This window comes from Lynx canadensis, chromosome D1, assembly GCF_007474595.2.
Source record: "Lynx canadensis isolate LIC74 chromosome D1, mLynCan4.pri.v2, whole genome shotgun sequence".
Taxonomy (NCBI): Eukaryota; Metazoa; Chordata; class Mammalia; order Carnivora; family Felidae; genus Lynx; species Lynx canadensis.
In genome coordinates this window covers 39,285,137-39,429,315 of record NC_044312.2, presented here as the reverse complement: position 1 = coordinate 39,429,315, position 144,179 = coordinate 39,285,137, and the positions used below count along the sequence as shown (strand labels likewise).

The 144,179-nt window shown below is 40.3% G+C and overlaps 3 protein-coding genes across 10 annotated transcripts; 1 reads left to right on the top strand and 2 right to left on the bottom strand.

Annotated features, from left to right (window-relative positions):
* Nucleotides 1-22,786: 22,786 nt before the first annotated feature.
* GPR83 (G protein-coupled receptor 83) lies at nt 22,787-35,957 on the bottom strand. 2 transcript variants are annotated; one of them, XM_030333309.1, is made up of 4 exons: nt 35,574-35,957; nt 31,137-31,262; nt 28,740-28,873; nt 22,787-25,378 (listed from the first exon to the last, which is right to left on the bottom strand). In XM_030333309.1, the coding sequence occupies exons 1-4, from the start codon at nt 35,955-35,957 to the stop codon at nt 24,754-24,756; spliced, it is 1,269 nt and encodes a 422-aa protein (XP_030189169.1). In that variant the 3' UTR covers nt 22,787-24,753. The 2 variants fall into 2 exon arrangements, with proteins under 2 accessions (XP_030189169.1, XP_030189170.1); XM_030333310.1 differs by lacking the exon at nt 31,137-31,262.
* Nucleotides 35,958-52,124: 16,167 nt separating this feature from the next.
* MRE11 (MRE11 homolog, double strand break repair nuclease) lies at nt 52,125-128,522 on the bottom strand. 7 transcript variants are annotated; one of them, XM_030331940.1, is made up of 21 exons: nt 128,490-128,522; nt 128,047-128,103; nt 127,548-127,671; nt 125,783-125,915; nt 120,123-120,283; nt 112,310-112,397; nt 111,382-111,523; nt 107,743-107,857; nt 102,960-103,145; nt 101,891-102,062; nt 100,567-100,647; nt 96,753-96,879; nt 93,675-93,775; nt 92,102-92,275; nt 85,085-85,147; nt 76,638-76,854; nt 75,362-75,445; nt 67,003-67,061; nt 63,934-64,001; nt 57,223-57,304; nt 52,125-54,628 (listed from the first exon to the last, which is right to left on the bottom strand). In XM_030331940.1, exons 3-21 carry the CDS (start codon nt 127,565-127,567, stop codon nt 54,572-54,574), a joined length of 2,130 nt encoding a protein of 709 aa, XP_030187800.1. In that variant the 5' UTR covers nt 127,568-127,671; nt 128,047-128,103; nt 128,490-128,522; the 3' UTR covers nt 52,125-54,571. The 7 variants fall into 7 exon arrangements, with proteins under 7 accessions (XP_030187800.1, XP_030187799.1, XP_030187802.1 ...); XM_030331939.2 differs by having other exon boundaries at nt 128,407-128,491; XM_030331942.1 differs by lacking the exon at nt 128,047-128,103 and having other exon boundaries at nt 128,490-128,514.
* A 118-nt stretch (nt 128,523-128,640) lies between these two features.
* On the top strand, nt 128,641-134,555 carry ANKRD49 (ankyrin repeat domain 49). Its single transcript, XM_030332735.1, has 3 exons — nt 128,641-128,705; nt 131,504-131,858; nt 133,041-134,555. Exons 2-3 carry the CDS (start codon nt 131,601-131,603, stop codon nt 133,500-133,502), a joined length of 720 nt encoding a protein of 239 aa, XP_030188595.1. The 5' UTR covers nt 128,641-128,705; nt 131,504-131,600; the 3' UTR covers nt 133,503-134,555.
* Nucleotides 134,556-144,179: the final 9,624 nt, after the last annotated feature.

Sequence of the window (144,179 nt, the reverse complement as noted above, 5' to 3'; positions counted from 1 at the left end):
AGCCCCACAATAAAGGTGTTTTTAAAAATTTTTTTAAATTTTTTTAAAGTTTATTATTTTTAAGAGAGAGAGACAGAGAGCAAGCAGGGAAGGGGCAGAGAGAGAGGGAAACACAGAATCGGAAGCAGGCTCCAGGTTCTGAGCTCTCAGCACAGAGCCCAAAGTGGGGGTCGAACTCACAGACCGCAAGATCATGACCTGAGCTGCAGTTGGCCACCCAACCGACTGAGCCACTCAGATGCCCCAAGGTGTTTTTAAATTAAGGTATGTACATTGTTTTTTTTTAGACATCATGCTATTGCACACTAAATAGACTATAGTATAGTGTCAACATTAACTTTTACATACACCAGGAAACCAAAAACTGCATTCGACTCACTTTATTGTAATAATTGCTTTTTTGTGGTGGTCTGGAACCAAACCTGCAATATCTCAAAGGTATGCCTGTACACAGTAACAAATGTATTATTGTCTCCATTTTTGTGAATGAGATTACCAAGTCGGGGAGCATGCTGAAGTTTACAGAGCATGCAGAGTGGCAGAGTGGTTTACAAATAAGCCCCATTCCAAAAAGTATGCAATGAGCTCACGTGCCCTGAGTTCTTCTACTTACCCTCCCCTACCCCCTGAGTCCTGGAAGGCATGACTATATTTAACAATTATTTATGCAACTTACACAGTGCTTTGTACATTATCAGTCTTCAGTAAGTATTTACAATTCTGGACCTATGAAAACCTAGTTGGAAATGGCTTCAAATGCACATAACAGAAAATCCTAGTAACAGGAGCTCGGGTAAATAAGGTCTTGTTTTAGTCACATAACTATGTCTTACATAGAGGTAGCTGGCTTGCTTAGGTCAGCAGTTTAGGTCAGCATCTCTAGAATTCTCTTAAACTTCCAGAATGGGTGTTGGGATAGCCAACATGTAGTGTTGGACACAGGCCTTTAGAGGGCATCTGGTCCCAAACCTACATGTTATAGGGAGGGACTGCAGCCCAGAGAAGTTGCCCAAGATCTCACAGCTAAGTGGCCAAGCTCAGGTTTAAACCCAGAACTCCCTAAGCCATGGCCTTTTCTCTTTCTAAGAATTATCCTTCTGGGATCCTGATATCTACTAGAAATAACCTGATAATGTATTATGAATTAGTCTTTGATCACCCATATGTTCACCAGATTAAGAGATGTATTTATAACATAACCTGAGATTTCAGTGACTTATTCCCAAGCAGTGGTCATAATGGTGGAAATTACAGTTTCCATGTCACTCAGAGTGAGGAGAGATGATTTCGAGGCCGGGGTTGGCAGTGCCTCCTCAGTCATATAGAAAACTAGTGACTTGCTTAGGTTGTTTGTCTGCTACTACCAACTTGTATTCAACCTTCTAAACCCAAGCATGCTATAGTAATATGTCTCGTCTATGTCCGGGATTCCTGGCATGGAGCTCCCAAAGCCCTTGGAATTCCCTGAATGATAGTAATGTTTTCTTATGCTCCTGAAGTGATTCATGGTGTACCCCTAGATAGCTTCATCCTGCGGCTGATCACCAGGAAGTCCTACTACATGATTAGAGGGTTGGAACTTTGGGCCAGCCTAACCTCTGGGGAAGGTTTTTTGAGTTCAATCACGTGCCAATGATGTAATCAACCATGCCTATTTAGTAAAACCTCAATAAAAACTCTAGACACCAAAGTTCAGCAGAGCTTCCTTGTTGGTGAATACATTGATATGACACTGATATACACTCCAGCTCCATGGGGAGAGGGCACAGAAGCCCTGCATCCCTCCCATACCTCACCCTATGCATGTCCTTTATATTAAAACTGTAATTGTAAGTAGAGTACCTTTCTGGGTTCTGTGAGTCTTTCCAGTGAATTATCCCACCTGAGGGAGCTGTGGGAAACCCTGAATCTGTAGGCAGATAGTCAGAAGTGTGGTTGACATCTGGAGCGAGGGCAGTCTTATAGAGGAGTTCACCCTGAACTTGCAAAATCTGTACTAGCTCTGGGTAGTTAGCATCAGAACTGAATGGTAGCATACCCAGTTGGTGTTAGACAAGTTGAGGTGGAAATGAAACACCAACTCAGATTCACCCCCTCCTGGATGCCTTTCCCTCTCCAGATAGAATAAACCCTCCCTCTCCTGTGCTACCTTAAAAATACACTGTATTTATCACACTGTATAATGTTATATTTATATACTTTTTGATGTCCTCCAACTAGATCATTAGCTCCTAGAAGAAAAAGATTCTACCATATCAATTCTACACGCGTTTCCATAGTGCTTGGCAAATGTGCTCAGGGCATTTTTAATGAGCTAATGGATAAATGAGTGATTGTGTGACAATCTCTCTATTCAGCACCTCCATCTCTCTGAGCTTGCTTTCTTCCTCATGCTGTCCTCCTGCTTCACTCTTTCTTGCACAGAGCAGGGTAATTATTTCTACACAAGCACCACTCTACCATAGCTGCTCTTTATTTTCTGATTTAGAACAGACGCTGCCTGCTGCACAGGAGTTTAATTTGTTTGTGTCTCTGAGCCCAGTACCCAAATGATGAGTGACTGCTAGGACATGGCTAGAGGAAGAGCTGATGGGTTCACATGTTCTGAGCATCCCTCAGGTACTGTTCCCTGCTCAATCCCACCCCCAACCCCTGAAAATGCAATGGCATTATTTGTAATATCAGGTACTGTAAGAAGTAGATACCACCAATAAAACATCTGTTATGCAATAAGAAATAATTAAATAATCATATCCTAATCTCACAGAGACCCCCTCACTCCAGCTCGGCTGCTCTTCTGCTCCTTTGCCATGTTTGACCTGGCACATGCCTCTCTATGAAGCTCCTAGGCTTCTCAACCCACATCTGAGAAAGCAGGATGCCAAGCTAGATATTTCTCAGTCCCTTGATGTTTCTAGCATCAGATGCTTCAAGGCTTGGGGAGAGAAGCATGGGTTGGGAGAAATCTTGCTCCTCTCTCTCCCCTTCTCCCTTCCATCTTCCCAGTACCACAGAGGCTTCCTTCTTCCTCTTTCTATGTGACAGGAGCTCGCTTTTGTGTCATTTTTTCCTTCTTCCTTGCTCTGTGTGTTTCTTTCTCCTAGGTGATGTTTACAACCCCTTCTCTGAAACACTGAGTCTTATGGCCAAGTCTTACACTCTTAAGGGCTATTGGGGATGGAAAGGAAAATCTCTAAGAGGAGAAATACTGAAGTCTTTGTAAAGTATTGTCTGTGTTACATAGACATCTAGCCAACATTTATTCCTAGTTATTCTGTGCCAGTCAAAAGTCTAACTGAAAGGTAAGGCATAACTTCTTCCCTCAGTCAGCAACCAAGTTAACGGGAGAGACAGACAAGCAAAGAAGCAATTACAAACCAAAGAGCTCAAGGAAGGTCAGAGTTCTGAGCTTTCATAGAAGAGGGGCTCCTTAACCCGGATGTGGGCATCTTGATGAGAGGGACATGATCCTGAGCTGATACCTGAAAGACACATAGAAGTTAAAGAAGAAACCTTGGGTAAATAATGGATAACAGCAGGAGGATCTGTCTGTGCAAAGGTCCAGAACATCAGGAACTTCAAGTCAGTAGTTCAGCTTAGTGGAAGCTGAAGCAGGAAGAGTGGGAAGAGGTGAGGCTCTGTGGGCAGGTAGGCTTTTGTAGGCAATGAGGGCCCAGTGAAGTGTTCTAGTCAGGAGATGACAGGCTTGACTTTGAGCTACTTTAACCCATGGCATGAAGAATTAATTGGATGGGGCAAGACTGGCACTTGGAGGCCAGTTTGGAGACCACTGCTTTACCCAGGATGAGGCAAACAAGGTACTGAGGGTGCAAAACTTAAGAAGGCATTCACTCTCAGAGCTGTGCAACTGCTTTGTTACACCTGTGACTTCAGCCCCTCCCTTGCCTCGCCCTCTTCCAAGCTCTAGCTGAGAATATGAACTCATGCACTGATAACTGATCATTACATGTTACTGAGGTATTTGCTTTTGTCAAAAGAACCCTTGAGCTAGAGGAATAATTCCTAAAAATGAGATCCTATGAAATTCTAATGTACCCAACACACAGCAGCATGCATAAACATGTCCATGAATGTGACAAAAAGAGCCCCTGTGAGTTTGACTTCTCAGGATGAGGCTCTTGAGAAAGGGTCATAACAAGGAGAGGAATTTTTTTTCCCCTCTAATGTGGGGGCAACTTTATCACAAAAGAGGTGGGGGCTGCTCAATGTCAGGGTAGCTTAGTTTCAAGAGCCAAGGTAATGTTGAAGAGGATGGTGTCCATCCATGTCCAAGGCAGTCTCACTACAGAGTCTAAATCCCTTGGTACCCACGATGGGCTCCAAGGCAATGGCCTTCAAACATATTTAGGCAGATGCCCCCTAAACAAATCAATCACAAACCAAAATGGGAACAAACAGGGATGAAGAATGCAAAGAGTAAAGTCTCACAAGCTAGTTGTAAAATCAGGTGAGAGAGTGAATAGAAAGTCCTGGTAGCATAGTATCCTCCAGAGACTTTGTTCCATCAGTGTTAATTCACTTCACCTTCCCTTCTGAATTATGTACAGAAGCTTATAGATGATAACTAGAGTTGCCGTTGATCAAACAATTACAAAAGAATAAGCACTTTCCATGCATTATTTCATCCTTACAACAGCCCCATTTTACAGATAATGAATTTGAGGCTCAGAGAAGTTAATTTAGTTGCCCAAGAGCACACAAGGGTGAGATGGATTTAAGCCCCAGTTTGTCTAGCCCTAGCAGAGCTGAGGCATGAACTACACCTTCCTGCCCCTCCTGGCGTCAGAGTCACAGAATGGGGCAAATACCCAGCAAACGATGATTCACTGAGCCCTCCTTCCCAGATGAGAATTTCCTCTTCCCAGGAAAGAGATTCCTCAGCCTTCCTGGGGAAGCAATTCCATGTCTTAAAGCATCACACTCAGACTGCTCAGAGAACTCTCCTCTGTCAAAACCTCATTTGCCTTTTGCTGTAATTTCAACTCATCACTTCTTTAGTTTTGTAGGTAAGACTTAGAATAAAATGAAATTGAAGTTTTATTTCAAAACACTTATGTCTCCATCCTTCATAAAAAAGACTGTTCCACATTTTTTTGGACTTGTGGCAACAGTGATTTATTTCTTACTTTCAAGACCAAGCTCTAGCTAGTAAAAATAAAATGAGGGGTGGGGGGTAGCAAAAATAAAAATTATTCTTTGCCAAGGGACTGAAGCTCAAAACTTATTTTTCTTTGAAGAGAATTTGAAAAAAAAAAAAGTCTAACATGCTGTCCAAGCTATTGGCTTCCTCTTCTTTGTACTTTTTTTTCTCAAGCTGAGGTTTGACGGCAACCTTATATCCTACAAATCCTCAGTTTAGCCTATTTTTAGCTCCATACAGTTCTTTTTTTTTTAATGTTTATTTATTTTTGAGACAAGGTGAGAGACAGAGTGCAAGCAGCGGAGGGGCAGATAGAGAGAGACACAGAATCTGAAGCGGGCTCCAGGCTCTGAGATGTCAGCCCAGAGCTGGACGTGGGGCTCGAACTCACGAACCACGAGATCATGACCTGAGCCGAAGTCAGATGCTCAACCGACTGAGACACTCAGGCTCCCCTGGCTCCAAACAGTTCTAATGACAAATATTCACCAAACAATATATACTGAATTTTCATTATTTTACCTGAAAAAGAAGAAAGAAGCTGCCAGGGTCTCTTTGACACAGGACAGCAGATCCTCGACATTTTCAAGGGGTTTTTCCAACAAGACTTTGGCAAACTCGCTAAAAATAACTTTGTAAAAATGTTTAGACCGGCACTTAATCGCCCTTCAAATTACATTTTAGTCCAAAGTCACATTTTCCTCTACACAACCTCACAATCTAAGTTAATTTTATTTTCATTCCAGTTTATCTTCCACTTAATAATTAGGGCTGACTGGACAGTCAGTGAAAGTGCCCCAAAATCCCCTTTGCCTTTTTTGTATGGATTGATCCTGTTCACATTAAAGACTTGAGTCCTTCCTAAAGCATTCCTCTTTCAAGTAGCCTAAACTCCTCGTCCTGGACAATCAGAACTACTTCTCTCGGAAGTATTAAAAACCACTTTGGTCATATTTCATGATGAGTAATCAAAATAATGGTATAGGTATAAGAACAAGAGAGATGTTTAGGCAAATCATTCATAATGATACTAGTTATGGACTGAATTGTGTCTCCCCTATCCCTATGTGAAGCCATAATCCCCACTGTGATTGTAGTTGGAAACAGGGCCCTGGGGTATAATTCAGGTTAATGAGTCATAAGGGGGGGGTGCTAATCCAATAGGACTGGTATGTTTATAAGAAGAAGAGGAGGGGTGCCTGAGTGGCTCAGTGGTTGAGTGTCTGACTTTGCTAGTCATGGTCTCATGGTTCATGGTTCAAGCCCCACATTGGGCTCCATGCTGATGGGTGGAGCCAGCTTGGGATTCTCTCTGTCTCCCTCTCTCTCTGCCCCTCCTGCACTCACGCTTCTCTCTCTTATAAACAAACAAACAAACAAACAAACTTTTTTAAAAATTAAAAAGACAAGAGACACCAGAGAGTGTTCTCATCCCTCATCCCTAGCTTGAGCATACAAAAGAAAGGTCTTGTGAGGATGCAGTGAGAAGGGGCTATCTGCAAGCCAGGAGGAGAGGCCTCACTAGTACTTTGGTGGCACCTTGACCTTGGACATGTGACCTCCAGAAAATTTCCTGTCAGGAAAAAACTTCTGCCTTTTAGTCCACCCAGTCTGTGGTATTTTATGAAAGTCCTAGCAGACTTAGACAATACCACTAGATGGAATTAAAAGGATATTTAACCAACAAAAGTAGGAAGCAGTGAGGTCTGGGAAAGATCCAGGAGAAGTGAGGAAGTAGGGAAGTTTAAGTGAGCTGATCACTCAGGCTATGACAGGAACCAATAGATATTAGAGAATTGATAAGTCAAGAAAGGGGAACTTTGAATACATTATTTAAAGTTACAGAGGTGACCCTTTAAGAATGCTTCCACTCCAATTACTAGAACATCTGACTACAGTGGACTGAAGAAATCTTTTTTCTCCTCATCCCTCATAACACACAGTGCAGGAGGAAGCAGCTGCTGGCATTAATTCCAAAACACCCCCAATCACTGTAATTCTCTTGGCCTTCTCTTCATGATCACAAGTTGACCTTGCATCTCCAGCCATTGAGACCTCGTTCCAGACAGGAATAAGAAGTAAGGGAGAAGGGATAGCACCCAGCAGACTAGAAGAAAAGAAATCATGCCTCAGGTTTGTAATTACTACATGTCGTGGACACCTTGGGGTTGACTGTGAAGCCACATTTTAAATCAGTGACTGCTAAGAATCTACCTGATGTGATGTTTCCTGGGGTAGCCCAGGGAGGTTCCGAATTCATATAGCATCTCTAAGAGTCTCTTAGCTAGGTATTTAAGCCATCCTCCTTGAGCTATCTACTCTAGATCTCAATGATGGCTACTAGATGATTTGGCAAGACATACAACTGCACAGAGTAATGGTCAAAAGCATGGCCAATGGAGGGGCCCTGGGTGGTTCACTTGGTTAAGCTCTGATTCTTGATCTCAGCTCAGGTATTGATCTCAGATTGTGAGTTCAAGCCCTGCGTTCAGCATTGGGTGTGAAACCTATTAAAAAAAATCATTACCAGTGGAGTTGGAAAGACTTGGGTCTGACACTCACTACTACTTCTTAGCAATGTGTCAAATTGGACAGATTACTTTAGCTCACTTTCCTGAATCTCAGTTCCTTGCTTATAAAATGAGATAGTGGGGCACCTAAGTGGCTCAGTTGGTCGAGTGACGCTCTTGATTTCAGCTTGTCATGATCTTTCGGTTCATGGGCCCAGCTCCATGTTGGCGTCCATGCTGAGCTTGGAGCCTGCTTAAGATTCTCTCTTGCTCTCCCTCTGGTTTGCATTCTCTCTCTCTCTTTCTCCCTCGGAAGAAAGAAAAGAAAAGAAAAAGAAAAGAAAGAAAAGAAAGAAAGAAAAAAGAAAAGAAGAAAGAAAGAAAGAAAAAGAAAGAAAGAGAAAAGAAGAAAGAAAGAAAGAAGAAAGAAAGAAAGAAAAGAGGAAAGAAAGAAAGAAAAAAGATAGTAACCTTCATAGTCCAGTGTTTGCAGTGAGAATTCACTACTCTATTGCCAGCTCTTAGAATGCCTGACTCACTGAATGTTTGTTGAATAGTTTGTGAACGTTTTCATTTCCATTTCCCTAAGAACTGTCATCATGTCTGAAGTCGGCACCTCATTTTTTTTACGGTGACTCTTAAGTCAGCTTTCAACTTTACCTTCAACCAAATTGCATATAAATTGCATCTCTCGAGTAGTTAATGCATAATAGAAGCTGGAATTTAAAAACAACTTCACGAAAGAAATTCTCGTGCAAAGTGAATTATGGGACTTTTGTTCAAAACGTGTCCCTGGGATGAAGCAGCATGTTCCACGCCTACTGCAAACACTGAGCAATGTTGTTCAAAGTGAAGGAATGGGAAAACCCAGATTCCACAAACAAGGAGTAAACTAAAAGCCGAAGTGCTGAGTAGGAGTTGATAGTGGAGCCGCCCCTGAGAATATCAAGACTATTTCAGAGGGTCAGGTTGTGACTATGAGGCCACATTCGCCACGGGGAGGGGTCAGGGCTGGAATTTCCTGCCTGGTGCCGGAAGCCTATCCATGGCTTGGATGTGGGGCCAAATTTACCCTACTCATGGGGTTTGGAAAGCTTAAGCTTGAGAAACAACCTTAACTTATTCAGAGTTATAATAGCAGAAAAACTAGGTCAGGTTAATCTTTTTGTATTAACAACGAAAGATCAGGAAAGGCATTTTTTTAATGTTTTGAGAGAGAGAGAGAGACAGAGTGCTGGCGAGAGAGAGAGGGAGATGCAGAATCTGAAGCAGGTTCCAGGCTCTGAGCTGTCAGCACAGAGCCCGACTGGGGGCTCACACTCATGGACCACGAGATCATGACCTGAGCCGGAGTCGGATGCTTAACTGACTGAGCCACCCAGGCGCCCCAGTCTGGAATAATATTTTAAGGCAACTATCTGAAGGCACTGGAGAGGAACAAGATCATGTAGAAACTGGGTAAAAGCCCACCCTTGAAATACAATTACAATTGGTGTGATTTGGGGGTTTCAGGCTTTTTGTCTACATGCTGCCCACCACAGGGGAAATCAAGGTTACTGCCTGCTAGACCCAAATAAGAAAAATGAAATTCTTCAGAGAAACATAAAATCCAGAATCTGGTCACCATACCATCGTAATATCTATAATGCAGTCAATCCAAAAAAATCACCAAACATGCAAAGAAACAGAAATATGTGACCCATTCTCTAAAGAAAAACCTGGCAAAAGAAACGAATTCAGAGATGACTTAGATGTTGCAATTAGCGGACAAGAAATTTTAAGGCAGCCACTGGCATAGCAGTTCAAATATTTTACGGGAAAATATGTTTATTGTGAAAAGATGGAGTGATAATCTCAGCAGAGAAATAAAAGTTATAAAAAATAATCAAATAGGGGAAGAATGGGATTTCTGTAATGGTAGATTTAAACGTTCAGGGAATCGTTGGGGCACCGGGGTGGCTCAGTTGGTTAAGCGTCCGACTTCGCTCAGGTCATGATCTCACAGATTGTGAGTTCCAGCCCCGTATCGGGCTCTGTGCTGACAGCTTGGAGCCTGGAGCCTGCTTCAGATTCTGTGTCTCCCTCTCTCTCTGCCCCTTACCCGCTCACTCTCTGTCTCTCAAACATAAATAAACATTAAAAAAAAAAGTTCAGGGAATTGCTTTTGAAGATAAAAATCATAAAATGTGACAAAATTATTTGAAACTATTTCTGTCCTGTGAAAGATAATGCCAAGAGAATAAGAAGACGCTCCACAGACTGGGAGAAAATATTTGAAAAAGACACATCTGGTAGAGAACTGTTACAAAGAACTCTCAAAATGTGACAATAAAAGAACAAACAACCTGATGGAAAAATGGGCCAAAGACTTTAACAGACACCTCACCAAAGAGAGTATACAGGTGGAGGGGCACCTGGCTGGCTCAGTCGGTTAAGTGTCCAGCTCTTGATTTCAGCTCAGGTCATGATCTCACAGTTTCATGAGTTCGAGCCCTGCATCAGGCTCTGTGCTGACAGCATGGAGCCTGCTTGGGATTCTCCCTCTCTCTCTGCCCTTTCCCTGGTCGTGCTCTTTCTGTCTCTCTCAAAATAAATAAACTTAAAAAAATAAATCCTTAAAAAAAAGAAGATATACAGGTGGCGAATAAGCATATGAAAAGATGCTACATCATTTGTCATCAGGGAAACACAAATTCAAACAATGAGCTACCATTACATACTTATTAGAAAAGCCAAATCTGGAACCAATTAAAAAAATTTAAAACTGAAAAATACATCTAAAATCCATGCCCACCACTTCTATTCGCTATTGTAGAGGAAAATCTAGTTAGTACAAGAAGATAAGAAAATGATATAAGTTATATATGTTACAAAGAAGTAAAGCTGTCTTTATTTGCAAATAACATGATCATGCACATAGATAATCTAAAGAATCTACACATACACACACACACACACACACACACACACACACACACACACACAAAGTCTGCTAGAATGAATTACTGATTTAGCATGGTTGCAGGATAAGAGTTTGACATAAAGGAGCGCCTAGGTGGCTCAGTTGGTTAAATGTCCCACTCTTGATTTCCACTCAGATCATGATCTCACATTTCATGAGTTCGAGCCCTGCATCAGGTTCTGCACTGACAGCACAGAGCCTGCTTGGGATTTCTATCTCCTTCTCTCTCTGCCCCTCCAGAGCTCGCTTGCTCACTCTCTCTCTCTCAAAAATAAATATATAACCATAATTTAAAAAAAGAGTTTGACATAAAAAGAAATGTTTTCTGTATGTTGGATCTACAAAAAGGGATGAGAAGCCCAGATGTGATGGCCTAACAAATGCCCTTAGGGCCTGACGGGGGTAGGGAAACTTAACACAACATAAAATTAGGTAAGAAAAAGTGCTTCAGCAAAACTTTGTATAATAAGGGAGGAAAAGATTCCAGCTTCCCCCGGGAAGAAAATCAGGCCTCTGGATGATAAAACTGCTTTGAGTGGATAAGATCTAAAAAGGCATCCAGCATTTCTGAGGCGCAGAGCTAGGTAACTCTTCTTTGAAGGGACTATGTCTGGTTTGACTACCTGTACTCTTTCAATGGCTCTACAGAGACTTCCCAAGTGCCCTGTCATGCTTGAAATTCCATGCCTGGGATGCTTTAAAATTTTTCATATTCCACAACTTACAATGAGCAATCTTTATGTGACCCAGGTCCTGGCAGACACACTCACAGATACCTGGAAGGCAGAAGTGAGCTATGTGACGTAGAAGCTGGGTGGAGGTCAAAGTGCTCTTCTATTGGACACTGAGTTTGAGGTATTTGGTTGATTTGTGGCAGCTGTGGCAGAGATTCTCCTATGCTAGGTGGTGAATGATGGTCAATGACAGCAGTGGGTTTTCTTCTAGCATTGTCCCATGGAGTAACTGGGCATTTCTCTTGGTGGAGGCGCTTCTGCTGGTAAGACCTCCCAAGTAGGTTCTCTAGTTCCCAAAAATCTAATATTCTGCAAAAATTGCATTTAGACTTAAACTAGCTAGAGTGGGTTCTGTTTTCTGTAACAAAGGACATCGGTTAGTAAGGAATTTGCTCCAGAAATGGTGGCAGGCTACAGAGTTTCAAAGAAATCGGAATCTGGAATTAGTTGTCTTATGTCAGAGAATTTGAAGGCCATGGGGATTGGGTTAGCAGTACAAGAAGAGGCACAGGTGTTGCATAGCATATTTGGGTTTGAGCAGTCACTTAAATGAACAACCATGGTCACTTGGAATGAAATGCATATTGAAGGCAAAGCTTTGGTGACCACAGCAATGGACCATTATCACAGATGTAAGAAATACATGGATTGTAATGTGGGATGGCTGCTTCTAACTAAGCTGTAATAGTTTTAAAAAGAAAAAGACAGGCTGAGAATTTGTAAAATTCTCTGATGCAGTCAGAGAGTGAGGGATATTCTGTGACTGTCCTGATAGACTTTCCTGTATCTCAAAACTGCAGAATTAATGTAGCTAGCATAGTGGTTAATCAGATATAGTGGGCTGTCAAATTACAACATATGTTTAATTCATAGCCTCCTTTGGTCTCTAGTGTGAAAGTTAAGTCATTTATAAGGGAGTCTGGCACCCTGAAAATTAGAATGGGAATATTTGTGGGTATTCAGATGACTCCAATAACCCCAACACTTCACTGAGCCTCACTGAGCCTTTCTTGCTGAAGAAGTTCCTCCTCTCTATCTGATGAGGCCGGCCCATCTTGATTACAGACCCAGAATAACCTCATCAGAGAACACCTTGATATGAATTGTCAAGCCTCTTCAAGTTCCACTGCTAACTCTAGAACCCAGGGTGCTGTTACGGGGCCATTTACAACATCAAACCCAGAGGAGATATTGCATACCAAACCAGTTGTATGATTTAAATAATTAGAATATGTAAACATGTAGGTAACATATGTGAGAATGGATGATCAGAGTGCTAGAACAGGGAGGAAAGAATAAAAATGTTAATTAGGCTGAATTTTATCAAATTTGGAAAACACACCAGAGATTCTGGAGTCAGTGGATTAAGTCTGGGCTGCTGAGAAGGGTTTTTTTTTTTGTTTGTTTCTGATGTTCAATTTACATTCTTTTTTTAAAAAATTGTGGTTAAAACACACATCATATTTATCATCTTTTTTCCAGTAAAATAAGACCAAGAAAAAGAGCATGTGGTTTCTTTGTTTTTAATTGAAGTATAGTTGACATATGATGTTATATTAGTTTCAGGTGTACAACACAGTGATTCCTCAATACTTTGCTCACCACAATAAGTAATATTTGCCATCTTAATCATTTTTAAGTGTACCATTCATTAGTGTTAAACACATTTGTCATACATACATTGTCGTACAACTAATCTCCAGAACTCTTTTCATTTTGCAGAACCCCAAACTCGATACCTATTAAACAATCCCATATTTTCTTCTCCCCCCGGCCCCTGGAAACCACCATTTTACTTCCTGTTTCTATGAATTTGACTACTCTAGGTCCCTCAAAGAAGTAAAATCATACAATATTTTTCCTTTTGTTACTGGCTAATTTCACAGAGCATATTTTATGTACCATGTTTTATCATCCATCAGAATTTCCTTACTTTTTAAGGCTGAATAATATTCCATTGTGTGTATAGACCACATTTTCTTTATCCGTTCATAGACTGAGAGACAGTTGAGTTGATTCCACCTTCTGACTTGTGAATAATGCTGCTATGAAGATGGGTGTACAAATACCTCTTGACAAGACTCTACTTTAAAATCCTTTGGGTTTACAACCAAAAGTGGAATCTATGAATCATATGGCAATTCTATTTTTAATTTTTTGAGGAATTCCCACAGCATTTTCCATAGGAGTTTTCCATTTTACGTTCCTACCAACCACGTACAAGAGTTCCAATTTCCCTACATTCTCTCCAAACTAGTTATGTTTTTTTTTATACTAGCCATCCTAATGGGTAGAAAGTGGTATCTCATTGTGATTTGGATTTGCATCTCCCTAATGATTTATGATGTTGAGCATCTTTGCAAATGTTTGTTGGCTACTTGTATATCTTCTCTGGAGTAATGTCTATGCTGACCCTTCGCTCATTTTTTAACTGGGTTGTTTTTTGTTGTTGCTGAGTGGTAGAAGTTCTTTATATATTCTAGCTACTAACTCCTTATCAGATATTTAACTTGCAATTATTTTCTTCTATTCCATAGGTTGCCTTTTTACTGCCAATTGTTCCCTTTGATACACAGAAGTTTTAAATTTTGATGTAGTCTGATTTATCTATTTTTTACTTTTGTTGCCTGTGCTTTTGGTGTTCAAGAAGTTATTGCCAAATCAAATGTCATGAAGATTTGTTTCCCTTATGTTTTCTTCTAAGAGTTTTATAGTTTAAGCTCTTACAGGTCTTAGGTCTTTGATTCATTTTGCATTGATTTTTGTATACAATATGAGGTAAGGGTCCAACTTCATTCTTTTGCATGTGGATATCCAGTTTACCTAACATCACTTGTTAGAAAGATTCATTTCCTCCATTGGTTTTAGCACCCTGGTTGAAAATCATTTGACCATATTGTGAGGTTTATATCTGGGCTTTCTATTCCATTGGTCTATATGGCTTTTTGCCAGTATCACACTATTTTGATTACTGTAGCTCTATAGTAAGTTTTGAAATCAGGAAGTGTGAAACCTCCAACTTTGCCATCTTTTTCAAGATTACTTTAGCCATTTGGGGTCTTGAGAATGGTTCTAATTGATTTAATTAAAATCAATAATAATTTAATTATTAATTTAATTACTTTATGATCTGCTAGGTTTCTATTATCTCTGGGTTCAGTACTGGTCTATGACAAATAAGCTTGAGATGTCATGAATACCTTTGTAAGTTAGGAGAAGTAATACAAAGACTTTGAGAACTAGGAATAGCACAGTGGATTTATTAGGTGTGACCCATGCATTCATCCTAAATATGTCACCCAGACTTTCTATGGCATAGAGAAACACACTAGTGAGAGAAATGCAGGCATATGTAAAAGTGCTAGAGTGGATCTTTTCCATGCATCAAAAATAAATGTGAGGATGCTGTCTTTGAAATGTGCTTCCTAATGTGAATGAAGTTAATGGGATTAGATTCTAGGGTTGCAAAAGCCAAGCATTAGTACTCAGCTCTAGTGGCACAGAAGGTATGATTAGTATAGCAGTTAGTAGGGTAAGTTCAGTAATCAATGATTTGGCCCACAGGATCGTCATGGTGCCTAAATCATCACAGGGACCTTGAATAAATAGAAGAACATCCTACTATGGTACTACTTGATTTGTATAACAGAACAAAACAAAACAAAAAACAGCTATAGGTCTGGCAAATGCAGCCCTAACTTTAGCCACCACATTTGAAATTCAGAGCCCCTTATTTAATTTCCATTCCCAAATTAGTTTATAGACCATGGATCCCTTGAATAAAGAGAAGACTATGACAATATCACTATAAGTATTATAGTTCTCCCAATCAGCTTCTCTAAACGGGCTTATGGAATGGCCATATTCCCAATTTGGAGATAACTGGATTGGCTTTTGGTCCACATAATTTAAAAAAAATTTTTTTAATGTTTATTTATCTTTGAGAGAGAAAGACAGAACACGAACGGGGGGTGGGGGACAGAAAGAAAGGGAGACACAGAATCTAAAGCAGGTTCCAGGCTCTGAGGCTGTCAGCAACAGAGCCCGATATAGGGCTCAAACCCACAAGCTGTGACATCATGACCTGAGCTGAAGTTGGATGCTTAACTGACTGAGCCACCCAGGCACGCCTACATCAAATTGTTTAATGTCTATTTATTTATTTTGAGAGAGAGACAATGAGGTGGGGCTGAGAGGGGAGAGAGAGAATCCCAAGCAGGCTCCATGCTGTCAGCGCAGAGCCTGATGTGGGGCTTGATCTCACAAACTGCAAGATCATGACCTGAACTGAAATCAACAGTTGGATGCTTAACTGACTGAGCCACACACGTGCACCTACACCAATTCTTAGAGAGGAAAAAAGCCACTGTGGCCCATAGGTGAGAGTGAAGACTTATAGAGGTCAAGTGATAAATGGAATCCTGCCTGTGTCCAACTCATATGGGGCCCCTGAGTCTATTCTGTGGCTAATTCCTGAGTTACTAGTGTAGAGTTAGAATACTTGGCAACTTGCAAAATCCACACATGAGGTCACTTACAGTAGTGTCAAATGGAAGCCCCTGAAGCTCCTCCTCCCAGTGAAAATATAAACCAAAAGGAATGTCACATATATGAAGGAATCACAGCAGTTGGTGTCAAATTAAATACTTCATAGGTGCAGAAGTAATGATTCTTATTTTAGTCATTCAACTCACCTACTTGGCCTCTACTTAAAATAGATCATCTTAGGTCACACACATAGGACTAGAAATCTCAATACTACCCAAAGCAATGTACACATTCAATGCAATCCCAATCAAAATTGCACCGGCATTCTTCTCAAAGCTAGAACAAATAATCCTAAAATTTGTATGGAACCACAAAAGACCCCGAATAGCCAAAATAATATTGAAGAAGAAAACCAAAGTGGGAGGCGTCACAATCCCAGACGTTAGCCTCTACTACAAAGCTGTAATCATCAAGACAGTATGGTACTGGCACAAAAACAGACACATAGACCAATGGAATAGAAGAGAGAACCCAGAGTTGGACCCACAATTATATGGTCAACTAATCTTTGGCAAAGCACGAAAGAACATCCAGTGGAAAAAGACAGTCTCTTTAGCATATAGTGCTGGGAGAACTGGACAGCAACATGCAGAGGATGAAACTAGACCACTTTCTTACACCATTCACAAAAATAAACTCAAAATGGATGAAAGACCTAAATGTGAGATAGGAAACCATCCAAACCCTAGAGGAGAAAGTAGGCAACAACCTCTTTGACCTCAGACACAGCAATTTCTTGCTGGACACATCTCCAAAGGCAAGGGAATTAAAGCAAAAATGAACTATTGGGACCTCATCAAGATAAAAGCTTCTGCACTGCAAAGGAAACAATCAACAAAACTAAAAGGCAACCGATGGATTGGCAAAGTTATTTGCAATGACATATCGTATAAAGGGTTAGTATACAAAATCTTAAAGAACTCACCAACTCCACACCTGAAAAACAAATAATCCAGTAAAGAAATGGGCAGAAGACATGAATAGACACTTTTCCAAAGAAGACATCCAGATGGCCAACAGGCACATGAAAAGATGCTCAACATCACTCATCATCAGGGAAATACAAATCAAAACCACTCTGAGATACCACTTCACATGGGTCAGAGTGGCTAAAATGAACAAATCAGGAAACTAAAGATGCTGGTGAGGATGTGGAGAAATGGGAGCCCTCTTGCACTGTTGGTGGGAATGCAAACTGGTGCAGCCACTCTGCAAAACAGTGTGGAGGTTCCTCAAAAAATTAAAATAGATCTACCCTATGACCCAGCAATAGCACTGCTAAGAATTTACCCAAGGGATACAGGAGTGCTGATGCATAGGGGCACTTGTACCCCAATGTTTATAGCAGCACTTTCAACAATAGCCAAATTATGGAAAGAGCCTAAATGTCCATCAACTGGTGAATGGATAAAGAAGATGTGGTTTATATATACAACGGAATATTTCTTGGCAATGAGAAAGAATGAAATCATTCCATTTGCAGCAATGTGGATGGAACTGGAAGGTATTATGCTGAGTGAAATAAGTCAGTCAGAGAAGGACAGATAGATATGTTTCACTCATATGTGAATCTTGAGAAACTTAACAGAAGCCATGGGGGGAAGGGAAGGGGAAAAAATACAAAGAGGGAGGGAGGCAAACCACAAGAGACTATTAAATACAGAGAACAGGGGCGCCTGGGTGGCGCAGCTCGGTTAAGCGTCCGACTTCAGCCAGGTCACGATCTCGCGGTCCGTGAGTTCGAGCCCCGCGTCGGGCTCTGGGCTGATGGCTCGGAGCCTGGAGCCTGTTTCCGATTCTGTGTCTCCCTCTCTGTCTGCCCCTCCCCCGTTCATGCTCTGTCTCTCTCTGTCCCAAAAATAAATAAAAATGTTGAAAAAAAAATTAAAAAAAAATAAATAAATACAGAGAACAAACTGAAGGTGGATGGGGGGGATGGAGGAGAGGGAAAATGGGTGATGGGCATTGAGGAGGGCACTGGGTGTTGTATGTAAGCCAATATTAAAAAAAGAAAAGATCAATAAGATTACTAAAACTAACAGACTGACTAGGGGAAAAAAGGAAATCAAAAAAGCATCCAATTTCTCAGCAGCAGTGCTGGAAAGTAGATGAGCGATGCTGGCAGGCATAATAAATTTGTGTTGTTTAAGCCACTAAGGCTGTGGTTATTTGTTATGGCAGCAATAGAAAACCAATAGAAATTCCTTCAAAATTCAGTTTGTTCCTATATACCTTTTCTTGGCTAACTGCTAGAGGATGTGGTCTTCTAAAATAAAGGAGTAAATTAAAAAAGAGGAAGACAGGGGTTTAGGAAACTGGAAGACCTAGCCCCTGGGTAGAGGACAAGGGGAGGGTCCTGGGAAGAGCAGGTATTCTGCAGACAGAGAGATCTACCAGCCCAGGGAAGAGCAGCTGACAACCCAGGAGGTGTGGGGGAGGGGTGCTGGCAGATACTTGATGTGTGTAGACAAGTCACAAAGGGACTCTCAACTATTTTGAAAAATTGTGAAAGAATTAGTGATAGTGACATAAAAAACTAAGCCAGAAACAAAAAGGAAGTTTTAACTCCAGAAAAGCAAGATTGTTTTTAAAAAGGAAATATGATTGTCATATCCTACTTGTCTTAGAAGTCAACTCTATTTGCATGTTTTAATAATACAGATGTAGATGTAACTTGATTGGAAGGATACAGGGAAGAAAATTAGGTTAAGGACTGTTTTTTCCCTTGCTGCTTTCCTTTCCTGAATATTCTTTCCATGCCTGAGTATTTTGTGAATTTGACTATGATATGCCTTGTCGATGGTCAGTTTTTGTTGAATCTTACGGGAGTCCTCTGTGCTTCCTGGATTTTGATGTCTGTGTCCTTCCCCAGATTAGGAAAGTTTTCAGCTATACTTTGCTCACACAAAACTTCTGCTCCTTTTTTCTCTCTCTTCATCTTCTGGGACTTCTATGATTCAAATGTTACTCCTTTTTAATAAGTCACTGAGTTCTCTAAGTCTTGTATAGTAATCTTTTGCCTTTGTTTCCCTCTTTTTTCTGCTTCATTATTTTCCATAATTTTATCCTCTATCTCACTGATTTGCTGCTCTCCTGTGTCCATCCTAGCTGTCACGGTATCCATTCGAGATTGCATTTTGTTTATAGCATTTTTAATATCAGCCTGACTAGATTTTAGTTCTTTTGTCTCTGTAGAAAGAGATTCTCTGGTGTCATCTATGCTTTTTTCAACTCCAGCTATTATTCTTATAATCATGGTTATAAATTCTAGTTCAGACATCTTACTTATATCTGTGTTGATTAAGTCCCTGGCCATCATTTCCTCCTGTTCTTTCTTTTGGGGTGAATTGTTCCATCTTGTCATTTGGGGGAAGAAAAACATTAATAAAATAAAAAATTAAAATTAAAAAAGAAACAAAACAAAATCAAATCAAATAAAGGAAGCTAGATCCCAGGTGTGTTTCAGTCTGTTTGTTGAAAAAAGCTTGATAGAATAGAGGAAAAAGAAAAAGGAAAGAAAAAAAAGTTAAAAGTTAAAAAAAATTACAAATTAAAAAAATTTAAATAGTAAAATAGGATAAAAGAAATAAAATAGAATAAAAAATTAAAAAGAATTGTTTTTTGTATCCAAGAAAGAGAAAAAAATGAAAGGAAAAAAAGAAAAGAAAGCAAAAGCAAATAAAATGAACAAATAAGTGAACCAGCAAACACAATGAAACCCAAGTGAACTTACATCCAGTTTCCCCTAGAACTGAAACTTTGAATCACACTACATACACTAAGCAGGTGGAGGGATTTGTGCTGGCCTTTTGGGGGATATGGCTGGAGGGCACAGTTGGGTGGGGCTTGGTGTAATGGCTCCATTTTCCACTTGGTGGCACTGCTTAGTTTACTGGGGTGGATCTGTGAGTGTGTGTGTGTGTGTGTGTGTGTGTGTGCGCGCGCGCGCACACGTGTGCATGTAGGGGTGAAAATGGCCTCACCCAGCTCCCCAGTCTCTGGCACAGGAACTTTGCACTCTCACCGGCCCGCAATCAAGCACCTCTCCTTTGTCTCAGGCCTCCATCCACTCCCCACCTTTACTGTGTCCAAGCTGTCTGCCTGCCAGGTGGCCCCTCCCTCCAGAGTTTTATCTCAGATGGGGTTGTGTTTCAAAACCGCATGCTTCAGGGCCCCTTGGCGCTTGGACCTGTGCTATTCTCTAGCGGAGGGTCTCACTGAGCAATGGACAGGTGCCGGCTTGCCCCAGAAAACATTCGTGCAATCTCACAGCAGCAGAGGGTCAGAGGTTATGGCAAATCACAACACATGGCTGGTGCCAGATTTCCCCTGCACTCTGGCGTCTTTGTCCCAATACCGACAAACGTAGATGCTCTCCAGGGTCCCCTGGGACCTTTGCCTGCGAGAAGGCCATAGGGCCTCTACCAAATGCACTCCAAGCAGGGGAACTGCTTCTTCCTGTGTGGCACATGGACTCCTTGGACACTACCGCCTGCTACTGGGGATTTGCCCCGCTTCTTCACCAGAACACCTCCAGGCACTGAGTTCCGCTGTTTAGAGGATCCTGGTGGTATTGAAACTCTCTCCTTTCTCCCTGTCAGTAGTTTTGGGGAACAGATTTCTTGTCCAGTCTCTTGTGAGTGTTTTCACTCTTCCTCTCTTTCTCTCCAGCTCTCAGGGGGAGTGCTTTTCTTGCACAATCCCAATGCACTGCACTCTCCCCCTTTCTCTTTCTCTCTCTGTCCTCTCTCCACAAAAACAGCTCTCTACCCTCTGCAGCACCATGGCTTTCCTCTCCCCAGTTCACCTCTCCACACTGCATACCTGCCACGTTCTGGGGCTCAAGTTATGCAGATTGTTGCTTTAATCTTCAGGTCAATTTCCTAGGTGTTCAAAATGGTTTGACGCTGATCTCGCTGGGTTTCAGGGATGAGACAAGCTCAGGTCCACTATACTGCCTCTCCATCTTAACTCCTCTTATTTGTTCCTTCTTGCACTACTCCTTGAAATGAGAGAGAATGGTGGGGCAAGGGCGGGTACACAGAGATGTCGAAACAAGATGCTAATGAACTGATCTCACAGCACTATGAGCATCTTCTGCCACCTGCCTGTAGGCAACACTCAAAGGCAAGCTTGTTTCCCCAGTCACTGCTCCCTTGCCATCTTCCAGATTTGCCCCTGGCCCCAGACACTCTCGCATGCCTCCCATACCCTAGAGCCTAGAGCTTGGTCAGCAGCATAGAAGCCCTGATGGCACATCATACCAGTTTGGAGCAGTAAGGGTTTAGCTGAGCTCTTCCTGTGCAGTCTGAGGACCCTGAGGCCTGGGCTGGCTATGAGACAGCTATTTGCCTTGACAACCTATTATGGTTGGTCAAGCAGGGCACCAGCAATCTGGAAGTCACTTACAGTTCGTTTGTAAGATGTGTCTAACCAGAATTGAGTCCTCAAGGCAGCATAAGATCCTGCCTGTACCAGAACCATGGACTCATTGGCCATGAAGCTGCAAGGGCCTTGGGGTCCACCTAGTAGTCAAGCATTTCCCAAAGCAAAACTCAAGCGCTGATTTTTAGGATGGCTAACAGGTTTTACCCCCAAAAAGTGTCTCACAATCAAGGAAATTTGTAGAACCTTGAATTAAAAACAAATTACGATTCTTTTTTACATGCCTTCTCAGAATTTAATTTCCAAGAAGGTAGAATTTCCCAAATTTTGCTGTGTGACCCTTCGCTGGAAGCCAAGTTTCCTTAACCGTAATGCAGAAATTATAATGCCCACCTTGGAGAATTGCTGTGAGGTTGAATGAGATCATGAGCTGAGAAGCATTTAGCATAGTATCTCACATACTATGGTCAGCAAATTTTACTTCCCTTCTCTTTCTCCTACGCCTTTCATTGTTCTTTCAAATCTTCCCCTAGGCTCGGTAAATTACCCCTATATACAACCTTCTGTGAAATTATGTGAAACCGATTTCCTGGCCTCTTGATGGCATCAGAGTATTTATGTATGCCACAAAGCTTCCTACCCAGCTTATCTGGAGGACGGGGGAACCCCGGAACCAATGGGGCAGAAATCCTGGTAAACACAAAAATGCGGCACCCACGGCACAGTGCGAGTGGGGGGACCGATCCCCAGTCTCCAGTGGCAGCTTTGCCTCTTCCCAAATCACCAAGGACTCACAGGTGGAGTCCTAAGTTCTCAGCACAGATTCACAATCACAAAAGAGGCGACGTGGCTGCCAGCTCACTGGAAGAAGCTCTAGACCAAGATGAGAGGTTTTCAGCTGGCTATTTACCCTAGCCAAAGCATGGTGGCACTTCCTCAGTTGTGAAATGCAGGGATGTGGGCAGATGATCTTGACGCTCTCTTCGTAATTTGCACAGATCCCCATTTTAAAGGTTACCAGCTGTAGTTTAATCAGAAGTCCAAGAAACATAGTCCATGCACCCCAAATATATTTTATTGAGAGCGGAGCAATTACAATAAAGTACTCGTTACGGCACACTGGAAAGGCTCAAGTCCTACAAATTTCACATTCACAAATACAAATCGCTGTTTGCTCTGAGGCACACAGGGAACAAGGGGAATGGGGAAGACAAGGTACTGACGGGAGACCCGGACCTATGGGCCATCTGTGAGTCTTCCTCCAGGGAAGGGCCTTCTCTGACTTGGCAGTATTTCTAAAAATTTTTTTTACATTTATTTATTTTTGAGAGACAGAGAGAGACAGAGTGTGAGCGGGGGGGGGGGGGGGCAGAGAGAGAGAGGGAGACACAGAATCCGAAGCAGGCTCCAGGCTCTGAGCTGGCAGCACAGAGCCCAACGCGGGGCTCGAACCCACGAACTGTGAGATCATGACCTGAGCCGAAGTCAGACGCTTAACTGACTGAGCCACCCAGGTGCCCCGGCAGTATTTCTAGATTCCCTCAGAGAGGAGCAAAGCAAAGCTCTCCCCATGATTCCAGAGCAGGACCAACTATCTGTAGTCTTGCTACCTATTCTCTTTCTAGTTCAAAGAATTTCCATGGCAGCATTAGGATGAAACGATTAGCTACTTCTGGACACCACAGAGACAGGAGGCACAGGCATGGGAGCCATTTGGCCTGAAAAATCCATCTTGGGATCCATACGGGCTTAGAAGCCTCTCTGTCCCATGGAAGTCAAACATTTCATACATTCTCATAAATAGACTAGTATAATGGACCCCCATGTCTCATTATAGGAAAGTAGATGATAAGACCGAGTTCAATTTCAATTAACAGCCAAGAGATCTAAGTAAACCTTGGATAAAGCCCTTCTCCCCAAACCTCAGTTTTCTACTCAGCTGCATATCCATGTTTGCTTTCAAGTCTATCTGGTGTTAGAAAGGAACCTAAAACCAGTGTGAGAATGGCAATTGCTTAGGGTGGGTGAATTAAGCACTATTCTGCCTTTGTCTTCCGGGTGACCTAGTGAGTCTCTCAAGACCAGATGAACGATGATGAAAACAGTCTCTGGAATGATATTTCTCTGGCATGTTGAGTCCTTAAAGACCATCACAATGTCGTAGGTTTCTGTAAGTGACACGTGAGCCACTAGGGTGATGTTGACAAGTGAGTTGTCTTCAGGGAACTGGCGTGAAGAAGCCTTATTATTTAGACAACACAGAGAAGTGGCCTGTCTAGACAGCTTGCAGGGATGAAGTGTCTAAGTACAATTATTTCTGGCATGTTGGAAAGACTGCTCCATCGTCTCCTGTAAAAGCAGGGCAGTGTTTTTACCACCTCTTGTTCTATGTGAGTGCAAAGGAGAAGGAATTATGCCTCCTTGGATGAGTTTTGTTCCCTGGCTCATCACGATGGCCGCCATCTGAGAAGAGGTACTTCATCTGGGTCTTTCCCACCACTGGGTACAGGATGATGGCAGTCTGTTGGCTTTGACAGCCTTCTCCTTGTGTTCCTCTCCCACCTCTTCTTCCAACTCTTCCCGTGGACACTGTTCCTGGGAGAGGGGCTCAGAAGTTCCCTGCTATGCCCTGTTTCTTGCTTATCTCTACAGGGAAAAGTGTAATTCAGAACGGAATGAAAAGTGCATGCACACACATGCACACACGCATGCGCACAGACACACAAAGGAAAAAAGTTGCAAGTGAATCCACAGCACGTTAACAAAACTCATCACAGTTGGTGGGAGAACGGGGTGATTTTTGTTTTCTTCTTTGTGCTTTTCTAAATTTTCCAAAGTTTTATAGTAATAATTCTTTAAGAGAACGCAGTAATTTCTCTTTGCTTTCAGGGACTGAATTGGCCCTGTCTTGTCATGTACCCAAGCCAGCCACCACACGGCTGTGATTCATCCTGGCCCAGGACTTTGGGAAGTGAGGCGAAAAAAACGTGGCATCTCTGGCTCACTCACCTTTTGCTGGCATGAACCTTTTTCAAGCAGAGTTCTGTGCATCTGGGTCAGCCACACCCCAAGTATGACTCAGGTGTCCTTTGCGGATGTTCCATGGTAGGGAGTATTGTCAGGCAGCTGACTCAGCCCTCATGTGGGCTGCAGCTTCCCTGGGTTCTCTGGCTCAGGGAACCCAGGTGATATGCTTTGCAGCATTTCTTGGACAGGAATTCACAAACACATGTCTAATTGGGTGTTGCCTTTTAGTTTTCACACCAAATGGGGTAGAAGGCTAGACAGAGCTTCCTGGGAAATGAAGACTCCCATGGCTTCTGTAGGACCTTGTTTTTAGCACTGTGAGGGCCATGGGTGAGAGGACAGGCTTCTTTTCCAGTCTCTGTCCTCAGGCCCTTTCCCAGCCTCAGTTGGAGAGAGAGCTCGCCCCCTGCCTCTTCTCACTCTCCCCTAACTCACTGCCACGATGGGCTCCACAGAAGACAGGTCTGTCTTCCCAGACTGTAGTTGGGAGGAGGGCAGGAGGTTGTTGGCTAGCGGAGCCCTCCGGCCACTGCTCTTCTCTGTCCAAGCCACCCTGAAGGAAGGGACTGGGGAGGGTGGCCTTTCCTCCTGGGGCTTGGGCAGCCTTTGGCACATGCTCAGTAATGCCTTCAGCTCGACCCTGAAGTTCTCGTTGAGCCAGCAGTAGATGAAGGGGTTGTAGCAAGTGCTGCTCATGGCAAACCAGTGGAAGGCGAAGTAGAGGGCGTTGTTGGTGTGGATGACCTTGCTGGACAGGAGGAGGACATAGCAGTTGAGGGGGAACCAGCAGAGGGCAAAGAGGACCACCACCAACATCAGCATCTTCATGGTCTTCTTCTTCTTCCGCCGCAGGGCCAGGTACTGCTCCGTGGTCACATCGCCGATCGTGTTGCACATCCACAGCTTCTTGGCCACGCGGGCATAGGCCACGGAGATGATGAGGAGGGGTAGGATATAAAGCAGGATGAAGGTGGCCAAGTCCAGATACTTCCAGAAGAGGTCAGCTGGCTCAGGGAAGTCTGGCAGGCACAGGGAGCGGACAACGTCCTCGCTGGTGACAGGGGAGAGAGGGCGACAGAGAAACAGAGATAAAGACAGAGGGAGGCAGAGAGAGAGGAAGAGAGAGGAAGGGTGTGCCATTAGTGTGGAAAGGCCTCGTCCCAAGATTCTGGCTCTCCCACTAGATTGGGGGTTTTATAGAGACAAGGAAAACACCTGCTCTCTCTGTGTTGTCTTAAACTTATATAATTCCTAGCCTGTAACAGAGACCCAGTAAATATCTGTTCAATGAATGAATACAACACTGGCATTCCTAGTCTTAGAACTAACTCATCCTGAGAGCACAATGTGCTCAGGAAACGTTGGAATTCCTCCATTCCAGAGGGGAACTAAGGAATGGGGCAAAGAAATGATGGATCTTCGGAATGTGAGCGGCAAAGCCCGAACGAACACACCTTCAGCCATACGTGTAACAAGTATCTATTTTCCATGGAATGTACCCAGTCCTCCTTGAAGAAACCCTAGAGCTGATGTGTTGAGACTAGGCAGACTATGACCCCCTGAAAGAGGGGGCACAAATCACCCACACAGGGCTGGCCAGTATCACCCTTGGTGTCCAAGCTCCCACTTTGGGGAAGTGAAAACCTTAGGGCCATTTTGATTGAAGGCGCAGTTTGAATACACTCACACAAAGGAAGTAAAGTCACCAGATATATTACTTACAAATCCCAGCATGGAGACGCCAGGAGCTGAGGGGAAGGGCAGTCCTCTGTCCCAGGTCATGAGCAAGCAGGAGATAGAGAGCAGGGTTATAAGCACCCATTACTTATAGGGTGGTTGAGGCACAGTCACCAATTTTTCACAGCCTCAACCCGGAGTGGTTAGTTTATTTTTTGAGAGAGAGAGAGAAAGTGTGAGCAGGGGAGAGGGACAGGGGAGAGAGAGAGAGAGAGAGAGAGAGAGAGAGAGAGAAAATCTTAAGCAGGCTCCACACTCAGTGCAGAGCCCGACGCAGAACTGGGATCATGACCTGAGCCAAAATCAAGAGTTGGATGCTCAACTGACTGAGCCACCCAGGTGCCCCTCTGAGTGGTCATTTTATTTTATTTTATTTATTTATTTATTTATTTATTTATTTATTTATTTATGGGACAGAGAGAGACAGAGCATGAACGGGGGAGGGGCAAAGAGAGAGGGAGACACAGAATCGGAAACAGGCTCCAGGCTCTGAGCCATCAGCCCAGAGCCTGACGCGGGGCTCCAACTCACGGACCGCGAGATCGTGACCTGGCTGAAGTCGGACGCTTAACCGACTGCGCCACCCAGGCGCCCCTGAGTGGTCATTTTAAAACGTGACCTGGGGGCACCTGGGTGGCTCAGTCAGTTAGGTGTCCGACTTTGGCTCAGGTCATGATCTCTGTGAGTTCAAACACCAAGTCGGGCTCTGTGCTGACAGCTTGGAGCCTGGAGCCCGCTTCCGATTCTGTGTCTCCCTCTCTCTCTCTGCCCCTCCCCCGCTTGTGCTCTCTCAAAAATACATGTTAAAAAAAACAAAATGGTGACCAGGAAAAGCAAGGCAGGAACTTGTGGTGGAATCCTAACCTTGAGTCCCAATCTAAATGCCCAGACTGTGGGTGTGAACAAGGGTTGTCATACTGTTAAAATGTCTAGGCAGCAACTCAAAATGGCTGTTTCTTCAGCGCATTATGTCACTTGTACACTTGTTATATGTGCTGATGGCCATCACTACTGAAAGAAACAGAATTCTCTTTGCTTTCGTTAGCAGAAAAAAAAAATAGCTCCCCATATGTGAAGGCAGATGGGGGTCTGAGTGCTAGGAGATTTGGGTATGCGATTCGTTCCGATACCGTAGAATTTGGGGAGGGAGAAGCCTTTGTAAATTACAGTCGACCCTTGAGCAACATGGAGGTTAGGGGCACCGACCCCTGTGCCGTTGAAAACCCATGCATGACTTTTGACTACCCCCAAATCTAACTACTAATAGCCTACTATTGACTGGAAGTCACATCGATAACATGAACAGTTGATTAATACACATTCTGTTGGTGTATGATACACTGTGTTCTTACAAGAAAGTAAGCTAAGGAAAAGAAAATGCTATTAAAATCATAAGGAAGAGAAAATACACTTATGGTACTGTACCATATCAATCGAAAAAAATCCACACAGAAGTGGACCCACACAGTCCAAACTAGCGTCGCTCGGGGTCAAATGTAGTTGTAATCAGCCTTCAGAGCTTGTTCTCCTGACCCTGCTTATGTCATAGGAATGTGTGTTTTGAAGTGTATGTTTCAGGCAGAGCAGCACATAGTTATTGCAGGACACACGTGGCTACTGGTCTGGAGCGCCAGGATGCTAGCTCCCGGGCAAGCCACAAGAAGCAGCTGGCACCTGTGATATTGCAGGGACCTAGCACTACCGTAGGACCACTAAAATCATTTCCTACAGATCCACTAAGACCCAGAGGTGGCTGGGAGTTTTCGATTTCTGCAGGGAAGACCCAGAGGTGGCTGGGAGTTTTCGATTTCTGCAGGGAAGACCCAGAGGTGCCTGGGAGTTTTCCATTTCTGCAGGGAGCCCAGAATATGACAGCCCAGCATCCTGGCCTCAAGGCTGAACAAACTCTGTGTTATCTTTGCTCTTAGAGCCCCCTGTGCTGCTGCCTGTAGCTCCTCCTGACATCCCTCCAATGCCAACATTGCACCCTCCCTTGGTCTCTTGCTATCCTGCCTGCTCACTCCCTTATCCATCACTCCCGGGAGCACTTCCTTAAAAAATCCTAAGCACGATCTGTATCTCACGGTCTATTTCTAAGGAACCTCCTCTAAAACAAGTACGAACTGATGAAAATCACTCTAGCTTGCTCATTCGTTCATCCATTCAGTAATTATGTATTGAGGGGCTGTTATATGGAGACAGTAGGTCAGGTGCTAGGGACACCAGGAAATTCTTGTTCTGCGACAGCACAGGACAAAGAAACCTGAATGGGAGGTAGGAGATAGAACATCCTGCCTCAGACACACAGACACATGCGTGCTTTATTTATACGTTGTGCGAGAGAATGTAAATGTTGCCATTTTAAACAAGGCCTGGGTGACTTTGATTCTCAGTCTGTGTGAGTACCTGTCCCCAGCGAAAGAAGCTGTTGGCTCCTGCCCTGACCTCGCAGACAGGCTGGGTGGAGAATAAGGAGGGAGCTAAAGTTGCTGAGAAGAAAAGGTGAGGAAAAGCAGAACAAATGCCACAGATAGGACCCAGATTTGGAAGCAAGAGAATGGGAGGCAGAAGTGCTGGGTGCAGCAGATACCGGTCACTCAGACTCAGAGGGGGCTCAGACTTCCCTCTGTCAGGGCCCTCTGAGTCCCCAAGCTGCTCCCGACTAGCCAACTCACCTGTACTTGAAGGTAAATAATTTCTGGCAGATGGCGTGTGGGAGTGAAAAGAACGTAGCCATGGTCCAGATGACCGTGACATAGATGACACCTTTTGTGATCGAGATCCGGGGTTTTAATGGATGCATAATGACCTGGAAAACAAGCAAACTGTGCATCACTGGCTGAAGAAGTCTGGAAGCAGATCAAATCTCAATGACGGAGCTCACGTGCCACACTAAGGCAGGTAGGTCCTATTTATAAACAAGCACCCCTTCATTCAGTGTTAAGCCCCTGAGCTGCACCACCCCACGGTCCACCCCCAGAAGCAAAAAGAAGGTATCGTCTGGACTCAGAGACTCCAGGTGGCTCAGATGCCTCTTACAGGTCATATGTAGCAGAACCAGAGTGCAGTGAGGGGATGGGGAAGGGGTGAAGCAGGAGGTCTGCTCGCATGACACCCACAAGGCCAGCAGAGGAACAAGCCACAATCAGCCTCCACCTTGGGATCCGATCTCATTCCGCCATGATTCTAGACCCCTTGGGTTATGGAGGGCTCTGAGAGGATCTGGGGTGACAAGCCTGGAGAGGAGTCTCTATTTGTCATGGGAAGTTGCACTGACATTTATGTGGGGGTTTGCAACACTGTTTACAAAAGCTATTTCTAAATTGTGGGGTCCAGCTTTCCCACCGCTTATAGTAAAGCCTGTGTTACAGGCTTTGAGCTGAAAGGCATTTTGGAATTACTACAGTTGGACAATCCATTCTGCTGAAAGGTTTAAATAAAGATTTGGGAACTCAACGGCATCCTCATGTTAAGATTAGGATCATTATTTCTTGAAAAAGGCATTCTGAGACAGGTGAATCCAGGGTCAGGGAGAGAGGTCCTCAAGAGCTGCCATCACCTAAGGATGTCATCCCAGGACACAGTGGACATTCTGGCTGTGTCCTCCCAAATTTTGTCTCCAGGTTCTTTCAAGATTTGATGAGAGGAAGCGACTAGGCTTTAGAAGCTGCTCAGCACAGCCCCCTTCTGGATTTTGCCATATTTGCCCCTCAGACTCCCTCGTTGTTCGGGTTGCTGAAGACAGTGAAAGCCTGGGTCAGAGGCCCCAGACATCGCTCAAAGATTTCACTGCTTTGGGAAAAGGCCCCATGTTGGGGTTTATGTCACAGCAACGTGATCAGTGTTGGCAAGACTTAACCCCCTTGTTCCTCAGACCCACCTTTGGCCCAAGGGGCAACTGTCGGTGAGGCTGTGTTAAGTGGGGGTAAGCATCGGCCAGGTGGAAGTAATCCAGAGTCCTCTTGTTGAATTAGGGGAGAAGGTTAAGAAAAGGCAGAAAACATTAGCATGCAGCCTTTTCAGACTTTGCCCAGAGTATCTGCAATATAAATGCCAAAATGATGAAATTTCGGGGCTAAAGAGATCTCAAAGTTTGCCAAATCCAATTCCCTACCAGATAACGAACGCCCTCTAAAACATCCCTATCAAGTGTCATCCAGACCTTGCTTAAAAATGGCTGGGGAAATGAAACTCACTACCCGCCCCCCCCACCCCCACCCCGGCAGCTTCGTTCTGCTAGAAAATTCTTTCTCCTACTGAGCTGCACCTTTGAGTCTGCATCTTTGAGGCCTCCTCTCCTTTGCACCTCTTGCAGCTACTCAGAATAAATTCTTCCTCTCTCTGTCCTGCTGGCCCTTATAATATTGGCCACCTTGAGCCTTCTCAGAGTAGGGCGGCCTCATGATCAGGGCAGAGGTATGAAGCCAGACAGACCTCAGTGCTAATCCTGGCCTCATCATTCACCAGGCATGTGATCTCAGGAGGGCTACCCATGCACTCTTCTGAGCTTCCATTCCTTGATTCGGCATAGACCTCGTATACACCATGGATTTACTGAGTTAGCACATGCAAGGTGCTTGGCAGGGAGCCATCCTCTTCCAGGACAGAGTCCTCTTTGATTTCCTTTACCATACCCACCATGTGCCTCTGGTGGGGCAGGGCAGTGGCTGCCTGCTCCTGCCACATGGCACCCTAGCTTGTTTTCTTCCTCAACAACTTGGGCCCCGGGGGCTCCATCCCCCTCGTCTCTGACCTGCAACGATGTGCCAATCTCTTTTCAACTGTGATTTTCGGGTTGGCTTTTCTCCCCCACCCCCAAACAAGCTCGTTAATTTCTGAGACACAAAATATAAGCGATGAGCCTTTGTTAGACCAACAAACTGGGAATAACTTTTTGTGGCACTTAGCACAAACGTTTTAAAGCGCCTCATCTAAGTGCTCATATTAGTCAATAAGAAGACAGATACACTTATTGAAAACTGTGCTAAAATACTGTCTCGAGGGCCCCTGCAGCTCCCTGGAAAGCAAAGCCAGAGGGGGAAGGACCGGGTGTTGGGGGTAGGTGCCCTCACCTGGTGGCGGTCCACAGCAATGGCCGTCAACGTCAGTGCTGAGACATGCAGAGAGCAGTACTGGGCAAAGCGGCTGACGTGGCACATGCCTTTCCCGAACACCCATGTGCTGTTCACAAAGCGGACCTGGAAACCAGCCCACAGAGGTCAGAAGACAAACAGGGCCTTGACCCTGACACCCCTACCCCCATCCGTGGCCTCTGAGGAGCATCCCTTGAGAGGCATCTTCCGGCTCCTCTCTTCTTCCATTCTACACTACTAAATTGTGCATCACACGTGACTTTCTCCAGCATGACTCATTTCCAATCATTCGATTCAACAAAACCTGATCATACCGCCGGGGCCAAGCCTTGTTAGGTGCCAGGAGGGCGTGGGAATACGTGGGCCTTGCAGTTGGACTTCCCACCTCTAACAGTTTGAAGCTATATGACCTTGGGCAAGGTGTGTATAATCTCTCTGAACCTCAGTTTCCTCATTTGTAAAAAAAAAAAAAAAAGGGGGGGGCTTAAAAACTTCTACCTTGTAGGCTTATTACATGGATTAAGGTTTTAAAAATCTATAAAGGGTGGAACACAACGTCTGGCAGATTGGTAGAGAGATATTCTTAGAAATAAATAGTAGCTATTTTTATGGTAATAATAAAATCCATTCTCAGTCCACATGAGTTCAGACTAATGGGGGAGACCCACGTGAAAAATCACAACATAGCGTGTAGGCTGTGCTCTCTAATGTTGACTAAGCAGGCCTTACAACGTCATCTGGGAAGGGGACTGAGGGGCCTAGAGGGGTGGGGGTGGGGCAGAGCGGGAGAATGGCAAGCTGCAGGACAGCGTGAGGCCCTCGGAGCAGGCCCACATAATCCATGGCTACTTGCCCACTCAATCAGTGCCTGGGCAGCTCCTGTGAGTGATGCCCACGCCCAAGAAACATCAAGCACCGATTCTGAACAAGGAGCTTCCCGGTCTGGGTAGAGGACCCAGGCACCTCCGGATGCAAGAAAGATAGTATTCAGTGCCCACAGAAGGCCCAGACAGAGGGCTTCGGGGCCGCAGGGTGGGAACGGAGCGGGCTGAGGTAGAGGGGAAAAATGATAGAGAAAGATCTAGAGCAAGTCAGTCCGACAGAAAGATCATGTAGTGGTGGCCAGCAGAGTCACCCGGGGCAAGGCCCTTGGGCTCCACAAGCACCACTGCCCCCATCTGTAAAATGCGGCTAATGGTCTTCACATGGTTGTTAGGAAAATCAGAGGAGAGATGACGCGTGTAAAGTAGGTGCAGCAGGGCCTAGAACACTAGTAAATACGCCCTCCACTACCCTCGTTATGACACATGAGGCATCGGAGACGAGCTTTAAGAATACGTGGCATTTGTACTTGTGGCAGTAAGAACAAAGGGCTTGGCACTGAGTCAGAAATCCCAGGACCTATTTGAGGAAAGAGGAGTGGGATGGTTTGGCTGGAGGGTGAGAGTTGAGAGACACGGATCGTGTCGCTAGGACAGCAGCTTCATTCTCTGTGAGGCTGGCAGGTGGCAGCCACACGGGGCTTCTGAGCAGTCCGGGAACATTATAGAGCTAGAAATCCTTAGTTCCTCCCACATCCAGTACGTTGCAAAGTCAACCGGTGCCCCTCTCATCCCAAAGTCGTGGCCCTCGTCTCTCACTTGGACCTTTACAGCCTCCCAGCTGCTACCCTTGCCCTCCGGTCTTGTCCACTTGTCATTCAGCCTTCACTCTGCTGATGGGATTTTTCTTAACCAAAAATCAGATGACTGTCACCCTCCTGCTTAGAATCATCCTGGCCCTCAGGACAGAGCCAGATGCCTTAGGAGTCTCCAGGCCCATTCACAAGCTGGCCCCAGCCTTCCTCTCTGGCCCACCTGCACTTGTCCCCACCCCCCACCCCCTGTTCCTCTCCGTTCCTCCCACCATGCTTCCTGCCTCGTTGCTGCAGCTACATCAAGCCTCTCAACATTCCCTCAACACACCATGAACTCTGAAGCCCTTTGTTCTCCAGGTCCCTCTGTCTGCATTGAGCGTTCATCTTGACCTGGGAAATTCCTGCTCTTCCAGGCCCTTTGAAATGTCACGTTCTTTGCACAGTCTCCTTTGACTCTCTCATTTGACCCTGGCAGGACAGAATAAATGATTCTCTCCTCCAGGCTCCACAGCACTCCAGGCGTGCCTCTGCCATGGGAATTGTAAGTACCTGTTTGCTCTTCTCTCAATGACCAGGGCTGGGCTTCATGCTCGCTGTCGTGTGTAAAGTGAACAGAAAAGGAAACCAGGTTGCAAGAATACTGTCACCAACTAGCTGGAAGGCAGGATGCCTTACCTAGTCAATTAGCAATTGATACACCAGCTGTGGCACAAAGCAGCGTCCTGGGGGGGGGGGGCATTGAATGGACTGGATTTCGTGGGTGGGGGGTGACCTAATGATTTCTGCTAACATTTCCAGAAGCTTCGATTTACTGCTTGACTATCAAATAGGCCCACGTGCACTGCCATTAAGTAGGAATGTGAGTAGGGCTTAGGAGATCCTCCCCCTCAACCCTTTCATTCTCCCTGCTTGCCAGCACCTTGTAAGCTCTGACAGGAATTCAGATTGGGGCAGTTACACGGGTCAGGTTCAAGGCCAGGCTGCTTTGGATTATCTTAGAGGAGTGCTGGGTTCTCAGGACCCTGATCCTCCTCTCTTGCAGGAGATCATCCAAGGCTGGACTTGTCAGGCCCCAGCCACAGCCTAGCGTGGGGTTCATGGTTTCTCTCTCCCATCCCCCAGCCTCTTCTGTGCATACTGCTCTGAGCAGTAGCACAGGGGCCATGACCCGGGGCCAGTTCTCATCCTGGGTATCCCAGCCCAACCCTAGCATTGCAGATGGTCAGGATAGAAACCAAGGGGGCAGGGGCAACCAAGGAGAGCCAGAGATACACAATCTCATGCTTCAAGGTAAGAGGCAGTTACCTTGGCAGGGTGGGGCCTGGTATTTGAAAGCCCTTTTGGCCTTGGCTAGAGAATATAAACTGGCAGGAGAGCAGGAAAAATCCATGTTTCAGAATAGTGGAAGCTTAGCATGGTCCAAGAAGCCCTCCTCACCCACCACCCCCAGCGCTAGGTGGCTTAGTGGACAGACCTCTGACTTGAGTCAGGAAAGTAATTCTCATCGTGGCTCGGCCAATTACTAGCTAAGTGACCCTGGACAAGGCATTGAACCTCTGTGTGCCTTAGTTTCCTCATCTGCAAAATGTAATATTCTTGTGAGGACAAAGGTAGAACGTAGTTTTAAAATGTGAGGTTTAGAAGGACGTGCATGCAGGTGGATGGATTTGTGGGAGTTCACCCTCTTCTGGCTTGTCTATTATTTCTGGTTGCGTGTGTGTATATGTGTGAGAGAGAGAGAGAGACAGAGAGCAAGGTACGAACAGACACTGTTTTGGTAGTAACTCAAATAACGGTAAGGTTATTCCATAAGGTGAAAAAATGTAACACTCATGCTGCAGAAACATAAGGGGTAACTGTCAGTAGATTGCTCAGTCATCGCCCTCACGGTCCCAAACCACCCATGAGCACCAGGCTCCCAAGTCACAGAGGGGCAGAAATGACACCACTAACGCTGAGCAGCCAAGGCTTGGGGACGGGAGCCACATCTGCCACGATGGGCACGTACCCCCGGCCTATTCCTGGGCCCCAAGCCCACCTCATTCCCATGTCTTCCCCAACACACACTGCCTACACAGCCTCACTGTCAAACCACAAAAGAGAAACACAATTTAAATAAGTTGTCTAGGAAAACGCACTGAAGTTTCCATTAACAATTAGCAACTGACATATCGGCTGTGGCACAAAGCAGTCTCCTAGGGTGGGGGTGTGGGAGAGCATTTAATGCACTGGATTTCGGGGGTGGGGGGTGACCTAACAATCTCTGCCAACGTTTCCAGAAGCTTCGATTTACTGCTTGACGATCAAATAGGCCCACGTGCACTGCCATTAAGTAGGAAATGGTCATTTGCTCCCGGCTGAGCTCAGACACTCCAATCATTGACCCCATGGCCCCCAGCTGCAGAAGGTGATGAGACAGAGACCGAGAGGGGAAGAGAACGAGAAAAGGAAGAAGGACGGAAGCAAGGGAGGGAAAAGGGAGGGTAGAGACCCAGATGGAGGAACAGACAGAACGACAGTCACAGGGAGGGAAAAAGATGAAGACACAAAGAAAACGGAGAGGGACAGAAAGTCTACGAAGTGGAGAGAGTTGAGAGGGGAGCTGAGAGGGCAGAGGGGGAAGGAGCTGGAAAGGCGCAGCCAGCCAGCGGGACCCAGGAAGCGCGGAGGAAGAGAGGGGCTGGGGCAGCGGGGCGGGAGGGGAGCGGAGGGCTTGGGGGGGGGGGGAAGGAGAGCCGAGCCCGCCACGGCGGGCGGGCGGGCGGGAGCAGGGGCCTCACCAAGGTGAAGGGCGTGTTGAGCAGCGTGATCATGATGTCGGCGACCGCCAGGTTGACGATGAAGAGGCTGGTGGCCGAGTGCATCCGCTGGTTCTTGAAGATGACATGACAGACCAGCACGTTGCCGAAGAGCGAGAAGACGATGATGAAGGAGTAAGCCACGATGAGCAGGGCTTTCACCGTGGGGTTCTGGGACTCGGCCCCGTAGCGCCTCCGGCCCACAAAGTTCTGCCAGTCGGAGAAGGTGTAGTTGCTCCAGAAGAAGTGCGAGGCGTTGGGCACGGCCAGGGCCGCCTCCAGGCCCGGCTCGTCGGCCCGGCCCTCGGGGCGCTCGGCGGCTCGCACCAGGGGGAGCAGGCAGAGCAGCACCCCGCGCGGGCCCATCCCGCAGCAGCCCCAGCGCCGCGCCCGCGCCCGCCCGGAGGGGAGCGCGCGGGGCCGCCGGCCGCACTTCGCCGGCGCTGCGCCCACCCGGCCGCGAGCGCGCGGGCGCCTCCGCCTCTCGGGCGGCTCGGGCTCGGGCTCGGGCTTCCGCTCCGGCTCCGGCTGCGGTGACGCGCGCCCGCTCCGCCTGGCCGGCCGCCTCTGCGGGAACGCAACTCCGCGGGGCTTCCACGGCGCTCTCCCCGGCGCGCGTTCGCCCGCTGGCTTGCCGGCGCCCCCCCCCCCCCCACCGCGCCCGCTCCCACGCCGGGAATGCAACTCCGCCCGGCTTCCGAGCCTCTTTCCCCGCCGCGCGCACTCCGCCCGCTCCCACGCCGGGAGCGAAACTCCGCCCGGTTCGCAGGGCTTTTCCTAAGTCACACTCGCCCCTCCATCCCGCCTCAGCCTAGCTACGGCCGAGGGAGCAGGCGGGCGGGCGGAAGACGCCCGCGGCGGGGGGTGGGGGGGTCGGGGCGGGGGGACGCGGCAGGCGGTCAAGCTGGGTCTGCCGGCCCCAGGCTGCTCCCCGTGCAGAGACTCGGGTGCCTTCCACCTGTTTCCGTCAGAGCGTCAGCCCTGCGGTGGATCCCAGTCCCGCAGTGCTGGGGACACAGGCGAGCGATGCCATAGATGTCATTAGGGTTTCTCCAAGCCCCCTCACTGACCCCACTTCGGACTTGCTGGACGTTTTGTTTCCTTACGGTTCTTAAAACAGTGTGGGGCGGGGGGGGGGGGGGCTTGGTTTTCCAAAGAAAACCTTCAAAGCAGGACACTCTTCTGCCAGGATCAGAGAATCAAAGGAATAATAAGTAGGTTTTGAAGCTGTCGTAAGGGAGATTATCCACGCATTTTGTTCTCTGCCTACTTTACAGGAAATCTTGATCTCTCGCTCACCCGTTTTCATTCCTACTGTGAAATCTCTCCTAGTCACCCCAGACGGGTCACCCATTAACCCCCATCCCGTGGAATCGGGATCTTAGCACAGCTGTGTCACTTCCTAGCTATGGAATCCCGGGCGAGTTACGTAACTTTTCTGGCCTCGGTGAAAGGGTTTCCTTTTCCCGCGCGTGGGGTTTTCGGAGACCCCTGTATGGATGTCCCACCACCTTGCTCTCGGTGCTAGATATGCAGTAATTGGTTGACTACGTGTAACTGACCTCCCCCTCCCCCCCCCATTCAAATGGTAAACGGTAGACTCTTTATTCTGTCATTTCCCCCAGCTGAGTGAGCAGTGCCTTTGGGCTGGGACTCCCATCAAAGGACTCCATCAAAGGGGACTCCCATCAAATAACCGTCTGAGAAGTCCACTTGGCCCAGGGGAAAGCCTGCTCCTGTGTCCCACCCAAACCCTGGGGAATGGGCCCCTCCCACCAGCCACCTCTCACTTTGGAATTTTCCAGGAAAGTTAGATGTCAGCTTCTTTACCCCTTCAAACTCCAGGGACACAGCTCAAGCTCTCCCACTAATAAGCAGCTAGAAGATGGCTTAAGTGTCACCATAGTAAAACACAGGTGCTCTTCCTGAGGTGGGAGGGAGTCTGGGAAGACTTCGGGAAGAGTGATACCTGGCAGGTCCCACGGAGGTAGGTGGTTGGAATAGGGGATTATGTGACTGGTCCTAGGAGAAGGGACAGGGATGCCGGGCAGATGAAGTAATAGGTGGTTAGCTCTAGAAAAGAAACCAAGGGGCTGTCTGTAAGCATTAACTCAAGAGCTTGGGTGGACTTGATGTTCTACTAAGATGATGTGGCACCATCTCAGGGAGGCAAGGCTGGAACGTGACGGCAATTTAGAGAACAGAACAAGGCTAGGCAGCATCAAACACAGAGGAAGAAATCAAAGGTAGGCAGTGCTCTTCGAAGCACAGTCTTTCAAGTCCCCTGCTTGGTGCTCTGTGACAGTCACGCCAATCTGGAGCACCTGACTAATGCCTTCACTTTGATTCCTTGTTCCCGATGCCTGCCTTGGAGACGTAAGGGCATTTGTGCCAGGTGCCTGAAACCTGTCCCTGAAAGACAAGGTGACCTATGTTAGTTCTTAGCTTTCCACAGAAGCACATCCTGAGACATAGATTCCAGTGCAAGGGTTTATTTGGAAAGTGAAGGCAAACACCGCGAGTGGGGTGGAAAAGTGAGACGAGCACGGGAAGGTGGCCAATAGAGTATTGTCAGGCCAGCTACCAGCGAGTGATGGGAACATAATCCTGCCAGGAAAGCCAGCGTCAGGAAGACACGTCAGCTATCCAAACCAACGGACGAGAGCTGGCTATCTACCCACCAACCCCTGTCAAGCACAGGAACAGGCCAGTGCTTAATGAAATAAGTACCTCCCTCCATCCACCCCACAGCAAGACCAAAACTAAGGTTTTAAAAAAGTTCTTTCCTCAGGGGTGCCTGGGTGGCCCAGTCAGTCAAGCGTCCAACTTCGGCTCAGGTCATGATCTCGTGGTCTGTGAGTTCTAGCCCCACGTCGGGCTCTGTTCTGACAGGTCAGAGCCTGGAGTCAGCTTTGGATTCTGTGTCTCCCTGTCTCTCTGCACCTCCCCCACTCATGCTCTGTCTCGCTCTGTCTCTCAAAAATAAATAGATGTTTAGAAAATTTTTTTTTAAAGTTCTTTCCTCAGAGGGCTTAAAGGTCCTGTAACATTACCATTGCTATTACGAAGAAGATTTGGGAGGACACAAAGCTGCTCCTCCAGAACAAGGCAGCTCCTTCCTTGTGTGCATTCTGAATAAAACCAAGGATACCATGCATAGTCAGGATGTGCCAAATAGTAATTATATTTTTGTCTCTAATTATAGTCACATGCATTAAACATACTGAGGAACAGAGGAGAGTTTAACTCTTTCGAGTGGACTTGAAACAAAAGGAAAATAGGAAGTCACCTCACAAGTATTCACAAGACCAAGAATTATAGAATAATAATATAATTATAGAATAATAATATAGAATTCAGAGCCTCACTCCATCTGCAAGCAATTGCTCCTTTGACACCAATATTAGTTCCTGAAAAGGTCCTACTTGAGTTCAAAACTCACCACACCCACAAATCTTCTCTGGTGCCAATCATCGTGGCAGAGGGGAAGAAAGAACAATTAGCATCCTGCCAGGCAACGACAGTCACTCATAGTTGATCTATTTTAATGGCAAAGGTTGGATGTCATCATACTTTAGTTACAAATGAATCAAATAAGGGCTCCTGGGTGGCTCAGTTGGTTGAGCGTCCAACTCTTGATTTCAGCTCCGGTCGTGATCCCAGGGTCGTGGGATGGAGCCCCGAGCTGGTCTCCACACTAAGTGTGGAGCTTGCTTAAGATTCCCTCTCTCTGTCTCTGCCCCTCTATCCTGCTCTCTTTCTCTCTCTAAAATATAAAAGAAATGAATCAAGTAGACTTGACATATAAAATATGGCTTAAGATATTCTCAATGCAATAGAAACGCAGTGTGTGGGCATGTTACACTTGGAATCAGTTTCCAAGTTCCAGTACCTTGGAGCCACAGGCTAAAATGATACATTTAGGATAAGTGAAAGGAAGTCTAACTTACAGTTTGTGGCTCCAAATACTTCTGTAAGTTGTTTGAACTTACTCTGCACTTTTACATGGGAAGTTTTATAAATGGTGGAGCGGGTATTGGGCCAACTTGTAATAGCCCATTTAATCCATAAGGCAGATAAGTGGTTGCATTAGTTGTATCACCACAGAACTGCTAGCCTCTGTTGGTGCTCCAGAGTGCCATCTTCCATTATCTGCTCCTCTTGAATTAAATGTCCCCCTGGGCGACCTCAACCATCTCCACTGGTTGCACCATCACTCACAAGTGACTCCAAGATCTGTATTTCTACTTACCAACACTCTTGAAAGCTCCAGATTGAAATTATACATTCGACTGCTGCCTGGACATTTCTACTTGGAATACCCACACACACTTAAAATTCAACAAGCTCCAAACTAAACTCATTATATCCTGTCCTTCCCTCACTCTCTTACACTTGCTCCTTCTCTTGTTCACTTGTTCACCACAGTCAGAATCTTGGGGTCATCTCACGGCCCACCCCGTTTAGGATGCTATGCATTCGAAGATGCTATTTCTGTCTACAGTCATCCTCTCTCTGAATCCCAGAGCCAGAGAAACTCCTCTTCATTCTTGAAGACCTAGTTGAAGTGTTCTCTCTCCTGTGAAGACTCACTGACCCCCCCCTGACTGCCACAACCTCAGAACAAGCAGCGTTACCCTATCGACTCATTTAAAGGTGCTCCTGTAACATGTAACCCATGCCAATGACGTGTGCTTCCCTTGTTGTACCCCACTATGTGTGACTTATCTGTCTTTCCCACTAAACTGTCAGCTCTTCAAGGCCAGGATGATGTTATTCCTAACATTACCTCTAGAACCTTGCACAGTGCCCAGACAGGGGAAATGGTAGTAGATATATCTATATCTATATCTATATCTATATCTATATCTATATCTATATATCTATATGTATATCTATATCTGTATCTATATCGCACATATATATATATATATATATATAGTACACACACACTATATATATGTGTGTATATATATATACACACACACACACATATATATGTGTGTATATATACATATATATATACACACATATATATATACACAGTGGTAGACATTGGACTTGGATTCAGACAACCCAGGAAGCAAGTCTTAATTTTTCTGAGTACTCCTTTCCCCGAATTCCTCTTTTTCAGGGGAGGAGCAGAGGGAGAGAGAGAGAATCGCAAGCAGACTCCATGCTCAGCACGGAGGCCATCGTGGGGCTTGATCGCATGCCCCTGGGATCATGACCTGAGCTGAAATCGAGTCAGATGCTCAACCGACTGAGCCACCCAGGCACCCCTGAACCTCCACCTTCCAAACTCGACGTAAAACCTACCTTCTGTGAAAATATTTCCTGGCTCTGTTGCTAATGAACCACTTGATTTCAGTGAAGAAATGAATATTTCTTCATCAGATCTCTGAAGGGGCAAAGAGAGGATAGGATTCCTCTAGTAGATGGAGCCATGGAATTAATGTTTGAAGATTTTCTGTAATCCTACAGGTTGAGTCATATTTCCTAGCACCAGCTCTAATTCAATGCTCTTAATTGCTACTGAGCTATTTTTTCTACTCTTTTATTTCTGCTGTGTGCTTTGTTTCAAATCAGATCCTCAGAAAGTGGAAGAAGATAATTAAGCATGGTACTTAAGCCATTTGGTTAATATTGCATCTTATAGGGGGAGGAATGATGTTTCCTGTTTTTATAAACAGTACCAAGTAAAAATTATATTTCTAGAAGGCATCACCGGATCTGCAACTCATTTTCACGAGATATAAGCAATAGCTATCATTGATCTTACACTCTTGAAAAGTGCTCTAATACTTTTTTTTTTAATTGCCCCTTGAGGCCATTAGTTTTGAGCTCTAGAAAAAAAAGTTGTCTTTTTCTCATATTAATTTTCTGCTGATTTCTATTTTAGAAAGTTAGTACTACGATAAAGACAAATTCTAGCAATTACAGTTGAAAGTTCAGCTTGCAGGCAATGGAACCAAGGAAGTCTGTGGTATTTGAAATATGATGATCACATTTCTCTGAGGAAAAGCTGTACACAGTGAAGTAAACAAGTAGGATCTGAATGTAAAAGTCAGATCTTGGCCAACCAGTAAAACTATTAAAAAAATCATGGGGCGCCTGGGTGGCTCAGTTTGTTGATCATCTGACTTGATTTCGGCCCAGGTCATGATCTTGGTATTAGGGGTTAGAGCCTCCCATCCGGCTCTGTGCTGACAGGAAAGAGCCTGCTTGGGATTCTCTCTCTCTCTCTCTCTCTCTCTCTCTCCCTCTGTCTTTGCCCCTCCCCCACTCATGTGTGAGCATGCACACATTCTCTCTCAAATTAACTTTAAAAAAATCTCATTAAGGATACCATAAAAGCCTGGAATTAAGGGCAGAATAATAAAATCTACTTTACATTGTGTGGGGAAGATGACCACACCATTTATACTATACCTAGAAAGTGAACTGCTAAGTAAAGGACCTTAGCAGCAGGTGACTTCCAGAAAGACTGTGGGCCCCCAGCTTGAGCTTGGTGGTCCATCCTGAGCTTACCTCTACCCACAGTCTTCGTATACAACATAACAACTATCTATGTTGGCCTCTCTCGTTAAACTGAGCTGCTTTGAGTGCAGGCATTCTGTTCTTTTCATCTTTTAAAGCAAGCCTAGCATGGTACCTGGCACAGAGCAGGTCTTACTAAATGCATGAATATGTGAGAACAAAAATAGAATGTTTTTTAAAGACAAAAAATTCCAAAACACCCGAAGAGTTAAGGCAGAGCTGTTAATTTGATAAAAAATTGTGTGTGTGTGTGTGTGTGTGTGTGTGTGTCTTCCAGATTAAGTGATAAAATCATGCCATGTCTGGAATTTGCCCCAAAATAAACTAGACTAGAAGAGGAAAAATGGATTGAAGCTGGATGATGGATGGATACATGTTTTCACATACTTCCATCACTGGATAATGGAAGTGTCTCACAAAAACACAACTGGTTGTGCCCTGCAGAAGTATAGGGTATAAATTACCAAGCTAACAGTTTGATTTCCTCTCTGCCAGTGATGTCCTAACATATGACTCCAAACTGTTACTGGCTCACATTGGTTCCGTTGGCTGATCAGACCAGTGACCCACCTCTGACAGTGACAATAATAAGGGACCTGTCATAGATGGGGGGCTGTTGTCTTCTGTAAATTTTTTTTCTGAGTATAAATGGTATCTGCAAAAAAACAAACAACAAAAAAAAAACGATAAAGAACATAAACAAGAAAATAAAAACCACCACAATCCTGCTATGAACATTTTGGTGTGTCCCCTTTAACTCTTTCTACATAATAGTAATTAAGTGTTACTAGTTTTATATCCTGCTTACATTACTCGGAGAACAGTTTCCATGTTCTAAATTTTTCTCAAAAACATCCTTTTAATGGCGGCATATTTTAGCTCATGGAATACCAGATTTTTCACTATAATAAATACTGCTTGATGGAATCATCTTTTTACATATTTTAAGACCTTTTTAAATGGAAGTATGGTGAATAAACTTACATGTGTCCATCATCTAGCTTCAATCGATTTTTCCTCTCCTAGTTTATGATGAGGCAAATTCCAGACATTCCACGATTTTGCCACTTAATCTGCAACACACACACACACACACACACAATTTTTTATCAAATGTTCCACCAATTGTACATAAATCTTTAATCACATTTCTGATTCTCTCCTTAGGGTAGAGTTAAAACAATAGAATTCCAGGTAAAGGGGATGAAAATACTTTAGGCTTCTAATATTTTACCAGATTGCTTTGCAGAAAGGATGTATCCGTTTATACTCTAGCAACACGAGGGCACCTCTTTCACTACACCCTAACCATACAGACTCATTTATTTAATTTTTTGAAATATATTGAAAAAAGTTTCCTCCGTTGATTTTAGGCTTTCCAATATTCCTTCACCCAGAAGCTAATGGTGAGATCTTTGGAGGTAGTCAGAGTTGGACTTCCACTCACAGCCTGTATAGCCATGTGACTCATACAAGTCAGTCTCTGAACATCTGCTTCCTCATTCAGTAGGTAAAAATACCCACCTCATAGAGTTTTGAGAATAGATGCAATAGTGTTTGTAAGTGCTTCGTGTACTCCCGGCACACAAGAAGGGTTCAATAAATGGTGTATTTTCTTCAGACTAAAAGTTCCATGAGGCCATATCTATTGTGTTTTTTCTTGCATTGTTTGGGGGGCGGGGGGTGAGGGGCAGTTGCTTGGTGTCTGATACATGGCCAGCACTTGAATGAATGCACAAAGTTCTATTTGACAGTTAAAAATGACCTGCCGTTTAAAATTTAATAAAGTCCTATTTGCATTTCTAGTCTGTCATTTTTTTAAATTCATGTCCTTCGGCCATTAAAAAATACAATTTGTCAGTTCTTTCCAAATCTTTAAATATGACCACACTCTATGTCCAGTTAACATTAAGAATTTATTTAAAGAAAAAAACAGCTATATTAACACATATATACATATTTGGGGTTTTTTTCTTTACGTTGTTTAATACTTTTTGGGTTTCCCAGAGTATTTTTATAATCAGAAAAAAGAAAGAACTGATAAATATGATTTGGGGGAAAAACCAAAAAATAGAAACACTTGCTGTGGGAAATCACTATTAAACACGTTTTTAGCTGATAGATACATGAAACTTACTAAAACAATCCTGATAAACGTTAAAAAAAAATTAAGAAATTAGGGGCACCTGGGTGGCTCAGTCGGTTAAGCGTCTGACTTCGGCTCAGGTCATGATCTCGCGGTCCGTGAGTTTGAGCCCCGCGTCGGGCTCTGTGCTGACAGCTCAGAGCCTGGAGCCTGTTTCAGATTCTGTGTCTGCCTCTCTCTCTGACCCTCCCCCATTCATGCTCTGTCTCTCCCTGTCTCAAAAATAAATAAACGTTAAAAAAAAAATTAAAACAATCCTGAGAATCCCAGGGGAAGCCGCTTCTGAGTCTGTCATCTATTACAGCCTAAACCAACTGGGAGCTATTGATACTTTCAATATTCACAAGAACTTGGTCAACAGGTCATTCGTATTTACTATTCCTTGTTTAATATGAATCCCTGTAGCCATCTGAAATGTTTCTTTCCAAGGGAAAGATCTCTTCCTGCTATTCACCCTGCCTGGGACAGTCACCAACTTTAGACCCAACTCAGTTTCTCCTCTGGACTTCGCCCTTCTTTTTTTTTGTATAGTCCACGCCCAAAGATGCATCAGGGTTTGAGGCTAATGATTTTAGTTTTAAGTCAGGACATGCCTCATAAGTTATGGGAGGCAGTGTGGTCATGTAGAAAGAATGAGATTTGGATTCAGATAGAATTAGCTTTAAATCTCAGCTCTACCATTTATTAGAAGTGTGACCTTATGCTTAAGCCTTTATTCTTACCTATAATGAAAGGGTAATAATGCCTGCTTTATAGCGTTGTTATGAGAAATTAATAATATGCACGAAACCTGGGCCTGGCTTGGAAAGGAATTTAATACACAGTTCTCACTTTCGCGTTCCTCCTTTCCTCTGTCTCTTCATAGCATCTGCTGCATTTGATGAGAAGGGACCCCTGCAGATACAAGGAGATGGCCATGATAGGGAGCTAAAAGTGCAGTTGGAAGGAACTAGTGGGTAAAGACACAGAGGGGATTGGACAGTGAGGACCAGAGCTGGAGGAAAGCCTGGATTGCCTGCTTTATAAACATAGGCAGGGGCTCAAGACAGGAGGGAAAGACAGTACATGCTTTACACAGGTTGGAGGAAGGGAAGGTGGGTGTGAAGTAGGGGTCTACCAGACACTATTACCCTCTATTGATTCAGTAATGTCACAGACGGCAAAGGAACATTAAGCCAGGTAAATGAAGTTGATAACATTTCAGATAAAACAAACAAACAAACAAACAAACAGAAAGATCCTAGCAAGGACAGGATATCTTCCTAATCTCAAATAGCAAGCTTTAGCTCTGGCAACCAGAATCACTATCTTTGACTGCCAAAGGAAATGTCCAGTGAAGCCTGAGAATGCAATCAATATTTAAATTAAATCAAATGCAACGAACAGCTGAAAATTATAACCAACCTGAAACTAGGCAGTTATTTTTGTTAAAACCTTGTATTAGGGGGGCACCTGCGTGGCTTAGTCGGCTAAACATCCGACTTCAGCTCAGGTCACGATCTCCCAGTTTGTGAGTTTCAGCCCCACATTGGGCTCTGTGCTGACAGCCCAGAGCCTGGACCCCGCTTCAGATTCTGTGTCTCCCTCTCTTTCTGCCCTTTCCCCGCTCATGCTCTGTCTCTCTCAAATACAAATAAACCTTAAAAAAGTTTAAAAAAAAAAAACCCAAAACCTTGTATTAGGTCACAAGCAATATACACAAATATAAAATTTACCTGAAAAGTTGTAGGGCCAAGAATTGCCAAGACAGTAGTCTCAATAAATGACTCAATAGTTCTGCAGGGCAGGAGAAAGAACAGTCATTTCAACAAATGGTACTGGGGCAAGTGCATCCCCATATGGAACAGAATGAAACATGATTCCTAGCTCACACCACACATAAAGAATCAATTCCCAGCTGGACTGGAGAGTTAAATGTGAAAGTCAATCAGATAATTTTCTGGAAGGTAACACAGAAGAATCTCATTATGATCTCAGTATAGGGGATGTTTTTCTTAAATGGGACACACACACAGTAATCATTAATCATTGATGAGCTAGACTTTGTTAAGAACTTTTGCTCAATAAGACACCATTCAAGAACAAAAAGGCAAGCCACAGACTGGAGATTTTGTAATACACATATCCAGCAAAGGAACTGTATAAAATATATATATTGCGAGGATACAAAGCAGCTAGGATCCTCTTACATGGCTGGTAAGAGTATAAACTGCTATAATCAATGAAAAAGTACAAAGTGTAGGAACATGCTGGAACATGGATGTATCTCAGACACAATGTTCTGTGAAAGAAGTCGTACACAAACAGGGTATATATTGTATGATTCCATTTAAATGTAGTTACTACTGGTTAATTTATAAAGCCTACCTACAGATGCAGAATTTTCAGAGCAACTTTCAGTAACAATTTTTTAACTGCTGTAACATTATCCCAAATTATGTAGAAAAAAAAATTATGTTCCTTGTCTCCACTTTGGCAGTTTTTTGTTTTAATTAACATGGTAGTGGAGGCCAATGCGCTTAGATGCGAGAAAAAGTTAAAGGGATAAAAATGGAAAAGAGGAAGGAAAAATATCTCTGTTGGTGGATCACATGAAATTATACCTGGAAAATCCTACAGTATCAAAGATAAAAAAAAATTAAATGATACAATTTAGCAAGTTAGCAAGATATAAAATTAATGTGCAAAAATAAATAGCTTTCATATATAAACATAATAACCGGGAAAAATACATGATGGAAGAAAAAAACTGTCATCACAATAGCAACACAAAAGGCAAACACTTGAGACTAAATTTTCAAAGTGTTAAAAACCTATTTCTGAAACACACAAAATAAACTTGAACAAATGTGAAGACATCAATTGGATAGGACATCCTCACAGGATGTCAGTTCTTCCTATTTTACAAATTAGGCAATGCCAATTAAAATACCAAAACCCTTTTTTTTTTTGGTTGCTGCAGCCAGGAAATTGATACTTAAGTTTATTTGGGAAAACAAACATAAAAGAATAGGAAAACACTGAAAACAAAAAAAGCTAGGAGGAGTGATGAACCTTATCAGACATTAAAACACTCTACACAGCCTCCATAGTTAAACGTGCAAATGGACATTAACAATGGAATAGAAATCCAGAAAGAGACCCCACCACATACGAAAACTTAGCACATAACCAATCACTGGAGCAAAGAGGCACCTGTAGTAAATGATGTACATTCAACTGAAGAGCCATTTGTAAAAGATAAAAGTAGGTCTATTCCTCACAATTTTACACAACAGTAAACTCTAAGTAATCAGAGATCTAAATGTAGATGACTTGAAACTGTAAGTTTGCAAAAAGGGAGTATGAGTAAATTCCTCTATAACCTGGGTGTAGAGGAAGATTTTCTAAGTCCAGATGGAAAAGAAAAAAAAAAAAAAAGAGAGAAAAGGAGGAAAAATAGGACATTAAAAATAAACTAGCGCATTGGGATGCCTTGGTGGCTCAGTCAGTTGAGCATCCAACTTTGGCTGAGGTCATGATCTTGCAGTTTGTGGGTTCAAGCCCCGCTTCTGGCTCTGTGCTGATGGCTGAGAGCCTGGAGCCTGTTTTGGATTGTGTCCCTTTCTCTCTCCACCCCTCCCCCACTCGCGCTCTGTCTTTGTCTCTGTCAAAGACAAATAAACATTAAAAAGTATAAAAATAAATAAAAATAAACTAGTGCATTGCAAAAAAATATCATGAGCAAAATCAAAATACAAATAACATTGTAAACTACATTAGCAATATGTTATTAGACAAAGGGCTAATATCCTTAATATCCTATATCCTTAATATAAAACTTAATCGAAAAAGGAACCAAAACCTTAGAAAAGTGGACATAATACATGAATAGGCAATTCACCAAAAGTGGATACAAGAATGGCCCTTAATCATGTTTTTACAACTTCTTCATTCATAATAACAAAAATGCAAACTAAAACTACAGTGAGATACTTTTCCACCAGATGGGCAAAAAATTAAAAGCTTGACAATTAAATTCTGATGGTGAGGCCATGGAGAGTAACACATTGCTGGCAGAAACACGAAACGGTGCAATATCTATGGAAGGGAATTTGGCAATATTTAATAAAACTACATATACATTTGCTCTTTTACCTAGTAACTCCAACTTCTAGGAATTTACTCTTGAATATATACTTTCAAAAATAAGAAAATGCTAACACGAGGTTAAGTATTGCTGCATTACTTGTAGAGTTGTAAATGTGAGAACTACTTAAATACCCAAATATGGGAGAATGATAGCATAAACAATGGAATTTAAACTCAATGGAATACTATATAGCTATGAAAAAGATGATCTTTGAAAAGTTATATGGAGTGATTTCCAGCACAGATTATTCGGGGGGCAGGGGAAGAGCATGCACACACACAATTCATTCTGTAATAAAGAAGGGAAAATTAGAAAAAAAAAACCATATTTGCTTACTTTAGCAAAAAGAAATGCGGAAAGGATGAACGAGAATGGGATTGTTTACCTACAGTCGGAGCAGAAAGGAGTGAAAGGGATGGGGAAGGGTGTAAGATTTGAGTACATATGCTGAATGGTTAGACTTCTGAACATATGTTAATGTTCTACACATTAAAAAATACAATTAAATCCCGGACTAGAGGGAAAAAACGTGCTTTGTAAGGGAATTATTGGGACAACTGAGAAAATTGGAATATAAAGTATTAAATGCATGTTAAAATTTCTGGAAGTGGTGACTGTACTGGTGTCATGTAAGACAATATCCTTATTCCTGGGAAATATACATTGAAGTATTAAGGGGTAAAGGAGCATTACTGCTTAAACCCTGCTCTCAAAAGCCTGAAAAAAAAATTACATATGTGTGCATATTCACATTTGCATATGAAGAAAGTATGTAACATACACACATAAATTTTTTAAATGCCAAAATGTTAAAAATTAGTGAATCTGGGTAAAAGGTAAAAATTCTCTATTCCTCTTGCAAATTTTAAATCATTACTAAAAGACTCTACTATCAAGATTGGGATGATAAGCCATTGGGGGCTTTTGTCTGTGACGGATGGGTAGACTAATTGACTGATTTCAGGATTTATAGAAAGACATTTTAATAAATGTAAAATGGATGCCTCCATTTCATGCGCTCTATTTCCAGATTGTCAAAGGACCAACAGAAATGCAGCCGTGCCTCTCACCTTATTAAACAATTTGCCTCTTGGCAATTTGCTCAAAGTCCAGATATACCTACCCCTCCACCTAATCAGTTCAAATGCACGAACAGGTAGATTGGAGTTACATTTATACGCTCCTAGTCAAGCAAATTTTGTACTTTTAAAGCCCACTAGGGGCGCCTGGGTGGCTCAGTCGGTTGAGCGTCTGACTTCAGCTCAGGTCACCATCTCGCGGTCCGTGAGTTCGAGCCCCGCGTCCGGCTCTGGGCTGTTGGCTCGGAGCCTGGAGCCTGCTTCCGATTCTGTGTCTCCCTCTCTCTCTGCCCCTCCCCCGTTCATGCTCTCTCTCTGTCTCAAAAATAAATAAACGTTAAAAAAAAATTAAAAAAAAAATAAAGCCCACTAGTGTTGGTATCTCCACATGAATCATGAGAACTGAAACAGTGGCTCTAAGAAGCCGAAGAGTGTGGTCTGGGTTAACCCGCTGCGCTTCTTTTGGCTAGTCAACTAGGATATACCGTCACTGGCCGAGAGCCCTTTGGAAATCACTTTACCACTCTGGATGGCAGGTCACACAGATTAAACATGCTTTTATTTGACCCAAACTGAGCGGTGACATTTAAATGATGCATTAGAAAGCAGTGCCGTTATCCCTCAAAACAGACAATGGTGGTTTAATTAAAAGAGGTTGACAAAGCAGATGTGGAAAAATCAGGATGTCAATCAAGTACCATGGTAAACATACACCTTGATACGGGGACTAAAATATTTGACTATATAATTTGGGGTTCTAATTCAACAATTTTTGTCAGTAATCATGCCAAAGTAATGGAGAAACAAGTACCTAATGGCTGGGAGGTTAAGTCTGGGGAGAGGATTACAGGGACATATACACATTTTAATATGTATTTCAATGTTTGAATTAAAACATTTTTTAAAATCTTTATTTATTTTTGAGAGAGAGACAGAGTACAACCGGGGGAGGAACAGAGAGAGAAAGGGAGACACAGAATCGGAAGCAGGCTCCAGGCTCTGAGCTGTCAGCACAGAACCCGAGGTGGGGCTCGAACCCATGAACAGTGAGATCACAACCTGAGCCAAAGTTGGACACTTAACGAACTGAGCCACCCAGGCACCCCTCACTGTTTGAATTTTAAAGAAGACACCCTGACTTTACAATTTAAAAACAGCTAAAATCAGTTCTAGTGATCAGTCATGGGAAAGATACAAACATGAATGGAGACAGCAATCTGTGTGAGCTGGCTTTACAAAGATCAAACTAAAATGCTAATATTTTCAGACCTAGCTAATAAACATTAAGGTAAAAAGTAGCAAAAGGGATAAACAAAGGACAAAATACAGAATTTTTTTTTATTCAAGAATATGGAAGCTCTTTGGACTCAAAAACACAAACCTTTATTCTATAAAAGTTTTATAATAATCCTTAGTAGTTAGCTCTAAAAAGCCACAGAATACTAAGAATTCAATGTATGACACACAAAAAATCAGGCAACATTGGGGGAAAGTTATTTTTAAATATAGTACATTTCAACAGACAAATTTTACAATGGGAGACCTTTTAATTCAATTTTTCTAATAAAGGGTTTTTCTCGGTTTATTAAAAACATAAAATAGTTTCTTCTTGAACTTTTATAAAATTTATCAAACTGGCAATTTCCCTAGTAATAGGCTGAGCCAGGTGATATACGGAAAACAATTTCCATCTAAGATTAGAAGGCTAATTTTGGTACTACTGCATAGGTTTAGTATTATTGCATAGGCTGCAAATTTATTGCAAAACTATACTAACTTCTTCGGTTCAGATTTGCTGTTGCATCATCCTATTTGCCATCGAATGGTGGAGGCACCACCTTGTGGTAAAAAAAAAAAAGAAAGCTTCTCAAAAAATTAAAACTAGACCTACCCTATGGCCCAGCAATAGCACTGCTAGGAATTTACCCAAAGGATACAGGAGTGCTGATGCAGAGGGGTACTTGTACCCCAATGTTTATAGCAGCACTTTCAACAATAGCCAAATTGTGGGAAGAGCCTAAATGTCCATCAACTGACAAATGGATAAAGAAATTGTGGTTTACATACACAATGGAATACTATGTGGCAATGAGAAAGAATGAAATATGGCCTTTTGTAACAACGTGGATGGAACTGGAGAGCGTTAAGTGAAATAAGTCATACAGAGAAAGACAGACACCATGTTTTCACTCTTATGTGGATCCTGAGAAACTTAACAGAAGACCATGGGGGAGGGGAAGGGAAAAAAAAGAGGGAGGGAGGCAAAACCATAAGAGACTCTTAAAAACTGAGAATAAACTGAGGGTTGATGGGGGTGGGAGGGAGGGGAAAGTGGGTGATGGACATTGAGGAGGGCACCTGTTGGGATGAGCACTGGGTGTTTTATGGAAACCAATTTGACCATAAATTTCATAATAATAATAAAAAAGCTTCTCAATGACAGAAGTCAAAAGACTGGTTAGTCAGAGGGTAGGGGAGAGCCACTGGGTGGGGCTTCCAGGGCGCGAGTGGTATTCTATTTCTTGACCTGCATAGAGATGTCATGAGTGCTGACTTTACAATTATTTATTAAACCACATGACTTTCCTGTTCTTGTACCTTGTAATTTTAAAGGCTTATTTTGGGGAAAAGAAAGGTTTCTATGTACCTGAATTAAGTCTTATGCCTAAATGCTTAAAATTCCTAAGCACCTGGCCAGTCATATATTTATAGAATTTCCTGGAATTACAATACATTCTTAGCCTTATAAATGCACTGCTGTATTTTTATGATAGGAACAAAACACCGAAAAGAGGTATATTCTTTGGTAAATGATGGAAGGATGGTAAATGATGGAAGGCTCTTTTCCTCAGAATGTTTTCATCGCTGCTTTCTTGGCCTCCAAGAGCAAGTGGAGGTACTCTGCAATCATCTGGAATCACCTCTATACACCTGCACTAACATGTCTGGAAACTTCCCACCAAACCCCTAGATTTTACTGCATCAACAGTAAGTATCAAGGGCATACTTAAACTATGTGACAATATCCAATCAGAAAGGATTTTCTTTCCTGTTTCCAGGACGTGACACGCACCGTTAACAAAATGATTCGGATTAAGTGAACAGGGTTTCACCTCTCACTGCCCTGGGATCCCTTTTCCTAGGAGCTAACTGCGTTACACTTAGTACCTTTTTTTTTTTTTTTTATACCATGGAGCAATTTTCAGAAAAAGAGAAAGTCTTACTCTTTTTTCGTAGGACTTGGTCAGGATGCTTTTGTGACTGTCTCCTTCACTATGCCCCTCGCCCGAGCACATCTTGGCGGCAGGTGAGAAGGGCCATTAGCAGATGCCCGCTGTGCAGGGGCGGCACTATGCTGTCCACACACCACCGCCCAAACCAGCTTCCATTCTGCAGGGAAAGCAACTCTCACTCCTGATTTCATTTCTGCTGGGAATATTAAAGATGTGGGCCCATGGACCTGAGAATATTTCGCAGGACAACGCCTTCACTGATTAATACTACCTGCTAAACTAATCCTTACGCTCAAGCTAGGTACAGAAAAAATATATTTTTAAATATTTAAAACGGATTCACACTTTATCCCAATAGAAGGTTATATCCCAGGCGTAGGCCATTTCACAGGGCTATAATATGGAGACAGCCACCAGGCAAATGTTCTTTTATAATTTGACACAGTCCAGGTGTGACCGTGCCAATAATCATGACTACTGCTCAGTCAAGTGTATAACTCTACAAATGAAGAAATGTGTGCTTGTTGTACTGCCCAGATCTACAAATTCCCTAAGGAGTCTTTAAATATAGGTACCTCATAGACGATAGGAAGGAATACTCTAAGGGTGTTTTAACAGTCTTAAGACAGAGAACGGAATTACTGAACTTAAATCTGAAGACGTCCAATTCTTATACCCCCCTTGAACACAGTAAGGAAATAACAAACTTGCCCACGGCCATACCACCCTGAATGTGCCTGATCCTGGAAGCTAAGCAGCGTCGGGCCTGGTTAGTACTTGGATGGGAGAAAATATGAACTTAACACGGGCTGCTTCACTAAGATTTCTGGAAGTATGTCTGATGTTAAGATAAAATATTACTAATATGAAATTTTGGCACTGATATTCCACAGAGGTTGTATTTTAATATTTTAATCTAATATAATCATAATGACCAACTGACCACTCTATCTAAAAAACGTTCTTCAATTATCTTCTAAGAAAGATATAGTTAAGTATAAATCTTTCTTAACGCTTTTCCTCCTAGAAATAGAGGAGACAGATATAGCACAGGAGAAAGAGAGAACCACGAATAATGGAGAATAGAGAAAATGACTATTGCTGAATGGGAACACAATTTTTTAAAATCTTTGCTACAACTGAAATCAAAAACTTAGTAATTCAGAGATTGCTCTATTTTTTAATACAAATATATCTAATTATTCAAAGTATAAGATACATCTAACATTCAAAGTCTCAGTGGCTGACACGATCACAAACAATAGAAAAAGAACAACACTTAGTAACAAACAATGAGCTTAGGCACGGTTTTACAGATTGTTTTACCTTCAGGAAATCCAGAATCTTTAGAAATTATTAAAATTACAAGGAGGTTAAGTTTTATAAGCTCTTTTCCTCAACTTTGGTTACATGTAACTACATTAAAATACTGACAGTCTTTGATAATGAAGCGGAAACATAGAGTGACAGATTTCTGTTAATCCTTACTCAAGAATGGTATTTAAGCAAAGCCCTCATTCAGTTAGATGTACGCTAATATATGTAAAGAAAACATTCTGATCTTGTAGAGCATCCCCAGGTAATGTTAAGAACTAGATTAAAAAGTATGGAGAACCAGTGCCATTCTGGATGTCCTCAAATTGGGATGTTTCTCAATTAAAGGAGTCATGTTCATGAAATGATACGTCAAAACACAAATTCTTATACGTTAAGTTTCTCTGTTAAGTAAGTCTCTTTCAAATTCTTTAATTAACAGCAATACTTAAAAAAAATCTTCAACTGTAAACTGTTTGCTTGCAGTGTTTTGATTTTTCCTGAACCTTGAATGCTTCAAACTGCCATTAAATGTATTATCTTCTGTTTCCTCTTAAAGAGCTAGTGTTCATAAAAGGATCATCGTCGTCATCCTGCAATGACACAAATGTTACATGAGTGGTTGTTCCATGCTTCACTGAGGCAAGACAGAAGTGCTTCTGGGTAAACACCACCACCAGTAAGGGCCATTTCCTCCTTTCACATGAGGAAGGCACTCAGTTTTATATTTCCCTTATAAATATGAACTTTTCCCTTCCCTAGTAGCTTGCTAAGAAGCACTCAAAATAATTGATCCTGATGTGTGTGTGTGTGTGTGTGTGTGTGTGTGTATACACCTATAATACATACCATACACATTTCTATTAACCGAAAAGGCAAAAAAGATGTGGGGAAGCCAAGAAAATTAATACTCTTCAAATTATTTCTATTTGGTTTTTGAATAGGTTTTTTTCCAATTACATATTATTACTGGTGTTACCTAATGTTCTGGAAACTCACCCCCCACCCCCCAAATAATGAAGCTACATGGCCTAACTGAGAAATAGCTGTAATTCTTATCTCCCATTACCTATTTTATGCTGGAGATAGCTAGCTATTCTCAGACTGCTGCAAAAAAACATCTAGCAAATCAATCTTTCAAATGTCTTTTTGGGAAAAGAAGCAGTATGAAAGAGGTCCCTGGCTGGAACTAAGCTGCAGATTATAGGCATACTAAGAGCTGACAGGAATATCAGAAGAATTTAGTTAAAGAGTAGGAAAACTAAAACCTTCAAGAAGACCAAAATATAAAATTTGATGAGGATAATTTGTTGAATTGCTTTAAGGCAATAACTTTTATTTATTTTTATTTAAAAAGTTATTTAAAAACTTTTAAATATTCAGAAGAGAAAGCAAAATTGCATGTAAAATTTTAATTTATGTTTCTTTTAAGACACTGATAAAAAGGGGTAATTATTTGGTGTTAGGCTTTGTTGGTGGTATTAACACATTCAAATGTTAGCTAAGTTGGCTATCTGGTAAGAAATGGATGCCTTGAAAAATACAAACTCATTCACATTCTTTGATTTATTTTCTGCTATTATCAAAGGCAGAACTTATTAATAAACCAGAGGTAAATCCAAATTGGAGCATAATAATTAGTCAACAGTTTTTCTTTGCAGTTAACATGAACTATATACAAATCTTCAACTGTAACATATAACCACATGTCTGTCTAGATGCTTGGGAATTAACAAATTAACGTTAACTGCTCACCCCCCTCTTGGAAAAAACATATTAGTTTTTTCCATAGGTAGATTGAGCTCACGGTGCCATTTTTCTCTGCAGCCTGAACTGTTGGTGAGTCTTCTCCTCAAGCTGGTTCAGAACCTCAGCTGGGATACAGGGACATGATAGCAACAGGTGAAGCTCAAAATGAAAGGTGTGAGTCACATGCTACAGCAGGGGTGGACCTGGAAGACACTGTGCTAAGTAGAATGAGCCAGTCACAAAAAGACAAAGACTTATGACTCCATTCAGAGCAGGTATCTAAAGCAGTCCAATTCACAGAAACAAAAAGAATAGTGGTTACCAGGGGCCGGGAGGAAGGGGAAATGAAGAGTTGTTCCACGGGTGAAGATTTTTAACTCCGAAAGAGGAAAAGACTCTGGAGATCCACTGCGTAACAAGTGAACATACTGAACACGAGGGCACTGCACACCGAACAATGGTTAAGATGGCAAGTTTTACGCCACGTGTTTTTGTCACAATTGAGAAACTTTTTAAGTAAAAATAAACAAAAGAGGTTATAGACTTAAGAAAAATGCCTTAAAACAATTCAACAAAAACTAGCAAAGTCCTTTCAAATGGCCTCCATGGAGGAACGGGAAAGGCTAGACTTTATTTATTCAAGGTAGCTGAACCAACAAACAAATAAAGCCAAGATGCAAGTCCTGAGTCTGCCTTGTCCTATTCCTTCTTTGCTCCTTTTCTGGCCCAGACTCGACTTGTCTTGACTTGGTTTCTTTCACATATCCTGACATTTAATATTTCAGTGCATATCTGAACACCTTTGTGAATGAAAATCACCACCACATACCATTTTATATAGGAAATGTGTAAAGCATACAGTGGGTACTTAACAAATATTTTATTAAAGTAACATTAAAAACTTCAAGAATATTATCATCACTTCTCCAAATATAAATGACAGATGCTGAAAACAACTATTCTGATCCATTAACAGGGCAAATTATCTTATTTCAAAAATTGGCAGGCCTTTTACGTCCGAGTATTTACACTTACAGGTACTCAAAAGATGCTACTTACGGACTCTTAACATCTTTAGTGCAGTTCAAAGGAAGGTTATCAATGAAACTATTTTAAAAAATAATTTCCAGCAACTAGCTTAGCAGTCCCTATTTACATTTTTAAAAAATGTTTATTTATTTTTGAGAGACAGAGAGAGAGAGAAGAGAGTGTCAGAGCAAGCGCGAGCAGGGAGGGGCAGGGGGGAGGCAGAGGATCTGAAGCGGGCTCTGTGTTGAAAGCACAGAGCCTGAAGCGGGGCTCAAACTCACAAACTGTGAGATCACGACCTGAGCCACAGTCAGACACTCAATCGACTGCCACCCAGGTGCCCCAGTCCTTATTTAAATTTTATGAATTGCTAAAAATTAATGAAGATTGAATAATATTACTTGATTACCTCATCTGATTCAAAATCGACCCCTTTAGCTATTTGGCTTTGGGACATGCGCTTGCTTGATGATGATGATGTGCTCGGACACCTGAGGAAGAAACATGGAAAAAAGGAAAATGAATCAGAATTCATCAGAAGTGCCTTTTTAGCTAAATGTTTCATTCTAGTAGCAGCCACGAATAAAATTAGCTAATACCTTCCCTTTAATGTACATTAGCAGCATAAAAACTTAATGGTGAGAAAAAGGACTCTGGGGCCAGGGTTTGAATTCCAGTTTTGTTGTTTACTAGCTATGTGGCTTTAGGCAAGTTACTTAGCCTCTCTGCCTCAATTTCCTCATCCATAAAATGAGGATAATAATTTTTAGAGATTAATTGTGTTACTATACTTACTCAGATCAGTGCCTGACATACATTAAACACTACACTGATACTTGCTTGTTAGTATAGGGCTCAGCATGTTACTAACATGCGTCTACTACCAGCCCCCACTCCTAAAAACTGTGGCAACACTGAAATACTTTTTATTCAAATATCAGTTATGTCTCTTCAACAGGCTAAAACGATTTTAGGAAAGGCTCACTGCTTTCTAGGGTTGCGTCATTATATGATTTGTGTTCAATCCAAACAAATAGCAAATATAAACTGAGTGTTTGCTCTTTTCCAGGTACTCTGATAGGTCTTGGGAAATATCAGCGTACAAGATCAAGATTCCCATCCTTATGAAGCTTAACTCGTGCTAATTAATGAAACTTATACTCATATGTCTTTTTATCCATAAGAATTCTGTCTTCTTAGATCACTAGCACATGCAGCCTATCCAGCCTGCCTGGTTTTTTACTGCCTGTGAGCTAAGAATGGTTTCACATTTTGAAATGGGGTACATTTAGATGGTTATATAAATACCTACAGAATATCCTCAGTTTTGCCTCTTGATCTGAAAAGCCTAAAATATTTATTATCGGGCTCTTTAAGAAAGTTTGCTGACTTCTCTCTTAAATGAAAGCAGCATTTGTCAATTCTTAGTTAATAATTTATTATTATGCTTTGGGATGTTATTACAGCAAAGGAAGTATGTCTGAAGGTCTTGTCTGGAAAACAGGTTGAGAATCACGAGGTCTTGTGTTAGAAGGAAAGCGAAAAATCCACAGGTTCTTATGCATAAAAGTAAAGGACACGAGGATTTGTCAAGCAAACTTGAAGAACAACATGGTTTTAGAAGTACAGATCGAGGACATTTATCAAATGATCCATTTGGGGAGTGCCCATCTCTATCTATACTTGACCCAAGCAGGAACTACCTGATCAGTTGTTGACTTGCTTCTATCTGTGACAGGAAGCAGATCAAGAGCATAAAGTCATAGTGCCCAGGTGGCAAAGTTAGGTTAGTAAGTTCTTGTTGGGGGCCTGGAGAAAGGGGTGGGGTTTATGGAAACACCCACTGAGATGTGACTCTGCCTCTGATGTCTCCCCAATAACCAATGGAACCCAGAGACAAGCCAGTCATCTATGATGGATGGTGGCTCATCTTATCATAACAAGAATCCTAGTTCAGAGATCCCACAGACCTACAGATCTCATCTGTGAAGGATCCCCTATCCTTAGAAATCAGCAGAGGGGAGGGAAAGAAATAAAGGGAGACGGTGTATCAAATCGAGTGCCAGGAGTTGTGTAAGTTTTCTCCATTTTTGTTCAGCTAGCATTTGGGGCCATAAATTAGAGTTCCTCGCCTAGAGATGTTCAGCCAGTAAGTCAGTTGTAGCAGTGTTATAAACACAGGGCAACATGTTAAATTGGCCTTATATTGTGCCTGGTACATAAAAGGTGCCACAAAAACCTTAGTTCCCTGCCACTGCAACGTTCAATAGAATCCTCTCAACCTCTGCTCCTCCCCCTGGCCCAGTGGGGCTGGGTCTTCTTGTACTTGCTGCTTTAAAGGGAGGGTCGTTATTATCCGCCAGCTCTATCAAACCTGAAGGGCCCTCTTATTCTCAGTACAAGGACAGAGTTTGGAACGACTTTTTCCAGGGAAAAGCAGGCTTTCCATTGCCTATTTGGCAGAAAGGAATCTTACAACTGGAAGCTATTTCTGTTTTCAAGTTAACTGCAAGCATATTAGTGCTTTCACTGCTTACCCTTCCTCCTGTTATGCTGGTTTTCCCTAGCGTGTTACTTAATTTATTTAATAAGCACTTACAGGGCTGTTATTGTGTGCCAGGCACTGTACTTAGTCCTTGATAAACGTGAACTCACTTAAGCTTCATAACCCTATGAAGTAAATATTAGTATATTCATTTTATGAATGAAGACACTCAGGCACAGAAAAGTAAAAAAAAAAAAAAACTTGCACAAGGTCCATACCTAGGAAGTAGCAGAGCTTAACTGCTGTAAATTATAATCAGGGTAACCATACAAACCCTGCCATTAGTAATATAATTCTTCAAAACCAGCCTAAATCATGTCATTCAGTTGCTGTCATCAGAAATACCAATCTGCCATGGCTGATTTCAGATCTACTGCCAAAATGTTAATTTCTAAATTGCCTCTCATCATTTAAATGATTCTTGCTGCCTGCACAACGGTTTGAGAGGTTAATCTATTAAGTTCAGAAGTGACAACAGAGACAGTTCTGGAGCAGAATGTCTTGGCTGTGTGACTAGCTGGGTCATCTTAGGTAAGCCACTTAACCTACTGTGCCTCGCCTTCTTCAAAGGTACAATGGAGATAACAGAGGTTTTTGTTTGTTTTTGTTTTTTTTTTTTAATATTTACTTATTTTTTGAGTAAGAGCGAGCCCATGTGCAGGGGCGAGCAGGTGAGGGGCAGAGAGAGGGAGAGACAGAATCCCAAGTAGGTTCTGTGCTGTCAGCACACAGCCCGCTGTGGGGATAGAACGCATGAGCCTTGAGATCATGAACTGGGCCGAAATCAAGAGATGGGTGCTTAACCGACTGGGCCACCCAGGCACCCCAGGATAATGTAGCTCTAACCATGAATACCTGGCATGGCTGTGAGCACCAAACAGGCTAATTCACATGTAAAGACTTGGAAGAGTGCCTGACTGAGCAATTCAGTTACTATTATTACCTCATAGGTAAATAAGAAGTCAACATTTATTCTTCTGAAAAGTAGACCACCCAAAATGGCAACAACATCACGAGTGTTAATACCCTGAAAATATATGTCAAACATACTGAAGTTGCATTTTCACCATTCCAATAATGAAAAATAAAGACTTCATGCAAGCTAAACTTCTTTTTCCTCTGAACTACTGAGGCGCCACTGAAAAAACCTCCAAAGGCTACACCTGTTTTTGTGTGTTTTAATTCACAAAGACAAGAATGACCGAACAAGTATGGATATTCTTTCAATGAATCTCCTTCTCCTTAAGCAAATTTGAGTTACGTTTCTATCGACTGGAACCAAAGGAGTCCTGATTGATACTGGACTCAAGCTGAAGACAGTAACTCAAGACTGAGAAATTCAAGTAAATCTTTCTATGAGCTAACTACCTCAATGACCCTCAACTACAGACTGCAAATATACAATCTAACCTGCGTCTGAGCCCATCACAGTATTGTGTACTCCTTCTACAAAGGCTGGCATTGGCCTTGGCAACTCTATACTCTCCTGGGTCTTTCTCAGGTCCTTCTTGTTGCCTTTTCTACTTTTCCTAAATTCGAAAGGTTGAAACCCAGGTACTGGAACACAAGCCCTCTTTTGTCTCTACCTTCTCTTTCGAGGTGATCAATCCATTCCAATGGCTTCATTAAGTATCAGTGTATCAGTTATATGCTGCTTAGAAGTAAATTTTGTGATCATCCTAACCTCTGATCTCAGCTCTGGACTCAGATCTCCAATTGCCTATAACCAACCCCCTTCAAGTCAATTTCGCAGGCATCTCAAACTTTCCATGTCTCAAGCTGAATTTTTGATTATCTGCCAATCATCCTTTACGAGAATCTGTTTCTCTTCTTTTATGCCTTTCTCAGTGTATGGCAGTAAGTGTTCAAATAGGAAACCTGGAAATCAACCCTGGTACGCCATTCTTCCTCACTCCAAATGTTCAATCCATCCCCAACTGCTGTCATGTCTACCTCACAACATAACCTGAAACCATCTATTCTCTCCCTTTCCCCTGCTACCAGTCTGGTGCAAGTCTCCATCATCTCTCTTCCAGGGAGTCCAGGGACTCCCCACAGCAGCACCGGCCTTTCAGGTCAGCCAGCTGGTGCCCTGCCTCCTGCACCACAGGGAGCCTTTAGAAATGTAAATCCCACGGAGCCACTACTCTCCCCAAATCCTTCCGTGTTCCCTCCGGATTTATAATAAAGTCCGAATTCCTTACCTTGCTCAACTGTTCCTGCTTCATGATATACTCCTGCCTCTCCTATTCTTATACCTACTCCCTTCTTTCCCATGTTTTAGTCTACAGTAAGCTTGTTTCTTCTTCAAGAGACTTCTACATGTGCCTTTCCCTGTGCTTTAGGCAAGGCCATGTCTCTTTCAGTAAGATTTCAGCCTAAACGTATCCTCCTCAGAGGCCTTTCCGGATCAGCCTTTCAGAGCAGATGTCTGTGGCCTATGACATTACTGTTTACTGCTGCATCCTGATAACTTTGTAGGGGCCAAGAGCAGGCCACACCAAGATGGGCCACTCTGGCATGAAGATTATTTTGAGTTAAGAAGCAATCAAACCCCAGCAGATTCAGGAAAAGCTCTTTACCTCTCCCTCAAATGCTTACAAAGAGTTTAGTAGAGGACCTGTTCCAGAAAGAAAGCTATCACCATAGATAATTACATTATGACATATATTAAGGTATGACAGGAGAAACCTAGCAAGGCCTGTTTGATCAAAGTCCTCTTTGTCCTACTGATTCTGAATGTCCCGGCAAACATTTATTTACTAAGCATTTACACTTTATAATCTTCTTGTGAACTGCTTTCCTTCCCTTTGCCATCCCAGACCCCCATCCCCTTCTCCTTAGTTCAGAATGACATATATATTTGGAATTGCCATGTTTGTGTGGATTACCCCCTATGTACAAAATTAAATTTGATTTTCTCCTGTTAATCTGTCTCACGTCAATTTGGTTCTCAGCCCAGCTAGAAAGACCTTCAACGGCAGAAGAAATTCTTTACAATTTCCTTTAAGCATTTCTACACATCTGTTGATCATTGGCCCAGATGTGACCTACCTTCTTTGTGAAGCCTTCAATGACCTATTCTAGGAGGACACTGTCACTTCCCTCAGATTTCAATGCACTGGAATAAAACATTCAACTTGTTGGATTATTAGTGCCTTATAATTAGTGTACTGCTAACGTGGAAATTCCTTGAAGGAAGGAAACATTTCTTTTGTATTTCTAGCCCCAGCTCCTAGCATACTGTTTAACCCTAGAAATAAGTGGATAGGGAACTATACCTACCAATTTTTCCAACACAGACCCGTAATTCACATAAAGCATATATTCTCGGTGGGGTCAACATTACACCCAAGGAATGAAAACTGGTCCCGGGAGATGGGGTGGGTGAAAAATACTGAGATACTACAATGGTTTTGACCCTTCCCAAACTCAATCCTACCCAGCAAAATTTCATTCTTTAGTATTTAATTTCTCTTGTTAGGGAGAAATTAAATTTAGGTTATTTTAATTAATTTAAGTCGAATTTAATTTTTATCCTTAGGTAACGAAAAAAGGCTGAGATCATGAAAAACAGTGTGAGAAACACGGAGGCAGAGTTTTTTCTCATTCTCCCCCTTAGTGCCACAGCTCCTGCTCAGGCCATCACTCTCAGCTGTCCTTTTCCGCCTCTTTGCTCCAGATGATTCCTATCTTCAAAATCTCAGGTAGATTTTACTCATTCTATAAAGCCTTTTCTTTTTTCATAGCCCACAATTCTTGCTCCGTTTTCTCAGGGCCTATAAGCACTCACACCTAGTCTGTATCATAAAATTTCGCACACGATTATGTACTGACTCATCATCCTTTAATGGACTGAAATGTGTTCATCTCTCTTTTCCACTATAATTTATGCTGCCTAAAGGCAATAACCATGCTAAAACATTTATTATGTCCCCCATCAGACCTAATTTAATGTTCACACAGAAAATTTGTGTTAAGAGAAGCTCTTGATTATTTTCTTAAGTAGAAATTTTCATTAACTGAGCTTAAGTTAAGCAGTGTTCACCTGAAACATGAACACAGAGAACATGGCAATAGTGAATTAAGTCAACCCTTACAGTAACAGCAAAAATGGCAAAAACCAAAAGGACAGGGAAAAGCACACAAGTGCTTCAAGGGCAGAAAAAGCCAACATGATCCTCTTTTCAGTGTTTATTTAACACAGCACCCTGTGTAACTCAGTATATAAAAATGTGATAACAAAGAAGAGAAGCTGAAATCAACTATAAAGAAATATACAAAATTATTTTCTGTTAATTAGAGAGAATACAGAACTCCATCGGGAAAATCTTTGGGTAATACAGACAAAAGGAAACAGATTACAGGGTAAGTTCCGTTGAAAAACACTTGTAATGATGCTGCACCAACTCTGTGAACCAGCCTACCATCTATTTTTTCACTTCTCTATTTACTTGACCAGTTGGAAAATAAATCTGTTAAAACTTCTATGGCACAGAAAAATGTGTAAGTAGAGCTCTGAATAATTTTAAATTTCTTCAGATGTTTCTTTCTGCACAAAGTCACCATACCTACCTCTGCTCTGTTTTTGAAGTGGTAGGAAACATGTCTTCTTCTTCATCCGTCTCATCCACCTCAATCATCTAAGGGAAAAACAAAACAGGGAGTAGTTTTTATGGGAATGGAACACCTGAATAAGAATAAATCACTGAGGGGCGCCTGGGTGGCTCAGTCAGATGAGTGTCTGACTTTGGCTCAGGTCATGATCTCACAGTTCGTGGGTTCGAGCTCTGCATCAAGCTCTGTGCTGACAGCTCAGAGCCTGGAACCTGCTTCGGATTCTATGTCTTCCTCTCTCTCTGCCCCTCCCTGGCTTGGGCTTTGTCTCTCTCTCTTTAAAAAAATACATGTTTAAAAAAAATTAAAAAAAAAAAAAAAAAAAAGAATAATTGAATCTCAAGAAAAATCTTTTTTTTTTTTTTTAAATTTCATTTTTTATTTTTCTATATTTACATCCAAATTAGTTAGTATATAGTGCAACAATGATTTCAGGAGTAGATTCCTTAATGCCCCTTACCCATTTAGGCCATCCCCCCTCCCACAACCCCTCCAGCAACCCTCAGTTTGTTCTCCATTTTTATGAGTCTCTTCTGTTTTGTCCCCCTCCCTGTTTTTATACTATTTTTGTTTCCCTTCTCTTATGTTCATCTGTTTTGTCTCTTAAAGTCCTCATATGAATGAAGTCATATGATTTTTATCTTTCTCTGACTAATTTCACTTAGTATAATACCCTCCAGTTCCATCCACGTAGTTCCAAATGGCAAGATTTCATTCTTTTTGATTGCCAAATAATAGTCCATTATATGTATGTATGTACGTGTATATATATATACACACATACACGCATACACACCACATCTTCTTTATCCATCGATGGACATTTGGGCTCTTTCCATAATTTGGCTATTGTTGATAGTGCTGCTATAAACGTGGGGGTGCATGTGTCCCTTCCAAACAGCACACCTGTATCCCATGGATAAATGCCTAGTAGTACAATTGCTGGGTCATAGGGTAGTTCTATTTTTAGTTTTTTGAGGAACTTCCATACTGTTTTCCAGAGTGGGTGCACCAGCTTGCATTCCCACCAACAATGCAAAAGGGATCCTCTTCTTCTGCATCCTCGCCAACATCTGTTGTTGCCTGAGTTGTTAATGTTAGCCATTCTGACAGGTGTAAGGTGGTCAAAAATAAATGTTTAAAAAAAAATTAAAAAAAAAAAATAATTGAATCACAAGAAAAATCTTTTTTAAATATACCAAAAAAGTCACAAAAAAAAGGGGGCAGAAACCCCATGAAGAGCAATTGTTAAAACTGAAGCTTAGCCTGACCTCCCTCCAATGTCTTCAATCATAAATGGTATTCTTTCTATACAACGTGTTTGAGCTCGCCTTTCTCCTGGACACCACGGCAGCCAGGGCACCTAAGGTGAATGATTCACAAAGGGTCACGTGCAGACAGTGCCTGTGATTTTCTTGGGTTCTAGTGAGGAGACCATTTCCAGTTTAAAATTTGGTATAAGACCATGTGGAAAGTACTGTATATCTAGCTTTCTATGACATTCATCCCTGTTAAACACCATTTGGTAGTTTTAGGCCCCAGTAAAGATATTTGTGATTCTTGATACTAACATCCAAAATACTACTTCTTCCTCTACATTTAGTGTTATCTTGACATTTAATACACTTAGTTGCTATGTTGTCAACTAACTAATGAAGCTGAGGACAAAACAGTGAAAAGACAGCACCTGAGATCTCCCCCTCCAGGCTGACACTGAACTATTAATAAAAAATCATTAAATGCAGTTGTCTAAGAAGTTATGAATCCAGCCAATATTTCTGCATTGTCATAAAACTATCAGAAGATTGTCTTCTGTGCCTTGAAGGAATCAAATGTATTCAATACTCCTCTAATCTACCAATGTGTAACCACAGTTAAAAAGTGAAAAAAAAGTTAGTTTAGCACCACCTGTTCCTTTTGAACTCATGTTCCTGCCTTATATTAGAAAACTCTAGGAAAGAAGCTACTGTGTGGATGTGATGATAATTTTTTTAGATATGATGATCTTGAAGTGACAGCAGACAACAGTTGAATGTAAATAATAAAATGGAGCTCAGGACAAAAGCTAGCACTGGTACACTCAAGTATCAGTGACAACGGGAAGAAGGTGGGGGGAAGATGAAGAGAGACAAAAGAACAAAATGAAAATCAGGACAGAAGTTTCCTGGAGAGTTGGGGTGATCAATTGTGTCACATACTCAAAAGATTAAAAGAAATTTGAGAAAATGCTGCTGGGGCAGGTATTATACAGACCACAGATTCTCAACTGGAGGGGATTTTTAACCCCCACTCCTATTCTGGAAACTTACGTCTGGAGACATTTTTGATTGACACAATTAGGGGGGCTTGCTACTGGCATCTAGAGGGTATAGGCCAAGATGTTGCTAAAGACCCTACAATGCACAGAACAGTCCCTCACAGTAAAACTCACCTGGTCCAAAACTTATCTGGTCAGTAGTGCTGCTACTGAGAAACCCTGACACAGAAGGAAGAACACTAGCTTAGGAGTGAGTGGGTTTTGAAAGTAAGGAAATAGGGGAGTCAAGCCCATACAAATTCTTGGAATCCAAAGGAGGTGCAGAGGGCCTATGTTTAAATCTGAACACAGAGGTCCTCAGATTCTGACCGCTTGGTTTGTCTTGAGTCTAGCTCCAAGCCATCAAGGCACAAGCCATAGTATTACGAGAGTATAAATAACAAAAGATAGCCAGATTTACTAAGACCTCTATATGCACTGAACTCCTATGTGCGATACTAATATTCCACGCACGGACCTTTCTGGCTCAACACTGTTATCCTTAAAAATATTCCTGGATACATACATTTATGGCTTTCTAATCATGAGATCCATTATTAAAAAAAAAAAAAAAATCCCAGAAGCCCTGTCTTGATAATTCATAAAGTTCTCTCTAGCTTTAACACTCCACACTTATCCTTCTCTTGTTTACTTTGTTGATCAAAGAATTGACAATTCAGAATGCAGGAGCATAAATTATTAAAAACCAATTATAAAAACTTCTTTCTTACCTCTGTATAATTCTTAGTAGCAACATTTCGGGAAGGCTGCTGTCTTGTAGATTTAAAGGCTATGATACAAAAGAAGAAACATCCATTATGTTACTCTTGAAATAACTTAGGAAAATTTGTCACATCTTTAGCTGAAGATTTTGTAAGCTCTATCTACAAATATCCATGATGACCAATTATAAAACCATTTCCTATTGTGTAAAATCTAAAGGGACATCAAATTATATGTTCAAATAAATCAATGCCTAGTTGCCAGTATCACGATTTCCTGGCTTATTCAAATATAGTAACAAGCAGTGTTCATAAACATACCTACACTAAAAACATTTTATAGAAAAATACATGAAAGCTAAAATCTGATCACCTAATGGATTTAACTCCACGTACATTGAAGGTGACCCTTCTTTCTCTTATAAAAGGCAGAAGGTGCCTTCTTTCTCTTATAATTGGCAATACCTTTCCCTGGGGCTATATTAGGAGCCATGTGGTTCCAGTAAGAACTTTCTTATTCTCCTCTACTTTGTTAGCCATATTCTGAACCTAAGGAACAGTCCAGAGGAAAATTCTAGAAAACGGTGTATCTTCTATGCTATTATAAAACTTCCCTTTAAATCCTTACATTTTAGCTTTATAAAATTAGTTAGAATCATGAAGTTTAGCTAACCCTTCATTTTTCCAAAGACCAAAACCATGATTTTCAGATTTTATAATAAGAAATACAAGGGCACCTGGGTGGCTCAGTCGGTTAAGCGTCTGACTTCGGCTCAGGTCATGATCTCACGGTTTGTGAGTTCAAGCCCCGCGTCGCGTCGGGCTCTGTGCTGACAGCTCAGAGCCTGGAGCCTGCTTAGGATTCTGTGTCCAAGAAATACATATTTGGTCTTTGTCCCCATTTGTGGCAGAGCTCCTAAAACCCTAGGAATTTCCTAAGTAATGAGCGCCATAAAGTTGTCTTTTGCTATGTTAATGAAGTGACATTAGGACCACACCTACAGCTGAGGGCTGCTAACCTAGGGAACCAACTGGAAATCAAAGGTTGGAACTCAATCCCACCCCATGATTTCCAAGAAAGGAGCCTGGAGCCAGAGATGCAATCAATCACCAATGGTCCATGATTTAATCAATCAGTGGTAAGGAGGCTGCTTTAAAAACCCAAAGGAGGGATCTGGCGAGTTTAAAGGTAGTGAATCAGAAAGCTTCCACATGCCAGGGTGCCAGCCCCTGAACTCCCTGAGGATACAAGGACCTTCCCTTTCATATCTCTTTATCTGGTTGCTGATCTGTATCCTTTAATATCCTTTGTAATAAACCAGTAATTTAGTGAATAAATTAGTTTCCTGGGTACTGTGAACCACCCTGGCAAATTAACTAAACCCAAAGAGGGAATTATGGGAAAAACTGATTGAGAGCCAGTCAGAAGCACAAGTTTAACCACGCAGACCTATGATTAGCATGTGAAATGGAAGCAGCCGTGTGGGACTCAGCCCTTAACCCATGGAATGCGATGCTACCTCTGGGTAGGCAGTGTCAGAATGGAATTGAATTGTAGGAAACCCAGCTGATGTCCAAGAATTGCTTGTGGTGTGGGGAACTAACCCCTCTCCTCCAAAAAGCCCAGAATTGGGTGCATAATATTTAAAACCCAGAAGAAACTTCAAAATGCCAATTAGAGGTTTATTTTCTCCCAAGCTTTACCAGTTTCCTAATACAAAATAATGTTTCCCCCCAAGACAACCCCCAAACTAAACAACAGGGAAGAGGAGGAAAAAAAATATACAAGGCCTTGAAAAAGTCAAACACTCAAAGAATCCCACAAAGCTAAAAATTACCATTGTCTGAAAACTCAGGAATCTTTCTACCTAGCCTAAATTTATGACCTGCTCATTTTTCCTATTCCAAGCTCTATTCCCAGTCTTCTGATGTCTATTTGAGAACAGAGATCAAGAGCAGAAGCAAAGCTCTTATCTACTCTACTCTCAATTACTGGAGCCTCACATTCTAACTCTATTCAAAAGACCTTTAAATAAGGGCAACTGAATAAAAAAAGCCAGCCATCATGACTCTTAAAGCATATTTCTGCTCAATAATTATTCACTAATTGACTCCTCAAACTCCCAGATCCTTGAAAACAGGAGCCCTATCTTTTTATCCCCAACAAGTATCAGTGAGGTAAATTAAATCATCAGAAAAATGTGCGCTGAGTTCTGTCAGGATGCAATACAGTATAGTGGTTGTAGAGTTAAACTCATTTGACTTACTAGCTGGGTAACTATAGCCAAGGCCCCCTGGCTTCCTTAAGTCTCAGTTTCCCCACCTATACAATAGTGTTAATAATTCGTGCAGAAAATGGTTGAGAAGATGAAGAGAGGCAGTTCATGTAAATCGTTTGGGCAAGTGCCTAGATGTAGCAGGCATTCAAATAATGTGGCTAGCAGCAGTGGTAGTAGATGGAGTAGTGGTAGCCAGGATGGTAAATTAAATCCGAACACAGAGTCTTTAGAGGTACCACTCACTCAGTCACCATCCTCTACAGAAAACCTTCAATGGAAAACTCTGGGCTGTCAACTCTTACTTATAACTGTTGCTGGCTGTAAGTGTAATATCTACCTTTCCCAATACAATTCCGGTACAATAATAAATCTCTACACTCCATGGGGCTTGTTATAATAGAATTTTACCTTTATGTATCTCTTCATACCTCCATTTACAGTAGGGAACTGGAAGCTACAGTTTTAAAGATGCTTTTGTCCTGAAGTTATAGTAGATAGTTAGTACCCCATGGTTATTTTGTCAGAGACTTACCACCAAATCTAACCTAATGAAAATGTTTTACACATGTGTGTTAACAAGTCTATTTTACTTTTCAAAAAAAGTCTCAATGTTGGAGACAGTTCAATTGTAAATCCATTAGACCAAATGAATTTACATAAAAGACAAATTTAGACTAACATTTATAAAACATCCATTTTCTTAAGTTTATCGTAAACATTGCCACTAATACTAATAGCAGCAATCATTCCCTTGGATTCTTACTAAATCCTGTGCGAAGTAATGTACATGTGTAAGTTTTTTTTGATACTTCGAACTTCTCTGTGGAGTCAATTTTATACTGTCAATTTTATAGCTAAGGGATTCGAAGCTTATAGAATAGAAACCGTCTACTCTTACTGGGGGCTTAATATGTATATATACTACACCAAATATTCCACATGTATTTTCTCATTAATCTGCAAAATAACCCAATGAGATCAATGCAATCATCACCCCATCTTACAGATGAGGACACTGAAGATGGAAAGCCTAATTAATGTGCTGAAAGACACATAGCTAGTAAATCAAGGAGTCAGAATTCAAACCAATAGCTCTGACTTTAGAACCATGCTTTTAACCTTTATGCTGTACAATCTCTAAGGGGTTTTTATTCAGTCGTTCTCCAGTATTTAATGGGCATCTGCTCTATGCCAGGCACTATGGATACGGAGATGAAAAAGAATGACTCAGTCCCTGTTCTGCCGGTGTTTGCCGGGGCAAGGGCACGGAGGCAGCCAGTGAAGAGCTGGCCGACCATACCATGTCAGACTCCAAACCCCAGGTTCTTAACCTCACCATCTGCTGCAAAAGACACCACATTTAGATTTTCTCCTAAACATAATTCAGGAAATCTTAAGTTTCACATTAATTTGTCTTTTATCTATAGCTGCTTTTTACAAATGACTATTATTACTTTAAAAAAAATGAACATCGGTGAACATTTTAAGGCACTATAACTGGTCTCTTGTCTTCTCTATGCAAACAGAAGCTTTACTCCACATTATCAATGGGTAACAGCTGGACTCAGGAAAGAAGGTCTTTGGAAAGCCTCACAAGCACAGTAGTTCTGAAAGGAGCTGATGGCAGAATGTAAAAAAATGCTCACAAAAAACCGTATGAGATAGAAAGTTTTAGATGCAAAGGAGGCAGTCACATGTAAGTTTTAAAGAAAGAAAACACGGATAAAACCTCTGCTACTTGTTTACTGGCGGCTAGGTTGTTGAGACAAACACTGCTGCTCAAAGCAACCCAAAATGCTCCATCAAACATTAAAAAAAAAAAAAAAAATTCTGAATGGTATTTAATTGCTGATCACATAAATAAGTAACAGGCAAAAATGGAAAAAAAGCTCGAACTCAGAGAATCAAGCAGAATCCTTTTTCCTGGGGACCTGTTGATCTGGACAAATGTTCACACTGGTCTTGACAGCTCTGTATAGAGAAAGGAAGAGCGATCTACAATAGGTCAAGGCCTGCTCAAGACAAGGTGGGGGTGGCTAATGCATTTCCTCCCTACCTTAAGCTGGGACCCCAACAGTTAAGAAGGAAGCAGATGTAAACAGGATTTTGCAAGTACATATCAGCTGGCTGAACCTCAAGTCATAAATTTAAACATAGTTTAATGTGGTCTAAGACTTGTGGTGCCCCCAGAGGCCTGGAGAAACAAATAGGAATCATGTCTGGAGGGCCTTACCTTCATCCTTGGCCTCAAATTATTTCTGCTGAGATTTTTTTAGGGACAACAGATAACAAAACATGCAAGGAAACATGTCACCATACATGAGAAACAACAGACACAGAAATCAGAAATAGACAATAAAAAGAGGCCAAAGACATTCAGACACTAGGTTCTTAGACACAAAATACAAAACAAGTATCCTTACTATGCACACACACAAAATTACAGACAGGCTTAAAAATACCTGCAAGGAATTTTTAAAATCACACAGCATATTTCAAAAGAACTATGTGAATTTCTACCTCCACAAAAAAAACAATGAAAATTAAACATTTAAAGGACACTTTTAAGAATAGGTGGGTATGGGGAGCCTGCCTGACTCTGTGGGCAGAACATGTGTCTCTTACCTTGGGGCTGTAAGTTCGAACCCCACAGTGGGGTTAGAGTTTACTTTAAAAAAAAAAAAAAAAGATGGGTCAATCGGAAGATCACACAGCACAGGAAGATAAAACAATGGAAGATACAAGAGAGATTAATAGTCACTTGGGGACAGAGTGATTCTTGCATTGATGTAAGTGAAGACCCAGAAGGGAGGAGAAAAAGAAGAGCACAGGGGTAGTATCTGAAGGGAGAGAACTCGTAGGAGTGATGAAAGACATCAATTCAGTTTCATAGAGCCCAATAAATGCTAAGCAGGATAAAAGAGAATCCCCTATCTAGATTCAATGTAGAGAAACTGCAGAACACCAAATACAGCTGGTGGGAGGAAAAACAGACTACTTGGGGCCGGGGGGGGGTGGGGGAGCAAGCAACAAGCTTAACTGATATAGTTCATTTCCTAACAACAAAAGACTCATTTTTAAGTGATTAATTCTGCCCATTGGTGCCAAGGAAAGCTTCGCATAAAACAATTAAGCCAGGACAAAAAAAAAAAAGGCAGTTTGGGCTGAGGGACAGGTGGGTAATTTATAACATCTATGCCTCTGTGTCACAGGCTAACCAATTTGTGGTGGCTTAACATGAAAGTGTACAGATTTTATTCACTTTGTTTTCCTATCTCTCTCTGCTTTTGTTTTTATAATGAACATTTTGTAAAATAACCCCACTATGTAGAGACTACTACGTAAACAAACATAGAAGTATGACTGACTTGTTGAACTCAGCCTACATCCTTTCTATGCTGCTCATTTTGATTTTTCTCCTTCTCGGCTTTATCTCAGTCCTGCCAAGAATGCAAGAGCACCTTTTTGGATGCCATTTCCTAAACGGCAACAAAGACAGCATGCTTTTGGAGTAAAGACAAGGATCTCAGCTGGTTCTCCTCAAGTACTGAATAATCACCGAGGAAAAACATAGCAAAAGAACTTTCGATAAGAAGGTTAAGAGTCATTTACTTGATCTAATGTTTCTATCCTTCCTCCAATGTCAGTTGCCATCCAATAATGTGGAAAACTTCCTCTGACAGCGTCATAATTCACTTCCTTCTGGGGCAGTTGACTCTATCTTCACATTAATTAGATAAGTTACTCTGTATAATGCAAAGACTGTTCTATTGAGAACTAGTAGGTAGGTATCTAATCTTACCTTGTTCTGGAAATCAGTAGTACAACTGACTTTTGAACAACTCAGGGGTTAGGGGCACTGACTCCTGAACAATCCAAAATCCCCATGTAACTTCTGACTCCCCCAAAACTTAACTACTAATGGCCTACTATTTATTGGAAGCCTTACTGACAACATAAACAGTTGATTAACACTTATTTTTCACACTGTATTATATACTGTATTCTTACAACAAAGTAAACTAGAGAAAAGATGTTATTAAGAATATCACGTGGAAGGGAAAATACATTTATAGCACTATATTTATCGAAGGAAAAAAAAACACATACACACACACACACATATAAATGGACCTACACAGCTTAAACTGGTGTGGTTCAAAGGTCAAGTAGTGACTAACTCCTGGTTCTGGAGTCTAGAGTCTAGGGAATGTGGGATTAATCCAAGTTCTAAAATTTCCCAGTTGTGAGACTGTGGGTAAGTTGCCTATCTTTTCAAAGCCTCAGTTCCCTTTTCTCTAAAAGAGAGATAATGTAAGTATCTAACCAGAGAGCTGTTGAGAAGCATGCAGTAACTCTCTCATAAATATCAGCTATTATGAGGACTATTGTTAGTGGTTTTATCAACCTAGTACAAATTGCTTAGCTGAGCTCCCCCACCTATAAGATGAGGGAGTAGGTGAAGTATATTCTTAAGTCTTCTGGATCCATTTTATCAGTTAATAAACTTAAATCTGTAAGCTTCTAGTCTTTCCAATCTATCCTTATTGGAGCTCATGGATGAACTTCATGGAAGTCCCAGAATCCTTTGAAAATGAGTGCACCTGCACTTGAGCACCTACTTAAGGAGAAGAGACACAGCTCTCATCAGATTCTTAAGAATCCAGAACTCAAAAATATTTAACACCACTGCCTTTGGGACTATACAGATCAAACGCATTCTATCTTTCACAGGACAGAGTTGAATTTATATAAAGACCTAAATTCTTCCCAGGTTAGATATCTCAAGTTCCTTCTACCATTTTTCCTATTATATGGTTTTTCTTCTGAATGATCATATGTAGTTGATATCCTTCTTGAAACACAGTTCCAAAAGTAAGTACAGAGGGAAAACATCCTTGCTACAAAGAGGCACTACTTCTATTAATATTGTTAAAATACCGGTAAACATGGACAGTTAGGAGGACCTGCACATTCTTACTGACCTTAGTCTTTTTTATTTAAGTATGTGGTTAAACTCACATACCTCTCACAACTCTTTATACAGCCGTCCTTTTGAACATATATGCAGTTTACATTTACACTTGATAAAATTTCATTGTGTAAGATTTAGTCCAACTCTCCAATCTGTCTAAAATTAATCCTAGCTATGAATGAGACAATAATTAACCTCAATAATAGATAACATAAATAAAATTCATATGGCTATGTATGCATTTTATGAATGCTAGGTAAACAAAAACATATAACCACATGTTTTAACAATGTTACTTTTAGGAGCCCCTGGGTGACTCAGTCTGTTAATTTTGGCTCAGGTCATGATCTCATGGTTCATGGGTTTGAGCCCCATGTCAGGCTCTTGAACTGCCAGCATGCGGTCTGCTAGGGATTCTCTCTCTTTCCTTCTCTCTGGCCCTCTCCTACTTGCGGGTTCTCTCTCTCTCTCTCTCTCTCTCAATAAATAAATAAATAAACAAACAAACAAACAAACATTAAGAAAAAAAACCCAAACAATGTTACTTTTATAAAACTAACAACTTAGAGTGATCTCAAAATTTAAAAACAGCTTATTATATTTTTATACTATTATTAAAAATAGGTCCCCTTAGGTTGAGGTCAAATTTTAGACCATAACACACACACAAAATTAGTTTAAAGAATCCTAACCATAATTTCTCTTAAATACAGATTACATGACTTCCCTGTGCTAACAGTAGAGTCAGACCAAAGCAGCATAAGAAAGTAAACAATATATTAAGCAGCAGCTCTTTCTCTTTTGATCACTGCTGATACACTGACCAACTGACTCACTTTTCTAGGTCTTCATGATCCCTCTATAAACAGGAAATAAATTTGTCAAAAATAAGGGATTATAAAAAATAATTTTTAAGGCTCACCCTTTTCAAGAGCTCTGATGAACGGCAAAGACCTTTAAAAGAATAATTCATCCTGTAATCCTAATAATCCTTTTGACTCCCCCCAGTGATGGCAACACAGACCGATGAGGTTTACTAATGGCGAATTCCTAGGTCTTCCTATGTTGACATTGATAAATAACTGCTAGATGATCATTTCAAGTCCATACTCACCATCTATAATAGACATATTTCTAGATGTTGACACAGCAGCCTTTGAACTTCTGCTTCGAGTAGAAGTATCCAGACTACTGCTTCCTGTTAGAATAGTGAGCAGTCAGTATATAATACCGTCAATAGCCAAGGTTTTTTTAAAACAATGCCAAAATGAAATGTAAATAGTTATGTCAAAACATAGTTTATGTACAAAAAGTCAAAGACATATATAGCAAGAAACACCTAGGCTAATCAATTTTCAAAGACTATATACTTCTATCACATTTGGTTTATACTGTTCCAATCAAAATTTAAGGAAATACTTTGTAAATTTAAGGATAATGAAAATAAATTATCATTAGAGGATGAGGATTTCTCTCCCTGGAAATTTTTAACTAAAATACTATTTTACCAGATAAATATTTGATAAAAACAATTCAAAAATATTCCTAGAAATGATTTATATAATGCACCAGGAAGCCACTGGATGGCCAATTTTCCATTATTTGGATTATTTAAGGGAAACAGTGACACATTACTACACTGATGGCAATTAATGTCAATGACTGCTTTAAGAGATCAAGTTGTTTTGGGCGCCTGGGTGGCTCAGTTGTTTAAGCGTCTGACTTTGGCTCAGGTCATGATCTCACAGTTTGTGAGTTCAAGCGCCACGTTGGGCTCTGTGCTGACAGCCTGGGACCTTCTCCAGATTCTGTGTCTCCTTCTCTCTCTTCCCGTCCCCGGTTTACGCTCTGTCTCTCTCTCTCAAAAATAAACATTAAAAAAAATTTTTTTTTAATTAAAAAAAAAACCTCAAATTGTTTTAGGGTAGTATTCTTTCTGCACACACTTTATGAAGCTACTTTATAAAAATGCGGGCATTTGTATCTTACGATAGTAACAGAAATAATAATCTTTATGACCTGGAGTTTGTTTCTGCTGCCAATGGCCATTAGGTAGCCATTTTCCTTAGCAGCTCGTATTTGCCCATTACTTTATACATGTGAGAGTAAACAAGACATTAAATGTATCCAAAAGGTACTGTGTGAGAAACATAGTGAAGTTCTTAAAAAAAAAAAAAGTGAAGAGAAATTAAAACCTTATGTGCACATGGCCATTTATATTTATGTAAAACACACATATCAGAACTACATAAAAGATGGACTTTATGCATTACAAAAGCAAAGTTTTAAAGGACTGCATCACTTAAATTCTGATGATAGGAATACAATCTTGTGTTTGCCATCTAACTGCCAAGTCTGAATGTGTGTGAAAGACAGTACTCGGGGCTAACCTCTTCCTCTCTGAGACCCTCCTCTCGAGGCTGAACTCTGCCCTCTTCCCCGTCGGCCTCTTCCTCGGCCTCTTCCTCTGCTGGCTGCTGCTGTGATGTCATCATCAGAGTCATCAGCCATCTGTTCTGCCAGGTCTATACTCATAAGGTCCTCAGCACTAAAGGCGGAAGCAGAGTCCTCGGACTGCGATCGGAGGGCTCTGGCCCTAGTCATAGCCTGAGAGGGAGAGAAGGGAAAGTACACATTAACAGACAATGAAGCATCCTAAGTCATGAGTTTGGTCATTGAGATAACATTTAATATTGTCAAACTGCCTACACCATTCTGTTTCACTAATCATGCTATAAAAATGTCAAGCAGGAGAAGAATAAAAAGCTTAAGACCAAGAAGATGCAAATTTTAAGTTGGGAAGAAACTGTCTAAAAAGACAGGTGTGAGGTTTAGTGAAATATTTTAACTCTGAAATGAACAGATTTTCTGATTAAAAATAGGGTAAAATAAAAGCAATGCTGTCCTGAACTCTTCCCTTAAACCAATCGAAAGGTAACAAGGAGAACAGAAACAAGACACAATACACTTTCAATGAAATAAGAAATAGCTCCAACTTCAAAGCACAAACTCTCTGAAGAAGAGTTAACAGATATAACAAAGATCTGACCTGTTTGAGGAACAAGGCTGAGAAGAGTGTCAGGGAACATAGAGCTCTCTAAAATGGATCTATACGTCTCAAGGGACCATGACTGTAGTCTCTCTTGCTTGGAATAGAAAATTCTCAGTCTAAGAACAGGTGGCTAGAACATTTCTAAGTGCTCTATGATACCATAAAGTAAGCGGAGAGGGGGCTAAATGAGGAGATGAGAACAAAGCAGGTAGGGCAGAAGCAGGAGTAAAGTGGGCTGTGGGAGATCATCCACCTTCAGGATGATGGTGGATGATCTTAGCTTAAGGGAGATAACAGCTAATTCACTACACGAAGGACTCGACACTGAATACTATGCAAAAAACAAAACAAAACAAAACAAAAAACCTTCAGGGAACACAACAAAAAATATAAAGAAAAAATAACAGAAAAAGATTCCAACTCATTTTTCTTGTCATAGACGAAGTATGGCGAATCCTCCTTATTCCCGGATTCTGTATTTGCAACCCCCAGAACGATCCTCCTGACACTTCTGCAGTCATCTGTGGACCTGCGCAGAGTGGCAAAAATGCTGAGTCTCCTGACGCACACGTTCCCCAATGAAGATGAACAACGGGACACCCTGCCTGCTTGTTTCTGCTCTCACACTTTAAACAGGTGTCCTTTTGGTGGCATATTTAGTGCCATGTTTTCCCACACTTTTGTGCTTTTGGTTGGTGATTCGGTGTACTGCTCAAGTGCTGTCTAGTGCTCCCAAGTGCAAGCAGGCTGCGGCGTGCCTTACAGATGACATACATGTCGTTAGATAAGCTGCATTCAGGTATGAGTTACGGGGCCGCTGGTTCTAAGTTCAATGTTAGTGAATTACAATATATACATTAATTAAGATGTCTTTAAACAGAAACACAGATAAAAAGGTTATGTACTGATCAGCTGACAAAAATGGAACCGGTAGTTGGCAGGAACCTAATCCTGTATTTTCTCCTAGCAGAAATATGGTTCAGTATTTGCTAATTTAGTATTTGTGGTGACATAGAACATAGAACTTGTACTTTTTTTTAAAGTAGACTTAAAAGGAAAAAGGAGATCTAAATTACATAATAAGACAGATCTAATTGATACATGTTGAACTCTATACTCTGAAAATAAGTAATATACTTCTTTGCAAGACCTCCTGAAATGTTTAGCTAATATATCATAGGGTGTTAAGAAAAATATCAGTAAGTTCTAAATAATTAACAGTATTATTATATTGCCTAATCACCATGAATACAATTAGGAATTACTTACAAAAAAACAAAAACACTTGCCTCAAAACCTCAAAACTAAAATTGTAGAAATCTAGAAAATAATAAAAATACTACGTACAAAACATATGAAACAAATAAAGCTGTGTTTGCAAAGAAAGCCTGCAACCTATTAAAAAAGAATAAATGCAAATAAGGAGATCTGGCATTCAAAAAGTTTAGACAAATAAAACCCATCCACAGGAAACTATTAGAAATCAATAACGAGGGGCAGCCTGGATGGCTCAGTTGGTTGAATACCCCATTTCAGCTCAGATCATGATCTCAGGGCTAGTGACTTCAAGCCCCATGACGGGCTCTGTCCTGACAGCTCAGAGCCTGCTTTGGATTCTGTGTCTCCCTCTCTCTCTACCCTACCCCTCCACTTGTGCTCTGTCTCTTTCTGTCCCTCTCTCTCAAAATAAATGATCGTTAAAAAAATTTGCAGGGGGAAGGCACCTGCGTGGCTCAGCCGGTTGGGTGTCTGTCTGACTTCGGCTCAGGTCAGGTTCTCACAGTTTTTGGTTTGAGCCCTAAGTTTGTGGTTTGTGGTTTGAGCTGTCTGTGCTGACAGCTCAGAGCCTGGAGCCTGCTTCTTATTCTGTGTCTCCCTCTCTCTAGCCCTCCCCTGCTCACGCTCTGTCTCACTCTCTCAAAAATAAATACATATTAAAAAATTAAAAAAAAATATTTTAATTTGTTTGTGTAAAAAAATCGACGGTACAATCATAAACACATTTTAAGCAAAAATCATTCAAATTAGCAAATTTAAAAACTGGTCCTCTGGGGCAAAACCATATTGATAAAAATCACTAATTTAACAAAAAGGAAGAAAAGACAAATATACACCATTAGAAATGAAAGTGGAGGGAAAAAAGATCGACAGAAAATTCAAGAATCCTGACAAATATTCTTCAATCCTAAGTAATTGGAAAAATAAATGACCTAAATGGATCCAAGAACAGGTACACAGTCTCAGCAGACTAACATCAAAGAAAAATCTGAGAAAACTATTAAAGGAACAACACCTCTGAAAAGGACCACAACCAGAAAGTTTCACAGGTAAAGTCTATCAAATCTTCAAAGAACAGACTGTTCCACTGCTATTCCCATAGTACCAGAGCATAAAGCTTCCAATTTATTTTTGTAAAGCAGCATAACATTGGTACTGAAGAAGTGACAAAGGACTGCATGCACAAAAGAAAATTACAGGATCTGACTTATGAATATTAAAGTGAACAAAGAGAATCCAGGAACATATGGAAAAACCGTATCAGGTATACCCATTATCAGGGGGCTCATAAAGTGATAACAAGGATGGGGCAATAATAGTGGCAAATATATTTTATATATTTTAATATAATTTATCAAATCAATAAAGAGAACAAAGGAGGAAAAGTCCCACATGTTTATCTATACATGGGTCAAAAACACTTAATTCATCACCCATTCTGGATTTGAACAAACCCCAAAACCCTTCTTTTGCATGACAAATACCCTAAATATGCTATCCCTTCACCACACAAAGTGTGCGTGCACACTTTCATGTCAGAGAGACCAACGCCCTTGGCACAAAAACAAAGCAAAAATTTTGGGGCCAAGAACATGACCAGGTGTCTCATATAAATAATTTATAAACACAAAACCACTCAGAGTCACTGGTAACAAAGGCAGTACAGATTAAAAACAACAGCAAGAGACAATTTCTCACCCTTCAGATTTGTAAAGATCAAAAGGTGTAGTGGGGCACCTGGGTGCTCAGTAGGTTAAATGACGGACTTCGGCTCAGGTCATGATCTCACGGTTCATGAGTTCGAGCCCCGTGTGGGGCCCTGTGCTGACAGCTCAGAGTCTGGAACCTGCTTCAGATTCTGTGTCTCCCTCTCTCTCTGCCCCTCCCCTGCTCACACACTCTCTCTCTCTCAAAAATATTTTTAAAAAATTGAAAAAAAAAAAAAAAAACCCAAAAGATGTAGTAATACATCATGATGACAAAGATGTGGGGAAATAAACACTCCCAAATACTGGTCAGAATGTAAACTGGGGTGACATCTCTGAAGTGATGGAGAGGTATCCAGCAAAAATCTAAAATGCATATGCTCTTTTATGATTATTCCTTGGAACAAATTACCCACCATCCATTTCCAAATTTTGTACTTTGCCTTTTGTCTAAATACTAGACCTTCATTTTATCATCTCAAACATTACATTAAAATAGTTTAACTCTACTTTTCTGTGCAACAGACTTTGGAATTTACAAATATATTTGAAGTACATTACTTCTAAGAATTAGTTGGGGAATTCTAATTTACCTCATGAGTGTAGGCCCAGAACCATTGTTAAGTGCAGATCCACTGGTAGGACAATGTTTTCAGGTGCTTTTTTGATGAGATTCGAAAACATCCTATCCTGGTATTACACCTTTTAAAAAAAAACTTGTGGCAAAATATACAAAAGTAACTCCCCATTCCCTACCCCATCCCCTAGTTATCACTATTCTACTTTTTGTCTGTATGAATTTGACTACTCTAGGTATCTCACGTAAGTGGAATTATATAAGCAATCATCCTTTTACGTCTTACTTCACTCAAGATATTTTTGAGTTTCGTCCATGTTGTAGTATCAGAACTTCACTCCTTTTTTAAAAAATTTTATTTTTATTTACTCTGAGAGAGAGCGAGAGAGAGAGAGACAGAGAGAATTCCAAGTAGGCCCTGCACTGTCTGTGCAGAGACACGGGACTTGAACTCATGAACAATGAGACTATGACCTGAGCTGAAATTAAGAGTTGGACGCTTAACCAACTGACCCATCCAGGTGCCCCACAATTTCACTCCTTTTAAGGTTAAATGAATAGTCTGCTGTACATACATACCACATTTTATCTGTCCATCAACTGTTACTACCTTTTGATTATTGTGAATAATGCTATGAGCATGGGTGTACAAATACCTGAGTCCTTGCTTTCAGTTCTTGGGAGTAAATACCTAGAAATGCAACTGCTAGATCACGTTATTCTATTTTAAATTTTTTGAGGAATTATCATACTATTCTCCACAGAAGCTTTTATATTCCCACCAGCAATGCACAGGGTTGCAATTTTTCCATATTCTTTGCAACACTATTTTCTAGTTCTGTTCTTTTTTTTAACGGTCATCTTAATAGCTGTGAAGTGAGATCTCTTTGTGGTTTTGACTTACATTTCCCTAATGATTAGTGATGTTGAGCAACGTTTCTTGTGCTTATTGGTCACCCGTTTATCTTCTTTGGAGAAATGTCTAAGTCCTTCATCCACTTTTTAAGTTGCGTTTTGTTGCTGTGATCAAGTTTTAGGAGTTCTTTACATGTTATGGATATTAATCATTTACCAAACACATTATGTGCAGATAACTTCTCTCATCGTATGGGGCGCCTCTTCACTTTGTTGACAGTGCTTGGCACTATAGTTTAGAAGGGGATCAACTCTGCCTCCGATTCAGGTAAAGCACAGGAAACTAGAGGCTGGGAAAACTATGGACTACATGTTAGACTAAGAATAGATTTTACATTTTTAAAGGATTGTTAAAAAAAAAACAGCCACCACCTACACAGAGAAGAATATGTGGCAAAGAGCATAGATGGCCTGCAAAGCCTCAAATATCCACTGTTTGGCCTTTTATTTAACTGTGAACTTATATTTAAAGAAAATACTTGAGAGCTTTCCAATGTGCACAAGAGCCTTTAAAGCCTCTTGGAAGGACTAATACTTTTGTCTGTTTGTTTAAATAATTTAAGCTAACCCCCATGGCTGGAGGTTATAGCTTGGGAAAGTCTCAAACTCCATTACAAAATCTAAGCAGTAATCCTGAATGAAGACCATTTATAACATCCTATGGCAATGCTAACAAATTACTTAGGAAACCCTGATTACCTGCTAATGTCTTAAAATATAGCTGAAAAATCAAAACTTAAAAGCACTTTCTTCTGAAAAATTCCCAAATGCCATCTGTCATGTCCACTATTACCTTCCTTGTATAAAATATTCACCCTTATTCTTTAAAAGGTTAATGAAAAACTGAATTTAGTGGCTCCAAACACAAAGGACGTGCCCAGAAATACTTCCGTAATCTGTTAAATTGAAACGGTTAGTTAAGTTTACACGATCCAAGAATCAGGAGTCATTTCTTTCCTGTAGCATTCACTCTTGCTACTTAGCAAACTCTTTTCTACTTGAACGGAACTCTGTAGATGAATACAAGCATAAATGTGGTAAGGGATCCCTAATCTATAGCTTCCTCTTCTTAGCTCCCCAAAACCATCTTGTAAACGGTAAAGCAGTTATACCTGTGCTTTTTAGGAACAGTGATTTTCATGTGCTGCACATCAAAAACTTCCAGAAATTTTATATTTTTAGCCATTCACTTGCCATGAGTTGTATTAATGTCATGATGATACAGAGTTGTGATAGGACGTGGTATGGTGGAAAAGTCTAGACTTGAAGGTAAAATTTCACCCCACCAGGTAACCTTTACTGTGGTCTCAGTCTCATTTGTGAAATGGAAACTGAAATAGTGTGATACACCTAGAGAAAACTCAATAAATAAAAATTTCACAAATACCATTTGCCCTTTCTCCTTGAAAGCAGCAATGAATAAAACAAAGTAGGCCATGTGTTCTGTTTTTTCCTACATTCATGTAGAAGTGACTCTGACATTGGGAGTGTTGAATGTGAAATTTAGTGGATGGTGGTAGCTTTTAGTTCTCTGATCATTTACTGTAGGCTATTAATGAAAGGCAGGAGGTAGGAAAAACCTGTAGTCAGTATTGGCCCTACTGCTAGTAACGTTAGTTTATGTTGTAAAATCTCCTGTATTACACGACGGAGATAGTGCTAATTTTTACAACGCGAAGAAGCCAGTGAAACTCACAAAACTAGGCATTTAGAAGATTATCTTTGCATATCTAAAGAAAGTTTACTGAGTTATTACACTTCACATTACTACATATTCTAATGAACTGGGATATAATTGGGGGGGGCAACTCCCCCCACCATAAGCTCAGGTCATCAAACTTTTATAGGAAGACAGAAAGAAAAAAACCACAATAACACCAAAAATGTTACTTTCCTACTCCTTAATATTCCACGTAAGATGCATTACTGGATCAGCTTAAAATGTAAAGTAGCCAGTATGGTATGACAGATATTGAAGTAAATCAGATGTAGACTTAGAAACTGTATTTAAAAAAGAAAAAATTCTAACGGCCTTTAGAGATGGTACTGAAGAATTATCTGATAACTAATCTTTCCTATGTCAGGATCTAAAATTGCTTCACATTAAAGGCTGTGTCATATTACCTAGTAGTCATCACTAGATCAACCACTAAATGGACTCCTTTTCAGAGGACAAAAAAAGGAAATTCAGAGTCCCCATCTCCTTAGGCAGGGTTCTTTTCCTTTTTAGTATCCCAGGTATTGACTTTTACCTAAGGAGTGTGCTTAAAACAAGGCAAAAAATATTTAAAGGGTGGTGGTGATGGGGGCGGGGGGGTGGGGTTTCCATTAATTCCTTTTTGCTTGTACCTGAGAAAACAGTGGAGTTTGTAAAAGTTAATATGAGGGATGTGTCAAGTGCTTCTGCACCTTCCAACTCACCACCTGTCAGGGGCAGTTCTGATTAGGAAAATGACAATGGACTAGCAGGATAGTTGTATTAACTCAGTGAGGATGACACTTCCGGTCATGATAATATTTAACAATTTTCTTTCTACATACATCTGCCTCACCTATTAAAGTGAGTCTCTGGTGGACACGAACCACATGCTTTCCACATCTGTATTGCTAATGCCAGTAGGACGGCGAGGTTGTAACAGATACGGATGAAAGCAATCAAGACAAAGTCCCAATAGTAAATCAGTTATAAGATAACTTTTAAATACTACATAGCAACCATAAAACACGAGGGACAAATGGGAAAATAGAAAAACATGTTTCAATAGTGAATTCACCAAGTACCACATAGAGGCCCAAAGTTTAAGTAAATGGTCGTTAACCAGAAGTTCTAAACTGCAGATTGAGAAAGACAGCATTGATGGTGATCAAGCCCATTTCAACATTTTAGAAAGCCCAGAGGACACTGTGTATTTACCTATGGTAATACTGCTAGCAAGACCCTATGTTTCTTCCTTTTTACCCAAAATAATACCAGCTCGGTAGGGTTAGATTTCATCTTACACTGGTTAAGATGTTCTGATCACAATTATGTATTATTTTGATTAATAAGGGCTCTTGTTGCATATGTCCCCTGCTCCCACACAATTAAATCAGTTTTAGAGGAGAGCAAAAGGGAAAAAAGGGAATGGCAGCAAGCAGAATACTGGTAGGGTGAGCTGGTGTAAATCAAAGGCAGCTATTCTAGGCCAATCCCTGCTCAGTCCTATCAATCAAACCTCGGTCCTGTGGACTGACTCCTCTATAAACAAACCTACTAGTCATTCTAACTTAAATTGACATATAAGCACAAGAATTTACAGCAGAAATTACCTCTCGAACTTCATCATCTTCTTCATTAGTGTTTTTTTGCCTGCTTTCTCTGAAACGGCGTACCTGTATTAAAACAGAGTAAATCACAAACATGTTGCTTATTCCTATCATGTAAATATAAATGTGCTACAATTAAGAAATGCTTTCTAGGGGTGCCTGGGTGGCTCAGTTAAGTGGCTGACTTCAGCTGAAAGTCATGATCTTGCAGTCTGTGAGTTCGAGCCCCATATTGGGCTCTGTGCTGACAGCTCAGAGTCTGGAGCCTGCTTCAGATTCTGTCTCCCTCTCTCTGCCACTCCCCTGCTTGCTCTCTCTGTCAAAAATAATAAACGTTTAAAAAAAAAAAAAGAAATGCTTTCTATTACAACAAAAAACTTGGAAATATAAGTACAGTTTTGTCTCACAAAACACTGACTAAAAAATCACATTTTTCTAGTGATTTACATTAAAATTTCAGAATTGTACTATATAGGCCCTAAGCAAAACTGTATTACCTCCTGCTGAAATGTTCCAGATCACTGAAAAAGTCTATCAAACTGCAGAAGAAAAAGTCCTTTAACACCTATGGGTGCTATACTTCAGTAAAATAGTTAAAAACAAAAATCTCTTCTTTCAGAGACTTGAAATATTTATTATATGGCTCAAATCATTCTTAGGCACTTGGGTGTAAGAGATTCAGGAGGCTCTCTGAAATGGTAATACGAAATGGGTGGGCCTCTAAAGATCACTTTACTACTGAATGTTTACCACTGGCTGATAATGGTCCTGGAACCAAGAGGGATACTAGAGATTTTTTTTTAATTGTTGCTCAACAAGGCTCTTATAGTACAGTTACATAATTAGAGAAAAGCTCTATTTGTTTAATAATTTAGGGCGCCTGGGTGGCGCAGTCGGTTAAGCGTCCGACTTCAGCCAGGTCACGATCTCACGGTCCGTGGGTTCGAGCCCCGCGTCGGGCTCTGGGCTGATGGCTCAGAGCCTGGAGCCTGTTTCCGATTCTGTGTCTCCCTCTCTCTCTGCCCCTCCCCCGTTCATGCTCTGTCTCTCTCTGTCCCAAAAATAAATAAACGTTGAAAAAAAAAATTAAAAAAAAAAAAAAATTTATTTGGCATCTAGTTACTGAGCACCCATTATGTGTCCAGCACTATAGGAACTGAGAATACACCAGTGAACAAAATAGCTACAAACTCTGTCCCCCAGGAGTACAATTGTGTGTGTGCACAAGTGTGTGTGTGTGCGTGTGTGTGTGTAGCCAATAAATGAAAACAAAATAAGAAGTTCTATTGCATTTTAGAAGGTGGATTGGATTGAGTTAATTTACAACTAGACAGAAAACTCTAGGCTCTTCTCTGGGGAGCCTTTAGCTGGGGCCGTTTATTTACTGATGGTTTTCAACCTGCACAACCAGGTTTGAAGCGTGGCTTGACTATGTGACCAGAGGGGTATAAAAGATCTCCTGGGACCTTTTGCACAGATGTTGGTGTTCAATCCAGGGACCACTGTGTGGATATGACGACATGGGGAGCTTATATATGCCTGGGGTCTCCCAGGTCCCTAATGTCTGCCCATACTTTTTCTTGATGCACTAGATCCTTTGCCTTTAAAGAAAAACCTTAGGGGTGCCTGGGTGGCTCAGTGGGGTAAGCGTTTGACTCTTGATCTCAGCTCAGGTCATGATCTCACAGTTTGTGGGTTTGAGCCCCTTGTGGGGCTCTGCGCTGACAGCACTGACCCTGCTTGGGATTCTGTCCCTCTCTCTGCCCTTCCCCCAGTCTCTCTCTCAAAATAAACTTTAAAAAAAAAAAAAAAAAAACAAACAAACCTTAGATGAAGAATGCTCAGTGAAGTCTGGAGTTCTTCAAATATCTGAATCTGTGAAATCCTGGCAAAAGACAGTAAGTATGCAGAGAAAAATAAAGCAGGAAGAGGATGAGCAATGCTGAGAGGTCACATCTGAATAGGATGACCATGGAAGGCCTGAGAAGGTAATTTATGAACAAAGATTGTAGAAGGAAATGAATCTTGCAAATGATTAAGGAAGAACACTCTAATCAAAGCAAACAATGTGTTTTGTAAAGGCACTGGGGCAGAAGTACGCATGGTGTGTGTAATAAACAGCAAGGAGGTTGCTGTGGCTCAAGCAGACTGGATGGGAAAAACATAAGGGAAAGCCAGACTGAACAGGGCCTCGTGAAAAACTACAGGGGTTTTTTCTTCAGGCGGGAGTGACTGGATCTGAAATATGTTAGGATCACTGACAGGTGAATTGAGAATGGGGGGTGGAGGAACAGAACAGGTAGAAAAAGAGAGAGGAGTTTGGAGGGTACTGGAAGAATCTAATCAAGAAACGGCAATGCAGGTTGGACCACCGGTAGTGACGAAGGTGTGAGAAGCAGATTCTTTATGTATTCTGCAGTAATGCCACAGGACATTTACAGAGTCAGGACACAAGTGACATAACGGGAAAAGTCAAGGATCACTTCGAGGTTTTTGGCCTGAGCAACGGAAAGAATGGTGTTTCCACTAGGACACGACACAGAGTAAAGGCTGAGAACAGAGCAATTCAGACTGGGGAGTGTTAGCGGTTGGAGAGGTCTACTAAGCATCCAAGTAGAAATGTCTAGCAGGCTGCTGGCCACAGAAATCTTAAGCTGAGAGGAGAGGTCTGGGCTAGACTTTTGAAAGTCACCACCAAACGGATGGAATTTAAATCCAGGCAGCTAGATGAGATTATAAAGGGAGTATGCAGATGAAGGAGAGCTCCAAGGACTGAGTTCTAGGGACTCCAACAAAAGAGGTGGAGAGATGACAAAAACAACAGAAGCAGAGAAGAGGACCAGAAGACTGTGGGGTCCAAAAGCCAAAGAAAAAAATGGCTTCAAGAAGAGTTCAACTGAGATTTAAGATGAACTGACAAGTGGATTTAGCAAGAGAAGTCACTGGTGACTCTCAATGAGCACCTTCACTGGAATGATGGGATCAACCCACCTGGACAATGGGCGTAAGGGAAAAGGGAGGGAGAAAAATTGGGGCAGCAAATACAGAAAACCCTGAAGCAATTCTGCTGTAAGAGGGAACCAATGAAGTAGAGTAGTTGCTAAAGGGAAATGGGACTGAAGAGGTTTATTTGCTGTTTAAGCTGAAAGAAATGACAGTGTCTGTCATGATTCAGGAGAGGGGATAAAATTGTTTTTGAAAATGGCACAGTATGTAATAGTGCTCTAGGTGGCATGTGCCTTACCAAATGTGCTAAGTCACTCATGCAAGAGAAATGAGTCAGTAAAAATACTGCGTAGGCACTGTGTGCCCGCAGTGCTCCAGGACTTAACACATATTGTTTTCATCCTCACAACAACCTTGACGGAGGTTCTGTCATTATCCTCATTTTACGTATGAGAAAACTGAGGTGGAGAGTGGTTAAAAAACTTACTGATGGTTACACAGGTACTAAGGGTTTTGATTTTGCACACAGGTCACTTGGTCCAGAGTCCACACTCTTAGCTAATACATAGCCCATCCCTCATGCACCCTCTCAGGAGTCATGACACCTCTCCGGGTTGGGGATGGTTTTTTGCTTTTCTGTTTTTGTTTTGTTTTAAGAGTAGTTTTAGGTTCACAGAAACATTGAGAGGAAGGTACAGAGATTTCCCACATACCCTCCTGACTCACACATGCAGACTCCCCTATTATCAATGTTCCCCCTACCAGGAATTGGGACAATTGTTCTAACAGATGAGCCTACACTGACACATCATAATCACCCAAGTCCATCGGTAGTTTTGTTTTTTTTCAAGATTTTCTTTTTAAGTAACCTCTACATCCAACGTGGGGCTTGAACTTACAACCCCAGAGAGATCAAGAGCCTGGCAGGCTCAGTCAGGCGGCCCCTGAAATCCATAGTTTACAGTTCACTCTTGGTGACATATATTCTATGAGTCTGGAAAAGTGTGTAATGACATGTATCTACCAGTATAGTATCATATAGAACAGTTTCATTGCCCTAAAAATCCTCTGTGCATTTATTCATCCCTCTTCTTGCCCCTCACTCAGCCCCTGCAACCTCTGATCTTGCCGTCTCTATGGTTTTACCTTCTTCAGAATGTTGTATGGTTGAAATCGTACAGTTTATAGCCTTTTCAGACTGGTTTTTTTCATTTAGTAATACGCATTTAAATTTCCTCCATGTCCTTTCACAGATTGACAGCTTGTTTCTTCCTAGTCCTAAACAACAGTCCCTTTTCTGAATGTTTCACAATTTACTCACCCATTCACCTACTGAGGAACATCTTGGTTGCTCTCAAGTTACAGCAATTATGAATAAAGCTGCTATCTACATCTCTGGGCAGCTTTTTATGTCAACGTACCACTTTCAACATCTCTGGGTAGATAGCAAGGAGCATGACCGCTGGATCATATGGTAAGAGAATATTAAGTTGTTTAAGAAACTGCCGAACTGTCTTCCAAAGTGACTGTACCACTTTGTATTTCCACTGGCAACAAGTGAGCATTCCTTTTGTCCACATCCTCGCCAGCATTTGGTGTTGTCAGGGTTCTGGATTTTGGCCATTTTAATAGGTGCGCAGTGGTATACTTCACTGTTAATTTGCATTTCCCTGATGACATAGGATATATAACATGTTTTCTTTAAAAAAAACTTTTTTAATGTTTATTCATTTTTGAGAGACAGAGTGCGAGTGGGGGAGAGTAGAGAAAGAGGGAGACACAGAATCTGAAGCAGGCTCCAGGCTCTGAGCTGTCAGCACAGAGCCCGACACGGGGATCAAACTCATGAACCATGAGATCATGACCTGAGACGAAGTTGGACGCTCAAACGACTGAGCCACCCAGGAGTCCCTATTTTTTTTCTTTAATTTACTTATTTATTCTTGGGAGAGAGAGAGCACATGTGACCGGGGGGAGAGGCAGAGAGAATCCTAAGCAGGCTCTACGTGGTCAGAACCGTGAGATCGTGAGAACTGTGACACCATGACCTGAGCCTATCAAGAGTCGGAGACTTAACTGACTGAGCCACCCAGGCGCCCCTAGAACATGTTTTCATCATAAACTTACTTGACGTTTGTACATATTTGGTGAGATGTCTGTTAGGTCTTTGGTCCATCTTTATATCAGGTTACCTATTTTCTTACTGTTGACTTGTAACAGTTATTTATATTTTTTGAATAATAGTCCTTTACCAGATGTTATCTTTTATAAATATTTTCTCCTCAAATCTGTTGCTTGTCTTCTCATTCCTTTGACACTGTCTTTCACTGAGCAGGTTCTCATTTTTATAAAGTCCAGCTTATTAATCCTTTCTTTCATGGATCACACCTTTGGTGTTGTATTTAAAAAGTCATTGCCACACTCAAGATCATCTGGGTTTTCTCATACATTATCTCCTAGGAGTTTCACAGTTTTACAATTACATTTGGGCCGGATGTCATGTTTAATTTTTGGCAATTAATTGAGAAATGTATTCCTGCCAAAAATTTATGAACCCCATACACCCAGTGTCACAGTGTGAGTGATTTTAGAATGTGGAATACTTATGCCGACTGTTGAAGTGCTTGGCATGGAACATTACAAGTTGCATACTGACATCATAAGAACCATGCTGACTGACTAAAAGCACCAAAATCAAAGTAAAAGGGAATGAGTTTTAAAAATAATGTTTTGTTCTTCTGCTTAGAGGGAATCTGGAAGATACAGAAAATGATCCCCTATAGTCCCATTACCTGAATATAACAACCGATAACGTTTGCAATATTTTCTTTCATTCTTTCCATGCACACACACACTCATATATAAAATAAAAACTCACTGGCACCATTCTGTACGTAGTTTTAAATCTTCGGAATTCTTTCCACACATAACACTGAAAATATTTTTCCATCCTCTTCAAAAGTGTAATTTTTAATGCCTGCATAGTATCTAGTATGTATGTGCCAACATTTACTTCAAAACATTTTCCAAATTTTCCCACTGCAGACAACACTTAAATTACTCCATATGCAAATCTCTATCTCACTGTCGTCTTGGGAAAATTTCCCAGGGCTGAGTTAAAGGTCAAATCTTAAGCCTCTTGATGCACGCTGACAAAATGCCTTTCGGTGCAGTAGCTCAATCTTGATACCCCTACCAGCAGCATAGGAAACACTTTCCTCAAATTGCTGTCACTTGGACAAATAAAAACTACATTTGAGTTTCATTTTTCTTTCCTTTCTTTTTTTTTTTTAAGTAGGCTTCACACGTGGTGCAGAGCCCAACATGGAGCCTGAACTCATGACCCTGAGATCAAAACCCAAGGTGAGATCAAGAGTTGGATGGACACTTAACTGAACCACCCAGGCGCCCCCAAAATACATGAGTTTCTTTGATTATCCTCGGCTAAACACCACTTTCATACGCTTATTACCTGTTTGTATTTCTTTTGTGAACCACTTATTCATGTCTTTGTTCATTATTCTATGAAATGTTTACTACTTTCCTTAAGACTATTATAAAGGTACTACAATAACATTGAGTATCAACCTTTTTTCTGCCCACATACAAATATTTTCTCTACATCAGTATATTTTGATTTTTTGATACTTTGAGACATGCAAAAATTAACAATTTCTATGCAAACTTAGAGCTTTTCCTTTGATTCTTCCACTGTTTTTCTGCTTACAGAGAAAGCATTTTCTAGATGAAATTCAAAATCTCAAAGCTTACTAAAAAAACTGAAAATCAGAACAGAAATTTTCACCCTATACGGTTTGTCTTAAAGCATTTTCATGATCTTTGAGAGAAGATGCCATCCATGGGGAACAAAGCTAACATTTAATGGGTAGCAATCATGTTTCAGATTCTGTTCTAGGCCTTCTCTACTTTTAATTCTCATTTTGCGATCTCAATTTTACAGATGAGGAAACTAAACACATCAGAGAGGTTAAACACTGGTCTATCAGAAAGGAAGTCAGAGGTACTTTTAAGGAGAGAGTATCCAATTAGACTTATCCACCCCAAATGAGTTACCTCTTCGTCGATTTTATCTTCTAAGGCATCAATATGACGTTCTTTAAGAAATCGCTGTGTTTTTTCCAATTGGTATTTCACTAATTCCTCTATGGCATCTTTTTCTTCCTTGTCCACAAATTCTTGTACTGCTTCGCCCATTCCCCTTTCGGTTAGAAGTGAGAGCTGCACATTCTATAAAAGAGGTACAAACCACTGCCACTGGATGCAGAAATCAGGATCTATTCCTTACCAAATAATTCTATACGAGCAAGAAAAATTATAGTCTAATGTTACCAGGGGAAAAAGACAAAAAAGTTATCTAGTTATTGAAGGGAAAACAAAACAAAACAATGGGCAGTAATTAAGCCTACTAACAAATATTCAGGGCTAGAAAAAGCCAAGTAAAAACCAGATACAGGAGTAGTGTAAAAGACAGGAAGAAATGCAGAGGCCCTAGTGGTTGGGATAAATGGTCCTGAAATGGTAGCCAATGACTAAGAGACTAGGTTAACCAGTGCAGCAGGCAGAATGATGGCCCCTACACATGTCCACATCCTAATCTCTGGGACCTGTGAGTACATTATAAGGCAAAGGATAATTGAGCTTACAGATTACTAATCAGCTGGCCGTACAATTGGGAGGTTACAGGGACTATGCAAGTGGGCCCAGTGTAATCACAACAGGGGGTGAGAGGGAGATCGAACTGGCAGGAAACGGCCAGGGAAATAGAACATTGCTGGCTTTGGAGGTGGAAGAAGCAGGATGTGAACAAACAAATGTGGACACCTTTAGAAGCTGGAGAAGATAAGGAAATGGAGTCTCCCCTAGAGTCTCCAAAAAGGAACACACAACCCCGCTAATACCTCGGTTTTAGGCCAGTGAGACTGGTGTCAGATTTTTGACCTACAGAACTCTAAGACAATAAATCTGTGTTAATTTAAATTATTAAGTTTGTGGAGACTTGTTTCAACAGCAATAGGAAACGAATACAGCCAGATCTTAAAGTGACATATACTCATGCCAACAAAAAGTAGCTGCACCGTCCCGTGGCTATATTCCTCGAGTTCTGAAACTACATCCAGATGCGAGAAAAGTAAATCCTGGATTCAGAAACATTCGGTAGAGAAAAGAAGGAAGAACAGAACAACATCAACAACAATAGCCACAATAATAATACCATCAAGCGCTGATTTTTCTTAATGTAGAGTAACTATAAATGAGTATAATTCATTCTTACCCTACTTACTTCATAGAGACCTTGTGAGGATCCTCTACGTTTACTTATTTATTTATTTTTGAGTGTTTATTGTTTAGGGAGAGTGAGAGAGAGCGTGTGCAAGGGAGGGGCAGACAGAGAGGGAGACAGAGTATCAAGCAGGCTCTGCTGGCAGCACACAGAGCCCAATGCAGGGCTCGAACTCACAAACCACCGTGAGATCATGACCTGAGCCGAAATCAGTAGTTGGGTGCTTAACCGAATGAGCCAACCAGGCGCCCCTCGTTTCAAGTATCAACTATACATGACCCAAATTCAAGTCTGCTATCATAGGACAGCCATTATTCAAAATGTAGACTGTAATTAAGAAATTACCTTTTCCGCAGTTTGAAAATACTGTTTTACAAGGTCTTCTACTCTTAGAGTTGTGCCTTCTGAAGGTTTTGTGATTAACTTCCCAAAGTTGATTTCTTCTCCTAGAAAAAAGAAGTCCGTGGAAAAACAGTAGCTTCCATTACAGTGTTAAAGTACCCAAACTTATGGCAAGTCTGGCTCAGTGGAGGCGGAATGGCCAAACCGTATCAACAATCAGCTCGGGCATTCTGAGGCAAAAACATGGCATTTCTACTGACAGCTGTAGTCTCCTCCTCAAAGCTTGTATTTTTCCACATCTCCAAGTACTACGTCTCCTACAGCACAGGGTGGTCTTCAGACCTCTGGAGATCTCCAAAACGACTTCAAGGGATGTTCAGGGACAAAACTACTTTCATAACACCGAGATGTTATTTACCTTTCCCACTATATTGACAATTACAAAAGCAATTTTGGGTAAAATCGCCAGTTCCTCATTACAAACCAAGGCAGCGGCTTGGAACTCTGCAACAGTCACCACCACATACGCACAGCTCAAAACAAAACAAAAAGACAGCCAGTTTCACTCATGAATGTCTTAGATGAAACTATAAAAATTATTGATTTAATTAAATCTCAGCCCTGAGGTATATGCCTTTTTAATAGTCTGTGAGACAAATGGGATGTATGCTTACAGCACTTTTGCTGCTTTCTGAAGCAGGATAGTTGTCGCAAAAACAGCAGGTGAAGAATAAAAAGAGTATTGGGTAGGAAGCCAAGAAGCATAGGGTCCAGTATCTACTCTGCTGGTAACTCTTGTCAGGGAAACAAATATTAGCTGTCTGACATACTGGACCTGGCCATGAAAACCCAATGATAAGACAGGATCCCTGCCTGTGAGAACAAATGATTAAAATTAAGGTGGGAAGTGCCACATGAGGGAAGAACAGAGAATATGACACACAGGAAAGAAATGAATTAATCTTCTCAGAGAAGGTTGAAAATAACGTGCAAATATCAAATGCAGCTATATCATTTGAATCAAGACCTCCAGAATGAGTAAGATTCACAAGGCAAAACAGGAAAAAGAAAAAAATTTGATGCAGAGGGAAAAATACGTGCAATGGCCCAGAGGGTAAAGAGGCACAAAGTTCAGTGTGCCTCTTGCAAAGTACTGGAGACAAGTAAACAGAAATCGTTTCTAAATTTCAAGACAGAATTAACATCATGACTTCCTAAGTATGAAGTCATGCCAGACACTGTGTTAAGACCGTTTACACGCAGTGTGTCTTCTAATCCTTAACCACAGTTCTGTGAGGCAGGCTCACGTACTATCCTGATTTCACAAACAAGAAAATCAACCATCAGATAGGTTATGTACTTTTGTACAATGTCACACACGTAGTTAAGCAGAGCTGACCAAAATAACAAGAAATGCTTTCAATAAAACAAAAACGTTATTGTTTTTTTAAGTTTATTATTTATTTTGGGGGGGGGAGAGAGAGAGACAGGGGGAGAGAGAGAGAGACAGAGACAGAGAGAGAGAGAGAGAGAGAGAGAGAGAGAGAGAGAAGAATGCCAAGCAGGCTCTACACTGTCAGCATAGACCACCATGCAGGGCTCGAACTCACGAATCGACAGAACATGACCTGAGCCAAAATCGAGAGCTGGATGCTTAACTGACTGAGGCACCAAAGTGCCCCTTCTGTTTTGCAATTTATGTTTAAACCAAAAAGGAATCATTAGAATAAAACTGACTATGGATGAAACTCAAGTAACAACATACTATTTCTATATTCTGTATTATTATGATCTCAAGGGACTGATGAGGATGGACAATTAAAGAAAACCATGATCAATAAGCAACTAGTTAAAATTCACAGCATAAGAAAGTAATTATCTGACACAGATTTTTCCCTAAAACAGTGTTTTATGAGTTCCACTTAAATACCTGAACGAGGGGTACTTGGCTGGCTTATTCGGTTAAACATCTAACTCTCGATTTCGGCTCAGGTCATGATCTCATGGTTCATGAGTTTGAGCCCAAAGTCTGGCTACATTGTGGGGCTATGTGCTAACAGCACAGAGCCTGCTTGGGATTCTCTCTCTGCCCCTTCCTCCGCTTGTGTGTGTGGACTCTCTCTCTCCCCCTCTCTCTCAAAATAAATAAATATCTGAACCAATGTTTCAGGTTGAATTAATAGCATGGAAAATTTATTCACAATTTGACAGAAGCTCCATTAAAGCTCGGTTAATAAAAACCTAAACAGCTTACCTATAAAAAAAAAAAAGATCATATTTTTCTATAAAAATTCTCTGACTCAATAGCTTTAAGAAGAACCTCTATATTTAACATGATCAGTGTTTCTAATGAAGAAGCACTATTTCAGTTGGATGGCCTTTTTTATAAATACATTTAAAATAAGAACAATTAGGGGCACCTGGGTAGCTTTGTTAGTTAAGCATCCGACTCTTGGTTTTGGCTCAGGTCATGATCTCACACGGTTCGTGAGATCAAGCCTCAAGACAGGCAGCATGGAGCCTGCTTGGGATTCTCCCCCCACCCCCACCCCCGCCACCCCTCCCATGTTCGCACATGTGCTCGCTCTCTCTCAAAATAAATAAAACGTTTAAAAAAATGCAATTAGTTTTTATGAAATTTAATTGGAACTTAATTATGTGGTCATCAGAGACATCAAACACCTCTTATTCCAAGACTCGAGTTGTCCTAAATCCTGTATACTCAAAAGTTGAAATACTTGCGTAAAATGAGTATATTCTCTAAACATTAACAATGTATAGTCAATAATGTATACTTTGAGCAATAAATCTCTAAAGTCTGTGTGTACTGTTAGCAGCACTATTTTCACAAACTATGTCTGCAGAGAAAATGTCCCTTTCTTTATTAATATCCACAGGTTTAAAAATGATGGCTATCTAATGTTTAGAAGACGAGATTTAATTATTCCAGTATCAGCTTGCTCAAGATATGAGAAATAATCACAAAAACATTTCCATTAGTTTATATTTCTTTTACTAAAACCTGATTTTTACACATCCTATAAAAAGCATTTTTTTAATCTGTAAAGGTAACTGGCTTACCTGTGTTTTCCTTTTGTTCTCTGTGCCTGAAAAAATGGATAACATCTTTTGGGTTAGCTACCCGATCCACAAATTTCTGGCTAAAGCGAAGAACACTGAAAGGTTCAAAACCTCCACTATAGTCCACCTGGAAATACAAAGCAAGCTATGAAGGCCTGGAAACAGTTTGCCAATTCCATTATTTATGTTGCTGCTTTTAAGATAGTAAGTTAATGTTCTATAATTCATGTTAAAAGATCATGATGGTGTTACACCTTTTATTCTACTGAGGAAATAAAGCTTCAAAGGTTTCTAAGCTTACACAAGACACTTTGCTTGACGGAATCAAGATACAGCAAGAATTCCCACAAGATCTGAAGGAGTTACTCTCCCCAGGATAACACTGAGAGCCTGGGCACCAGGAGTACCATCTGGAAAGAAGGGGAAGTTTCTAAACAGGAATATTTAAATTTTTTTTTTTTAACGTTTATTTATTTTTGAGACAGAGAGAGACAGAGCATGAACGGGGGAGGGTCAGAGAGAGGGACACAGAATCTGAAACAGGCTCCAGGCTCTGAGCTATCAGCACAGAGCCTGACACAGAGCTTAAACTCACGGACTGCGAGATCATGAACTGAGCCGAAGTCGGCTGCTTAACCGACTGAGCCACCCAGGCGCCCCTAAACAGGAGTATTTCAACTTTCAAAACAGAAAGAAAATTCTCCACTGAAATAAAAGGCTGGCCCTAGATGCATTAGTGAATTGCTATCATCTCAGGGATATACTCTCACACTGAGGAATAAATGCCGGGAAGATCCATGCAGAAACAGAATCAAATGTGTTAGCTCTGAGAAATGATTACCTTTAAAACACAGTATCTGTTTACAACAGTCACTCTCCAGGCAGGCTCTAAGTTAACAAGTTTATGGTCATACTTTCACAAAGAGAAATACATACATCTTTTTCCAAGAGAAATAATCATTTCCCTAAACTAGCTGTTCTAAAAACAGGCTCTGGGAACCAACATTGTGCTGCAAGGCTGGCCTATCCGAACTATTCCCTAACCTCCACCCAATTTATACTCTTCATCACTCTTAGCACTAGCTGGCATTCTGTTCATTTATTTGCTACCTATTTTTTATGTCTCTCCTCATACCTCCATCTCCCATAAGCCCCATAAATTAAAAACCTCTTCTATTTTACCATCACTGTGTCCCTCAGCATGCAGAACAGAATGTACTTCCAGTGTTTGTTCACTTAGTCATAAAATTAACATGGGTCCCCTAGTTGATATAACATACTTTGGAATATTACATACATAAAAATATTTGTTATTTTGTTTCATGAATTTACTGCGTTTAGGAAAAGGAATGCCAACTTTCTATTTAAGTTTGGCTGGTTCTAATGGTATCAGCAAACATAGATGAGAAACATGCGATCTTCTGACCTGACGAAGAGAACGATGTGGTTCTCCCAAAGCAACTATGTATTATATCACTACCACGTCCATGTTATATAGCAGAAAATGCTAAATGCTCATGCTACAGGGTCGCCCCAAAATTCTTCACACACTTTCTCAATTATACTCCAGCTTAACCTGATTTGTAATCTTCTGCTCTGAAGAGCCACAAAACTTGTTCACTAAGCAAACTTTATTGAGGGGTCCACAGTGTGCTAGGTACTCTGCTAAGGGCCTATTTTTATATCACCATAAAAAAGCATAATCTTGGTTGTCAAGAAATTCACAAGCTGACTGGCAAGACAAACATGTAGATAACTGCCAGCAGAATGTGAATGGTACTAGAACAAGTACGTACAAAGCAGACCGAAGACACAAAGGAAGAAGCATTGCTTCTGAAGGGAGGTCAAGAAAGGCTCCTAGAAGAGGGGAAACTTTAAGTGGATGTTGAAAGAAATGCTATGGAAGGAGAGCAGCACACTCCACACAGCAGGATCAGCAGGGACAAACGTATGAAAGAGGAAAATAAACTCTACTGGACCCAGGGAACGGCAACTTTTAACCTAATATGGCTGGAGCTTAGAAGGTTCTGGCAGAAAAGGGAGGAAGAAGCCAAAGAGTTTGGTTTTGACCAGGTCATATAAACCCTTCAATGCCATGCAAGAGTGTAGACTTCTTCCTGTTAGCACTAGGGGACCATTGAGTCTCTTTCAGCAGGAAAGACATGCAAGACTGTGTTTCACAAGGATGATTTTGGCATTAGTGTGAATAGACTAGAGGTGGAGAGAGGGGGGAAAACTAATGGCAGAGTCAGGTAGGAGGCTGCAGTTACAGGCCAGATAAGAGAGGATGAAGGCTCGATCTCAGCAATGACAATGGAATAGAAGGCACCAGATTACTTCCTGTGCAAAGGTCAATATGTAATTCATTTAAATTTTGCGAATCTATGAGGTACAAACCTAGGTCATACACTGGTTTGAACCCATACATGCCTGAACCCAGGCATTCTGGCTTCGACTGTTCTCTCTTTACCTTCACACTCTACATCCCAGAGTTTCTCAAATTTTAATGTGCATACAAATCTCTTGGTGATCTTATTAAAACGCAATTCAGCGGCACCTGGCTGGATCAGTTGGCAAAACATGCGACCCTTGATCTTGCGGTCATGAGTTCGAGCCCCACACTGGGGGTAGAGATTCACATAAAAAAATAAAATCTTTAAAAAATGCAATTCAGTGGGTCTGATGTAAGGCTTGAGATTCTGCATTTTTAAGAATTTCCCAGGTGATGTAGTGCTGCTGTTGTGATTATTCCTTGAGTACCTGGGTTTAGGGGGGGCTCACGGACCTCAACAAGGAGGTTTAAGCTAGAGGTAAAGATTTGGGAATCATTACTCCATAGGTGGTCATTAAAGCCACATGCCTAGGCTGAAATGGAAGCTCAGAGAGAGGATGGGTCAAACATAACTCGGAGAGAATGCCACAGTGATTCAGTCAGATGAAAACAATCTACTGGCTTTGACAACTGAAGGTCATCTTTCCCACCTGAGATGGCAGGGTGAGAGCCTTGCTTACAGTGGACTGGGGAACAGAATGTTAGATGCACAGTAAGAACTATGTATTTGGAGGGGTTTGGAAGAAAATAAAGACAGGCAGAGCTAGCTGAAGGGAAAGGCACAGGGACAGAAAAAAAAAAAAGAGTTGTTACTTTGTTTATATGATAGAAAACGGCAGTAGCTTTACAGGCATAGGAAGCATTTCAATTTCTTAGAATTGTTTAATCCTTTCAAATACTTATTCTTTCATCGTATTTATCAAGCACTTGCTGTATGCCAGAACTGTTTGGAGATCTTTGGACACATGAGGTAACAAAATCCACAAAGTTGCACACTTTCATGGAGCTTACAGCTTTGTAGCTGAGGGCTGAGGACACGTTAATAATCAAAATAATTACACTGTATACAGTAGGTTAGGAGGATGTATTGTGGTAAACAAAGGACAAGGAGACCAGAGTAAGGGAAATCAGGAGTGCTGGTGAGAAGGTATGGGGGTGCCATCTCATTTGGGGGGGCCTCACTGAGCAGACGTAGAGAAGGGTAGTATGTTAGAGTAGGGGGCAGCAGGGAGGCCGCGGTGTCTGGGATGGAGGATAAAGAGGGAGATAGTAGAAGATAAAGGCAGAGATCTCAGCCAACCTATTAAATAGAACAGATTATTTAGAAAAGGAAACAAGTATCAAACCTATCAGAATCAAACTATGATTAAATCAAATCCTGGTACCTTTATTATTTCTGGTGCAAGCTGGTGATTGCTATTATTATACATATCCTTCTTACTAATTAAATAACAAAGTTTAATTTATCTAAGTAGGACTTACTCGAAGTCGTATGAGAGGCTTCTCTGGCTGTCGAGAGTTTCCCAGACGTTCTCGCTCAGCATTTTCAAGCATTTCTTTGATCTGAAAATAAAAATACAGTCATGACTTGGGGCAAAGGGACTACTGGCATCTAGCAGGTGGAGGTCAGAGATATTGCTGAAATCCCTACAGTGCAACCTCCCACAACAGAGAATTACTCAGTCTAAGATGTCTCGGCTGACAGACCTGACGTAGGCCTGACCAATCAATCTGTCTTCCACCTCCCAGGGACACATCCACGACCCGAGTCCAACAGAACCACTGGGAAAACCAGGCTCTTTCGGCTGTAGGGACACTGTGAGTCTGTGGGCCACCGCATGGACACGCCCACCTCTTCAGAGTGAAGCGTAAGACAGCTACCTACAGAGGGGGTGTCGTGGGACCAAACACGGAAGCAGACAGAAACTGCAGTCCTGATGGGAGTTTTTAGACTGAATCCTCCCGAATCCAGCATACTCTGCAGTTTTTCAGCTATGGGAGTTACATGCTGCCAGGAATGCTGTGCCACTGGGCAAGTTATTCCACCTAAAGTTCGGTTCCTCTTTCTATAAAATGCGGATGGCACAATCTACCCACCTACAGCATTGCTGAGTGGATTAAACGGAAAATGCTGTCACCAGTGCCCAGAATATATAAGCAGCCAATGAATACCAGTGATAATTGTAAGAACTTAGTACCCACAATTAATGTCACTAAGCTGTCAATTTACAGATTATTAAATGCATTCCAACCACTTCTGCAGTGGCTCTAGAATGTCTCAGAGGTCCAGGGGTGGCAATCTGCTTGGTAGGTGAGGTATGGTACTTCTGCTGAAGCTACAAGACACAGAGCAAACACACTTCAAGATTTCATTTGGGGTAGCTTTCAGGGTAGAATGAGATGAGATGAGATGCTAAGGCTCTCTTCATCCTCCATGGTCCCCGCCCCACCCCCCCAATTCCCCAATCAAAGCCACTGCCTCCTGTCATAAATGAAATGCACAAGTTATCCAGTCAGAATTAAAAGAAAAAATTAAGTGTTTGTTTTTGAGAAGGAGGAATGGAACTGGGAGGGGGTTTAATTAAACAGAGTTTGTCCTACATGTAACAGTCTTCCATCTCAGAGCCTAGAAAAAAAAAAGTCCTTGATACAACTAAACTCATTCATGGAACAACAGTCGTCTCTTGCAGGCTTCCTGAGAATGTTACCAATATGGCGACTTCCCCATCTCCACTGAAGCATTTAATTAATTGTCAATAACCTTCAACCAAAGCACATCTCATTGACCTTTATCCAGAGAAATTACCTTCTCCAAACAGAAGCTTTGTATGGCCTGGGTTACTTTGGGATTATCTGGGTTAAAAATGTCTGGATGATCGGCCAGAACAATATCTTCCATAAAAAACTGCCGCACCGTGTGGAGAGGAATTTTCTGCATATTCATCTTCCTTCCCTTAACGCGCAGCAAACCAACATGCCTGAAATGAGGAGGGAATCGAAAGCCTTGTCACGCTGTAAATTTTCTCAGGAAAATGTGCACATTAAAACTACCATATTTCTAAGTTTCTCCAAAATATTTCTTTATAAAATCATACTCTTAAAAAAATTTTTTTTAGCAACTTAATCTTAATGCTGTTATCACAGGACAAATGCTAAACATCCTTCTTCCCCAGAATAAAATCCAGTCATCCCTCCTGTCTGAACAAATATAGTTTAGTGAGGGAAGACAGACAGACAGTAGATCAAACAAAATGTTACCAGGACTATGATAGTGGTATATATATGTATTACATCTGTGTATATAAGTACACATACATACATAAAATGAACTAGCAGAAGTATGAAGAAAAAAACCCATATATCCTACTACCATATTCTTTAAACCTACTATTACCATCTTAACAATCAAAATCTGAGTGGATTCAAGTGGTGGAATCCATCATAAAAATTGGGCTTAATCAGTGTTAACTACTTTAGCATATAACTAAAGAACTAAAAGAAATGAGATGTGCTATAATATTCCACTTATAACCAAAAAAATCTTAATTAAATGGTGTTAGGTAAATTTGTTTATAAATGGACTTTGGGAAATTAGTAATCATCATCATAGCACTTTAACTTGAAATTTAATTAGTAAAACTATTAGCCCTGAATATGCCTAATAAGCTGCAAAATCATTAACACCATTGGGAGGCTCTCTTGTTGAACACAGCTTAAGAGCTGGGAAAACAGTAAGACTACACTGAATGGTGAATCTTTGTGAAGAAATCTATCATATAGATAACCATCACTATCTTGAACTATTAAATGATGATAGTATTATAGCAGGTATTTTTTTTATTTGAATTGATTTGGAAAATATAACCATTACTTACTTCTTTACAGCCTCTCCTGGGGAAAGAGAAGTAACCACTGAACTTCCAGGTTGTGATACATAAAAGAGCTGTTGTTCATTTTTGGTTGGAGCTATTTTACACTCATGTTCATGGCCCCAGATAACAAGATCAATGAAGTCATCCAAAAATTGTTCTGGAATGAAGTTAGTATTTCCGTGTTTACTCCTATACCAAGATTTTTAAAAATAAATAAATGTCCAGAGATACAGAGACACTTCACATTAAGTAAATCTACACAGATCTTTCTTTCTCCATTCATCAAAGCCTTGTTATGTCTCTTCTATGTGCCAAAAACTACTCAAGAGATTAGGGATGCAAACATAATACCTAATTCCTGCCCTCAAAAGGTTTACAAACTTGCAGGGCACAGACAAGTAGGCGCCACAAAAGAGAAAGGGTCAGTTCCACACTGAGAGGCAGATCACGAAAGGCTTTACAGAGGGAAAGTCAGAAAAGCATGAGCTCTCTCAATAACGAAAACGGTAAGTTGGTTTGATTATGTACATATGTAATCAGAAAATAAAGTGAATTAAATCTAAACTTTGTAAAATAAAAAACAAATCTCTAAAAATGTCCAATCATTTTTTAGCATGTTTTGTTCACTCATAATAATGGATGTAAGAAAGTTTGTCTTAAGAGATGAATTTATAAATAAATTTCATAATAAATATTATTAAATGATATTGTATGAAGATTTTTGCAGACTCTGGTTTTATACCTAGATTAGTTGCCTTTATTAAGAGATATGTAAACACCCAAAGAGAGGAAAGACCAGAAGAAAGTTTTCCCAAATACTGACTTCATCATTGGGAATTTAAGTAAAAGTGTTCAAATACTTCAACCCAGCATTCGCTTAAGGCAAATCGAAAACTCACTCATTCAACAAGTATTTACTGTGTGCCTACTACGTGCCTAGTGTTCCAGATCTCTTCTAGATACCGAAGACAACAGTAGTGAACAAAGTCCTTGCGCTAGTGAAACAAGCAATAACATAGTATGTATGTGTATGTGCTTACGTACGCACGTATAATTTGTCAGGTAGTGCTAAGTGCTGTAAAGAAAAAGGGAAAAGTGACACACAACAGGAATGCTACTATGTGCAAGGTGGTCAGGACAGGCCACTTAGCCAGGTGACACAAGGGCAGAGAACTGTGATGAGGGATCAAGTGTAAGAGGAACGAAAAAAAAAACAAAACAAAACTGTAAGCGAGGGAAGAAAGCCCTCGGGAGAGGGCTGAGTCCTGGGCAGAGAGTCACAGAGCACATGACAGAGGTATCGAGGTGGGAATGTGTTCAGTGAGTTTAAGGACTGCAGGGAGGGGGGAGTGGCTGAGCAGAATGAAAAGCAGGAAGGGAAATCAGAGCAGCAGCAGGCTTGTATATCTAAGAATGTTTTTGTGTAAAAAACACACATCTAGGGAACATTATCACAGTTACTGAAGAAACAAAGCATAACTCAAATATTGTATGATACAATCGTGCCTTCACAGAGCACCAACTCTTGCATGCAGAGGGAAGATTATGCCTGTGGGCTGACTGTGTGACTTCCATCTGACTTTTGACTTAGAAGTCGATCAAAACAGCCTTGTGGAAATATATTACATGACAAAGTGCTCTTCTGCTTTCCTTCTTTCGCAGCCAGAAAAACCAACAGGCCCAAGTATAGAAACAAATGGGAAATAAAGTCATGATCTCACAGTTGTGAGATTAAGCCCTGCGTCTGGCCTCATGCTGGGCTTGGAGCCTGCTTAAGATACTCTCTCAATTCCTCCCTGGCTTGCACGTGGACTAGTGCTCTCTAGAAAACAATGAAGTACTTAAGAATGCAGAGGGTGACAAATGCATCTAACAGTACTACAAAAGAATTGCACAGTTATGTTAAAGTGGGAGGGAGAAAAAGGAGCTGGCCTAAGTAACCTTGGAGGTGGTGTTTTCTTTGTGTCCCTAAAGTTTATTTTGAAAGAGAGACAGAGAGAAAGAACACTAGCAAGGGAGGGACAGAGGATCCGAAGAGGGCTGTGTGCTGTCAGCAGAGAGCCTGATGTGGAGCTTAAACTTACAAACGAGGAGATCGTGACCTGAGCCAAAGTCAGACACTTAACTGACTGAGCCTCCCAGTTGCCCCTAGAGGTGGTGTTTTGACTAGATATAGTGAGGCTAAAAACAAAAATCACTTACATAAACACTGTATACTAGTTGGTAAATTTGTTTCTCACAGGGGTACAGGTCAGCAATTTTAAAAAATTACCTTATATGTCAACCAAGATTGAAAAAATAAGTAAATATACTATAGATAAAATGATCCAGGTTTCTGTTAGAGAAAGAACTCCCAAATAAGAAAAGGGAGAAGACACTCCCTCTGCCCCTCTGCCCTGCTCCCACTCTCTCTCTAAAATAAAAAAGAAAAGAAAAGAAAAATTAAAAAAATGGGGCACCTGGGTGGCTCAGTCAGTTGATCATCTGACTCTTGATTTCAGCTCAGGTCTTGATCCCAGGGTTGTGGAACTGAGCCCCATTTCGGTGTCTGTGCTGGGCATGGAGTCTGCTTAAGATTCTCTCTCTCCCTCTACCCCTCTCCCCTGTTCAAACTCTCTCTCTCTCTCTAAAAGAAAAAGAAAAAAAAAAAGAAAAGGGAGAAGACAAAAATGAACCCTATAGGGCTGGATTAGAGTAAGTATGAATTCATGCTTGCGTTTGTGTGTGTGTGTGTGTGTGTGTGTAACACATATGTCAATACACAAATATAGATGTGTATGCATGGGTTAGGACATATACACATATTTCCTTAACTCTGATTACTGAGGGCTAAGACAGCCCCAGTAGCAGTAAGCACACCTAGTGGCCATATCTGGGTTTCTAAATACTCTTCTCCAATAAAAGCAATCAGGGCTCCTTGGAGAAGTGGTTGATTCCAGGGGTAGGGCAGAAAAACACAAGATGAGGCAGAAGCATCTTGTGGTAGTAAAAAATAAGTAAATGTACTTATTAGTTAAGGAAGTTTAAAGTTAAGGAAGTTAAGGAAGATTAAATAATACATAAATGCATAAAGAAAGAAGAAGGCATGCTGAAAGGACACAGAAGCTAATATAAAAAAACTCCCAATGGTCAAAGCTGGAAGAATTTGAGCAACAACAAAAAAACTGGATAGTACTGGATTATAACTCAAAGGATAAAATAAATACCCTTGAGTCCATAACAACATAAATAAAAAAACGAATAAACGAGAGAGAAGCAACAAATTTTCCTTACAGAAGACTTACAATGAATAAATGCAGACAGAATGAGGGGAATTAAAAAATAACACAACATCATAGTATGCATTGCTAGAAACAAGATTCACCAATGGATGCTAGAATTAGCGGGCAAAATTTTAAGGCAAAACAGGATATTCACACAGCCTCAAGGTATTTTTACCAAACTATTAATTACAGAATGGAAAATGGGACCTTGACAATGGTGAAACCTGGAGCAGACCACCTTCATCAAATGATCACTGTGAACATCACCAGCAACTGGCCATTACCAATCCCAACGCTGCCATTCCATCTCACATTCTGATTGCAGCTCTTGGAATCAATCACTTATGATTTCTCCTTCCGATTTTTCCCTACTTTGGGAAAGTAGAAAGTGTAGCAGAACTGGGAAACCCTAAGCAAGAGAAGGAGCACACTCCCAAGTGGTGCAAAGTTCTACGGAGACCACACTTACTACAGCTCTGGCCTGCTCCTCCTTCAAAGCTGTTTCTTTCAGAATGTACATAAGGCAACGCAAGGCTGCCTCCTAAAGCCCTCCTTTCACTGAGAACTTAGTGGGTTCAAGTGCCAGGGATCCTGCACTCAATAAATACCTGTTCAGTAAGTAATAAATTACACAATCAGGCCCAAATCCCTTTGGATTCTTCCTTGATAACTTCTCAGGTCTGTCCCTTCCACATCGTCTTCACGCCCATCACTACCATCATTTCACACTATTTGATCTGTGGTCACATAATAAGCCTTGCATCAAGTCTTCCTTCCTTTCCATCAATCCTGCACCCTACCAACAGATTAAACTTCTTCAAAATACTAGCAAAAGAAAACTGATCTAGCTATATTTAATATATTCCAGAAAAACACTTGCATACATGCACCAGGAGATGCATGTAAGAGTAGTCATAACAAAAAGGTTTAAGAAAGCAAGACTCTGGAAGTAACACAGAATATTCACTAACACGTGAAAAAGTAGAACTGTACATACCAGTGAAAATTAATTACACTTTTAAGCATCAAAATGGATGAATCTTAGTAATGTAATGTGTAACACACTAAGCCAGCTGCAAAATATACAGCAGGGCTCCAGTTACACCAAACCAAATAAAATACTCATTGTGGACAGATACACACAATTAAACAATAAGGAAAAGCAATGGATTTGATTAAATACAAATTAAAAATAGTGCTTCCTTTTGGAGTATGTGGAAAGATACGGGGTCAGAGAAGGGCATGGGATAATGCACTGGTAGTGCTCTACTTGAATTTAAGATTATTTGATTTTATGGTTATTCTTGCACATGTCATATTCTTTACAGATAATATATATTGGAACCGATTTCACAATGCAGTCATACGAAGCACAGTTAAGTTCTGCATGATCCTTTAATGACAACTTTCAAAGAATAAGGAACATTTTATGGAAACTGGGAAGCTTGGAAACAGAGATTTAAGGGACCTCCATACTTGACTCAAAATTTTAAAAAGAAGTTTTTTTCAAAAAATTCGTTTACCTGTTCTGATGAATCACAAATAAGTTAAACCAAGAGTTCTCATCTTCTTTTGGTCTCAACATTGTTACCTTTTTATTGACAAACATTCGATAGAGCCTTTCATCTGGAATGGACCCTGAAATAGACGTTATTTTAATAACTGGTTTCTTACTTAGTTTTCAAAAAAGAATGTTTCACTTCTAAATTTTGTGCTTCTCTAAGTATTTCATGTTCTTATTAGAGATACATTTGAAATGTATCATTATTTACAAATGAGTATGTTCCAGGTTCTCACATGACAGCTGCTAAGAAGATACATGTATTGGGGCGCCTGGGTGGCGCAGTCGGTTAAGCGTCCGACTTCAGCCAGGTCACGATCTCGCGGTCCGTGAGTTCGAGCCCCGCGTCAGGCTCTGGGCTGATGGCTCAGAGCCTGGAGCCTGTTTCCGATTCTGTGTCTCCCTCTCTCTCTGCCCCTCCCCCGTTCATGCTCTGTCTCAATCTGTCCCAAAAAAAATAAATAAACGTTGAAAAAAAAAAATTTTTTTTTAAAAAAAAATAAAAAAAGAAGATACATGTATTAAAAACATGTTTCCCAGGGCGCTTGGGTGGCTCAGTCAGTGGGGCATCTGACTCTTGGTTTCGGCTCAGGTCATGGTTCATGAGTTCGAGCCCCGCATCAGGCTCTCTGCTGTCAGCACAGAGCCCGCTTTCTCCCATGCTCTCTCTCTCTCAACAATAAACAAACATTTTGGAGAAAAAAAAAATTTTTTTTCCATGTCAGGCATACATACCTTCAAAATCTGGAAAATACAGAATAAAAATTTGAGTTTTCTATGCTTAAATTCTTATTAAAATTTCTAATAATATTGTTTTCCACTATCCCTTTATTATACATACTTTTGACCTAACATACACATTATAAAATACAGACATTAAAAAGGATGAAATAAAAAAATAAATGTATTTAAAAATAATCTTATATATTGGGTTTTTTAAACCTTAAAAAAAAAATGTTTAGTTTTGAGACAGAGAGATAGAGAGTGAGCAGGGGAGGGGCAGAGAAAAACAGGGACAGAATCCACACTGTCGGTGCAGAGCCTGATGCGGGGCTCAAACTCATGAACTGTGAGATCATGACCTGAACCAAAATCAAGAATTGGACGTTTAACAGACTGAGCCACCGATGCCTAGTCCTTACCCAGCCCCCTTATAAATGGTTTTTAAATAAAGATATTATGCTTTTTAATAATATAATGACTTTTAAATAATTCTTCTTGTACCCTAAAGGATCACCTTAGTCTAATGGAAGCAGCCAAAAAAAAACCAAGTAAACACACAAAATTACACTTTTAAATACTGTAAAAGGGACAAAAGATGCTAAGTGGCGAGTATCAGTGAGGGGACAAGTTGCTGCTTTATGCAGTCATTAGGGAAGGCCTTGGAAGAAAATCCAACAATGCAGAAATGTAAGAACTAGAAGTCTAGCTTCTTAAAGAGAATTTCTAGAGTGTGACCAATGGAACAGATGGTGCAATGTAGAACATATAAACTGGAAACAAAATAGTCAAGGCATACAAAGCCCAAGGCATCAGAAGGTTGACTGATCTACTTAGGTGGTGAAGCTCTGAGAACACAGACACAATTTGAAGGTAAGTAGGTGAAAAATTTGAGGGAAAGGACAGGGCAGTCTAGCCAGCTGGCAATTAGCTTCAAGGGGGCAGGGTGTCCGCAGATAGGAAAGAAATGGCAAGCAGGGAGAAGGGAGAACAGTGATCCCTCACACTCCACCCTAAGACCTGTAAGAAGCCTGTGAGAAGTGAGTGGGAAGCAGAGCCTTAGGGACTAGTTTCCTGTAAGTCGGAGTGGAGGTAACATGCAGAGAAGAAACTGATGATAGGAGGGAATTTGCTAACTATAGAGTTCTAGTGTGTAGAGAGAAGAATTGGGGTGGGTGGGTGGGTGGGTGTGTGGGTGTGGGTGTGTGTGTGTGTGTGTGTGTGTGTGTGTGTGTGTAGTCCAGTTAAGAAGAGAACAGGATGGAATGAGACTCTGGGAGAAAATGGAGACTGAGGGATATTCCAGGGGGTGCCTGAGACATAACAGGATCTTAGTCTGAAAGTAGGAGGATCAATGATTTTCTGCAGATATGACCCCTAACACTGCAGTGATTAAAATACCTGTTAGTAGCTTTTTAAAAAGTGTATTTCACTTCCTGCTCTATCACCTGGGAAATCAGACATAACACTTTGATCTCATTTTCCATCTCTCTACAGATAACCATGATGCTTTTCTACTTTTTAGAAATTATGAAAACTGGACAAAGACTGTAAGCGCCCTAGAGAAAGTATTTAAATAAACCATCCATCATAATTATACTTTTTAAAACATATTCGAAGAGAATTAAGTAAATAAGGTCTTCTAAGGCTTCTATTATACTAAAATCACTCAAAAAATAATAAAAACTATGCAAAGGTTACAGTGTGAAATTTCTCATTTCTCTCAGGGTACTACTTTAAGGTTGATTTAACATAGAATATAATTTTTATAACTCTATACACAATAAAACTACTAAAGCTATTGCATTCATAAAACAAAATATCAACCTGAACTTAATCCAAGGAAGACTCAACAAATAGACTTTGAATGCAGTCTAAAAATATTCTTTGATCTTTTGTTCATATGGCTACAAGCCTAGCAAAAAGGCTTTTTTTTTTTTTTTTTTACCTACTGGACACTAAATAAATTTAGGACAGTCAAGTTGATAAAGCAAATTTTCTGAGCATTATAGATGACAGATCTGAACTAGCACTGTCTAACAAAAACATAATGTGAGCCACTAAAGCAGGCCAAATACAGAATTTAAAATTTTCTAGTAACCACATTAAAACAAGTAAAAAGAGACAGGTAAAATTAATTTTAATGTATTTTATTTAACCTAGTATATTAATAAGGTACTTTACTTTTTTTTCTAAGTCTTTGAAATCTGATGTGATTTTTGTATTTATAGTATACCTCAACGCAGACCAGCCCCATTTCAAGTGCTCCATATCTACCTGAGGCTGGTACTTACTGTACTAGACAGCGAAGCTTCAGACATTTCAAAGACTTCCAAGATACCAAAATGCAGTTTTTCTTTTTCTTAATGTTTATTTATTTTTGAGAGACAGAGAATGAGCGTGAGGGGAGAGAGGCAGAGAGAAGGAGACCGAGGATCAAAGCAGGCTCTGCACTCACAGCTTTGGTGGGGCTCAAATTCATGAACTGTGAGATCATGACCTGAGCCAAAATCAAGAGTCGGCCACTTAAACAAATGAGCTACCCAGGCACCCCTAAAATGCAGTTTTTCTAATTACTCTACAATTCTAACATTCAGGATTCTATATCTGAGTCTAAAAGAAAAAATAAACAATGGATAGTAAAAGAAAACATTTTTTTAAATCAAAACCTCCAATGAAAGAAGTATCATGGGCTAATGGTCTTACTAAACACTAAAAAATTCTACTAAAACCTTCTATCATTTTTTATGGTCACACATAAGGAATAATTAGATGTGCCTCACTCTTTCCTAAACAGCAAGAAAGTTCATTCCAGAATGTGATTTCCCAGTTGCTTAAACAATTATGTATTGTCATAAACAGTAAAATAAAACCATCTTACCTAAGCCATATAAAGCAATTTTGGAGCTTCCTTTTTGGAGCAAAACTGGACTAATGTCTATCTTCTCCACAGACACTGAACGTCCAAAGTGATTTACAAATCCAGCACAGCTTAGTATGTCCAGGGCACACAGGGCATCTGCCTACGTAGAATGTTTTCAAAGAATATTAATGTATATATCTAAAAATAAGTAATCTCCATCATATTACCTATTAAAAGTATATTCCATATACCACTTACTAAAACATAGATCAGGACAGTGTCTTCTCAAAATAAAATTACAATAGTGAAAGTATTTGCTATGTTTCTTTGATTACAAATGACCTACTGCACCTGGAACCACATGCTAAATGCCACGTTAACATTTCATCAAAACTTAGGATGTCCCGGCCACCAAAAAATAAAAACCAGCCATGAAATGAGTGCTTTGTAATATTAAGCTGACCTCTTAAGCCATGGGGGGAAGAAAACTAGGTAAGTAGTGATTTATGGTGTTCATGATCAGATAAAACAAAAAGATATTTCAAGTGTAGGACCTTTATAAGGTCCTTCCATATCAAACAGGTAATAAGACGATCTAATTTAGATTTCGAACTGTCCATGAAAAATCGTTTTCTACAGGTGAAATTTTGAAATGAGAGACACAAAAGCACCAGGTAAACTGTAAAGCTTCATACAAATGTTAGGTATTTATCCTTACTTCGAGTTACTTATTGTCAACCTCAGCACTAATGAAATAAAAGCACACCTCACACACCAACTATTATTACAGATTTTTAAAAATTATCTAAAAAGCAATATAAAAGACTATGTGAATGATACAAAGTCAACTTGACTTTCTGAGCCAACTGACGAAAAATTTCTGGAAAGGACAAGAATGCCTTCCACAAACTAAAGTGACAACAAACTGGAAGAACCCAGTAAGTACCCCTGTGGGATCATCATGATTGCCATGAATACTGAACACTGGAATCGAAATGTTGAGATTGTCATCTTGGTAGTTCACCCACGGAAACCTTAAAAAAAACAACAACAAAAACACAAAGTTAATGTTTCCATAAAAGACAAAAGCTATTTTCCACAATACCCTCCTTTAAAAAATTAATACAATTTATGGGCAAACTGGATAAGTTGGCAGAAGACCACTAGTTTGGAGCTTTAAAGAAATACAATGACAGGCAACAATTCATTCCAAGTTTGAAGTGCTTCAAAGTACTACACTTTAAAGAAAACACTGTAGTATATGGTGCTTGTGAATTGTACGAAAGAGAAGGATATCTGACTAATGGCAAGTAAAGAGGCTTTCAAATTTTTAAAGGCCTTTGTATAAGAAGAGAGAGGGGAGGAAACACATCCATTTTGGAATCCAAGATTCAAAATTCCAGCTCTATCATTACTACTTGTGCAATTTAAGTCTCCCACCCACGGGGCTCCTGGATGGCTCAGCTGGTTGAGTGTCTGACTCTTGGTTTTGGCTCAGGTCATGATCTCTCTTGTTTGTGATTTTGAGCCTGCATCAGGCTCTGCTCTGACAGTGTGGAGCCCATTTGTGATTCTCTCTCTCTGCCCCTCCCCTGCTCTCAAAAAACAAAAACCAAAAAACAAAGTCTCCCACCCACTCCTGCCCCTGGAGTCAGCCAGCTCCTCCTCTCAGAGGCAGATGCCATTAGAAACTTCATAGTGTATCTCTGCAAAAATATCTTATACCTTCATAGCAAATAAATGGCATCTTCTCCCTTCTTATACAAATAGTAGTGTAATACAGATTTCTGCACCCTGCTTTTTCATTTAATGTTTTAGAAATCATTCTACATCAGTACATAAAGAGCTTCCTTGTGCATTCTCTGGTGGGACAGTACACCATCGAATGGGCTATCAGAATGTGTTTAAGTAGTTACCTACCAATGGACATTTAGACTATTTCCAGTGTTTTTGCTTTACAAATAATGCTACAGTGAGTACTCTTGTACCAAGTTGCCCTTGTGCAAATATAAGAAAATATCCACAAGGGTATTTAGTTAAAGGACAAGAATATATATGGGGCGCCTGGGTGGCTCAGTCGGTTGAGCGTCCGACTTCAGCTCAGGTCACGATCTCACGGTTCATGAGTTTGAGCCCCGCGTCAGGCTCTGGGCTGATGGCTCAGAGCCTGGAGCCTGCTTCCGATTCTGTGTCTTCCTCTCTCTCTGCCCCTCCCCTCCCCCATTCATGCTCTGTCTCTCTCTGTCTCAAAAATAAATAAACATTAAAAAAAAAAAAATTTAAAAAAAAAAAGGACAAGAATGAATTTGTAAATTTGGAAATACTTCCAATTTCTGTCTATAGAAGTTGGATAAATTTACACACAATACAACAGCAATGCATGAGAGACAACTTTTCCCTTTATTCCATCAACATAAGCTATCAAGCTTTTAAATCTATGCCAGTAGTTGGGGTGCCTGGGTGGCTCAGTCGGTTGTGTCCGACTTTGGCTCAGGTCATGATCTTGCGGCTCATGGGTATGAGCCCGCATCGGGCTCTGTGAGGACACTGAGAGCCTGGAGCCTGGCTTCGGATTTTGTCTCCCTCTCTCTCTGCCCCCGCCCCCCTTCTTGTGCTGCTCACTCTCTCTCTCTCTCTCAAAAATTAAAATAAACTTAAAAAGAAAATAAACCTATGCCAAGGGTTCTAAACCCTAGCGGTATGTTAGAATTATCTAGGAATCTTTTAAGATCTATCAATGCCCATGACACAGAGAGTAACTGGCCTACAGATTGTCATCATTTTTTTTTTTTTGAAAGATTTCTAGGTAACTACAATGTGCCCCTGGAATTGAGAATCACTGATCTATGCCAATCTGACAACAGAAAAATATCTCAGTAGAGCTTAACTTGGTATCTTTCTTATGGACTCCATTTTGTATTTTTCATATTCTTTTAATATGTCCAAGTGTCACTTTTTCTGTGAACTATGTATTTTTCATGTATGTTTTTATTAACTCTTGGATTTTTTAATGGGCTCAAAAGAACTATTTATCTATTGGGGAAATTAGACCTTAATTTGCAATCCATTGCAAATATTCTCCCTACCTTAACTCTGACTTTTGACTCTGTTCTAGGCGGTATTTGCCCTGCAGAAATTTACTTTTACAAAGACTAACATCAATTTTACTTTTATGGCTTCTCAGCTTGTATCATACACAGAAAAGCCTTTCCCATATCCACATTTTTAAAAAATGTCTAATAGTTTCCTCTAGTACACTTATTGAATAATCCATACTTTCCCTAGAGATATGACACCACCTTCTCCAAATATTAAATTCCTACATGTACGGAGTCTATTTCTGGATCTCTTTACTCTTTCACTTACCTGCTTACCAATTCATAAGTCATATTACATTTTTAGTTATTGAGGCATTATATTTTTTCTAACTTTATTATGAAATAATTGACATAGAGCATTGTAGAACTTTAAGCTATACAATGTATTATTTGAAGACATATATTGCAAAATAACCGCTACAACTTGGCTAACACTTGCATCACACCCATTTTTTTTGTGTGTGACAAGATTATTTGAAATGTACTCACAGAAACTTTCAAGTATAAAATAAAATATTACCAACTATAAGCACTATGCTGTACATCAGATCCTTAGAACTTACTCATCTTGTAACTACAACTTAATACTCTGATCAACATCTACCCTTCCCTCAAGTCCTGGCCCTGGATAACTACCATTTTACACCGTTCCCAAGTTCAGTTTTGTTAGATTCTACATGCTAAGTGATGTTACACAGTATTTTTCTTTGTCTGACTTATTTAATAGCGTAATGCCCTCAAGCTCCATCCATGCTGCAAATGGTAAGATGTTCTTTTTCATGGTTGAATAGTATTTCATATTCATATTACACGCCACATCATCTTAATCCATCTTTACCCATTCATCCACGGAGAGGCACTTAGGTTGTTTCTGTATCTTGGCTGTTGTGAATAACGCTACAACGAACTCGGGAATGCAGATTACCTCTTTGAGAGCCTGTTCTTCATTTCGTTTCGATGCATATCCAGAAGGATTGCTTAATCGATGGTAGTTCTATTTTTTTTTAACTTTTTGAGGCTCCTCTATACTGCTTTCTATAGTGGCTAAGTCAATTTACATTCCCACCAGCAGTGTATACAAGGGTTCCCTTTTCTCCACATCCTCCTCAACATTTGTTCTTATTTTTTTGTTCTTATTTTTTGATGATAGCCATGTGTGAGGTGATATCTCATTGTGGTTTTAATTTGCATTTCCCTGATGACTAGTGACTTTGAGCACCTTTTCATATACCTGTTGGGTCATTTGTATGTCTTCAGAAAAATGTCTTTGGTTTCTTTGCTTATTTTTAATTGGATTGGATTTTTGGTCTTCTTTTGTTTTTGTTTTTGCGATTGAGTTATAGAAGTTCTTTACATATTTTAGATGTTAACATCTCATCAGATTTATGACTTAGAAATATTTTCTCCCATCCCGCAGGTTCCCTTTTTATTCTGTTGATGGTTGCCTTCACTATGCAGCAGCTTAATTTGACATAGTTCCACTTGTTTATTTTTCCTTTTGTTTTCAAATCCAAAAAAAAAAAAAAAAAATCACTGCCAAGAATGATGTCAAGGAGCTTACTCCCCATGCTTTCTTCTAGAAGTTATACAATTTCAGGTCTCACATTCAAGTCTTTAATCCATTTTGAGTTGATTTTTGTGTATGGTATAAAGGGGACAGCTTCATTCTTTTGTATGTGGCTGTCCAGGTTTTCCCAGTACCATTTATTGAAGAGACTCTTCTTTCCCCCATTGTATATTCTTGGCTCCTTTGTCATAAATTAATTGACCAAACATGCATGGGTTTATTTCTGTACTCTCTATTCTGTTCTACTAACCTAGATGTCTTATTTTTATGCCCAAACCACATTGTTTTGATTACTATAGTTTTGTAACATAGTTTGAAATCAGCAAGGGTGATGCTTCCACCTTTGTCTTTCTTCTTAAGACTGCTTTGGATATTTTGGGTCTTGTGGTTCCATACAAATTTTAGGATTGTTTTTTCTATTTCTATGAAAAAAAACCGTTAGAATTTTGGTAGGAGTTACACTGAATCTATAGATCACTTTGGGTAATAGGGACAGCTTAACAATATTCATTCTTCTTATCCACCAGCACAGAATATCTCTCCATTTTTTGTGTCCTGAGTTTCCTTCACCAATGTCTTATAGTTCAGTGTATAGCTCTTCTGCCTCCTTGATTAAATTTATTCCTAAGTATTTTACTCTTTTTCCTTTTCCTATTCTTTTCTTAGTTTCTCTTTCTGATAGCTTATTGTTAGTATATAGAAATGCAATTGATTTCTGTCTACCAATTTTGTATCCTGGGCCTTTATTGAATTCATTTATTAGTTCTAATAGTTTTTGGGGGGAGTCTTTCACATTTTCTACATATAACATTATCATCTGCAATTGGAGACAACTTCACTTCCTTCTTTCTGATTTGGATATCTTTTATTTCTTTTTCTTGCCCAGCTGCTCAAGCCAAGACTTCTAATATGATGTTGAATAGGAATGGTGAGAGTGGGAATCTTTGCCTTATTCCGAATCTTACAAGAAAAGTTTTCAGCTTTTCACCACTGGGTATGATGTTAGCTGTGGGTTGGGTCATATACGGCTTTTATTACATTGAGGTATGTTCCCTCTATGCCCACTTTGTTGGGGGAGTTTTTAATCATAAAAGGATGCTAAATTTTGTCAAATGCTTTTTCTGCATCTATTCAGATGATAATATAATTTTCATCCCTCATTTTGTTAATGTGGCTTAATATACTTTAATATGTAATAGGGCTAGTCATTATTTAGTGGTTTTCTCTTTCAGACTTCTCCTACCTTTTCTTTTGTCTATTTTTCTATGTGAACTAGTAAACTAGAAGGGGAAATTATTCAGAATGCAGCACAAAGAGATAAAGTAATACGCAATATAACAAAAACAGTAAGAGATATAAATAATATTCAGAAAGAGAATAGGCAACAATGTTTGAAAATGTAATGGTTAAGAACTTCCTAAAATTACTGAAAAAAATAATCCTTAGATTGAAATGCATGAGGATACCCAAGCAGAACAATTAGAACTAAATCCACAACTAAATATGTCCTAGTAAGACTGTGAAATGCTAAGGACAATGAGAAAATTTAATAGTTACCCGAGAATTTTCTTTCTGCCAGTTGCTATTCTAAGCAATTTTCTTATTAACTCCACTACTCCTCACAACAACTCTGTAACATCATCACTATACAAAAGTAAGGTAAAGTAGAGCCAAGACATGAATTCACATGGTTTGGTACCAGAATCCATGCTTTTAATCACTATATTACACTGTTTTTCCAGCAACTACAGTGATAGCAGACTTCTCAACAGCAACCAAAAAATAAGAGTTTACTACTCACTGCACTCAATGAAAAAACTACTGAAAACAGTACTTTAGAAAGAAGAAAACGGAATCCATAGGGAAAAAATGAAATGCAAGAAGCAACAACAGTGAGCAAAGAAACAGGTAAACAGGTCTGCAAAGGTGAGGGGAGCAGTTTAAAAATAAGATGAGAGAAAGAAGAAAACGCTAACGTTCTGGATCTGAATAGGAGACAGGTAAAGATACTGAACAGATTTCTTAAAAACAACGACATATGTTGTTAAAAACCATAGGTACTTTTAAAATCCAATTCTACACTCTGCTAAACTATCAACCCAGAGCAAAGTTAAATACAGCCATTTTCTCACATACAAAAATCTCTAAAAATTTACCTCCCAACATGAACTCATTTGAAAAAATTATAGATAGTTAGGGGTGCCTGGGTGGCTCAGTCGGTTGAGCGTCCAACTTCGGCTCAGGTCATGATTTCAGACTCGTAAGTTCAAGCCCCGTGTCGGGTTCCGCGCTGATAACTCAGAGCCTGGAGCCTTCTTCGGTTTCTGTTTCCCTCTCTCTCTGCCCCTCCCCCACTTGCTTGCACACACACACACACACACACACACTCTCTCAAAATAAACAAACATGATAAAAAGAGAAAGAAAAAATACAGATAGTTAAATAGATAAAAAACAAACCCAGATAGGTCCATTTTAATAGATTAGTATACATGCATCTGTTTCTTAGCTCTGGGCACTGAGAGACCCTAGAAGCAGTGACAAGGTGACAGCAATGTGCAAGCCTAGCATCTAGGTTTGGGCTTTCAAATACCTTTTCCAAAGGAACCAGGACTCCTTGAAGAAATGGATGAGTCTAAAGCTAGGGAAGGGAAAATAATTCATCTGGAGCATCTTCTAATGCCAAAAAATAGGAAATAGAGGGGGAAATGAGGGTAAGTCAAAAGGAGAGAGGAGCCAATGTGAAAAAGTACCCAATGGCTAACCTTCGTACAAATCATCTGAGCAACAAAACAGATTACAATTGCATTAAATTACAACACAAAGGGAAAAAATGAGTTCATATTGATATAGACAATTGAAGAAGTTCCTTCTGATAGCTGAGTCAATAAATTAACAAGTGGGGGACAAGGGACAAATCTTCCTTACAGAAGAATTTTAATTAATAAATGCAGAAAAATGTGGGAAATGGAAAATCAGCATTAGAACACCACGGTTAAAATTGCTATAGGCAAGAGCCACTGACGAATGTTAAAATTAGTGGACAAACTTTAAGGCGACACAGAATAAATAGGTACACAGCCTCAAATATCTCCCCCAAAATACTTACTAATGACTACAGTAGTTTTAATATGCCCATCTCCTTTGATACTCTTTCCTCTCTACAGGAAGTGACACTTAAATCCCTCTGAGTGTGGGCTAGACTTAGCAACTCACTTCTAATGAAGAGTGGATGAAAAGGGAAAAATCCTAACTTGACAGCAGAGAAACCTGGCAGGCACCACCTTAACCAAGAGATTAAGGTTATCCTCACCAGTAATTAGCCAACTTGATAGCATGTACTCCAGATATGCTATGAGAGAGCACTTCACCTCTGTGGAATATTCTTTCCTGAAAACCCTTAATCCTGGTCTAATCACAAGAAAAACCCAAATTGAGGGACAATCTACAAAATGACTGACCAGTATACTTCAGAAGTACCATGGAAATGAAAGGTAAGAAAAGACGGAAAAGCTGGCACAGTGTGAGGAAACTGAGAGAACATTTCAACCACATGTAGTACGGTATCCTGTGCAATGCTTAAGAAAAACCACGAGACTATCTTTACAACATGGGGTTCTAGGTGACTATCATCAGTCAGTCCCCAAAGTATGAATATTAAGGAAAAAGAATGATACTACATTGAAATTAAGTACTGTATTTGTCAACAAAAGTCTCCATAAAAAAAGTCAAAAGACAATTCACGGATTGGATAGAAAAAAATTCATGCTTAACAAAGGCTTAGCCTCTAGAATATATGAATAACTTCTGCAAATTGAATAGGAAAAGACAAAAATCCCAATTTTTAAAATGGGCAAAGGGTATGCACAGAGCAGGATACCAAAATGTACAACAGAAATTTAAGAAAATTCTCAGTCCCACTATTAATTAGGGAAATACAAATTAACACAATGACATACAGAAAATTCAAAGAATTACACTTACTATGAAAATAGCTCATAGTGAAGGTCAAATAGCTAATTGTTAATGTGTTTGTCTTTCACAGAAAATATTACACAAAAGAAAACATTCACTTAAGCATTTAAATATACTTACTTACTAAAACCAAAGTTGACTGACTGATCACTGAGAATTTCAAACTGTACAGGACGATCACCCATGCAATATTTTCTCAGTAACTCGAGGCAGGTATGTAATGTTTTTCTTGAGGGCTTATTTTCATGAAAAAGATCACCACCTAACAAAATAAAATCCACCTAATCAACAGAAAACAGTGTGAAAATTAGTATGTTTTATAGGGGAAGATGTTAAAACTGTAGATTAAAGAAGTAGAAAAAAATCTCATAAAAGATACTGATGTGTATGGAGATTCAAAATTTTATATTTTATTTATTTAAAGAGCTTGCAGTCTGTTGATTACTTTGACTCCAACTTAGGTTCCTAGGCCACCTTCAAAAAAAACCATCTTTGGGGTGCCTGGGTAGCTCAGTTGGTCATCCAACTCTTGATCTTGGCTCAGGTCATGATCTCACAGTTTTCTGAGACTGAACTCCACATGGAGCTCTGCACTGACAGCATGGAACCTGCTTGGGATTCTTACTCTCCCTCTCTGCCCCTCCTTACCCCCCCCACCCCCCCACATGCACATGGGCTCTATCAAAGTAAATAAACATTAAAAAAAAAAAGCCATCTTCAAATTATTACACCAAACCTCTAACTCATGCTACCCAGAGTAATCACTATCTTTTGTTATTCAAATTAAACATAAATTTAGAACTTTAATGGAACCTACGGACAAGATAGCCAATTCAATTTAGATTACTCATTCAATTCATTCAACAATTATTTAGGGCTCACACAGGCACTGCCACCTAAGGAAACTGCAATCTACAGAACAGATGATGTCCAGGACTGACAATGTACAATTCCCTGTACTGGGCCCTGAGGATACAATGACGAATAAAATACAATTCCTTTCCTAAGTATGTTCAGAATCTAGTGGAAGAGACAAACGGCTATGCATCTGAACGTAAGTCAGACTCAGACACGCACTAGAAGGAGTATATAAACCAACCAGGAGCAGCAATGACACTACAGTTAATTCTAACTGAAGGGAAGAAGTCATCTGAGGACAATGCGTGCAGAAGGAAATGTGCCAAGGGGCCCCTAGGTGGTTCAGTCAGTTAAGTGTCTGACTTCAGCTCAGGTCACGATCTCATGGTCTGTGAGTTCGAGCCCCACATCGGGCTCTGTGCTGACAGCTCAGAGCCTGGAGCCCACTTCAGATTCTGTGTCTCTCTGCCCTTCCCCTGCTCATGCTTCTGTCTCTCTCTCTCTCTCTCTCAAAAGTAAAAAAACATTAAAAAAATTTTTTTAAAAAGTGCCAACATGGTAGCATTTAGGTTACCCTATTAAGAATAAATGAGACTTTAAGGAAGAGCATTCTAGAAACAAGAGAATAAAGAAATTATACAGAAAAAAGCCCAACATGCATGCTTTCAAGAAGTATATAATCTACCTAAAGAAACTTGATTAAGTTCTTAATTATACAAAAGAACCCAGATCACTTAGGCTACAGTAGTGAGGGGGAGAATACACCACTCCCGAAAGTGTCACTTTGGCACATGGACTGGAGCTAAAGGCAATTAAGACTTAGTAGACTCAGGAATAGCTTTTTTTAAACTTCCCCTAACTACCTCAAAGAACTGACTGGGGCCTATACCAGGAAAAGAGCTATTATCAGAGAGAACTTTTTATATCAGAAAGACTTCTCTCTCTCTTTTTTTAATTTTAGAGAGAGAGAGCCTGAGCGGTGGGGAGGGGCCAAGGGACAGAGAGAGAATCTTAAGCAGGCTCCATGCTCAGTGCAGAGCCTGACGCGCGGGGCTGGACGTCACTGTGAGATCATGACCTGGGCCAAAATCCAGAGCCAGATGCTCAACAGAATGGGCCACCCAGGCACCCACACACAAGACTTCTATACGTGGCATGACCAACATTTGCTCTTCCCATCTTCCCATGAATCATCTCCCTCCCTTGAAACCCCAGACCTCTACCTCCTTTCTCTTTAGCTCAGGATGGTATATAAGGCTCGATTACCTGACTGCTGGGGAGTCTCATATTTTTATGAGACTCCTATACACACAAAATTTGGTTTTCTCCTGTTAATGTGTCTTAGGTCAATTTAATTATTAGCCCGGCCAAAGAATCTAAAAGGAAAGAAGGGAAAAGTTTTCCATCTTAGAGTAGTCAGAGGAGCTTCAATAAAAATGTGGGACTTAAGCTAGGTCTTCAAAAATGAACACGATTTGAATAAAGGAAGAAAATCATCACAATCAACAGCATAGAGAAAAACAAAAGGAACACAGAAAACATTTCAGGCAGGAGGTGGAGTGGTTGTTTAAATGGTACAGTTTCACTTTTGCAAGAGGAAGAGTTCTGGAGATTGGTTACACAGCAACGTCAATGTGCCTAATGCTGTTAAAGTCTACACTTAAAGACACTGAAGATGGTAAATTTTGTTAGGTGTATTTTACCACAAATAAAAAAAATTTTTTAATATTTTTAAAAGCTGGTGACTCCAGGCAACACTGAAAAAGGACACACCTTGTTTCTATGGTCTTCCTGCCACAAAGTGAATCCAGTCATGAGGCAATATCAGACGAATCCAACTGAGGAACATTCTACAAAGTAACTAGCCTGTACTTTTCAAAAATGTCTGGGTCATGAAAAACACAGGCTGACTGAGGAAATGTACCAGATTACAAGAAACTAAGGAGACATGACAACTAAATGCAAAATGTAACCCTGGGTAGGACCTGGACTCTGCCACCCTGCCCGCAGATTGCTGTAACAGACATTACTGAGACAATCAGCAACATCTTGAAGTTATCTAAGTATCGAATCGGTATTAATTTCCTGGTTTTGACAAGTGCACTGTGGTTACATATGCAATGACTCTCAAATGGTTCAGAAAAAGTGTGTGTGCGTGTGTGTGTGTGTAAAGAGACAGAATAAAGCAAATGGGGTAAGATGTAGGAAATTCTGGGTGAAAGGTAAGGAATTCTTTGTATTATGCTTGCAATATTTCTGAGACTGATACTGTTAGAAGTTAAAAAAAAAAAAAAAAAAGGGGGCTCCAAGGAATTAAGGAGTAGAAATAAGGCAAATTTGATGGCACAGACACACAAAGTAGGGCACTTAAAGTTAGGAAAAATTTAGATTTCAATAGTAAATACTTTGTTAAATACAAACTAAGGGAAAAAGTAAATAAAATACTAGCATGGGGCTGTGGGAGGGGAGTGTTAAACTTAAGGGATGCAGGAAGGGAACTGAGAAAATAGAAGGGAAGCAAAAGACAAAGTAGAAGAAAGAAGCTTATGCCCAGGAAAAGAAGTATTTTAGTACTAAAAGAAAAAACACAAGCTTTTCTGGCAGGAAACAGACATCCTTTGGCTATAAGTTTCCCTGACCTCAGGGAAAGAGGAAGTCATCTTAAAAGGAGATATCACTGGGGCACCTGGGTGGCTCAGTCGGTTAAGTGTCCGACTTCGGCTCAGGTCATGATCTTGCGGTCCATGAGTTCGAGCCCCGTGTCGGGCTCTGTGCAGACAGCTCAGAGCCTGGAGCCTGTTTCAGATTCTGTGTGTGTGTCTCTCTCTGCCCCTCCCCTGCTCATGCTCTGTCTCTCTGTCTCAGAAATAAATAAACGTTAAAAAAATTAAAAAAAAAAAAAAGAGATATTACTAGACATTCTTTCATTCATTAACAAATTTATTACTTTTTTTATGTTTATTTCTGAGAGAGAGACGGAGAGAGCATGAGTGGGGGAGGGAAAGAGACAGAGGGAGACACAGAATCCAAAGCAGGCTCCAGGGTCTGAGCTGTCAGCAGAGCCTGATGTGGGGCTTGAACTCACAAACCGTGAGATCATGACCTGAGCTGAAGTCGGATGCTTAACCAACTGAGGTGCCCCTCATTAACAAATTTGTTAAAAGCTACCTACTGCTTGCTAGATCCTTCCTAGATATTAAGATACAGCATGAATAAGCAGAAAAGATTTTTCCCTCTCATGGAGTTTACCTTCTAGTGGAGGAAGGTCAATAGTCAACAAGTAAACAATTCAATATATTATTTCAGATGGTGTGATGAAAAAAATAAACAGAATAATTGATAAGAGTGTTTGGAGATATCCGGGAAGACCTCTCCCAAAGGTAAAATGTGCTCCAAGCAGAGAGACCTGACGTGCAAAGGTCCCAGAGCAGAAATGCCAATGTGGATGGAACACACTGAACAAGGCAGACAGTTGTAGAAGTCTCCCGGCAGAGGCCAGACCAACTTGAGCCTTGTAATTTGAATTTTATTTTAGATTCACTAGAAGGCCACTTGGAAGATTTTAAGCAGCAGAGTGGTACGATCTAATTTATGATTTTCAAAGTTCATTTTGGCTGCTATGCTGAACAGATGTAGGGAAAAAGAATGCAAACAGAAAGACCCATGGGGAGCTACTACAGCAAAATATGATAGAAGTTTGGGGCTAAATATATAGGCACAAAAACAACAGTTTCCGTATACATTCGGGAGGAAGAACCAAAAGACTTGCAGATAAACTGAACACTGAAGAAAAGTCAAGGTTAGAGATACTAATTTGTAAATCATAAGCATTTATGTTCTCCCCAGCTCTCTTCCGAAATGTCCAGCAGGACATCTCAACTGTCTACTGGAATATTGACCTGAATGTCTTATTGGAATCTCCCAACTCAAATGATCTAAATCAGAATTCATTACCTTCCCACATAAAGAAGTACCTCATCCTTATTTAGAACCTATTTCTATTACTGGTACCACCATCTGCCCAAACTTAACATACTCCAGTCATTGTCCCTTCCCTTTCCCACAACCTACCCCCAAAGTATTCAAATCCAATCTTTGAAATACCTCTGGCATTCACTTCCTTTTTTTCCATCCCATGCCACTACTTTAAAAAAGCCTCAAACCGGTATTCAATTCATGCTATACCCTGTTGCCCAAAGATTTTCCAATGAATTGGGCACAAACTCCTCAATCTGGCATTTGAAGCCTTCTCTGACGCAGCTCAACTCATGTCTTAGTCTTTCAGCATATTTTCTAATAAATGGCCTACAAATGAGCAAAACTGACTTGTTGTGCCCTTAACATACCTCTCATATTGTCTCACCTCGGTGCCCTTCTTCCTGGGAAATGTACATTCTCTATGCTCTTCACCCATCAAAAGCCTACCCATCCTTCAAAGCCCAAGTTAAATGCCATCTCGTTCATTAAACTGATCTTGCTATCCTCTATGTGATCTTTTCTATGTCTAAACTCCCAGGAAAGGCTGCTGATAATTTTCTTACGGTTCCTACCACATTAAGACCTTGCATCTGAGCATTATGGACATTTGTCTAAATCTTACATCCTGTTACGCTTTATGTTCTTAGAAAGCAGAAACTATGACAGTCATCTTTCCATTTCAAATAGAAACTGCCACAGGATCCAGCACTCTGTAAACACCCCATAAATATTTGTAAACTTTTACAAACCTCTGACAAAAGTAGCTCCTACCTGAATTAAGGTGACAAGGCACTCAAAATCTGCTTTAGGCTTTTCGTATATTGACATTTAAGCAGGCAACGTAGGCACATGAGCCTGTAAAACCAACCTCCAACTTTAAGAAAGCAATGAGCCTATTGACTAAAAGAACATAGCAGAAACTGAGAAATGTAAACCCAACTCACTTCATTTTCCTGGGCAAGTCTTAAAATCTCATCAAAGGTTACAAATGTGTCATTTCCTCTGACTGCATCTTTCTCCATAAATCCCAGATGAATATCTGTTGCAACTAAGATTTTAAATGTATTTTCATCGTCACTGTATTAAAAAAGAAACATTTCAATACAATAAGAGTATGCTCAAACCAATTAAAACCTAAATTTGTGAAATAAGAACAGTTATGTAGTAAAATCGCTTTTCTAGCCTCAAAATAGGTCTGAAAATGTAAAGCATCCAATAGATCTTTAACATTACATAGTTTGCCTACCACTAATTCAAAACAGAACATATGAATTTTAAAAAGGTTCTGTGACTCCTTCAAAAAAGTATAACCTTGTTACAACCAATTTTATATACTCCTTTTTACCTTGGACCTGGGAGCCTGGTTGTTTTCGAATTCTATTCCAGAGCAAAAAAACCAAGAGGATTTGACCCCATATCTAAACCCGCTGTTTATCTATTTTGTACTCATCCAGGAAAATCATACTTGACCGGTTCATTTAAAAAGCCCTTCTTTTATCCTCATAAGCTAATAAGCTTACACTGCAGTCCCAGAAGACACTTGCTTGACTCTACTCTCTATACAAAGTTAGTGTTTCATTAACAAATTTGGCCAAGTAACAAAACAGAATTATTTACAAGTCCATTTGAATTTGGTGGTATTCAAAGGTACTTTCATGTGAAGCAGCAACGTAGTAGTTATTACGGCTTTCCTAAATTTAATGTAACTTTTAACTCTTTTTAAAAAAGTACTTAGGGATTTATGATCTCATCTCAACTTCCACGTGTAAAGAGGTAGGTATTTACTGTCTCTGAAAAATGAGAACACAAAACAGAGAAATTAAATGATTTATTGCACAACTAAGTGGAAGAAACAGGATTTAACCACTCAGGCTATTTTCATTAAACCACAAGGAACTTAAAAAAACTTTCACATATATCTCCAAAATTTTAATCTTTATATATAAGATTTTTCCAGAAAAAGGTTTCTCTTCAGAAACTTCAAAGATGATATATACACACACAGTTTTAATTGCCACACACACAGGCTGATCAGAATATTTTCAAGATCACATTACCCTAGCAATTTATGTTACAAAATACATAGCGTTTTATGAAGTATTTTCAAATGAATTCTCTCATTTAAACATTTAAATTAATCTGAGAAAGGCAATTTTGTTCCAATTATATATATAAGATAAGGAAATTGAGGCAAGGTTCAGAGAACTGCTAATTTGCCCAAGGTCACACAGTATTAACCAAGGAACTGAAATTAGACACCAAATCTAATGCTTTTCCCACATAACTTCTGATTCTTTTATTGATTTTCATTTTACTCAGATTCATTTCCAATTGATTCAATGCTAGAGCAATTTACTGTTTAAATAGGCTTGCACTGACTAGTTAAGACTTCCTCACAAAAGCTCAAAAATATTTATAGCTTCACTATTTTAAGACAAAACCTAAGAATATAAACTTATATACTAAAGTAATACACCAAATTACTGCAAGGCTTCAACCTATAGGTGAATATTATCTTTAAGTTAGTAAACATACAACAGTAATTTTTTTTAACATTCTAAATGTTTTTTGATCACTAACATTTCTGTTCATAGGTAAGCTCTTTATTTACTGCCAATTTATTAAATAAGTTTTCTTTTACGGCGATCTTAGTTGATGGGCTTTAGAAATCCAAAGCAACAAAAAAGATTCCAGAAGACAAGTGCTTACAGGGCATCTGCAGGACTCATTTCTACCGTCAGTCTAGGTCCTCTGGAACCAGTTTTTTCTCCAAGTACTCCTGGGTCGTGTGCTCAAATAAGTCAGAGAACTCACTCGATTTCAAATCCCAATACTAAAAGCAAAATTACATTATTATAAAACGCACATTCTTTTAAAAACAAACTACCAATTTTTGGAATCTCATTTTCATCTAAGGACCTACTACATTTTTACTTAAGAAACCAACAATAGAAAATGGCACATCCCCAGTGCCATTCTAATTGCACCATTATGATTAAACTATGGGAAACTAATGTCTATCAAATGAATGGGCAAAAAGGGTCACATACAGCAGTTTTGGTTTAGCACACAAACAATTCTGGGTGTGCAGAAATGTTTAAACGACATGTGCAGCCTACCCTGGAGCATGGAGGTGACCCCATACTTTCTGTTGAAACACAAGGCTGTTTAAAGAAAAGGTCTAATTTATGAAAAGAGAAGGGCCCACCTTTAAAACGACTGTAAATAAAAAGAAACACGTGCTCCGCAGAAAAACGCCCGGCGCCTGCAAAGCAAGTGGAAATGGCCAAAATATTCGGGCAAGAGTGTATGCCACCGTGAAACCACCCCTCCCACGTCCGGCCTCCTGGTTCGGTCGAGATCCCAAGCCTCAACACACACACACCACCGGACTCTGAAACCAGAACCAGAACCTTCCAGGACTTAGCCGACCCGTCCCATTCTTTTCCAGAGTCAATCCACTCAGGGCTTCCTCCCCGGATCCCACAGAAATAGGCAGTACGTTTCCCAAATTATCCCACACCCTCACTCTCCCAAAGCCTCAACGGGCCCCCAGGGTGTCTTTTACCCGGGAAGAAGGAGCGAGCTTCCCGAAGAGAAATGCAACAGCAACTCACGAGCGTCGGTCTCAGAACCCGCGGGGCCACTTACCTGAATTAGGCGGGAGAGAAAAAGCAGCTCTTTCTCTCGCGATACCTCACTGATGACGTGGCACTCAGGTCTTCTCCGGCTCTCATTGGCTACCAAATGCCGTGAGGAGCCGGGAAAGTAGCGGCGAAGCCCCGCCCTCATGCGAGAGCCAATCCAGAGAAGCTGAGGGACGACCCCGGAAGCGAGGTTCGCGGCGGAGATTTTCCCTTCTTTAAGGTGGGTAGCTCTTGCTTGTCCCGGCCCGCGCTCCTTGGTCCCCTCGCGCCACCTAAAAACTAGTGGGCCCTTAGGGGCGGGTCACCTGTCGACCCCTGCTGAGCCCTGCTGAACGGGCTGCGTCGTGGGTCCTGGATAGGGCTGGAGCGGCTTCTCCACTCTTCGCCGTTTGGAAGGCCGCAGGCGCGACTCCGGGCCTGTGAAATGACCAATCGGTGCCAGAGGGCTTCTCCCTCACTCCCACTCCCCAGAGTTAGAGCATTCGGGCCCTTGTATTTATTCCCCGCATCCTTTATTTTCGCCTCTGGACCCTGGGTTCAGCACATCTGTACTACTTTGTGCTCGTAGCAGTAAAATATAGTGTGTATATGTGTGTGTGTGTGTGTATAAAGTGAAACTTTTGAATTAGAAAATCTGACATTTCAGTGCCATTAAAGGGTCCTTAGTCTAGGGCAGGTTGTTTTAATCTACCCGAAACTCAGCGCCTTCACCTGTAAAATGGGGTTTATGATACCATCTGTCACTGAGTTTTTTGTAAGGAGTTGACATGGTTTAGATCTCTGTCGAAATGTGTTCTTTTAAGAAACATGGGGTATGTTTCTTCCTGGTGGAATGTCGTCAAGTAAGAATCTTAATCGATTTTTTGACTCTAGGTTTGACTCTTAAACTACCTAAAATTTAAAAATAAATTTTACACGTAACTTATTCTGTCTGAAGCAGTAAATTCAGAATTTACTTTAAAAAGGGGAGAGGGAGTTTTTATAGAAAGGAAAGGGGAGGATAAAATATGTGCTTTATTGTTTCTATATTTGCTATAATTAAATGAACTTTGTATTATTTCTCGGTATCTATTAAGTGTTTAATGAATTGATGTATGATCATTTTTGTGTTGCAAGGTTCAGAGAATAGTTTGAGAGGAAAGAAAAAGATGAGAACTCCGATGGGAGTTCCTAAATACAAAGTTCATAAATACAGAACAAGCTGGTGGTTGCCAGAGGGGAGAGGGGAAGGGAGATAGACAAAATAGGTGAAAGGTTTGGGAGGTACAAACTACCAGTTATAGAAAAAATAAGTCAGAAATGAAAAGTACAGCATAGAGAATATAGTCAAGGAATATAGTGAGGAGTATAATCAATAAGTGAATATAGTCAGTAATAAAGGATACTGTGGTGAGCATTGAATAATGTATAGAGTTGTCGAATCACTGTGTCGTATACCTGAAGCTAATATAGCATTGTGTATCAACAATAGGTCAATAATAAAAAGTGAAAATTCCAAGAGAACTTGTAAAACACAAAGCAGTTCTGATGGGGCCTCTCAATAGACTGAAAAGCTGGGCAGGACTTGGAAATCCTTTAGTACAGTCATTACATTTTACAATGAAGTAACAGGACAAGAGAAGTTATTAGTTATGAGTGATAGATTGAAACTTGAATTTAGTACTCTTGGCTCTAGTAATAAAATCTAATGCCACATTAGGATTGAATACTATTTAACTGGTGAAATTAGAAAGAAATTAGTATCTTAAGGGTATGACTAACTCGGGAACTTCTCTCAATCTCTTCTGCATTCCACACAAAATCAAGTGATAGGGCTTTAATTAAATTTAATTCTACAAATATTTCTTAATGCCCTCTGTATAAGTAGGGCATAGAGATAAGTTAAATACAGACCCTATCCTTAAGCTTATTAACTTCTGAGGGACTAAAACAAGAACAGATTAGTGCTGAAACAAAGCAATATGTAGCACAGAAAAAGCTACCAGAGAGAGATCTCATTTTGAGGTTCAGGAAAGACTTAATGAAAGAGATAACATCTGAGAAGAGCCTTGATAGACTGATTTCAGCAAATATAATTGGGAGGCAGAGACATGGTATTTTTAAGATATTTATTAGTCACATTTTTAAAAATTGGCTAAGATTTAATAAGCTGTGTAACTCTTTAAGCTGATACTGGTTTATAAGTTAATATGGCAGCCTAGCTGAATAAATGTTACTTCCTTCAAGAAGCCTTCTCTAATCCTGTAGGACTGGGTTAATTATAACCCTCTTGTATACTCATTGTATTTGGACAAGGTCCTGTTATAACACAGATCATGCTGTTATTACTGGTCATCCCCACTAGACAATAAGCTTCATGAGGTTAAGACATGGGTCTTGTTCATTGTTGAATCCCAATATCCAGAGACTGGCACATACCAGGCATTCTATTCGTATTTGTTGAGTGACAGCCAAAATTCAGTTCAAAACAAGAAGCCAACTGAGAACTATAGTTGTCTATCAATGAATGGGACTCCTTTTTAAAGCAGTGAATTTTCCCAAGCCTGAAATTACCAAAGTAGAAACAGGATAATTATTATAGACGTTACGATAAAGATACCTGCATTGATGAGAGATTGAACAGATGCCCTTGAGGCTATTCCATCTCTAAGAATGCCTAAGTCTTTGAAGTAGTTTATTAGAAATTAAAATTTTTTGTTTCTGCTTTGCATCATTTGTCTAGTCTATAAAAATCATGAACGTGCCTTTCTTTTAAATTATAATGTAGAAGCTTTAAGCATTTATCACTCAGTATAGTGCAATAGTATCTAAACCAATAGATTCAGAAAAATATAACCATGGACTTAAAAAATAAGAAGTTTTAGACCATTGAAGATACAGATAACTGAAATCTCATTTCCAGCATTTAGAGAATGTAAAGTACCAATAAATCCAAAAAGTTCAGACAGAGTTTATTGGTATGTGTTTGCAAAACTTATCTATGCTATTTTCTAATAATTTTTATGTTTGTGTTTCCAGATCTTGATGGATAAAATAAAGCAGACATAATTCATCACTAGAAAGATTAATTATACGCTGGCATTTGAAATGCTTTGTATTTAGAATAACAGTAAAAATGGAAAAAGGGAAAGTAAATGTTGATGGAAAACCAGATACAGAAAATTCCTTGGACTTTTCTGAACACTTTAACCAACTTGAATTGTTGGAAACGCATGGACACCTTATTCCCACTGGTACCCAAAGTCTCTGGGTAGGGAATTCTGACGAAGATGAGGAACAAGATGAAAAAACTGAAGAGTGGTATCAATTGCAAGAAAAAAAAATGGAAAAAGATCCAAGCAAATTGCTTCTTTGGGCTGCTGAAAGAAATCGGGTAAAAAAACCAAAACAAAAAACAGCTAAAGAGGAAATCATAATATAGTAGGAAAAGTATTGGATTTGGAGCCAGAAGACCTATCCCTGAACCTCTATTTGGTTTGTAACTTTGGGCAAATCCCACCATTTCTGAACCTCTATTTTCTTACCTGTAAAAGTGGCCATCATAATACCTGTATCTTTTATATAGGATTTTGAGGAGCATATGAGGAAATGTACATGAAAGTACATAGTAAGCCAGAAAGCATCCTATTCAGTATTATTTGGAAGTTTAAGGGGTAATTATAAAGATGGCAAGAAGTCACCTATATTTTTAAATCATTTCTATTAAGTCATTAAGATCATCCTAGAGACAACTATGGTTTAGAAAAGGGAGGATGGGAATTAACATGTTTTGAATACTAAATATACCATGTGCTTTTACTACATTATTTGATTTAATCCTCCTATATCTCTGCAAGATAATAATATTCCCTTTTACAGTTTAAGAAAATGAGTTTCAGAAATACTCATTTGCCCAGTATTATCCAATCTATTCTTCCCACTCATCCACTTCTACCACATTTCACTAAGTTCCTCCATGTCTGTTAGTAAACTAACCAAAAAGGTCTTGTATTTTTGGATAACTTTTTAACCCAAGAGCACACTGCATCCCACCAGAGATCCAAAGACCAAGCTGAAAATCGCTTCCTGAAAATACATTTCTAAGGTTGTTTTAGTTTGAGCTCTTTAATCTCTAGATTTCTTGTAGCATTGTCTTCTGATAAAGAAGTTTATTTTTTAAAGTTTACGCACTGTGTATATTGGTGTGGTAATCCTGTCAAAGAATCAATCAATTATTATGTTTTCTTAACTAATGAAATATAAAGGATTAAACCCAATAGCCTGTATTATTCATCTAGGACTAAAGCTTTTATGCAATGAGCCTTAATTGGACCAGGAGTAAATGTATGTTTTGATATTCAGAGAATCACATTCTTAGACGCAAGAGCCTGGCTAACACTAACTGTTCATTCTTAAAAATCTGTTGCCCCCGAAAGAAATGTTAAATCATTTTTATTTTAAAGTCATCTGCTGACAAGGAAGTTTATGTTGAACTTCATCAAATCTAACACCACGAGATAGCTTAATTTTCTCCATTGACTGTTCTGGGTTTTTTAAGTTGTCTTTTCCTCCTCAGCTTACCACGGTGCGGAGACTACTTTCTGAAAAGTCCACTCACGTGAACACTAGAGATGAAGATGAGTATACCCCTCTTCATCGAGCAGCCTACAGTGGACACTTAGATGTTGTGCGTGAGCTGATCGCACAAGGGGCAGATGTCCACGCGGTGACTGTGGATGGCTGGACACCCCTGCACAGTGCTTGTAAGTGGAATAACACCAGAGTAGCTTCTTTCTTACTCCAGCATGACGCAGATATTAACGCCCAAACAAAAGGCCTCTTGACCCCCTTACATCTTGCTGCCGGGAACAGAGACAGCAAAGATACCCTAGAACTCCTCCTGATGAACCGCTACATCAAACCAGGTCTGAAAAACAACTTGGAAGAGACTGCATTTGATATCGCCCGGAGGACAAGCGTCTATCACTACCTCTTTGAAATTGTGGAAGGCTGCACAAATTCTTCACCTCAGTCATAACGGTTCTAATAATTTTCCAAGTACCAGTGCCTCCTTTGTGTGAGATATGAAATATCCCCATGATACAGAATTGACATCAAAAAGTTTCACTGCAGACATTCAGTGGTACACATTCGAACGCCCTTCCGAGTGAAAATGCCTACCGTTGATGTCAAAATGTGTTTGAAAGTTGTTTGGATGTATCTTTACTGATTTATGTGGAGTTTGTAATTTTTATCAGAAATAATTTTAACTTCTACTTAAAAACTTGTAACGGGTTGTACAGAAAACTAATGATATTTTTGGTGCTGATCCAAGAGAAGTGTATTTTTAAATACCCCCCCCCCTCCCGGATCTTTGTTGAGTATTTAGTATATTGACATGTATTTTTATAAGGTGAGCTAACTCAGAATTTAAAAATCTTAAATATACTGGTGCAGGTCAGCTGTCTTCTCGACATCACCATAGCCATTTGCTTTCATTTTAAATCATAAGAACTGACTTAGCAGTGACTTGAATCGTCAGAAGTTTAAAAAAAAAAAAAAAAAAAGCAGGAGAAAAGCTTAGATCTTCGTCTTTTAGAGCATAGACCATTTTCAGGAAAAAAGTTAGCTAAGTGTTTAGTCCATGAATGTTATATATACTGCCTCCGCTACCACAGCTCACACAATCCTGTGGACAGTCCTACCTCACCCTGGTCAACCTACACGATCCTTATTCCATTGGTGAGTCAGCATGACCTTTCAGACATGCACACAACTCTACCTTGGTCCAAGAGATCATAATATATCTGCTCTCCAACTGGTTTTACCTGCCTAATCCTGCTGTTTGGGGCACTGCTCAGATGGTCTCTCCAGTTCACAGGAAGTATTGATTTTCCAAGGCCCTCCTTTTATACAAGCCCTACAAAGGCAAAGAGACAAGGGACGAAGAATTCTAAGAGTGAAGGGATGATGATTATATTGGGGCTAGAACCACAAAGTGGCTAAGGGTTTAAAAAGCCACAGCATGGATAGCGACAAAAGCATAAATATAAATATTCAGAAAAAAAATAAAAATTTTGAGCAACAAAAATGGCACCATTTCTTTTTTTTTTTTTAACCAGTGTATCTCTTGGCTTGGATCCATAAAATATTTATTCACCCAGCATACATTTATTTAATAACTATTCTCTCAGTCTTTCCAGCTGGAGCTTCTCGTTGGCTACCTAGCCCCTCTGTGACTGTTCCCAAAGGGTTTTCTCTTCACTTAACACCAGAACTGGCACGCTATGGGAAGGAAACTAAACCAATGGGGCCACAGTTATATATTCACTGAGGTTTCACAGTGCTCACAGTGAAATTTGTTGGCTTTGCTTTTATAAATCTTAAATATGCTTCTCCAGGGAGCTTTCTGACCCACAACCTGCCACAGTGAGGGGATTTAGAGTCTACACTATGGATGTAAAAGCATTCAGTTATTTCTATTCGTTGGCATCTATTATAACAAAAATCAAAACACCTCCATTTCTTGAAAAACCCCCATTTTCAAAGGTTCCTTTCAGACGTGAGAGGTCTCCAACAAAAGAAAAAAAACACAAGGAATAAGAAAAGAAAAGAAACAACAGATTTGAGCAAAGACTGAAAGGAAATGAGATTCTGAGAGAAAATGTGTTACCAGAGTGTATCCAAGGGCTAAGAAGTTTAGAGTAACTTTTTTTTCATTCTGCGCGCAGCTTCTTGATGCCTGTCAAATGAGTCAATCTTTAAATTCAAACCTAGTTTCCCCCCCGTTTCAGGATGGGTCTTGTTCATGTTGAGCAAATGGAATAAAAACACAAAAACACCCATATTTGGTTCGTAATCAGTTATCCAATCAGCACTCGGGTACATCTAATACTCGCCATTATTAATTTAATGACATGGTGCCGTCTGCCAGTGGATCTCAGAGTAGCAGGATTTGTAGGATAGAAAATCTGCTTAATTAAATAGAAAATCTACATGCAAACGACTACCTAGTTTGCTTTTTTCCCCCTTCTTTTTCTACCATATGTTCAGCCTCTCATTTCTACTAGACGTACGGTGTTTAAAAATGAGGAAGACCTCATTGGAGAGTTAACGTGAGTTGATAAGGAGCACTGTCTCCTGAGCAGTCACTGGAGTTCTGTTTTTAGACACAGCTGCCTTAAACGGAGGCAGTTCTTAGGAATCAACAAAATATAAAGAAACCAAGAAAATGAACCTGTCCTCCTTTTAAAAAGCAGGTGCCTATAAGGTTTTCTCAAATCTCAATTTAGTAACTCATGAAGATAAACGTATCCTGATTGAAGGGACCAACTCTAAGACCAAGATATTGTATTGAGACCCGATACAAAAATCAGATCCTTCAGGGCACATACCAAATAAAAGCACTAGGGTTCAGATTTGCTTTCATGTGCTTTGGCATATTTTTAATTTGAAAATAGGCAAAGCTTATCAAACAAATCAAAAGGGAGAAAAGGTATTAGGGTCTTCATCCATTCTTTTGATTTTATTCTGCACCCTTGGACAATGAGGGGGCTTGGGGGTCCATCTAGAAAGGTAACTATATGTCAGTGTTCCTCACACTATTGACATTAGGCCCAAATAATTCTTTGTTTTGGGGGGGGGCATCCTGTGAACTGTAGGATGTTAGGCAGTATTCTTGGCCTTGACTTAGTAGATTTCAGTGGTACCTCCCTCTCCCTCCTCCCAGTTGTGACCACTGGAAACGTGTCCAGACATTGCCAAATATTCCTTGCTGTATGTCATCAAAAATCTCTAAGGCAGAAGATTTCATTATTTGGCTCACCTCAAAATTGTTTTATTAGCACACAATTGAATTTTACTTTGGTGTACATGTTTTCTTTATACTGTAAACATTCATCAGTATACATTCAGAAATTAGATACTCATTGATTCTATTTTAAATTTTTAGTATTTTATCAATGAGATTATTTGAACACATTCAAATATTGGGATAAAACGTACAGTAAGATACAGAACACACTCTTCGATACTGAGTATCATTTGTAAGAACGGCCCACATCCAACTCCCAGCTTTGGCTTCTAAGAAACACTCCATAGTTCAGATGAGTCTATTTTAAGGAAATTCTAACTTCTGGGTATTAATGAATATAATAATCAAATCCTGATTTTTGATAGGTTGCACCATTACAACTGTAAATTTTTTATTGCATTGCCGAACAAAATGCTATTGGTTGATACACAGGCTTTTCACTTCTAGAAGGGATAAGAGAAGTCGACACTCTCTGTCAGAATATGAGGAGGGAGCTACCAGCTTCCAAGTGTAAACAACTGGAGAAATAGCAGATAATCTCTTAATGTCATTACAGATCTAAAATTTTTGTTTAGGGCACCTGCGTGGCTCAGTCAGTTCAACGTCTGACTTCAGATCGGGTCATGATCTCAGTGTTCATGGGTTTGAGTCTCGCATCAGACTCTGGGCTGACAGCTCATAGCCTACAGCCTGTTTTGGATTCTGTGTCTCCCTTTCTCTCTGCCCCTCATCTGCTCATGCTCTGTCTCTCTCTCTCTCTCAAAAATAAACATTGAAAAAAAATTTTTTAAATAAAATAAAAATTGTGTTTGTTACTTAAATTTAAAAATAATATGGTATAGTTTTTGGCAATTCCTGTCATCTTAAAAATTAATTCCAAGATGAAATATATCAAAATCAATGTAAAAGAAACCCCACATCTGGTCATCATCCTTCCCCAATCATCTTTTATGTAATGCACAAGTGAAATGGTCTCATCTGGTCTTGTTTATAAAAGTTCTTACATGTCCAAGATGTGATACACTAGACCATTGTGATATTAATAGCTAATATGCTGTATGTAGATGTTCATTAACTTTATGTCATAAGTTCCATGATAACCTTTTGAGATAGATGCCATTGTACAAGAGAAGAAATTGGGCTTATGGAGGTTAAGTAAATCAGCCATTGTCATGAACTACATTTTCACAAAGCTCACGTTCAAATACAGTTTTAATGTGGTCCTTGAACGTTAATATCCATGTACCACCAATTTGTCTATCAAATAATCATAACAAAAATTCCATTTTATTTAAAATTATTTCACGAGCTTATTTATGGTAGCGTTTGGGGACACAAAAATTACCCTTATTAGGAGCAAATGGCATTTTATGTCATAGAACATAAATAAACAAATGTTCCTAAATCATAAGAGCCAAAGCAATTTTTTAAAATTTTTTTTTAACGTTTATTTATTTTTGAGACAGAGAGAGACAGAGCATGAACAGGGGAGGGGCAGAGAGAGAGGGAGACACAGAATCTGAAACAGGCTCCAGGCTCTGAGCGGTCAGCACAGAGCCCGACACGGGGCTCGAACTCACGGACCGTGAGATCATGACCTGAGCCGAAGTCGGACGCTTAACCGACCGAGCCACCCAGGCGCCCCCAAAGCAATTTTTTAAAAGAACAACAGATTAATACAATCTATGAAATGGCAACATCAAGACTGTGATATTGAATAGACATGTAAATCAATAGAACAAAAGAGAATCTAGAAACACATCCAGATATAAATGGTCAATTGATTTTTTACAAAGGTGTCAAGGATTCCAGTGGAAAATTCTCTTAAAGAAATAGTGCTGGAGTGCCTAGGTGGCTCAGTTGGTTAAGCATCCAACTTTTGTTCAGGTCATGATCTCACGGTTCGTGGGCTCGAGCCCTGCATTGGGCTCTGTGCAGACAGCTCAGAGCCTGGAGCCTGCTTCAAATTCTGTGTCTCCCTCTCTCTCTGCCCCTCCCCTGCTCATGCTCTGTCTCTGTCTCTGTCTCCGTTTCTCTCTCTCAAAAATAAACATTAGAAAACAATAAGAAAGAAAGAAAAGAAAGAAAGAAAGAAAGAAAGAAAGAAAGAAAGAAAGAAAGAAAGTGCTTTGTGGAGCACCTGCTAGCTCAGTTGGAAAAGCATGAGACTCTTGATCTCCAGGTTGTGAGTTCGAGCCCCATGTTGTGTGTAGAGATTACTTAAAGTTTAAAAAAAAAAAAAAGAAGAAGAAGAAAGAGAAAAAGGAAAAGAAAAGAAATAGTGCTGTGTTCCAATTGAATATCCATTTGGGGAAAAAATTAACACATTTAGGGACAGCAGAACAGTGGTTGCCCGGCAACAGAGACAGAAGTTGGACTGCAAAAGGGCAGGAAGAATCTTTTGCAGGAGATAGAAATATTCTATGTCTTAGTTGTGTGGTAGTCTTGCAGATGTATACAACTGCCCACGTTGTATTAAGTCGTATTCTTTAAATGGAGTGTAGGTTTTCATAGGTAGGGGTTATACTTCAATAATGTTGATTTTTAAAAGTAGGTATCTGGAGATGACTAGTTTCATCCCTTCATTATTTTCCATAGCAAGCAGGGACCTATCAGGACCTCTTCACTGAATTCTAGGGGTACATCTTTCTGGGGGCTGCAGAGTCCTGTGAGTTATTAAAAAAAAAAGATTTCACCAATTCACTGGAATTTTAAAATCCCGAGCAAAAAGCCCTTTATAACAGGAAGGAAAAGTTTCCTCCATTAAATGTTAGAGTAGGAAACAAAATAATTCCCTTAAATTATTAGTCCATTTGATAGCATTCAACAAATTTGAAAAAAAAAATGTCTTAGTACCAAAGAAGGACTTTGTTGGCTTTTTAAATAATTTAGATCAGGACTGTTAGAATCTAGAATAGGAAACCAAAATGGTTTTAGCATCTACTTGTCTAAAGAAAAAGCAATAGTATTAAACTCTATTGCTTTATTCAATTGCCCTGTTTACTAAGGAGAAGACTGTGGTGACTTCTGGACATGTTTAATCTGTAAAATGAAACACAGAATGTGGAACTTAATCCATCTAGTTTTTACTAAAATACCGTCAAGTAATCAAAGCAATATATTAACTCTGGTAATATATTTTTATTTCCTTGCTGAAGATTTTATGTTTTTACATTAAATATAGTTTCTAATTTTTTTACAAGAAAAGTTTAGTCTTGGGTTTTGCCTCCATCTAGTGGACATACTTGTCTTTTACATTTAATTGCTTAAGCATAAGCCGTCCTGGTATTGTTCATTTTTAGTTTTTTGGAATAAAAAAAAGTAAAGAAAAATGGTAACCACAATTCACGATAAAATGGTATGAATTATACTTATTTTCATCAATAATTTATTCCCAAGAAGATTTGAGGTGGTATGTAATTGAAAACACACAAATAATAATGAGAAATAGAAAATCAAAAGCCTTTTTGAAGGAAGGAGAGAAACTAATTAATATGGCTACTGCAATTGACAATTATTCCCCAAGATTTTTGATATTGAAAAGAAAAAAGAAAAAAAAACAATAATTGCGCATATCTTTATTATTTGATCAAAGTGATCAACATTGCTTTTTTTAGAGTAAAAATATTTCCAGCCTGATTTTTTCTAACTAAAATAAGCTTAATATTTGTACAATCTTGTAGAGGTATAGAAAACAGAATAAGGTCCAGAAATCTTGGTGAATTCTACGAAGTGAACATACCCATGTAAGCACGACCCATATCAAGATATGGAACATAACCAGCACCCAAAAGCCTACTTTGTGCTCCCTGTCAGTGCTCCCTCAAAGGCAGCCGCCACTCCATCACCATCATTTCATTTTGCCTGCATAAATGGAATCATTTATTGTGCATATCTTTGTGTTTGCTTCATGGACCCAACCTTAACATCTGTGAGATTCGTTCATATTTTTGCATGTAGCAGGGGTTTGTCTCTTTTCACTGCCGTAGAGTGTTCTTTATATGCACACACATATAATGTATATATGCATTTTATTGTTGACTTTTGAAAAGCCTTTGAATTGTTTCCAGTTTGGAGATTTTATGAATGGTGCTGGCATAAACATTCTAGTACATGGTTTGGGTGTACACATTACACACTTTTGTATACTTGTGTACTAGTGTTAGGTCTGCTGGACATTAGGGTATACTGATATTCAGCTTTCGTAAAAATTGCCTAAACGGCTTTCCAAAGTGGTCGCACCAATTTACACTCTTAGCAACAAGGAACTAGAGTCCCAGTTGCTCTGTATCCTCCCAACCCTTGTTATTGTCACCTTGTTTCTTGTTGTTGTTTAAATAGCCATTCTAGTCAATGTGTATTACATTGACATTATAGTCAATGTGTATTACATTATAGTCAATGTAATACCTCATTGTACTTTTACTTTGCATTACCCTGATGACTATTGATTTGGGGCAATGTTTTATATGCTGATTGGCCATTTGCATCTCCTTTTGTGAAGTGCTTGTTTACATTTCTCCGTTTTCTTACTGGGTTGTGTGTCCTTTTCTTATTGATATGTAGGAGTTCTTTATATATGCTGGATACTAGTCATTTTTTGTATATATAGATTGCAAAAATGTTCTCTCAGTTTGTGGCTTGACTTTTCACTCTCTTAATGGTGATTTTAAGTGAAGAGAATCATTTCATTTTAACAACTTCTAATTTGTCAATTGTTTTTCTTTAGGTTACTTCTGTTTTGTTTCCTGTTTAAGAAATATGTGTCTACCCCAAAATAATGAACCAATTTTTCCTTGTTATCCTCTAGATAATTTAATATTTTACTTGTCGTGCTATAATCCATTTTGAGTTGATACTTGTGTTTGATGTGTGGTACGAGTCAAGGTTCATTTTTTCCCATAGGAATATCCAATTTATCCAATACCACTTAAGATCCCACCTCCCTCAACACACACCCAAACACACACACACACACACACACACACACACACCTGTCATATATCTGATGACCATATATGACTGGGTCCATTTCTAGACTCTATTTTGTTCTATTGATCTAGTTTTCCTTCAGCACCACAGTTTTAATACAGTAGCTTGATAGTAAGTCTTGCTGTCTGATAGTGTAAATGTTCCAGCTTTGTTTTTATTCTTCACGGTTGTTTTGCCATTCTCGGCCCTTTGCACCTACTTTTCAATTTTAGAATCTCTTTGTGGATTTCTATCTTTAAAACAATTGAGATTTACATTGGAGTTACATTGTACATCAGTTTGAGGAGAATTAATGTGATTATAATGTGGTATTACAATTCTTTTTTTTTAATTTATTTTTTTTTCTTTATTGACTGTGTGTCCAGTGACCTTAATAGAATTATTAATTCTAACAGTTTATCTGTACATTCATTTGAATTGTCTGTATGTAAACCATGTTGACAGATAATGGCAGTTTAATTTCTTCCTTTTTCTTTTATTCTCTTAATGCAGTAAATTATGTTGCTTAATTTTCAAATGTGAACCCAACCTTGCATTTCTGGAACAATCACAACTTTATTATGATGTGCTAAACTTTTTTGTTGTTGTTGTTTTGTTAACATGCTGAGTGTTATTTGCTAATATATATATATGTATATGTATATATATATACACACACACACATATATATATATATATATATATATATATATATTGAGAAGGGGAGAAGGGCAGAGAGAGAGGGAGAAAGAGAGAATCCCAAGCAGGCTCTGCACTGTCAGCACAGAGTCTGACATGGGGCTTGAACTCACCAACTGTGAGATCACGACCTGAGCCAAAATCAAGAGTCGGCTGCTTACCCAACTGAGCCACCCAAATGCCCCCTACTACTTTATTTAATATTTTTATATTTTAATCAATCTTCATGAGGGAGATTGACCTATACTTTTACTTCTTTGTTTTTTTTTTTTTTTCAGATTTTGGTATAAAGGTGAGTTGATAAGGGCAAAGATTTTTTTCTAGTTCCTGGAAGAGTTGGATAGAATTGGCATTATATCATTCTTAAATGGTTGGAAGAATTCAGTAGTGAGACTTTAGGTTGTCTTTGTGGCACAGGTTTTAATTGGAACTCAATATCTTTGATAATTCTGCATCTATAACTGCCATATTTCTTCTTGTGTCCATTTTGGAAAGTTGTGTATTTTAAGTAACTTGACTGCTTCATCTAAGTTGTCAAATTTACTAGCATGAAATTATTCATAATATCTTATTATCTTTTGGGAAGACATTAGGGAATCATTCAATAAATGTATGAAATGAGCAAACAGTGCAGAAAGTAGAGTTGCCTGAGGTGAAGGAGGGCCTCCTCTGTCTCCAGGAAACCCCTTGGGTACTGTGGAACAGTCTGAAGCCTATTTTTTTTTTAACTTTTAACGCTTATTTATTTTTGAGAGAGAGACAGAGAGTGAGCAAGGGAAGGACAGACATACACGCGCGCACACACACACACACACACACACAGAATCTGAAGCAGGCTCCAGGTTCTGATCTGTCAGCGCAGAGCCCAATGCGGGGCTCAAACTCACAGACCCCGAGATCATGACCTGAGCCGAAGTTGGATGCTTAACCGACTGAGTCACCCAGGCACCTCCAGTGTGCAGTCTATTGAACTAGATTATCGATAAGCTTCTCCCTGCTCCAAAGTTTTATGACTGTGATGTTCAATGAGCAGTTAGGGATGTGAGATTGGAGTCAGGATAAAGATTGAATGACATCTATAAAAATGACATCTATAAAAACCCCAAACTAACATAGTAGTGAAAGACTGAATACTTTCCATGTAAGATCAAGAACAAGACAAGGATGTCTGCTCTCACCAATTCTATTAAACATTATACCAGCGGTTCTAGCCAGGGTAGTTAGGCAAGAAAATAAAATAAAGGGCATCCATATTGGAAAATAAGTAAAAGTATCTATCTATATTTTCCGATATGATCTTATATAGAGAAAATCATAAGGAATCCACTGAAAAAACTACTATATCTCATTGAGTTCAGCAACAATCCAGGATACAAGATCAAAATACAAAAATTGACTGTATTTCTAAAAGGTATCAGTGAGCAAACTGAAAATTCAGTTAAAATACTGAATTTTAGGGACTCCTGGGTGGCTCAGTTGGTTAAGCGTCTGACTTCAGCTCAGGTCATGATCTCGCGGTTCATGAGTTCAAGCCCCACATCGGGCTCTGTGCTGACAGCTCAGACCCTGGAGACTGCTTCAGATTCTGTGTCTCCCTCTCTCTCTCTGCCCCTACCCCACTCATGCTCTCTCTCTCTCTCTCAAAAATAAATTTAAAAATTTTTTAAAATTTAAAAAAATACTGAATTTTATGTACAAAACCATCAAAACCAATAAGATACTTTGAAATAAACAAAAATGCAAAACTTTTGCTCTGTGACTACAAAAATTATTGAAAGAAATTAAAGAAGCACTAAATAAATGGACAGACATCGTGTGTTCATGAATCAAAACACTTATTGTTGAGATGGCAACACTCTCCACATTGATCTATGGATTTAGTGCAATCTCTTTCAAAATTTTGGGTAACTCCTTTATAAAAAATGACATGCTCAACCTAAAATTCATATAGAAATGCAAGGAACCCAGACGAGCTGAAGCGATCTTGAAAAAGAACAAAGTGGGAGGCCGCACGCTTTCGATTTCAAAACTTACTAGAAAATTATCTTCATCAACACATGTGGTACTGGAATAAGGATAGATATATAGATCAATGGAATAGAATTGAGAATCCAGAAATAAACCCTCACATTTATGGACTTTTGAGAGGGTGTCAAGACAATTCAGTAGTGGAAGAAGCAGTCTTTTCAGCAAATGGTGCCGGGAAAACTGGATATCCACATGCAAAAGAAT

What these genes read in the sequence shown, in the direction of transcription:
- MRE11 (XM_030331940.1), bottom strand. Translation starts at nt 127,567, where the DNA reads ATGAGTCCTGCAGATGCCCT. An exon ending in ATGAGTCCTGCAGATGCCCT is followed by an intron (nt 125,916 to 127,547) that starts GTAAGCACTTGT and finishes TTTTTAATACAG; the next exon opens with TGACGATGAAAATACATTTA. An exon ending in CTACTAAGAATTATACAGAG is followed by an intron (nt 64,002 to 67,002) that starts GTAAGAAAGAAG and finishes TTTTTCCCTTAG; the next exon opens with ATGATTGAGGTGGATGAGAC.
- GPR83 (XM_030333309.1), bottom strand. Translation starts at nt 35,957, where the DNA reads ATGGGCCCGCGCGGGGTGCTGCTCTGCCTGCTCCCCCTGGTGCGAGCC. An exon ending in TCAACACGCCCTTCACCTTG is followed by an intron (nt 31,263 to 35,573) that starts GTGAGGCCCCTG and finishes GCTGGTTTCCAG; the next exon opens with GTCCGCTTTGTGAACAGCAC. An exon ending in TTGCTGTGGACCGCCACCAG is followed by an intron (nt 28,874 to 31,136) that starts GTGAGGGCACCT and finishes CTTGTTTTCCAG; the next exon opens with GTCATTATGCATCCATTAAA.
- ANKRD49 (XM_030332735.1), top strand. Translation starts at nt 131,601, where the DNA reads ATGGAAAAAGGGAAAGTAAATGTTGATGGAAAACCAGATACAGAAAAT. An exon ending in GGGCTGCTGAAAGAAATCGG is followed by an intron (nt 131,859 to 133,040) that starts GTAAAAAAACCA and finishes TTTCCTCCTCAG; the next exon opens with CTTACCACGGTGCGGAGACT.